At 44.3% G+C, this 111,760-nt stretch overlaps 3 protein-coding genes across 3 annotated transcripts; all 3 read left to right on the top strand.

The window, feature by feature from the left end:
- Positions 1-12,460: 12,460 nt before the first annotated feature.
- LOC137286673 (mucin-3B-like) lies at positions 12,461-65,249 on the top strand. Its single transcript, XM_067818649.1, has 66 exons — positions 12,461-13,213; positions 13,493-14,047; positions 14,276-14,734; positions 15,044-15,118; positions 15,413-16,654; positions 16,949-18,958; positions 19,160-19,933; positions 20,267-20,494; positions 20,783-20,959; positions 21,173-21,646; positions 21,956-22,414; positions 22,709-22,798; positions 23,108-23,950; positions 24,245-24,334; positions 24,629-24,718; positions 25,028-25,102; positions 25,427-25,486; positions 25,781-25,960; positions 26,207-26,320; positions 26,819-27,487; positions 27,716-27,790; positions 28,049-28,201; positions 28,421-28,558; positions 28,853-29,326; positions 29,663-29,725; positions 30,035-30,094; positions 31,172-32,062; positions 32,309-32,398; positions 32,645-32,974; positions 33,311-35,113; positions 35,333-35,470; positions 35,717-37,027; positions 37,343-37,513; positions 37,637-37,774; positions 38,021-40,078; positions 40,325-40,843; positions 41,027-41,218; positions 41,477-41,602; positions 41,804-42,376; positions 42,563-43,513; positions 44,063-44,152; positions 44,597-44,665; positions 44,930-51,994; positions 52,511-52,742; positions 52,842-53,507; positions 53,568-53,782; positions 54,152-54,220; positions 54,398-54,604; positions 54,809-55,421; positions 55,482-55,696; positions 55,931-56,137; positions 56,381-56,533; positions 56,699-57,301; positions 57,533-57,694; positions 57,851-58,453; positions 58,619-58,786; positions 59,003-59,170; positions 59,492-59,593; positions 59,837-60,031; positions 60,233-60,415; positions 60,539-60,823; positions 61,001-61,129; positions 61,373-61,565; positions 61,626-61,894; positions 62,075-64,075; positions 65,016-65,249. The coding sequence occupies exons 1-66, from the start codon at positions 12,461-12,463 to the stop codon at positions 65,247-65,249; spliced, it is 34,767 nt and encodes an 11,588-aa protein (XP_067674750.1).
- A 10,133-nt stretch (positions 65,250-75,382) lies between these two features.
- LOC137287919 (ficolin-3-like) lies at positions 75,383-79,750 on the top strand. The gene is made up of 3 exons (XM_067820292.1): positions 75,383-75,676; positions 75,816-75,891; positions 79,095-79,750. Exons 1-3 carry the CDS (start codon positions 75,383-75,385, stop codon positions 79,748-79,750), a joined length of 1,026 nt encoding a protein of 341 aa, XP_067676393.1.
- A 6,857-nt stretch (positions 79,751-86,607) lies between these two features.
- Positions 86,608-95,405, top strand: LOC137287918 (fibrinogen-like protein 1). The gene is made up of 3 exons (XM_067820291.1): positions 86,608-86,904; positions 87,513-87,588; positions 94,753-95,405. The coding sequence occupies exons 1-3, from the start codon at positions 86,608-86,610 to the stop codon at positions 95,403-95,405; spliced, it is 1,026 nt and encodes a 341-aa protein (XP_067676392.1).
- Positions 95,406-111,760: the final 16,355 nt, after the last annotated feature.

The following is a 111,760-nucleotide window of genomic DNA, read 5'->3' as shown; positions in this document are numbered from 1 at the left end:
GCAAAGTCGAAAAACGAATAATATTTTTGAAACTCTAAGTTGGTTTTAACCATTATAAAATATCATAGTTAAAACATAAATTTATGAAAACTTAACTACGCCCTGGTTGGATTTTCCCCTGCCTTATGTATTACAAAACGTCCAATAACACATCATAAAACACAATGACTTTCCTCGATATATCGCTGGCGGCACTGTTGTGCAAAACACCCTGTGTGAAACCCATACCTGATGAATGGAGCTGTAGGTACAGGCAACGGCGCTCCTTGAAATAGCATCAGCATTCTGGGGTATTTGAAATTGATACCCAGCACTCCAGTCTTATTTCATAGAACATGTACTTTCCTTTCCGGAAGGCCTCTTTTCAGCTGTCTTATTCTTAGATTTAGATTAACATTAATTAGTACAGCTAGGAGGGCTCGGATCTTGCTGACTCTTCATACTTCTTCTTCATCTTCTTCTTCTTTAGATTAAAATAAATAACTGTAGCTAAGAGGGTCCGTGTGATCCACTCTCTTCGTCTCCTTATTTAGACTGGAATAGATTATTGTAGCTAAGAGAGTCCGGGTGATCCACTCTCTTCGTCTCCTTATTTAGACTGGAATAGATTATTGTAGCTAAGAGAGTCCGGGTGATCCACTCTCTTCGTCTCCTTATTTAGACTGGAATAGATTATTGTAGCTAAGAGAGTCCGGGTGATCCACTCTCTTCGTCTCCTTATTTAGACTGGAATAGATTATTGTAGCTAAGAGAGTCCGGGTGATCCACTCTCTTCGTCTCCTTATTTAGACTGGAATAGATTATTGTAGCTAAGAGAGTCCGGGTGATCCACTCTCTTCGTCTCCTTATTTAGACTGGAATAGATTATTATAGCTAAGAGAGTCCGTGTGATCCACTCTCTTCGTCTCCTTATTTAGACTGGAATAGATTATTATAGCTAAGAGAGTCCGGGTGATCCACTCTCTTCGTCTCCTTATTTAGACTGGAATAGATTATTGTAGCTAAGAGGGTCCGTGTGATCCACTCTCTTCGTCTCCTTATTTAGACTGGAATAGATTATTATAGCTAAGAGAGTCCGGGTGATCCACTCTCTTCGTCTCCTTATTTAGACTGGAATAGATTATTGTAGCTAAGAGAGTCCGGGTGATCCACTCTCTTCGTCTCCTTATTTAGACTGGAATAGATTATTGTAGCTAAGAGAGTCCGGGTGATCCACTCTCTTCGTCTCCTTATTTAGACTGGAATAGATTATTGTAGCTAAGAGAGTCCGGGTGATCCACTCTCTTCGTCTCCTTATTTAGACTGGAATAGATTATTGTAGCTAAGAGAGTCCGGGTGATCCACTCTCTTCGTCTCCTTATTTAGACTGGAATAGATTATTGTAGCTAAGAGAGTCCGGGTGATCCACTCTCTTCGTCTCCTTATTTAGACTGGAATAGATTATTGTAGCTAAGAGAGTCCGGGTGATCCACTCTCTTCGTCTCCTTATTTAGACTGGAATAGATTATTGTAGCTAAGAGAGTCCGGGTGATCCACTCTCTTCGTCTCCTTATTTAGACTGGAATAGATTATTGCAGCTAAGAGAGTCCGTGTGATCCACTCTCTTCGTCTCCTTATTTAGACTGGAATAGATTATTGCAGCTAAGAGAGTCCGTGTGATCCACTCTCTTCGTCTCCTTATTTAGACTGGAATAGATTATTGCAGCTAAGAGGGTCCGGGTGATCCACTCTCTTCGTCTCCTTATTTCGACTGGAATAGATTATTGCAGCTAAGAGGGTCCGGGTGATCCACTCTCTTCGTCTCCTTATTTCGACTGGAATAGATTATTGCAGCTAAGAGGGTCCGGGTGATCCACTCTCTTCGTCTCCTTATTTAGACTGGAATAGATTATTGCAGCTAAGAGGGTCCGGGTGATCCACTCTCTTCGTCTCCTTATTTCGACTGGAATAGATTATTGTAGCTAAGAGGGTCCGGGTGATCCACTCTCTTCGTCTCCTTATTTCGACTGGAATAGATTATTGCAGCTAAGAGGGTCCGTGTGATCCACTCTCTTCGTCTCCTTATTTAGACTGGAATAGATTATTGCAGCTAAGAGGGTCCGTGTGATCCACTCTCTTCGTCTCCTTATTTAGACTGGAATAGATTATTGCAGCTAAGAGGGTCCGTGTGATCCACTCTCTTCGTCTCCTTATTTCGACTGGAATAGATTATTGTAGCTAAGAGGGTCCGTGTGATCCACTCTCTTCGTCTCCTTATTTAGACTGGAATAGATTATTGTAGCTAAGAGGGTCCGTGTGATCCACTCTCTTCGTCTCCTTATTTCGACTGGAATAGATTATTGTAGCTAAGAGGGTCCGTGTGATCCACTCTCTTCGTCTCCTTATTTAGACTGGAATAGATTATTGTAGCTAAGAGAGTCCGGGTGATCCACTCTCTTCGTCTCCCTATTTAGACTGGAATAGATTATTGCAGCTAAGAGGGTCCGGGTGATCCACACTCTTCGTCTCCTTATTTAGACTGGAATAGATTATTGCAGCTAAGAGGGTCCGGGAGATCCACACTCTTCGTCTCCTTATTTACACTGGAATAGATTATTGGAGCTAAGAGGGTCCGGGTGATCCACACTCTTCGTCTCCTTATTTAGACTGGAATTGATTATTGCAGCTAAGAGGGTCCGGGAGATTCACACTCTTCGTCTCCTTATTTAGACTGGAACAGATTATTGCAGCTAAAAGGGTCCTGGAGATCCACCCTCTCCGTCTCCTTATTTAGACTGGAATAGATTACTGGAGCTAAGAGGGTCCGGGTGATCCACACTCTTCGTCTCCTTATTTAGACTGAAATAGATTATTGCAGCTAAGAGGGTCCGGGAGATCCACACTGTTCGTCTCCTTATTTAGACTGGAATAGATTATTGGAGCTAAGAGGGTCCGGGAGATCCACACTCTTCGTTTCCTTATTTAGACTGGAATTGATTACTGCAACTATGAGGGTCCAGGAGATCCACACTCTTCGTCTCCTTATTTAGACTGGAATAGATTATTGCAGCTAAGAGGGTCCGGGTGATCCACCCTCTCCGTCTCCTTATTTAGACTGGAATAGATTACTGGAGCTAAGAGGGTCCGGGAAATCCACCCTCTCCGTCTCCTTATTTAGACTGAAATGGATTATTGCAGCTAAGAGGGTCCGGGAGATCCACCCTCTTCGCCTCCTTATTTAGGCTGGAATAGATTACTGGAGCTAAGAGGGTCCTGGAGATCCACACTCTTCGTCTCCTTATTTAGACTGGAATAGATTACTGGAACTAAAAGGGTCCGGGTGATCCACACTCTTCGTCTCCTTATTTAGACTGGAATAGATTACAGCAGCTAAGAGGGTCCGGACTGGTAAAGTTAATCAGGAGTCCATGGCCTTGCTTAGTTTTCAGTCCAAACGTTTCGAAAGCGAGGTCCGCATATTTGTTTCATTTTATCCACTTTGGCGTTGAAAGGGAAAGTGAGAAGGATTTTGACAAACCGAAACATGAGTCTCGTTAACCAATTCAGACAACGGCCTACATTTCAGCAGATCCGAATTTTTCACTCTACAAACAACTATTGTTACACTGAATTCCAATTCCTTGCTTCATGATAAAATGGTATTTACAAACTAATCTTAATTCTAAAGATTAATCGAATCTTATTTCTATATTTTATGTCGAGGTTTAGGCAGCATGTCGTTAACTAAGGTGTCACAGATTGTTTCTTTCTACAGAGGTCGTACGATGACTCATAATTTACCTGGCTCACTGGTTACATCTGTTTTGTGTTCTTTGTGCTTAAGTGTATTTTGGTAACGTACAGTGTGACTGATATAACATCAAGTCCGTATCAGACAGCTAAACAGGTCTCGGAGTAGAATAGGCCTTCAGCAACCCATGCTTGCCATGAGACCCGTGAAGGTCTCGCGGTAGAATAGGCCTTCAGCAACCCATGCTTGCCATGAGACCCGTGAAGGTCTCGGGGTAGAATAGGCCTTCAGCAACCCATGCTTGCCATGAGACCCGTGAAGGTCTAGAGGTAGAATAGGCCTTCAGCAACCCATGCTTGCCATGAGACCCGTGAAGGTCTCGGGGTAGAATAGGCCTTCAGCAACCCATGCTTGCCATGAGACCCGTGAAGGTCTCGGGGTAGAATAGGCCTTCAGCAACCCATGCTTGCCATGAGACCCGTGAAGGTCTCGGAGTAGAATAGGCCTTCAGCAACCCATGCTTGCCATGAGACCCGTGAAGGTCTCGGGGTAGAATAGGCCTTCAGCAACCCATGCTTGCCATGAGACCCGTGAAGGTCTCGGGGTAGAATAGGCCTTCAGCAACCCATGCTTGCCATGAGACCCGTGAAGGTCTAGAGGTAGAATAGACCTTCAGCAACCCATGCTTGCCATGAGACCCGTGAAGGTCTCGCGGTAGAGTAGGCCTTCAGCAACCCATGCTTGCCATGAGACCCGTGAAGGTCTCGGGGTAGAATAGGCCTTCAGCAACCCATGCTTGCCATGAGACCCGTGAAGGTCTCGGGGTAGAATAGGCCTTCAGCAACCCATGCTTGCAATAAAAGCGACTATGCTTGTCGTAAGGGGCGACTAACGGGTTCGGGTGGTCAGACTCGCTGATTTGGTTGACACATGTCATCGGTTCCCAATTGCGCAGATCGATGCTAATGTTGTTGATCACTGGATTGTCTGGTCCAGACTCGATTATTTACAGACCACCGCCATATAGCTGGAATATTGCTGAGTGCGGCGTAAAACTAAACTCACTCACTCACTAAGACCAATGACTGAACATAAACGGACACTCATACACACAACGATGCACACAGTCACAAATTTAAAGATGGTATCAATTATTTGCCCCTACTTAGTGTGGAAGGACGGGTACTCCACTCAGCCCTCATAAAACATACCTAATGCATGACTGCCTGTTCTGCCTAAGTGTTCTCCATTACCTACACTTAGATGTAGGCGAGTATTGTTGCCTGCCACATTAATATACACAATACAAAATGTCAGGAACACACAAGCGTGGCCGTAAATTAAGCACGCACACATATACCGGTGCTGGTAGCTAACTTGTTCATGTAGGTGGGTACGTAAACTGTCAGAAAAATACATTAGTTTGTGTTATCTTGATGTGTTTGATTAAAGGACTGGTTAATTCGTGCAAATTCCTTTACATATACAAGACCTTTCCACGTCACTGTTGTGTATGTGAATACGAATGCGAACTATGCGTGTTGTCTCCGTTTGACCGCGCATGCGTGTAACTACGGTTCCGGTAATAAACTGTCTTGTACCTGCCACCCGAGTGTTCGCTTGTGTTGTGAGCCGCTACTGTCTGTATTGGTATATTTGTATTGGAAGCTGAGTCTTTGGACACTAAAACTGTTCATTTATACTTGTGAACAACAAATGAGCGTATGATGTACAATGGCCAGTTTGTCGTGTTCGAGGCTGAGGTTGTATTACTCATTGCTTCAGCACATGCAGCTGTGTCTCTGAAAGTGGGAGTAGAGGTCGCTTTAAGCAACACTACCACAATCTCAGCAGGAGCTCAGGGCCTTGCCTAGTTTCAGTCCAAACCTTTCGTAAGCAAAGTCCACTATTTTGGGGTTTTTTTTCTGAATCCAGTCAATCACTTCAGTGTTAAAAGGGAAAGTAAGAACGATTTTGATGAACCGTTACAAAATGGCAAATCACATTGTACTATTTGGGGAATCGAACTCGGATCTGAGTGACAGGCGATCGCTTAGAACATTAAGCCCTCCCTCACTTCAGTTGTGCGACCATATGTATTCTCTCTACTATATGGTCTCACATTTAAGTATTTATTCACTCACTCTCATAGTTTCTTCTTTAAAACTTAATGCCCTCTCGCAGTTAAAGTAAACTTAGCCTCAGTACTTTTCGTTACACTCCACTGCTGAGTCTACAAAACCTTATGCGAGGTCGCAACAGGTAACCTTTGAGATTGACCAATCATAACACAGCTTACCAAATACCTTTTGAACTTTTTATCTCGAAAAGGTTCGTACCCGAACGATTCCGAATGCTATTTAGCGTACGATCGCTTCCGGGTGATGCACAGGTCGCACGTTACAACCAGTGTAACGAATAACTCTGAGACTATGTTTACTTAGACTGTGAACTCTCGCTAACATTTCATTTTCTTTCATCCAAATACTTAGTCGCGCTAACATTGTCTCTCATTCAAGTATTAACTCACTCGTGCTAACCTTTTCTTATTAAAAACCTTAACGCACTCTCGCCAACATTGTTTCTCATTCAGTACTGATTAGCTCCCGCTAACATTGTCTCTTATTGAAGTACTAATTCATCTACCCTCACATTCATTTGTCTCTCATTCAAGGACTTATTCACTCATGCTAAAATGAAATCTCATTCAACTACCAGTATTCATTTGTTAAGATACATTGACACAATGAACCATATAACTACTCATGTATTAGCTCTCACATTGTCTCATCCGGTCATTCATATATTTTACAAAAACTGATAGTCTATCCTTTAATCATTCATTTATTGACACACATTAGCATTCTCTCGTTCAATTATCTGTTGTGTTTAAAGGGACATAGTCGCTCATTCAATCATTTATATGTTTACCTACATATATCTTTCTTCAATAATCCATTTACACACGTAGTCATAGCCTCGCGTTCAATTGTTTATACATTTACGTGCATATGTCCTATTTCAATAATCCATTCATTTGCACTCGTAGACAAGTCTCTCTATCAATCATTTACATGTTTACGTTCATATGCCATATTTCAATAATCCATTCATTTGCACTCGTAGACAAGTCTCTCTATCAATCATTTACATGTTTACGTACATATGCCATATTTCAATAATCCATTCATTTGCACTCGTAGACAAGTCTCTCTATCAATCATTTACATGTTTACGTTCATATGCCATATTTCAATAATCCATTCATTTGCACTCGTAGACAAGTCTCTCTATCAATCATTTACATGTTTACGTTCATATGCCATATTTCAATAATCCATTCATTTGCACTCGTAGACAAGTCTCTCTATCAATCATTTACATGTTTACGTTCATATGTCCTATTTCAATAATCCATTCATTTGCACTCGTAGACAAGTCTCTCTATCAATCATTTACATGTTTACGTACATATGTCCTATTTCAATAATCCATTCATTTGCACTCGTAGACAAGTCTCTCTATCAATCATTTAAATGTTTACCTTCATATGCCATATTTCAACAATCCATTTATTTACACACTTAGCTATAGTAGTTCATTCAAACATTTACACATTTATGTGCATATGCCCTCTTTCAATAATCCCATTATTTATACACGTAGACAAACCTCTCTAGCAATCATGTATACGTTTACCAGCATATGCCAAATTTCAGTAATCAATTTATTTACACAAGTAGACATAGTTTCTCATTCATTTGTTTATACATTCCCTCACTCTTTACTCACGGTCGTCATATCTACACACTGTTTATTCAGTTCAGCCCTTCCTCAATTCGCCGCATGTTTGCGGTGTCAAAATGTCCATGCCAGACTTTGCGGAAAATGGAACAAATTATCCTTATCTATTTCATTAAAGCTTTTTTGATAAACACTATCAGTTCGAGATTAGTCCTTATCAGATATTCATACAGTGGTCATTCAGTCCTCTCACTGACATCAATTTGTCACCAAGCTGTGTGGTGTCTTAAGGCAAGACCTGCCGTTGCAGCAGTACGTTGTTTAAGCGTCAGGTAGAAGGCCCGGGTTTGAATCCTCACATGGTTACAAGGTGTCAAACACATCTCTGGTGTCCCATACTGTTATATTGCACAATATTGCTTAAAGTGACGTAAACAAACAAATGCAAATTAACGAGTCGGTTGTGGGGATGGGGCGGAGTGAGTGTGGCGGTTGGGGATGGCGGAGTAGGGTGGCGGTTGGGGGGGTTGAGTTATCAAGGTCTGTATTCTCAAATTTAATGACTAAACTATGCACTTGTATATCCGATAGCAAATATAATTTAAAGTCGGTGTTTGTTCTTTGGTGTCTAAGATGTTTATCAAACTGTTGCCATTCCGATACCAAAGCTGCTACAGCTCTGGTGTATTTATTTACAGAATTTGAGAATCAGTCAGGTGTGAGATTTGTATGTAGAGGTTTGAGGTTATATTACAGTTTAAATATATTAAGATGACTTGAAGTTAAATATGAAAATAATTATGTGATTGTCAATAAACGTATCGGAACTGAAGAACCGAAACGGTTATAAAATATATTTAAAATAAATATTTAAATAATTAAAAAATAAAACTGACATATTACACATATAAATGTCGCCCGTTAAAATATAATACAGGAGTAACCATTCAGTCAGACAAATTGTGAATCACACTCCTAACAGAGACAGTCTGTTGGCGTCTCAGTTAACGACATGCTGCCTAAATCCCGACATAAAATATAGAAATTCGATTTGTTTAAACTCTAAAATTAAAATTCATTTCTTAACACAATTTTGTGTAACCATAGTTGTCAGCAGTGTCACGGTTAATAATTTGCTGTGACAAAAGGTATAAGAAATCCTCTGTGAACCAGCAAGATATAACACTGACAAGTCTAAAATATTCAATAAATATGTATTGACCACAGGAATCCGAGATCGCCCTGTAGGTTAAACATAGACGATAGATATACTCTCACGTCATATATGTTAAAAGAGTAAAGGAGCAACAGCTCACGACAATATTGGATTGTCGTGCAGACATCGACGTTATCCCGCACTCGCAACCTCTCGAGCAATCTCATTGGTCCGCTGAACGTAAGTAATTTTTCAAGAACAAATTCATTACATTAGCGAAATTTGAAAATCGTTTTTAGTTTTGTTTTGTTGAAACCTGATCGGGTGTCAGATTCATATTTCATCCAAAACTTTTCGCTCACAAACCATATCGTCTTGTTTACCGATACTATAAATACTTCGCTTCAACGATGAAGCGAGAGGCTGCGAGTGCGGGATAACGTTCACCCCAGAGGTGTTTTGGTTTGATTTTCGAGTCTGAGAGGACGTATTAAAGTTAATAAAATGGGTGTTATGTCGTGGAAATCAGGCAGGATGTGTAGGGACATGTATAATTGAGAGGTACGTGTGCATAGTTTTGAATGTCACCGAATTCACAGTGTACATTTCAGCTTGAAATCGGAACGAGTCGATGTCTGCACGACAATCCAATATGGCAGCTGCTGCTCCTTTACTCTATTAATATATGTGACGTGAGTGTATATCTATGGTCTATGTTTAACCTACACTGCGATGTCGGGTTCCTGTGGCATTGACCAGAGAGCAAGATAAAGTGATTCACAATAGCGGGTTCCAGTACAAAGCAGCTGAATTACATCTAAAGTAATGGGTCACAAATATAATATCAACTCACCAAAGTCTTGGGTTTGACTGAAACAGTTATATTAAATGTAATGCAGGAAGCGATCTTGAATGTAGGTTGAACGTTGACGAAGAGACAGACAGACGTAGATATGCCGAATGATGACACAACTCCAGTGTAAGTCGAAAGTCGAAACTTCGCGACCAGCCTCATATTTACGAACAGTCAAAACACACACTAAAGGGAAGCAACTCCAAAGCGCTATCTCAAAAGGCGTGCCGCTAAAGTAGTATTACCATGACACGAAATGTGACCCATAATAACTATCATTCAAAACTCTAAGATTGTGACCCAATAATAACTATCACTTAATCAATAATAACACATATTTCAGTAAATACACTCGTAACAGCAGTGTCTCTTCACTTTCACACGAGAAAATTGGGAACGGCTGAAGGTACTTTATAGTCTGAACTGGTTAATGACATTTTCATTTCGGTTTTTCGGTATTTTCAGATACAGCTTAAAGACATTAGATATAGTGACTATGAAATCTACACTGAGTGGAAGCTAAAGCTTAAGAGGGTCGTATTTTGGGACTTACCAATTCCAAGGCAGAAAAATAAATCATTTTCATTCTCTCTTTTGAATCAAATATCCTAACTACTCAAAACGGGTCACTTTGGTCTACACAGAGAGGAGTTCACCTGATTCCTATTAATTCATGAGCTTGCATAGTTAAACTTCCTTTTATATAATTATACAGGTGTATGTGTCTATTTCGTGTGAAGAAACAATTCACTGTTTGGGCAGAATGTTTTTGTGTTACATGTAGTCGCACTGATCTAAAGGTGGGTCGGTTGGAGTGTCTAATTAAAAACATTAGAATTGAAAAAAAATATCCTATATCTAAGATATAAAAATATCCTGTAGCTAAAATATAATAATATCCTATATCTAAGGAATAAACATATCCTATATCTAAGATATAAAAATATCCTATAGCTAAAATATAAAAATATCCTATATCAAAGATATAAAAATATCCTATATCTAAGATATAAAATATCCTATAGCTAAAATATAAAAATATCCTATATCTAAGGAATAAACATATCCTATATCTAAGATATAAAAATATCCTATAGCTAAAATATAAAAATATCCTATATCAAAGATATAAAAATATCCTATATCTAAGATATAAAAATATCCTATAGCTAAAATATAATAATATCCTATATCTAAGGAATAAACATATCCTATATCTAAGATATAAAAATATCCTATAGCTAAAATATAAAAATATCCTATATCAAAGATATAAAAATATCCTATATCTAAGATATAAAAATATCATATAGCTAAAATATAAAAATATCCTATATCTATGATAAAACATCAGGTCCAGATTATTTCTAGCCTGGCGTTATACAGTTGGGCCATTGCGGCGTTAAACAACAGACAAACGACACATTGAAACATTGTGTAGTTCTATATATGATGCAGTGTTTCTACCTACTATTGTTGGGGCGATGGGGCAGAACAGAGGTTAAAGCGTTCGCTCGGCACGCTGAAAACCGGGTTTGATTCTCCACAGGGATATAATGCATGCAGTCCATTTCTAGCGTCCGCGGCCATTGTGTTATTGGAAGATTGTCTAAAACAGCGGAAAACCATGCCTACTACCTAGATACGACCTATTTGGAAAACAAATATGGCGGAAACCATATTAATAGATTCTTTTTTTAAAGAGAAAAAAGAAAAAAAAGATATATAAGATACTCTTCAACAAATAAGCTCTCAGAACTATTCCAGAAATGTTATGGCGGGGGACGCCAGAAAAAAGGCTTCACATTTCTGAGGAATCGAACCCGGGCCTTCGGTGTGGTCAGCATGCGCTTTAACCACTCGGCTACCCTTACTAGGCATGTGGTACATCATTTGGGGGGTTGTAAATGATGTCTGTAAACACAATATTGCGGTAATAAATGTCTCAGTATGCCAGCCTACCCGAGCTGAAATCTTGGAAACCACTAGGACATGCTGAAGTGTACTGATTGTATTAAGATATATGTAGGCATTGTTAATATTGCGAGCGCACGGTATTGTTTACATGACGAGCATGAAATGAGTCTTCACTGTCCACATGTCACTGTCGTTCGGAAGGTGTATCCGAGATCAGGCAAAAGACACAAAAATATAATGAACATTTCTTTTTCGTTTCCCTTTATGTTCGTCATGACCAGAGTCTATTGCGTTTCTCGAATGAGATTGCGTAGATGATCCTACCCTTGACCAGGATACGCTATGCATTCAGTGGTAGCACCAACCTACTTTTCAGCTAACAATTCGTGCCATCACTCACCAAAAACTGTCGCTCAAATATGGTTGCGCAACAGAGAGGAGAATGACCAGTGTTTCTGTTTCCGACAGGAGCTCGCACACAGGAAGACTGGTCATTTTCTTTTTGTGTCGCAACCCTAATTGCGCTACAGTTACTCTGCACCGCACTGATATCCTAAGATCCATTTTTAATACATCGAGGGATTTAAATAAAGGATTTAGCTGGAATATTGTTGTGGCTTGACATTTCGTTTCATACTCGTATGCTTTGATTACTATATCCTTTCAGAGATGACTTAATTGGGTTGGATCTTTTTCAATGACCAGTTTAAAATGCTTCTTTTCAAATTTCCAGAGAGCACATTTTCAAAACGATAGAAAAAGAACAGAAGAATGGGCGAGCTCAAATAATCAACATAGGAAGCTTCTTTCAACAAATCAGGTAAATATCCACACAGCTCCGTCCTTAAAAGCACCTCTGGTTTCAGGAAGGAATAAGGAAAACCTGCCTCAGAGCATCTTTGCTCAAGGTATTAACAAGTATCCTTCGGCAATTAGAATAAACACCAGCAAGGAAAACAATGAGGAACATCACTTGTCCGGTGCTCTAAAGAGACAGAAAGTTAAAGAAAATTTGACATCATCTTCAAAATCTTCTAAACATCCACGACAAGATACAAAAATGCGGTCAAAAAAAGCAAACGCACAGAAAATAAAAGTTAACAATGTCAATTTAAACAAAACATTCCAAAATAAAAACAACAGACATAGAAGGGATGTTCCCAGCAATTCAACAAACGACTCATCCTCCACCATAAGTCACTTCGCAACATCTGAATCAACACATACTCAGGAGGTAACCATAATCTCATCACCTTCCATCCAAACAACAGAAGTTACTGAAAGGTCCAGCACACTCTCGTCCGTGAGCGCCACAGAGAGCACAACTGAATCCTTCACAGGAACTACTCAAACATCCATCTCCACACAGGAAGCATCAACCACTTCGCAAAGCACTTCTCCCACACAGGAAAGTACAACAGAGGTAACCACCAGCCCAACCTCTACCCACACTCAGGAAACCACCTCTCAAGCTTCCACATCTTCTGAGGAAACTACGTCACCACAAGCAGTTTCTGGAGGGTCCATGACAACAGAGGTAACTTCTCCGGAGCCTGCCACCACAGAAACATCTACTGTAAGTCAGGTGAGAACTGAAGAATCCACATCCACACAGGAGGTAACCACAATCTCATCACCTTCCATCCAAACAACAGAAGCTACTGAAACGTCCAGCACACTCTCGTCCGTGAGTGTCACAGAGAGCACAACTGAACCCTCTACTGGAACTACTCAAACATCCATTTCCACACAGGAAGCATCAAGCACTTCGCAAAGCACTTCTCCCACACAGGAAAGTACAACAGAGGTAACCACCAGCCCAACCTCTACCCACACTCAGGAAACCACCTCTCAAGCTTCCACATCTTCTGAGGAAACTACGTCACCACAAGCAGTTTCTGGAAGGTCTATGACAACACAGGTAACTTCTCCGGAGTCTGCCACCACAGAAACATCTACTGTAAGTCAGGTGACAACTGAAGAATCCACATCCACACAGGAGGTAACCACAATCTCATCACCTTCCATCCAAACAACAGAAGCTACTGAAACGTCCAGCACACTCTCGTCCGTGAGTGTCACAGAGAGCACAACTGAACCCTCTACTGGAACTACTCAAACATCCATCTCCACACAGGAAGCATCAACCACTTCGCAAAGCACTTCTCCCACACAGGAAAGTACAACAGAGGTAACCACCAGCCCAACCTCTACCCACACTCAGGAAACCACCTCTCAAGCTTCCACATCTTCTGAGGAAACTACGTCACCACAAGCAGTTTCTGGAAGGTCCATGACAACACAGGTAACTTCTCCGGAGTCTGCCACCACAGAAACATCTACTGTAAGTCAGGTGACAACTGAAGAATCCACATCCACACAGGAGGTAACCACAATCTCATCACCTTCCATCCAAACAACAGAAGCTACTGAAACGTCCAGCACACTCTCGTCCGTGAGTGTCACAGAGAGCACAACTGAACCCTCTACTGGAACTACTCAAACATCCATCTCCACACAGGAAGCATCAAGCACTTCGCAAAGCACTTCTCCCACACAGGAAAGTACAACAGAGGTAACCACCAGCCCAACCTCTACCCACACTCAGGAAACCACCTCTCAAGCTTCCACATCTTCTGAGGAAACTACGTCACCACTAGCAGTTTCTGGAAGGTCCATGACAACACAGGTAACTTCTCCGGAGTCTGCCACCACAGAAACATCTACTGTAAGTCAGGTGACAACTGAAGAATCCACATCCACACAGGAGGTAACCACAATCTCATCACCTTCCATCCAAACAACAGAAGCTACTGAAACGCCCAGCACACTCTCGTCCGTGAGTGTCACAGAGAGCACAACTGAACCCTCTACTGGAACTACTCAAACATCCATCTCCACACAGGAAGCATCAAGCACTTCGCAAAGCACTTCTCCCACACAGGAAAGTACAACAGAGGTAACCACCAGCCCAACCTCTACCCACACTCAGGAAACCACCTCTCAAGCTTCCACATCTTCTGAGGAAACTACGTCACCACAAGCAGTTTCTGGAAGGTCCATGACAACACAGGTAACTTCTTCGGAGTCTGCCACCACAGAAACATCTACTGTAAGTCAGGTGACAACTGAAGAATCCACATCCACACAGGAGGTAACCACAATCTCATCACCTTCCATCCAAACGACAGAAGCTACTGAAACGTCCAGCACACTCTCGTCCGTGAGTGTCACAGAGAGCACAACTGAACCCTCTACTGGAACTACTCAAACATCCATCTCCACACAGGAAGCATCAAGCACTTCGCAAAGCACTTCTCCCACACAGGAAAGTACAACAGAGGTAACCACCAGCCCAGCCTCTACCCACACTCAGGAAACCACCTCTCAAGCTTCCACATCTTCTGAGGAAACTACGTCACCACAAGCAGTTTCTGGAAGGTCCATGACAACACAGGTAACTTCTCCGGAGTCTGCCACCACAGAAACATCTACTGTAAGTCAGGTGACAACTGAAGAATCCACATCCACACAGGAGGTAACCACAATCTCATCACCTTCCATCCAAACAACAGAAGCTACTGAAACGCCCAGCACACTCTCGTCCGTGAGTGTCACAGAGAGCACAACTGAACCCTCTACAGGAACTACTCAAACATCCATCTCCACACAGGAAGCATCAAGCACTTCGCAAAGCACTTCTCCCACACAGGAAAGTACAACAGAGGTAACCACCAGCCCAACCTCTACCCACACTCAGGAAACCACCTCTCAAGCTTCCACATCTTCTGAGGAAACTACGTCACCACAAGCAGTTTCTGGAAGGTCCATGACAACACAGGTAACTTCTCCGGAGTCTGCCACCACAGAAACATCTACTGTAAGTCAGGTGACAACTGAAGAATCCACATCCACACAGGAGGTAACCACAATCTCATCACCTTCCATCCAAACAACAGAAGCTACTGAAACGTCCAGCACACTCTCGTCCGTGAGTGTCACAGAGAGCACAACTGAACCCTCTACTGGAACTACTCAAACATCCATCTCCACACAGGAAGCATCAAGCACTTCGCAAAGCACTTCTCCCACACAGGAAAGTACAACAGAGGTAACCACCAGCCCAACCTCTACCCACACTCAGGAAACCACCTCTCAAGCTTCCACATCTTCTGAGGAAACTACGTCACCACAAGCAGTTTCTGGAAGGTCCATGACAACACAGGTAACTTCTCCGGAGTCTGCCACCACAGAAACATCTACTGTAAGTCAGGTGACAACTGAAGAATCCACATCCACACAGGAGGTAACCACAATCTCATCACCTTCCATCCAAACAACAGAAGCTACTGAAACATCCAGCACACTCTCGTCCGTGAGTGTCACAGAGAGCACAACTGAACCCTCTACTGGAACTACTCAAACATCCATCTCCACACAGGAAGCATCAACCACTTCGCAAAGCACTTCTCCCACACAGGAAAGTACAACAGAGGTAACCACCAGCCCAACCTCTACCCACACTCAGGAAACCACCTCTCAAGCTTCCACATCTTCTGAGGAAACTACGTCACCACAAGCAGTTTCTGGAAGGTCCATGACAACACAGGTAACTTCTCCGGAATCTGCCACCACAGAAACATCTACTGTAAGTCAGGTGACAACTGAAGAATCCACATCCACACAGGAGGTAACCACAATCTCATCACCTTCCATCCAAACAACAGAAGCTACTGAAACGTCCAGCACACTCTCGTCCGTGAGTGTCACAGAGAGCACAACTGAACCCTCTACTGGAACTACTCAAACATCCATCTCCACACAGGAAGCATCAAGCACTTCGCAAAGCACTTCTCCCACACAGGAAAGTACAACAGAGGTAACTACCAGCCCAACCTCTACCCACACTCAGGAAACCACCTCTCAAGCTTCCACATCTTCTGAGGAAACTACGTCACCACAAGCAGTTTCTGGAAGGTCCATGACAACACAGGTAACTTCTCCGGAGTCTGCCACCACAGAAACATCTACTGTAAGTCAGGTGACAACTGAAGAATCCACATCCACACAGGAGGTAACCACAATCTCATCACCTTCCATCCAAACAACAGAAGCTACTGAAACGTCCAGTACACTCTCGTCCGCGAGTGTCACAGAGAGCACAACTGAACCCTCTACTGGAACTACTCAAACATCCATCTCCACACAGGAAGCATCAAGCACTTCGCAAAGCACTTCTCCCACACAGGAAAGTACAACAGAGGTAACCACCAGCCCAACCTCTACCCACACTCAGGAAACCACCTCTCAAGCCTCCACATCTTCTGAGGAAACTACGTCACCACAAGCAGTTTCTGGAAGGTCCATGACAACACAGGTAACTTCTCCGGAGTCTGCCACCACAGAAACATCTACTGTAAGTCAGGTGACAACTGAAGAATCCACATCCACACAGGAGGTAACCACAATCTCATCACCTTCCATCCAAACAACAGAAGCTACTGAAACGTCCAGCACACTCTCGTCCGTGAGTGTCACAGAGAGCACAACTGAACCCTCTTCTGGAACTACTCAAACATCCATCTCCACACAGGAAGCATCAAGCACTTCGCAAAGCACTTCTCCCACACAGGAAAGTACAACAGAGGTAACCACCAGCCCAACCTCTACCCACACTCAGGAAACCACCTCTCAAGCTTCCACATCTTCTGAGGAAACTACGTCACCACAAGCAGTTTCTGGAAGGTCCATGACAACACAGGTAACTTCTCCGGAGTCTGCCACCACAGAAACATCTACTGTAAGTCAGGTGACAACTGAAGAATCCACATCCACACAGGAGGTAACCACAATCTCATCACCTTCCATCCAAACAACAGAAGCTACTGAAACGTCCAGCACACTCTCGTCCGTGAGTGTCACAGAGAGCACAACTGAACCCTCTACTGGAACTACTCAAACATCCATCTCCACACAGGAAGCATCAAGCACTTCGCAAAGCACTTCTCCCACACAGGAAAGTACAACAGAGGTAACCACCAGCCCAACCTCTACCCACACTCAGGAAACCACCTCTCAAGCTTCCACATCTTCTGAGGAAACTACGTCACCACAAGCAGTTTCTGGAAGGTCCATGACAACACAGGTAACTTCTCCGGAGTCTGCCACCACAGAAACATCTACTGTAAGTCAGGTGACAACTGAAGAATCCACATCCACACAGGAGGTAACCACAATCTCATCACCTTCCATCCAAACAACAGAAGCTACTGAAACGTCCAGCACACTCTCGTCCGTGAGTGTCACAGAGAGCACAACTGAACCCTCTACTGGAACTACTCAAACATCCATCTCCACACAGGAAGCATCAAGCACTTCGCAAAGCACTTCTCCCACACAGGAAAGTACAACAGAGGTAACCACCAGCCCAACCTCTACCCACACTCAGGAAACCACCTCTCAAGCTTCCACATCTTCTGAAGAAACTACGTCACCACAAGCAGTTTCTGGAAGGTCCATGACAACACAGGTAACTTCTCCGGAGTCTGCCACCACAGAAACATCTACTGTAAGTCAGGTGACAACTGAAGAATCCACATCCACACAGAAGGTAACCACAATCTCATCACCTTCCATCCAAACAACAGAAGCTACTGAAACGTCCAGCACACTCTCGTCCGTGAGTGTCACAGAGAGCACAACTGAACCCTCTTCTGGAACTACTCAAACATCCATCTCCACACAGGAAGCATCAACCACTTCGCAAAGCACTTCTCCCACACAGGAAAGTACAACAGAGGTAACCACCAGCCCAACCTCTACCCACACTCAGGAAACCACCTCTCAAGCTTCCACATCTTCTGAGGAAACTACGTCACCACAAGCAGTTTCTGGAAGGTCCATGACAACACAGGTAACTTCTCCGGAGTCTGCCACCACAGAAACATCTACTGTAAGTCAGGTGACAACTGAAGAATCCACATCCACACAGGAGGTAACCACAATCTCATCACCTTCCATCCAAACAACAGAAGCTACTGAAACGTCCAGCACACTCTCGTCCGTGAGTGTCACAGAGAGCACAACTGAACCCTCTACAGGAACTACTCAAACATCCATCTCCACACAGGAAGCATCAAGCACTTCGCAAAGCACTTCTCCCACACAGGAAAGTACAACAGAGGTAACCACCAGCCCAACCTCTACCCACACTCAGGAAACCACCTCTCAAGCTTCCACATCTTCTGAGGAAACTACGTCACCACAAGCAGTTTCTGGAAGGTCCATGACAACACAGGTAACTTCTCCGGAGTCTGCCACCACAGAAACATCTACTGTAAGTCAGGTGACAACTGAAGAATCCACATCCACACAGGAGGTAACCACAATCTCATCACCTTCCATCCAAACAACAGAAGCTACTGAAACGTCCAGCACACTCTCGTCCGTGAGTGTCACAGAGAGCACAACTGAACCCTCTACAGGAACTACTCAAACATCCATCTCCACACAGGAAGCATCAAGCACTTCGCAAAGCACTTCTCCCACACAGGAAAGTACAACAGAGGTAACCACCAGCCCAACCTCTACCCACACTCAGGAAACCACCTCTCAAGCTTCCACATCTTCTGAGGACACTACGTCACCACAAGCAGTTTCTGGAAGGTCCATGACAACACAGGTAACTTCTCCGGAGTCTGCCACCACAGAAACATCTACTGTAAGTCAGGTGACAACTGAAGAATCCACATCCACACAGGAGGTAACCACAATCTCATCACCTTCCATCCAAACAACAGAAGCTACTGAAACGTCCAGCACACTCTCGACCGCGAGTGTCACAGAGAGCACAACTGAACCCTCTACTGGAACTACTCAAACATCCATCTCCACACAGGAAGCATCAAGCACTTCGCAAAGCACTTCTCCCACACAGGAAAGTACAACAGAGGTAACCACCAGCCCAACCTCTACCCACACTCAGGAAACCACCTCTCAAGCTTCCACATCTTCTGAGGAAACTACGTCACCACAAGCAGTTTCTGGAAGGTCCATGACAACACAGGTAACTTCTCCGGAGTCTGCCACCACAGAAACATCTACTGTAAGTCAGGTGACAACTGAAGAATCCACATCCACACAGGAGGTAACCACAATCTCATCACCTTCCATCCAAACAACAGAAGCTACTGAAACGTCCAGCACACTCTCGTCCGTGAGTGTCACAGAGAGCACAACTGAACCCTCTTCTGGAACTACTCAAACATCCATCTCCACACAGGAAGCATCAAGCACTTCGCAAAGCACTTCTCCCACACAGGAAAGTACAACAGAGGTAACCACCAGCCCAACCTCTACCCACACTCAGGAAACCACCTCTCAAGCTTCCACATCTTCTGAGGAAACTACGTCACCACAAGCAGTTTCTGGAAGGTCCATGACAACACAGGTAACTTCTCCGGAGTCTGCCACCACAGAAACATCTACTGTAAGTCAGGTGACAACTGAAGAATCCACATCCACACAGGAGGTAACCACAATCTCATCACCTTCCATCCAAACAACAGAAGCTACTGAAACGTCCAGCACACTCTCGTCCGTGAGTGTCACAGAGAGCACAACTGAACCCTCTTCTGGAACTACTCAAACATCCATCTCCACACAGGAAGCATCAAGCACTTCGCAAAGCACTTCTCCCACACAGGAAAGTACAACAGAGGTAACCACCAGCCCAACCTCTACCCACACTCAGGAAACCACCTCTCAAGCTTCCACATCTTCTGAGGAAACTACGTCACCACAAGCAGTTTCTGGAAGGTCCATGACAACACAGGTAACTTCTCCGGAGTCTGCCACCACAGAAACATCTACTGTAAGTCAGGTGACAACTGAAGAATCCACATCCACACAGGAGGTAACCACAATCTCATCACCTTCCATCCAAACAACAGAAGCTACTGAAACGTCCAGCACACTCTCGTCCGTGAGTGTCACAGAGAGCACAACTGAACCCTCTACTGGAACTACTCAAACATCCATCTCCACACAGGAAGCATCAAGCACTTCGCAAAGCACTTCTCCCACACAGGAAAGTACAACAGAGGTAACCACCAGCCCAACCTCTACCCACACTCAGGAAACCACCTCTCAAGCTTCCACATCTTCTGAGGAAACTACGTCACCACAAGCAGTTTCTGGAAGGTCCATGACAACACAGGTAACTTCTCCGGAGTCTGCCACCACAGAAACATCTACTGTAAGTCAGGTGACAACTGAAGAATCCACATCCACACAGGAGGTAACCACAATCTCATCACCTTCCATCCAAACAACAGAAGCTACTGAAACGTCCAGCACACTCTCGTCCGTGAGTGTCACAGAGAGCACAACTCAACCCTCTACAGGAACTACTCAAACATCCATCTCCACACAGGAAGCATCAAGCACTTCGCAAAGCACTTCTCCCACACAGGAAAGTACAACAGAGGTAACCACCAGCCCAACCTCTACCCACACTCAGGAAACCACCTCTCAAGCTTCCACATCTTCTGAGGACACTACGTCACCACAAGCAGTTTCTGGAAGGTCCATGACAACACAGGTAACTTCTCCGGAGTCTGCCACCACAGAAACATCTACTGTAAGTCAGGTGACAACTGAAGAATCCACATCCACACAGGAGGTAACCACAATCTCATCACCTTCCATCCAAACAACAGAAGCTACTGAAACGTCCAGCACACTCTCGTCCGTGAGTGTCACAGAGAGCACAACTGAACCCTCTTCTGGAACTACTCAAACATCCATCTCCACACAGGAAGCATCAACCACTTCGCAAAGCACTTCTCCCACACAGGAAAGTACAACAGAGGTAACCACCAGCCCAACCTCTACCCACACTCAGGAAACCACCTCTCAAGCTTCCACATCTTCTGAGGAAACTACGTCACCACAAGCAGTTTCTGGAAGGTCCATGACAACACAGGTAACTTCTCCGGAGTCTGCCACCACAGAAACATCTACTGTAAGTCAGGTGACAACTGAAGAATCCACATCCACACAGGAGGTAACCACAATCTCATCACCTTCCATCCAAACAACAGAAGCTACTGAAACGTCCAGCACACTCTCGTCCGTGAGTGTCACAGAGAGCACAACTCAACCCTCTACAGGAACTACTCAAACATCCATCTCCACACAGGAAGCATCAAGCACTTCGCAAAGCACTTCTCCCACACAGGAAAGTACAACAGAGGTAACCACCAGCCCAACCTCTACCCACACTCAGGAAACCACCTCTCAAGCTTCCACATCTTCTGAGGAAACTACGTCACCACAAGCAGTTTCTGGAAGGTCCATGACAACACAGGTAACTTCTCCGGAGTCTGCCACCACAGAAACATCTACTGTAAGTCAGGTGACAACTGAAGAATCCACATCCACACAGGAGGTAACCACAATCTCATCACCTTCCATCCAAACAACAGAAGCTACTGAAACGTCCAGCACACTCTCGTCCGTGAGTGTCACAGAGAGCACAACTGAACCCTCTACAGGAACTACTCAAACATCCATCTCCACACAGGAAGCATCAAGCACTTCGCAAAGCACTTCTCCCACACAGGAAAGTACAACAGAGGTAACCACCAGCCCAACCTCTACCCACACTCAGGAAACCACCTCTCAAGCTTCCACATCTTCTGAGGACACTACGTCACCACAAGCAGTTTCTGGAAGGTCCATGACAACACAGGTAACTTCTCCGGAGTCTGCCACCACAGAAACATCTACTGTAAGTCAGGTGACAACTGAAGAATCCACATCCACACAGGAGGTAACCACAATCTCATCACCTTCCATCCAAACAACAAAAGCTACTGAAACGTCCAGCACACTCTCGTCCGCGAGTGTCACAGAGAGCACAACTGAACCCTCTACAGGAACTACTCAAACATCCATCTCCACACAGGAAGCATCAAGCACTTCGCAAAGCACTTCTCCCACACAGGAAAGTACAACAGAGGTAACCACCAGCCCAACCTCTACCCACACTCAGGAAACCACCTCTCAAGCTTCCACATCTTCTGAGGAAACTACGTCACCACAAGCAGTTTCTGGAAGGTCCATGACAACACAGGTAACTTCTCCGGAGTCTGCCACCACAGAAACATCTACTGTAAGTCAGGTGACAACTGAAGAATCCACATCCACACAGGAGGTAACCACAATCTCATCACCTTCCATCCAAACAACAGAAGCTACTGAAACGTCCAGCACACTCTCGTCCGTGAGTGTCACAGAGAGCACAACTGAACCCTCTACTGGAACTACTCAAACATCCATCTCCACACAGGAAGCATCAAGCACTTCGCAAAGCACTTCTCCCACACAGGAAAGTACAACAGAGGTAACCACCAGCCCAACCTCTACCCACACTCAGGAAACCACCTCTCAAGCTTCCACATCTTCTGAGGAAACTACGTCACCACAAGCAGTTTCTGGAAGGTCCATGACAACACAGGTAACTTCTCCGGAGTCTGCCACCACAGAAACATCTACTGTAAGTCAGGTGACAACTGAAGAATCCACATCCACACAGGAGGTAACCACAATCTCATCACCTTCCATCCAAACAACAGAAGCTACTGAAACGTCCAGCACACTCTCGTCCGTGAGTGTCACAGAGAGCACAACTGAACCCTCTACTGGAACTACTCAAACATCCATCTCCACACAGGAAGCATCAAGCACTTCGCAAAGCACTTCTCCCACACAGGAAAGTACAACAGAGGTAACCACCAGCCCAACCTCTACCCACACTCAGGAAACCACCTCTCAAGCTTCCACATCTTCTGAGGAAACTACGTCACCACAAGCAGTTTCTGGAAGGTCCATGACAACACAGGTAACTTCTCCGGAGTCTGCCACCACAGAAACATCTACTGTAAGTCAGGTGACAACTGAAGAATCCACATCCACACAGGAGGTAACCACAATCTCATCACCTTCCATCCAAACAACAGAAGCTACTGAAACGTCCAGCACACTCTCGTCCGTGAGTGTCACAGAGAGCACAACTGAACCCTCTACTGGAACTACTCAAACATCCATCTCCACACAGGAAGCATCAAGCACTTCGCAAAGCACTTCTCCCACACAGGAAAGTACAACAGAGGTAACCACCAGCCCAACCTCTACCCACACTCAGGAAACCACCTCTCAAGCTTCCACATCTTCTGAGGAAACTACGTCACCACAAGCAGTTTCTGGAAGGTCCATGACAACACAGGTAACTTCTCCGGAGTCTGCCACCACAGAAACATCTACTGTAAGTCAGGTGACAACTGAAGAATCCACATCCACACAGGAGGTAACCACAATCTCATCACCTTCCATCCAAACAACAGAAGCTACTGAAACGTCCAGCACACTCTCGTCCGTGAGTGTCACAGAGAGCACAACTGAACCCTCTACTGGAACTACTCAAACATCCATCTCCACACAGGAAGCATCAAGCACTTCGCAAAGCACTTCTCCCACACAGGAAAGTACAACAGAGGTAACCACCAGCCCAACCTCTACCCACACTCAGGAAACCACCTCTCAAGCTTCCACATCTTCTGAAGAAACTACGTCACCACAAGCAGTTTCTGGAAGGTCCATGACAACACAGGTAACTTCTCCGGAGTCTGCCACCACAGAAACATCTACTGTAAGTCAGGTGACAACTGAAGAATCCACATCCACACAGAAGGTAACCACAATCTCATCACCTTCCATCCAAACAACAGAAGCTACTGAAACGTCCAGCACACTCTCGTCCGTGAGTGTCACAGAGAGCACAACTGAACCCTCTTCTGGAACTACTCAAACATCCATCTCCACACAGGAAGCATCAAGCACTTCGCAAAGCACTTCTCCCACACAGGAAAGTACAACAGAGGTAACCACCAGCCCAACCTCTACCCACACTCAGGAAACCACCTCTCAAGCTTCCACATCTTCTGAGGAAACTACGTCACCACAAGCAGTTTCTGGAAGGTCCATGACAACACAGGTAACTTCTCCGGAGTCTGCCACCACAGAAACATCTACTGTAAGTCAGGTGACAACTGAAGAATCCACATCCACACAGGAGGTAACCACAATCTCATCACCTTCCATCCAAACAACAGAAGCTACTGAAACGTCCAGCACACTCTCGTCCGTGAGTGTCACAGAGAGCACAACTGAACCCTCTACAGGAACTACTCAAACATCCATCTCCACACAGGAAGCATCAAGCACTTCGCAAAGCACTTCTCCCACACAGGAAAGTACAACAGAGGTAACCACCAGCCCAACCTCTACCCACACTCAGGAAACCACCTCTCAAGCTTCCACATCTTCTGAGGAAACTACGTCACCACAAGCAGTTTCTGGAAGGTCCATGACAACACAGGTAACTTCTCCGGAGTCTGCCACCACAGAAACATCTACTGTAAGTCAGGTGACAACTGAAGAATCCACATCCACACAGGAGGTAACCACAATCTCATCACCTTCCATCCAAACAACAGAAGCTACTGAAACGTCCAGCACACTCTCGTCCGTGAGTGTCACAGAGAGCACAACTGAACCCTCTACAGGAACTACTCAAACATCCATCTCCACACAGGAAGCATCAAGCACTTCGCAAAGCACTTCTCCCACACAGGAAAGTACAACAGAGGTAACCACCAGCCCAACCTCTACCCACACTCAGGAAACCACCTCTCAAGCTTCCACATCTTCTGAGGACACTACGTCACCACAAGCAGTTTCTGGAAGGTCCATGACAACACAGGTAACTTCTCCGGAGTCTGCCACCACAGAAACATCTACTGTAAGTCAGGTGACAACTGAAGAATCCACATCCACACAGGAGGTAACCACAATCTCATCACCTTCCATCCAAACAACAGAAGCTACTGAAACGTCCAGCACACTCTCGTCCGCGAGTGTCACAGAGAGCACAACTGAACCCTCTACTGGAACTACTCAAACATCCATCTCCACACAGGAAGCATCAAGCACTTCGCAAAGCACTTCTCCCACACAGGAAAGTACAACAGAGGTAACCACCAGCCCAACCTCTACCCACACTCAGGAAATCACCTCTCAAGCTTCCACATCTTCTGAGGAAACTACGTCACCACAAGCAGTTTCTGGAAGGTCCATGACAACACAGGTAACTTCTCCGGAGTCTGCCACCACAGAAACATCTACTGTAAGTCAGGTGACAACTGAAGAATCCACATCCACACAGGAGGTAACCACAATCTCATCACCTTCCATCCAAACAACAGAAGCTACTGAAACGTCCAGCACACTCTCGTCCGTGAGTGTCACAGAGAGCACAACTGAACCCTCTACTGGAACTACTCAAACATCCATCTCCACACAGGAAGCATCAAGCACTTCGCAAAGCACTTCTCCCACACAGGAAAGTACAACAGAGGTAACCACCAGCCCAACCTCTACCCACACTCAGGAAACCACCTCTCAAGCTTCCACATCTTCTGAGGAAACTACGTCACCACAAGCAGTTTCTGGAAGGTCCATGACAACACAGGTAACTTCTCCGGAGTCTGCCACCACAGAAACATCTACTGTAAGTCAGGTGACAACTGAAGAATCCACATCCACACAGAAGGTAACCACAATCTCATCACCTTCCATCCAAACAACAGAAGCTACTGAAACGTCCAGCACACTCTCGTCCGTGAGTGTCACAGAGAGCACAACTGAACCCTCTTCTGGAACTACTCAAACATCCATCTCCACACAGGAAGCATCAAGCACTTCGCAAAGCACTTCTCCCACACAGGAAAGTACAACAGAGGTAACCACCAGCCCAACCTCTACCCACACTCAGGAAACCACCTCTCAAGCTTCCACATCTTCTGATGAAACTACGTCACCACAAGCAGTTTCTGGAAGGTCCATGACAACACAGGTAACTTCTCCGGAGTCTGCCACCACAGAAACATCTACTGTAAGTCAGGTGACAACTGAAGAATCCACATCCACACAGGAGGTAACCACAATCTCATCACCTTCCATCCAAACAACAGAAGCTACTGAAACGTCCAGCACACTCTCGTCCGTGAGTGTCACAGAGAGCACAACTGAACCCTCTACTGGAACTACTCAAACATCCATCTCCACACAGGAAGCATCAAGCACTTCGCAAAGCACTTCTCCCACACAGGAAAGTACAACAGAGGTAACCACCAGCCCAACCTCTACCCACACTCAGGAAACCACCTCTCAAGCTTCCACATTTTCTGAGGAAACTACGTCACCACAAGCAGTTTCTGGAAGGTCCATGACAACACAGGTAACTTCTCCGGAGTCTGCCACCACAGAAACATCTACTGTAAGTCAGGTGACAACTGAAGAATCCACATCCACACAGGAGGTAACCACAATCTCATCACCTTCCATCCAAACAACAGAAGCTACTGAAACGTCCAGCACACTCTCGTCCGTGAGTGTCACAGAGAGCACAACTCAACCCTCTACAGGAACTACTCAAACATCCATCTCCACACAGGAAGCATCAAGCACTTCGCAAAGCACTTCTCCCACACAGGAAAGTACAACAGAGGTAACCACCAGCCCAACCTCTACCCACACTCAGGAAACCACCTCTCAAGCTTCCACATCTTCTGAGGACACTACGTCACCACAAGCAGTTTCTGGAAGGTCCATGACAACACAGGTAACTTCTCCGGAGTCTGCCACCACAGAAACATCTACTGTAAGTCAGGTGACAACTGAAGAATCCACATCCACACAGGAGGTAACCACAATCTCATCACCTTCCATCCAAACAACAGAAGCTACTGAAACGTCCAGCACACTCTCGTCCGTGAGTGTCACAGAGAGCACAACTGAACCCTCTACAGGAACTACTCAAACATCCATCTCCACACAGGAAGCATCAAGCACTTCGCAAAGCACTTCTCCCACACAGGAAAGTACAACAGAGGTAACCACCAGCCCAACCTCTACCCACACTCAGGAAACCACCTCTCAAGCTTCCACATCTTCTGAGGACACTACGTCACCACAAGCAGTTTCTGGAAGGTCCATGACAACACAGGTAACTTCTCCGGAGTCTGCCACCACAGAAACATCTACTGTAAGTCAGGTGACAACTGAAGAATCCACATCCACACAGGAGGTAACCACAATCTCATCACCTTCCATCCAAACAACAGAAGCTACTGAAACGTCCAGCACACTCTCGTCCGCGAGTGTCACAGAGAGCACAACTGAACCCTCTACTGGAACTACTCAAACATCCATCTCCACACAGGAAGCATCAAGCACTTCGCAAAGCACTTCTCCCACACAGGAAAGTACAACAGAGGTAACCACCAGCCCAACCTCTACCCACACTCAGGAAACCACCTCTCAAGCTTCCACATCTTCTGAGGAAACTACGTCACCACAAGCAGTTTCTGGAAGGTCCATGACAACACAGGTAACTTCTCCGGAGTCTGCCACCACAGAAACATCTACTGTAAGTCAGGTGACAACTGAAGAATCCACATCCACACAGGAGGTAACCACAATCTCATCACCTTCCATCCAAACAACAGAAGCTACTGAAACGTCCAGCACACTCTCGTCCGTGAGTGTCACAGAGAGCACAACTGAACCCTCTACTGGAACTACTCAAACATCCATCTCCACACAGGAAGCATCAAGCACTTCGCAAAGCACTTCTCCCACACAGGAAAGTACAACAGAGGTAACCACCAGCCCAACCTCTACCCACACTCAGGAAACCACCTCTCAAGCTTCCACATCTTCTGAGGAAACTACGTCACCACAAGCAGTTTCTGGAAGGTCCATGACAACACAGGTAACTTCTCCGGAGTCTGCCACCACAGAAACATCTACTGTAAGTCAGGTGACAACTGAAGAATCCACATCCACACAGGAGGTAACCACAATCTCATCACCTTCCATCCAAACAACAGAAGCTACTGAAACGTCCAGCACACTCTCGTCCGTGAGTGTCACAGAGAGCACAACTGAACCCTCTACTGGAACTACTCAAACATCCATCTCCACACAGGAAGCATCAAGCACTTCGCAAAGCACTTCTCCCACACAGGAAAGTACAACAGAGGTAACCACCAGCCCAACCTCTACCCACACTCAGGAAACCACCTCTCAAGCTTCCACATCTTCTGAAGAAACTACGTCACCACAAGCAGTTTCTGGAAGGTCCATGACAACACAGGTAACTTCTCCGGAGTATGCCACCACAGAAACATCTACTGTAAGTCAGGTGACAACTGAAGAATCCACATCCACACAGGAGGTAACCACAATCTCATCACCTTCCATCCAAACAACAGAAGCTACTGAAACGTCCAGCACACTCTCGTCCGTGAGTGTCACAGAGAGCACAACTGAACCCTCTACAGGAACTACTCAAACATCCATCTCCACACAGGAAGCATCAAGCACTTCGCAAAGCACTTCTCCCACACAGGAAAGTACAACAGAGGTAACCACCAGCCCAACCTCTACCCACACTCAGGAAACCACCTCTCAAGCTTCCACATCTTCTGAGGACACTACGTCACCACAAGCAGTTTCTGGAAGGTCCATGACAACACAGGTAACTTCTCCGGAGTCTGCCACCACAGAAACATCTACTGTAAGTCAGGTGACAACTGAAGAATCCACATCCACACAGGAGGTAACCACAATCTCATCACCTTCCATCCAAACAACAGAAGCTACTGAAACGTCCAGCACACTCTCGTCCGCGAGTGTCACAGAGAGCACAACTGAACCCTCTACTGGAACTACTCAAACATCCATCTCCACACAGGAAGCATCAAGCACTTCGCAAAGCACTTCTCCCACACAGGAAAGTACAACAGAGGTAACCACCAGCCCAACCTCTACCCACACTCAGGAAACCACCTCTCAAGCTTCCACATCTTCTGAGGAAACTACGTCACCACAAGCAGTTTCTGGAAGGTCCATGACAACACAGGTAACTTCTCCGGAGTCTGCCACCACAGAAACATCTACTGTAAGTCAGGTGACAACTGAAGAATCCACATCCACACAGGAGGTAACCACAATCTCATCACCTTCCATCCAAACAACAGAAGCTACTGAAACGTCCAGCACACTCTCGTCCGTGAGTGTCACAGAGAGCACAACTGAACCCTCTACTGGAACTACTCAAACATCCATCTCCACACAGGAAGCATCAAGCACTTCGCAAAGCACTTCTCCCACACAGGAAAGTACAACAGAGGTAACCACCAGCCCAACCTCTACCCACACTCAGGAAACCACCTCTCAAGCTTCCACATCTTCTGAGGAAACTACGTCACCACAAGCAGTTTCTGGAAGGTCCATGACAACACAGGTAACTTCTCCGGAGTCTGCCACCACAGAAACATCTACTGTAAGTCAGGTGACAACTGAAGAATCCACATCCACACAGGAGGTAACCACAATCTCATCACCTTCCATCCAAACAACAGAAGCTACTGAAACGTCCAGCACACTCTCGTCCGTGAGTGTCACAGAGAGCACAACTGAACCCTCTACTGGAACTACTCAAACATCCATCTCCACACAGGAAGCATCAAGCACTTCGCAAAGCACTTCTCCCACACAGGAAAGTACAACAGAGGTAACCACCAGCCCAACCTCTACCCACACTCAGGAAACCACCTCTCAAGCTTCCACATCTTCTGAAGAAACTACGTCACCACAAGCAGTTTCTGGAAGGTCCATGACAACACAGGTAACTTCTCCGGAGTCTGCCACCACAGAAACATCTACTGTAAGTCAGGTGACAACTGAAGAATCCACATCCACACAGAAGGTAACCACAATCTCATCACCTTCCATCCAAACAACAGAAGCTACTGAAACGTCCAGCACACTCTCGTCCGTGAGTGTCACAGAGAGCACAACTGAACCCTCTTCTGGAACTACTCAAACATCCATCTCCACACAGGAAGCATCAAGCACTTCGCAAAGCACTTCTCCCACACAGGAAAGTACAACAGAGGTAACCACCAGCCCAACCTCTACCCACACTCAGGAAACCACCTCTCAAGCTTCCACATCTTCTGAGGAAACTACGTCACCACAAGCAGTTTCTGGAAGGTCCATGACAACACAGGTAACTTCTCCGGAGTCTGCCACCACAGAAACATCTACTGTAAGTCAGGTGACAACTGAAGAATCCACATCCACACAGGAGGTAACCACAATCTCATCACCTTCCATCCAAACAACAGAAGCTACTGAAACGTCCAGCACACTCTCGTCCGTGAGTGTCACAGAGAGCACAACTGAACCCTCTACAGGAACTACTCAAACATCCATCTCCACACAGGAAGCATCAAGCACTTCGCAAAGCACTTCTCCCACACAGGAAAGTACAACAGAGGTAACCACCAGCCCAACCTCTACCCACACTCAGGAAACCACCTCTCAAGCTTCCACATCTTCTGAGGAAACTACGTCACCACAAGCAGTTTCTGGAAGGTCCATGACAACACAGGTAACTTCTCCGGAGTCTGCCACCACAGAAACATCTACTGTAAGTCAGGTGACAACTGAAGAATCCACATCCACACAGGAGGTAACCACAATCTCATCACCTTCCATCCAAACAACAGAAGCTACTGAAACGTCCAGCACACTCTCGTCCGTGAGTGTCACAGAGAGCACAACTGAACCCTCTACAGGAACTACTCAAACATCCATCTCCACACAGGAAGCATCAAGCACTTCGCAAAGCACTTCTCCCACACAGGAAAGTACAACAGAGGTAACCACCAGCCCAACCTCTACCCACACTCAGGAAACCACCTCTCAAGCTTCCACATCTTCTGAGGACACTACGTCACCACAAGCAGTTTCTGGAAGGTCCATGACAACACAGGTAACTTCTCCGGAGTCTGCCACCACAGAAACATCTACTGTAAGTCAGGTGACAACTGAAGAATCCACATCCACACAGGAGGTAACCACAATCTCATCACCTTCCATCCAAACAACAGAAGCTACTGAAACGTCCAGCACACTCTCGTCCGCGAGTGTCACAGAGAGCACAACTGAACCCTCTACTGGAACTACTCAAACATCCATCTCCACACAGGAAGCATCAAGCACTTCGCAAAGCACTTCTCCCACACAGGAAAGTACAACAGAGGTAACCACCAGCCCAACCTCTACCCACACTCAGGAAATCACCTCTCAAGCTTCCACATCTTCTGAGGAAACTACGTCACCACAAGCAGTTTCTGGAAGGTCCATGACAACACAGGTAACTTCTCCGGAGTCTGCCACCACAGAAACATCTACTGTAAGTCAGGTGACAACTGAAGAATCCACATCCACACAGGAGGTAACCACAATCTCATCACCTTCCATCCAAACAACAGAAGCTACTGAAACGTCCAGCACACTCTCGTCCGTGAGTGTCACAGAGAGCACAACTGAACCCTCTACTGGAACTACTCAAACATCCATCTCCACACAGGAAGCATCAAGCACTTCGCAAAGCACTTCTCCCACACAGGAAAGTACAACAGAGGTAACCACCAGCCCAACCTCTACCCACACTCAGGAAACCACCTCTCAAGCTTCCACATCTTCTGAGGAAACTACGTCACCACAAGCAGTTTCTGGAAGGTCCATGACAACACAGGTAACTTCTCCGGAGTCTGCCACCACAGAAACATCTACTGTAAGTCAGGTGACAACTGAAGAATCCACATCCACACAGAAGGTAACCACAATCTCATCACCTTCCATCCAAACAACAGAAGCTACTGAAACGTCCAGCACACTCTCGTCCGTGAGTGTCACAGAGAGCACAACTGAACCCTCTTCTGGAACTACTCAAACATCCATCTCCACACAGGAAGCATCAAGCACTTCGCAAAGCACTTCTCCCACACAGGAAAGTACAACAGAGGTAACCACCAGCCCAACCTCTACCCACACTCAGGAAACCACCTCTCAAGCTTCCACATCTTCTGATGAAACTACGTCACCACAAGCAGTTTCTGGAAGGTCCATGACAACACAGGTAACTTCTCCGGAGTCTGCCACCACAGAAACATCTACTGTAAGTCAGGTGACAACTGAAGAATCCACATCCACACAGGAGGTAACCACAATCTCATCACCTTCCATCCAAACAACAGAAGCTACTGAAACGTCCAGCACACTCTCGTCCGTGAGTGTCACAGAGAGCACAACTGAACCCTCTACTGGAACTACTCAAACATCCATCTCCACACAGGAAGCATCAAGCACTTCGCAAAGCACTTCTCCCACACAGGAAAGTACAACAGAGGTAACCACCAGCCCAACCTCTACCCACACTCAGGAAACCACCTCTCAAGCTTCCACATTTTCTGAGGAAACTACGTCACCACAAGCAGTTTCTGGAAGGTCCATGACAACACAGGTAACTTCTCCGGAGTCTGCCACCACAGAAACATCTACTGTAAGTCAGGTGACAACTGAAGAATCCACATCCACACAGGAGGTAACCACAATCTCATCACCTTCCATCCAAACAACAGAAGCTACTGAAACGTCCAGCACACTCTCGTCCGTGAGTGTCACAGAGAGCACAACTGAACCCTCTACTGGAACTACTCAAACATCCATCTCCACACAGGAAGCATCAAGCACTTCGCAAAGCACTTCTCCCACACAGGAAAGTACAACAGAGGTAACCACCAGCCCAACCTCTACCCACACTCAGGAAACCACCTCTCAAGCTTCCACATCTTCTGAGGAAACTACGTCACCACAAGCAGTTTCTGGAAGGTCCATGACAACACAGGTAACTTCTCCGGAGTCTGCCACCACAGAAACATCTACTGTAAGTCAGGTGACAACTGAAGAATCCACATCCACACAGGAGGTAACCACAATCTCATCACCTTCCATCCAAACAACAGAAGCTACTGAAACGTCCAGCACACTCTCATCCGTGAGTGTCACAGAGAGCACAACTGAACCCTCTACTGGAACTACTCAAACATCCATCTCCACACAGGAAGCATCAATCACTTCGCAAAGCACTTCTCCCACACAGGAAAGTACAACAGAGGTAACCACCAGCCCAACCTCTACCCACACTCAGGAAACCACCTCTCAAGCTTCCACATCTTCTGAGGAAACTACGTCACCACAAGCAGTTTCTGGAAGGTCCATGACAACACAGGTAACTTCTCCGGAGTCTGCCACCACAGAAACATCTACTGTAAGTCAGGTGACAACTGAAGAATCCACATCCACACAGGAGGTAACCACAATCTCATCACCTTCCATCCAAACAACAGAAGCTACTGAAACGTCCAGCACACTCTCGTCCGTGAGTGTCACAGAGAGCACAACTGAACCCTCTACTGGAACTACTCAAACATCCATCTCCACACAGGAAGCATCAAGCACTTCGCAAAGCACTTCTCCCACACAGGAAAGTACAACAGAGGTAACCACCAGCCCAACCTCTACCCACACTCAGGAAACCACCTCTCAAGCTTCCACATCTTCTGAAGAAACTACGTCACCACAAGCAGTTTCTGGAAGGTCCATGACAACACAGGTAACTTCTCCGGAGTCTGCCACCACAGAAACATCTACTGTAAGTCAGGTGACAACTGAAGAATCCACATCCACACAGAAGGTAACCACAATCTCATCACCTTCCATCCAAACAACAGAAGCTACTGAAACGTCCAGCACACTCTCGTCCGTGAGTGTCACAGAGAGCACAACTGAACCCTCTTCTGGAACTACTCAAACATCCATCTCCACACAGGAAGCATCAAGCACTTCGCAAAGCACTTCTCCCACACAGGAAAGTACAACAGAGGTAACCACCAGCCCAACCTCTACCCACACTCAGGAAACCACCTCTCAAGCTTCCACATCTTCTGAGGAAACTACGTCACCACAAGCAGTTTCTGGAAGGTCCATGACAACACAGGTAACTTCTCCGGAGTCTGCCACCACAGAAACATCTACTGTAAGTCAGGTGACAACTGAAGAATCCACATCCACACAGGAGGTAACCACAATCTCATCACCTTCCATCCAAACAACAGAAGCTACTGAAACGTCCAGCACACTCTCGTCCGTGAGTGTCACAGAGAGCACAACTGAACCCTCTACAGGAACTACTCAAACATCCATCTCCACACAGGAAGCATCAAGCACTTCGCAAAGCACTTCTCCCACACAGGAAAGTACAACAGAGGTAACCACCAGCCCAACCTCTACCCACACTCAGGAAACCACCTCTCAAGCTTCCACATCTTCTGAGGAAACTACGTCACCACAAGCAGTTTCTGGAAGGTCCATGACAACACAGGTAACTTCTCCGGAGTCTGCCACCACAGAAACATCTACTGTAAGTCAGGTGACAACTGAAGAATCCACATCCACACAGGAGGTAACCACAATCTCATCACCTTCCATCCAAACAACAGAAGCTACTGAAACGTCCAGCACACTCTCGTCCGTGAGTGTCACAGAGAGCACAACTGAACCCTCTACAGGAACTACTCAAACATCCATCTCCACACAGGAAGCATCAAGCACTTCGCAAAGCACTTCTCCCACACAGGAAAGTACAACAGAGGTAACCACCAGCCCAACCTCTACCCACACTCAGGAAACCACCTCTCAAGCTTCCACATCTTCTGAGGACACTACGTCACCACAAGCAGTTTCTGGAAGGTCCATGACAACACAGGTAACTTCTCCGGAGTCTGCCACCACAGAAACATCTACTGTAAGTCAGGTGACAACTGAAGAATCCACATCCACACAGGAGGTAACCACAATCTCATCACCTTCCATCCAAACAACAGAAGCTACTGAAACGTCCAGCACACTCTCGTCCGCGAGTGTCACAGAGAGCACAACTGAACCCTCTACTGGAACTACTCAAACATCCATCTCCACACAGGAAGCATCAAGCACTTCGCAAAGCACTTCTCCCACACAGGAAAGTACAACAGAGGTAACCACCAGCCCAACCTCTACCCACACTCAGGAAATCACCTCTCAAGCTTCCACATCTTCTGAGGAAACTACGTCACCACAAGCAGTTTCTGGAAGGTCCATGACAACACAGGTAACTTCTCCGGAGTCTGCCACCACAGAAACATCTACTGTAAGTCAGGTGACAACTGAAGAATCCACATCCACACAGGAGGTAACCACAATCTCATCACCTTCCATCCAAACAACAGAAGCTACTGAAACGTCCAGCACACTCTCGTCCGTGAGTGTCACAGAGAGCACAACTGAACCCTCTACTGGAACTACTCAAACATCCATCTCCACACAGGAAGCATCAAGCACTTCGCAAAGCACTTCTCCCACACAGGAAAGTACAACAGAGGTAACCACCAGCCCAACCTCTACCCACACTCAGGAAACCACCTCTCAAGCTTCCACATCTTCTGAGGAAACTACGTCACCACAAGCAGTTTCTGGAAGGTCCATGACAACACAGGTAACTTCTCCGGAGTCTGCCACCACAGAAACATCTACTGTAAGTCAGGTGACAACTGAAGAATCCACATCCACACAGAAGGTAACCACAATCTCATCACCTTCCATCCAAACAACAGAAGCTACTGAAACGTCCAGCACACTCTCGTCCGTGAGTGTCACAGAGAGCACAACTGAACCCTCTTCTGGAACTACTCAAACATCCATCTCCACACAGGAAGCATCAAGCACTTCGCAAAGCACTTCTCCCACACAGGAAAGTACAACAGAGGTAACCACCAGCCCAACCTCTACCCACACTCAGGAAACCACCTCTCAAGCTTCCACATCTTCTGATGAAACTACGTCACCACAAGCAGTTTCTGGAAGGTCCATGACAACACAGGTAACTTCTCCGGAGTCTGCCACCACAGAAACATCTACTGTAAGTCAGGTGACAACTGAAGAATCCACATCCACACAGGAGGTAACCACAATCTCATCACCTTCCATCCAAACAACAGAAGCTACTGAAACGTCCAGCACACTCTCGTCCGTGAGTGTCACAGAGAGCACAACTGAACCCTCTACTGGAACTACTCAAACATCCATCTCCACACAGGAAGCATCAAGCACTTCGCAAAGCACTTCTCCCACACAGGAAAGTACAACAGAGGTAACCACCAGCCCAACCTCTACCCACACTCAGGAAACCACCTCTCAAGCTTCCACATTTTCTGAGGAAACTACGTCACCACAAGCAGTTTCTGGAAGGTCCATGACAACACAGGTAACTTCTCCGGAGTCTGCCACCACAGAAACATCTACTGTAAGTCAGGTGACAACTGAAGAATCCACATCCACACAGGAGGTAACCACAATCTCATCACCTTCCATCCAAACAACAGAAGCTACTGAAACGTCCAGCACACTCTCGTCCGTGAGTGTCACAGAGAGCACAACTGAACCCTCTACTGGAACTACTCAAACATCCATCTCCACACAGGAAGCATCAAGCACTTCGCAAAGCACTTCTCCCACACAGGAAAGTACAACAGAGGTAACCACCAGCCCAACCTCTACCCACACTCAGGAAACCACCTCTCAAGCTTCCACATCTTCTGAGGAAACTACGTCACCACAAGCAGTTTCTGGAAGGTCCATGACAACACAGGTAACTTCTCCGGAGTCTGCCACCACAGAAACATCTACTGTAAGTCAGGTGACAACTGAAGAATCCACATCCACACAGGAGGTAACCACAATCTCATCACCTTCCATCCAAACAACAGAAGCTACTGAAACGTCCAGCACACTCTCATCCGTGAGTGTCACAGAGAGCACAACTGAACCCTCTACTGGAACTACTCAAACATCCATCTCCACACAGGAAGCATCAATCACTTCGCAAAGCACTTCTCCCACACAGGAAAGTACAACAGAGGTAACCACCAGCCCAACCTCTACCCACACTCAGGAAACCACCTCTCAAGCTTCCACATCTTCTGAAGAAACTACGTCATCACAAGCAGTTTCTGGAAGGTCCATGACAACACAGGTAACTTCTCCGGAGTCTGCCACCACAGAAACATCTACTGTAAGTCAGGTGACAACTGAAGAATCCACATCCACACAGAAGGTAACCACAATCTCATCACCTTCCATCCAAACAACAGAAGCTACTGAAACGTCCAGCACACTCTCGTCCGTGAGTGTCACAGAGAGCACAACTGAACCCTCTTCTGGAACTACTCAAACATCCATCTCCACACAGGAAGCATCAAGCACTTCGCAAAGCACTTCTCCCACACAGGAAAGTACAACAGAGGTAACCACCAGCCCAACCTCTACCCACACTCAGGAAACCACCTCTCAAGCTTCCACATTTTCTGAGGAAACTACGTCACCACAAGCAGTTTCTGGAAGGTCCATGACACCACAGGTAACTTCTCCGGAGTCTGCCACCACAGAAACATCTACTGTAAGTCAGGTGACAACTGAAGAATCCACATCCACACAGGAGGTAACCACAATCTCATCACCTTCCATCCAAACAACAGAAGCTACTGAAACGTCCAGCACACTCTCGTCCGTGAGTGTCACAGAGAGCACAACTGAACCCTCTACTGGAACTACTCAAACATCCATCTCCACACAGGAAGCATCAAGCACTTCGCAAAGCACTTCTCCCACACAGGAAAGTACAACAGAGGTAACCACCAGCCCAACCTCTACCCACACTCAGGAAACCACCTCTCAAGCTTCCACATCTTCTGAGGAAACTACGTCACCACAAGCAGTTTCTGGAAGGTCCATGACAACACAGGTAACTTCTCCGGAGTCTGCCACCACAGAAACATCTACTGTAAGTCAGGTGACAACTGAAGAATCCACATCCACACAGGAGGTAACCACAATCTCATCACCTTCCATCCAAACAACAGAAGCTACTGAAACGTCCAGCACACTCTCGTCCGTGAGTGTCACAGAGAGCACAACTGAACCCTCTACTGGAACTACTCAAACATCCATTTCCACACAGGAAGCATCAAGCACTTCGCAAAGCACTTCTCCCACACAGGAAAGTACAACAGAGGTAACCACCAGCCCAACCTCTACCCACACTCAGGAAACCACCTCTCAAGCTTCCACATTTTCTGAGGAAACTACGTCACCACAAGCAGTTTCTGGAAGGTCCATGACAACACAGGTAACTTCTCCGGAGTCTGCCACCACAGAAACATCTACTGTAAGTCAGGTGACAACTGAAGAATCCACATCCACACAGGAGGTAACCACAATCTCATCACCTTCCATCCAAACAACAGAAGCTACTGAAACGTCCAGCACACTCTCGTCCGTGAGTGTCACAGAGAGCACAACTGAACCCTCTACTGGAACTACTCAAACATCCATCTCCACACAGGAAGCATCAAGCACTTCGCAAAGCACTTCTCCCACACAGGAAAGTACAACAGAGGTAACCACCAGCCCAACCTCTACCCACACTCAGGAAACCACCTCTCAAGCTTCCACATCTTCTGAGGAAACTACGTCACCACAAGCAGTTTCTGGAAGGTCCATGACAACACAGGTAACTTCTCCGGAGTCTGCCACCACAGAAACATCTACTGTAAGTCAGGTGACAACTGAAGAATCCACATCCACACAGGAGGTAACCACAATCTCATCACCTTCCATCCAAACAACAGAAGCTACTGAAACGTCCAGCACACTCTCGTCCGTGAGTGTCACAGAGAGCACAACTGAACCCTCTACTGGAACTACTCAAACATCCATCTCCACACAGGAAGCATCAAGCACTTCGCAAAGCACTTCTCCCACACAGGAAAGTACAACAGAGGTAACCACCAGCCCAACCTCTACCCACATTCAGGAAACCACCTCTCAAGCTTCCACATCTTCTGAGGAAACTACGTCACCACAAGCAGTTTCTGGAAGGTCCATGACAACACAGGTAACTTCTCCGGAGTCTGCCACCACAGAAACATCTACTGTAAGTCAGGTGACAACTGAAGAATCCACATCCACACAGGAGGTAACCACAATCTCATCACCTTCCATCCAAACAACAGAAGCTACTGAAACGTCCAGCACACTCTCGTCCGTGAGTGTCACAGAGAGCACAACTGAACCCTCTACTGGAACTACTCAAACATCCATCTCCACACAGGAAGCATCAAGCACTTCGCAAAGCACTTCTCCCACACAGGAAAGTACAACAGAGGTAACCACCAGCCCAACCTCTACCCACATTCAGGAAACCACCTCTCAAGCTTCCACATTTTCTGAGGAAACTACGTCACCACAAGCAGTTTCTGGAAGGTCCATGACAACACAGGTAACTTCTCCGGAGTCTGCCACCACAGAAACATCTACTGTAAGTCAGGTGACAACTGAAGAATCCACATCCACACAGGAGGTAACCACAATCTCATCACCTTCCATCCAAACAACAGAAGCTACTGAAACGTCCAGCACACTCTCATCCGTGAGTGTCACAGAGAGCACAACTGAACCCTCTACTGGAACTACTCAAACATCCATCTCCACACAGGAAGCATCAAGCACTTCGCAAAGCACTTCTCCCACACAGGAAAGTACAACAGAGGTAACCACCAGCCCAACCTCTACCCACACTCAGGAAACCACCTCTCAAGCTTCCACATCTTCTGAAGAAACTACGTCACCACAAGCAGTTTCTGGAAGGTCCATGACAACACAGGTAACTTCTCAGGAGTCTGCCACCACAGAAACATCTACTGTAAGTCAGGTGACAACTGAAGAATCCACATCCACACAGGAGGTAACCACAATCTCATCACCTTCCATCCAAACAACAGAAGCTACTGAAACGTCCAGCACACTCTCGTCCGTGAGTGTCACAGAGAGCACAACTGAACCCTCTACTGGAACTACTCAAACATCCATCTCCACACAGGAAGCATCAAGCACTTCGCAAAGCACTTCTCCCACACAGGAAAGTACAACAGAGGTAACCACCAGCCCAACCTCTACCCACACTCAGGAAACCACCTCTCAAGCTTCCACATTTTCTGAGGAAACTACGTCACCACAAGCAGTTTCTGGAAGGTCCATGACAACACAGGTAACTTCTCCGGAGTCTGCCACCACAGAAACATCTACTGTAAGTCAGGTGACAACTGAAGAATCCACATCCACACAGGAGGTAACCACAATCTCATCACCTTCCATCCAAACAACAGAAGCTACTGAAACGTCCAGCACACTCTCGTCCGTGAGTGTCACAGAGAGCACAACTGAACCCTCTACTGGAACTACTCAAACATCCATCTCCACACAGGAAGCATCAAGCACTTCGCAAAGCACTTCTCCCACACAGGAAAGTACAACAGAGGTAACCACCAGCCCAACCTCTACCCACACTCAGGAAACCACCTCTCAAGCTTCCACATCTTCTGAGGAAACTACGTCACCACAAGCAGTTTCTGGAAGGTCCATGACAACACAGGTAACTTCTCCGGAGTCTGCCACCACAGAAACATCTACTGTAAGTCAGGTGACAACTGAAGAATCCACATCCACACAGGAGGTAACCACAATCTCATCACCTTCCATCCAAACAACAGAAGCTACTGAAACGTCCAGCACACTCTCGTCCGTGAGTGTCACAGAGAGCACAACTGAACCCTCTACTGGAACTACTCAAACATCCATCTCCACACAGGAAGCATCAAGCACTTCGCAAAGCACTTCTCCCACACAGGAAAGTACAACAGAGGTAACCACCAGCCCAACCTCTACCCACATTCAGGAAACCACCTCTCAAGCTTCCACATCTTCTGAGGAAACTACGTCACCACAAGCAGTTTCTGGAAGGTCCATGACAACACAGGTAACTTCTCCGGAGTCTGCCACCACAGAAACATCTACTGTAAGTCAGGTGACAACTGAAGAATCCACATCCACACAGGAGGTAACCACAATCTCATCACCTTCCATCCAAACAACAGAAGCTACTGAAACGTCCAGCACACTCTCGTCCGTGAGTGTCACAGAGAGCACAACTGAACCCTCTACTGGAACTACTCAAACATCCATCTCCACACAGGAAGCATCAAGCACTTCGCAAAGCACTTCTCCCACACAGGAAAGTACAACAGAGGTAACCACCAGCCCAACCTCTACCCACACTCAGGAAACCACCTCTCAAGCTTCCACATTTTCTGAGGAAACTACGTCACCACAAGCAGTTTCTGGAAGGTCCATGACAACACAGGTAACTTCTCCGGAGTCTGCCACCACAGAAACATCTACTGTAAGTCAGGTGACAACTGAAGAATCCACATCCACACAGGAGGTAACCACAATCTCATCACCTTCCATCCAAACAACAGAAGCTACTGAAACGTCCAGCACACTCTCGTCCGTGAGTGTCACAGAGAGCACAACTGAACCCTCTACTGGAACTACTCAAACATCCATCTCCACACAGGAAGCATCAAGCACTTCGCAAAGCACTTCTCCCACACAGGAAAGTACAACAGAGGTAACCACCAGCCCAACCTCTACCCACACTCAGGAAACCACCTCTCAAGCTTCCACATTTTCTGAGGAAACTACGTCACCACAAGCAGTTTCTGGAAGGTCCATGACAACACAGGTAACTTCTCCGGAGTCTGCCACCACAGAAACATCTACTGTAAGTCAGGTGACAACTGAAGAATCCACATCCACACAGGAGGTAACCACAATCTCATCACCTTCCATCCAAACAACAGAAGCTACTGAAACGTCCAGCACACTCTCGTCCGTGAGTGTCACAGAGAGCACAACTGAACCCTCTACTGGAACTACTCAAACATCCATCTCCACACAGGAAGCATCAAGCACTTCGCAAAGCACTTCTCCCACACAGGAAAGTACAACAGAGGTAACCACCAGCCCAACCTCTACCCACACTCAGGAAACCACCTCTCAAGCTTCCACATCTTCTGAGGAAACTACGTCACCACAAGCAGTTTCTGGAAGGTCCATGACAACACAGGTAACTTCTCCGGAGTCTGCCACCACAGAAACATCTACTGTAAGTCAGGTGACAACTGAAGATTCCACATCCACACAGGAGGTAACCACAATCTCATCACCTTCCATCCAAACAACAGAAGCTACTGAAACGTCCAGCACACTCTCGTCCGTGAGTGTCACAGAGAGCACAACTGAACCCTCTACTGGAACTACTCAAACATCCATCTCCACACAGGAAGCATCAAGCACTTCGCAAAGCACTTCTCCCACACAGGAAAGTACAACAGAGGTAACCACCAGCCCAACCTCTACCCACATTCAGGAAACCACCTCTCAAGCTTCCACATCTTCTGAGGAAACTACGTCACCACAAGCAGTTTCTGGAAGGTCCATGACAACACAGGTAACTTCTCCGGAGTCTGCCACCACAGAAACATCTACTGTAAGTCAGGTGACAACTGAAGAATCCACATCCACACAGGAGGTAACCACAATCTCATCACCTTCCATCCAAACAACAGAAGCTACTGAAACGTCCAGCACACTCTCGTCCGTGAGTGTCACAGAGAGCACAACTGAACCCTCTACTGGAACTACTCAAACATCCATCTCCACACAGGAAGCATCAAGCACTTCGCAAAGCACTTCTCCCACACAGGAAAGTACAACAGAGGTAACCACCAGCCCAACCTCTACCCACACTCAGGAAACCACCTCTCAAGCTTCCACATTTTCTGAGGAAACTACGTCACCACAAGCAGTTTCTGGAAGGTCCATGACAACACAGGTAACTTCTCCGGAGTCTGCCACCACAGAAACATCTACTGTAAGTCAGGTGACAACTGAAGAATCCACATCCACACAGGAGGTAACCACAATCTCATCACCTTCCATCCAAACAACAGAAGCTACTGAAACGTCCAGCACACTCTCGTCCGTGAGTGTCACAGAGAGCACAACTGAACCCTCTACTGGAACTACTCAAACATCCATCTCCACACAGGAAGCATCAAGCACTTCGCAAAGCACTTCTCCCACACAGGAAAGTACAACAGAGGTACCCACCAGCCCAACCTCTACCCACACTCAGGAAACCACCTCTCAAGCTTCCACATCTTCTGAGGAAACTACGTCACCACAAGCAGTTTCTGGAAGGTCCATGACAACACAGGTAACTTCTCCGGAGTCTGCCACCACAGAAACATCTACTGTAAGTCAGGTGACAACTGAAGAATCCACATCCACACAGGAGGTAACCACAATCTCATCACCTTCCATCCAAACAACAGAAGCTACTGAAACGTCCAGCACACTCTCGTCCGTGAGTGTCACAGAGAGCACAACTGAACCCTCTTCTGGAACTACTCAAACATCCATCTCCACACAGGAAGCATCAAGCACTTCGCAAAGCACTTCTCCCACACAGGAAAGTACAACAGAGGTAACCACCAGCCCAACCTCTACCCACACTCAGGAAACCACCTCTCAAGCTTCCACATCTTCTGAGGAAACTACGTCACCACAAGCAGTTTCTGGAAGGTCCATGACAACACAGGTAACTTCTCCGGAGTCTGCCACCACAGAAACATCTACTGTAAGTCAGGTGACAACTGAAGAATCCACATCCACACAGGAGGTAACCACAATCTCATCACCTTCCATCCAAACAACAGAAGCTACTGAAACGTCCAGCACACTCTCGTCCGTGAGTGTCACAGAGAGCACAACTGAACCCTCTACAGGAACTACTCAAACATCCATCTCCACACAGGAAGCATCAAGCACTTCGCAAAGCACTTCTCCCACACAGGAAAGTACAACAGAGGTAACCACCAGCCCAACCTCTACCCACACTCAGGAAACCACCTCTCAAGCTTCCACATCTTCTGAGGAAACTACGTCACCACAAGCAGTTTCTGGAAGGTCCATGACAACACAGGTAACTTCTCCGGAGTCTGCCACCACAGAAACATCTACTGTAAGTCAGGTGACAACTGAAGAATCCACATCCACACAGGAGGTAACCACAATCTCATCACCTTCCATCCAAACAACAGAAGCTACTGAAACGTCCAGCACACTCTCGTCCGTGAGTGTCACAGAGAGCACAACTGAACCCTCTACTGGAACTACTCAAACATCCATCTCCACACAGGAAGCATCAAGCACTTCGCAAAGCACTTCTCCCACACAGGAAAGTACAACAGAGGTAACCACCAGCCCAACCTCTACCCACACTCAGGAAACCACCTCTCAAGCTTCCACATTTTCTGAGGAAACTACGTCACCACAAGCAGTTTCTGGAAGGTCCATGACAACACAGGTAACTTCTCCGGAGTCTGCCACCACAGAAACATCTACTGTAAGTCAGGTGACAACTGAAGAATCCACATCCACACAGGAGGTAACCACAATCTCATCACCTTCCATCCAAACAACAGAAGCTACTGAAACGTCCAGCACACTCTCGTCCGTGAGTGTCACAGAGAGCACAACTGAACCCTCTACTGGAACTACTCAAACATCCATCTCCACACAGGAAGCATCAAGCACTTCGCAAAGCACTTCTCCCACACAGGAAAGTACAACAGAGGTAACCACCAGCCCAACCTCTACCCACACTCAGGAAACCACCTCTCAAGCTTCCACATCTTCTGAGGAAACTACGTCACCACAAGCAGTTTCTGGAAGGTCCATGACAACAAAGGTAACTTCTCCGGAGTCTGCCACCACAGAAACATCTACTGTAAGTCAGGTGACAACTGAAGAATCCACATCCACACAGGAGGTAACCACAATCTCATCACCTTCCATCCAAACAACAGAAGCTACTGAAACGTCCAGCACACTCTCGTCCGCGAGTGTCACAGAGAGCACAACTGAACCCTCTACTGGAACTACTCAAACATCCATCTCCACACAGGACGCATCAAGCACTTCGCAAAGCACTTCTCCCACACAGGAAAGTACAACAGAGGTAACCACCAGCCCAACCTCTACCCACACTCAGGAAACCACCTCTCAAGCTTCCACATCTTCTGAGGAAACTACGTCACCACAAGCAGTTTCTGGAAGGTCCATGACAACACAGGTAACTTCTCCGGAGTCTGCCACCACAGAAACATCTACTGTAAGTCAGGTGACAACTGAAGAATCCACATCCACACAGGAGGTAACCACAATCTCATCACCTTCCATCCAAACAACAGAAGCTACTGAAACGTCCAGCACACTCTCGTCCGTGAGTGTCACAGAGAGCACAACTGAACCCTCTACTGGAACTACTCAAACATCCATCTCCACACAGGAAGCATCAAGCACTTCGCAAAGCACTTCTCCCACACAGGAAAGTACAACAGAGGTAACCACCAGCCCAACCTCTACCCACACTCAGGAAACCACCTCTCAAGCTTCCACATCTTCTGAGGAAACTACGTCACCACAAGCAGTTTCTGGAAGGTCCATGACAACACAGGTAACTTCTCCGGAGTCTGCCACCACAGAAACATCTACTGTAAGTCAGGTGACAACTGAAGAATCCACATCCACACAGGAGGTAACCACAATCTCATCACCTTCCATCCAAACAACAGAAGCTACTGAAACGTCCAGCACACTCTCGTCCGTGAGTGTCACAGAGAGCACAACTGAACCCTCTACTGGAACTACTCAAACATCCATCTCCACACAGGAAGCATCAAGCACTTCGCAAAGCACTTCTCCCACACAGGAAAGTACAACAGAGGTAACCACCAGCCCAACCTCTACCCACACTCAGGAAACCACCTCTCAAGCTTCCACATCTTCTGAGGAAACTACGTCACCACAAGCAGTTTCTGGAAGGTCCATGACAACACAGGTAACTTCTCCGGAGTCTGCCACCACAGAAACATCTACTGTAAGTCAGGTGACAACTGAAGAATCCACATCCACACAGGAGGTAACCACAATCTCATCACCTTCCATCCAAACAACAGAAGCTACTGAAACGTCCAGCACACTCTCGTCCGTGAGTGTCACAGAGAGTACAACTGAACCCTCTACTGGAACTACTCAAACATCCATCTCCACACAGGAAGCATCAAGCACTTCGCAAAGCACTTCTCCCACACAGGAAAGTACAACAGAGGTAACCACCAGCCCAACCTCTACCCACACTCAGGAAACCACCTCTCAAGCTTCCACATCTTCTGAGGAAACTACGTCACCACAAGCAGTTTCTGGAAGGTCCATGACAACACAGGTAACTTCTCCGGAGTCTGCCACCACAGAAACATCTACTGTAAGTCAGGTGACAACTGAAGAATCCACATCCACACAGGAGGTAACCACAATCTCATCACCTTCCATCCAAACAACAGAAGCTACTGAAACGTCCAGCACACTCTCGTCCGTGAGTGTCACAGAGAGCACAACTGAACCCTCTACTGGAACTACTCAAACATCCATCTCCACACAGGAAGCATCAAGCACTTCGCAAAGCACTTCTCCCACACAGGAAAGTACAACAGTGGTAACCACCAGCCCAACCTCTACCCACACTCAGGAAACCACCTCTCAAGCTTCCACATCTTCTGAGGAAACTACGTCACCACAAGCAGTTTCTGGAAGGTCCATGACAACACAGGTAACTTCTCCGGAGTCTGCCACCACAGAAACATCTACTGTAAGTCAGGTGACAACTGAAGAATCCACATCCACACAGGAGGTAACCACAATCTCATCACCTTCCATCCAAACAACAGAAGCTACTGAAACGTCCAGCACACTCTCGTCCGTGAGTGTCACAGAGAGCACAACTGAACCCTCTACTGGAACTACTCAAACATCCATCTCCACACAGGAAGCATCAAGCACTTCGCAAAGCACTTCTCCCACACAGGAAAGTACAACAGAGGTAACCACCAGCCCAACCTCTACCCACACTCAGGAAACCACCTCTCAAGCTTCCACATCTTCTGAGGAAACTACGTCACCACAAGCAGTTTCTGGAAGGTCCATGACAACACAGGTAACTTCTCCGGAGTCTGCCACCACAGAAACATCTACTGTAAGTCAGGTGACAACTGAAGAATCCACATCCACACAGGAGGTAACCACAATCTCATCACCTTCCATCCAAACAACAGAAGCTACTGAAACGTCCAGCACACTCTCGTCCGTGAGTGTCACAGAGAGCACAACTGAACCCTCTACTGGAACTACTCAAACATCCATCTCCACACAGGAAGCATCAAGCACTTCGCAAAGCACTTCTCCCACACAGGAAAGTACAACAGTGGTAACCACCAGCCCAACCTCTACCCACACTCAGGAAACCACCTCTCAAGCTTCCACATCTTCTGAGGAAACTACGTCACCACAAGCAGTTTCTGGAAGGTCCATGACAACACAGGTAACTTCTCCGGAGTCTGCCACCACAGAAACATCTACTGTAAGTCAGGTGACAACTGAAGAATCCACATCCACACAGGAGGTAACCACAATCTCATCACCTTCCATCCAAACAACAGAAGCTACTGAAACGTCCAGCACACTCTCGTCCGTGAGTGTCACAGAGAGCACAACTGAACCCTCTACTGGAACTACTCAAACATCCATCTCCACACAGGAAGCATCAAGCACTTCGCAAAGCACTTCTCCCACACAGGAAAGTACAACAGAGGTAACCACCAGCCCAACCTCTACCCACACTCAGGAAACCACCTCTCAAGCTTCCACATCTTCTGAGGAAACTACGTCACCACAAGCAGTTTCTGGAAGGTCCATGACAACACAGGTAACTTCTCCGGAGTCTGCCACCACAGAAACATCTACTGTAAGTCAGGTGACAACTGAAGAATCCACATCCACACAGGAGGTAACCACAATCTCATCACCTTCCATCCAAACAACAGAAGCTACTGAAACGTCCAGCACACTCTCGTCCGTGAGTGTCACAGAGAGCACAACTGAAAGCTCTACTGGAACTACTCAAACATCCATCTCCACACAGGAAGCATCAAGCACTTCGCAAAGCACTTCTCCCACACAGGAAAGTACAACAGAGGTAACCACCAGCCCAACCTCTACCCACACTCAGGAAACCACCTCTCAAGCTTCCACATCTTCTGAGGAAACTACGTCACCACAAGCAGTTTCTGGAAGGTCCATGACAACACAGGTAACTTCTCCGGAGTCTGCCACCACAGAAACATCTACTGTAAGTCAGGTGACAACTGAAGAATCCACATCCACACAGGAGGTAACCACAATCTCATCACCTTCCATCCAAACAACAGAAGCTACTGAAACGTCCAGCACACTCTCGTCCGTGAGTGTCACAGAGAGCACAACTGAACCCTCTACTGGAACTACTCAAACATCCATCTCCACACAGGAAGCATCAAGCACTTCGCAAAGCACTTCTCCCACACAGGAAAGTACAACAGAGGTAACCACCAGCCCAACCTCTACCCACACTCAGGAAACCACCTCTCAAGCTTCCACATCTTCTGAGGAAACTACGTCACCACAAGCAGTTTCTGGAAGGTCCATGACAACACAGGTAACTTCTCCGGAGTCTGCCACCACAGAAACATCTACTGTAAGTCAGGTGACAACTGAAGAATCCACATCCACACAGGAGGTAACCAAAATTTCATCACCTTCCATCCAAACAACAGAAGCTACTGAAACGTCCAGCACACTCTCGTCTGTGAGTGTCACAGAGAGCACAACTGAACCCTCTACTGGAACTACTCAAACATCCATCTCCACACAGGAAGCATCAAGCACTTCGCAAAGCACTTCTCCCACACAGGAAAGTACAACAGAGGTAACCACCAGCCCAACCTCTACCCACACTCAGGAAACCACCTCTCAAGCTTCCACATCTTCTGAGGAAACTACGTCACCACAAGCAGTTTCTGGAAGGTCCATGACAACACAGGTAACTTCTCCGGAGTCTGCCACCACAGAAACATCTACTGTAAGTCAGGTGACAACTGAAGAATCCACATCCACACAGGAGGTAACCACAATTTCATCACCTTCCATCCAAACAACAGAAGCTACTGAAACGTCCAGCACACTCTCGTCCGTGAGTGTCACAGAGAGCACAACTGAACCCTCTACTGGAACTACTCAAACATCCATCTCCACACAGGAAGCATCAAGCACTTCGCAAAGCACTTCTCCCACACAGGAAAGTACAACAGAGGTAACCACCAGCCCAACCTCTACCCACACTCAGGAAACCACCTCTCAAGCTTCCACATCTTCTGAGGAAACTACGTCACCACAAGCAGTTTCTGGAAGGTCCATGACAACACAGGTAACTTCTCCGGAGTCTGCCACCACAGAAACATCTACTGTAAGTCAGGTGACAACTGAAGAATCCACATCCACACAGGAGGTAACCACAATCTCATCACCTTCCATCCAAACAACAGAAGCTACTGAAACGTCCAGCACACTCTCGTCCGTGAGTGTCACAGAGAGCACAACTGAACCCTCTACTGGAACTACTCAAACATCCATCTCCACACAGGAAGCATCAAGCACTTCGCAAAGCACTTCTCCCACACAGGAAAGTACAACAGAGGTAACCACCAACCCAACCTCTACCCACACTCAGGAAACCACCTCTCAAGCTTCCACATCTTCTGAGGAAACTACGTCACCACAAGCAGTTTCTGGAAGGTCCATGACAACACAGGTAACTTCTCCGGAGTCTGCCACCACAGAAACATCTACTGTAAGTCAGGTGACAACTGAAGAATCCACATCCACACAGGAGGTAACCACAATCTCATCACCTTCCATCCAAACAACAGAAGCTACTGAAACGTCCAGCATACTCTCGTCCGTGAGTGTCACAGAGAGCGCAACTGAACCCTCTACTGGAACTACTCAAACATCCATCTCCACACAGGAAGCATCAAGCACTTCGCAAAGCACTTCTCCCACACAGGAAAGTACAACAGAGGTAACCACCAGCCCAACCTCTACCCACACTCAGGAAACCACCTCTCAAGCTTCCACATCTTCTGAGGAAACTACGTCACCACAAGCAGTTTCTGGAAGGTCCATGACAACACAGGTAACTTCTCCGGAGTCTGCCACCACAGAAACATCTACTGTAAGTCAGGTGACAACTGAAGAATCCACATCCACACAGGAGGTAACCACAATTTCATCACCTTCCATCCAAACAACAGAAGCTACTGAAACGTCCAGCACACTCTCGTCCGTGAGTGTCACAGAGAGCGCAACTGAACCCTCTAGTGGAACTACTCAAACATCCATCTCCACACAGAAAGCATCAAGCACTTCGCAAAGCACTTCTCCCACACAGGAAAGTACAACAGAGGTAACCACCAGCCCAACCTCTACCTACACTCAGGAAACCTCCTCTCAAGCTTCCACATCTTCTGAGGAAACTACGTCACCACAAGCAGTTTCTGGAAGGTCCATGACAACACAGGTAACTTCTCCGGAGTCTGCCACCACAGAAACATCTACTGTGAGTCGGGTGACAAGTGAAGAATCCACATCCACACAGGAGGTAACCACAATCTCATCACCTTCCATCCAAACAGAAGCTACTGAAACGTCCAGCACACTCTCATCCGTGAGTGTCACAGAGGGCACAACTGAACCCTCTACTGGAACTACTCAAACATCCATCTCCACACAGAAAGCATCAAGCACTTCGCAAAGCACTTCTCCCACACAGGAAAGTACAACAGAGGTAACCACCAGCCCAACCTCTACCCACACTCAGGAAACCACCTCTCAAGCTTCCACATCTTCTGAGGAAACTACGTCACCACAAGCAGTTTCTGGAAGGTCCATGACAACACAGGTAACTTCTCCGGAGTCTGCCACCACAGAAACATCTACTGTGAGTCGGGTGACAACTGAAGAATCCACATCCACACAGGAGGTAACCACAATCTCATCACCTTCCATCCAAACAACAGAAGCTACTGAAACGTCCAGCATACTCTCGTCCGTGAGTGTCACAGAGAGCGCAACTGAACCCTCTACTGGAACTACTCAAACATCCATCTCCACACAGGAAGCATCAAGCACTTCGCAAAGCACTTCTCCCACACAGGAAAGTACAACAGAGGTAACCACCAGCCCAACCTCTACCCACACTCAGGAAACCACCTCTCAAGCTTCCACATCTTCTGAGGAAACTACGTCACCACAAGCAGTTTCTGGAAGGTCCATGACAACACAGGTAACTTCTCCGGAGTCTGCCACCACAGAAACATCTACTGTAAGTCAGGTGACAACTGAAGAATCCACATCCACACAGGAGGTAACCACAATTTCATCACCTTCCATCCAAACAACAGAAGCTACTGAAACGTCCAGCACACTCTCGTCCGTGAGTGTCACAGAGAGCGCAACTGAACCCTCTAGTGGAACTACTCAAACATCCATCTCCACACAGAAAGCATCAAGCACTTCGCAAAGCACTTCTCCCACACAGGAAAGTACAACAGAGGTAACCACCAGCCCAACCTCTACCTACACTCAGGAAACCTCCTCTCAAGCTTCCACATCTTCTGAGGAAACTACGTCACCACAAGCAGTTTCTGGAAGGTCCATGACAACACAGGTAACTTCTCCGGAGTCTGCCACCACAGAAACATCTACTGTGAGTCGGGTGACAAGTGAAGAATCCACATCCACACAGGAGGTAACCACAATCTCATCACCTTCCATCCAAACAGAAGCTACTGAAACGTCCAGCACACTCTCATCCGTGAGTGTCACAGAGGGCACAACTGAACCCTCTACTGGAACTACTCAAACATCCATCTCCACACAGAAAGCATCAAGCACTTCGCAAAGCACTTCTCCCACACAGGAAAGTACAACAGAGGTAACCACCAGTCCAACCTCTACCCACACTCAGGAAACCACCTCTCAAGCTTCCACATCTTCTGAGGAAACTACGTCACCACAAGCAGTTTCTGGAAGGTCCATGACAACACAGGTAACTTCTCCGGAGTCTGCCACCACAGAAACATCAACTGTAAGTCAGGTGACAACTGAAGAATCCACATCCACACAGGAGGTAACCACAATTTCATCACCTTCCATCCAAACAACAGAAGCTACTGAAACGTCCAGCACACTCTCGTCCGTGAGTGTCACAGAGAGCGCAACTGAACCCTCTAGTGGAACTACTCAAACATCCATCTCCACACAGAAAGCATCAAGCACTTCGCAAAGCACTTCTCCCACACAGGAAAGTACAACAGAGGTAACCACCAGCCCAACCTCTACCTACACTCAGGAAACCTCCTCTCAAGCTTCCACATCTTCTGAGGAAACTACGTCACCACAAGCAGTTTCTGGAAGGTCCATGACAACACAGGTAACTTCTCCGGAGTCTGCCACCACAGAAACATCTACTGTGAGTCGGGTGACAACTGAAGAATCCACATCCACACAGGAGGTAACCACAATCTCATCACCTTCCATCCAAACAACAGAAGCTACTGAAACGTCCAGCACACTCTCATCCGTGAGTGTCACAGAGGGCACAACTGAACCCTCTACTGGAACTACTCAAACATCCATCTCCACACAGAAAGCATCAAGCACTTCGCAAAGCACTTCTCCCACACAGGAAAGTACAACAGAGGTAACCACCAGCCCAACCTCTACCCACACTCAGGAAACCACCTCTCAAGCTTCCACATCTTCTGAGGAAACTACGTCACCACAAGCAGTTTCTGGAAGGTCCATGACAACACAGGTAACTTCTCCGGAGTCTGCCACCACAGAAACATCTACTGTGAGTCGGGTGACAAGTGAAGAATCCACATCCACACAGGAGGTAACCACAATCTCATCACCTTCCATCCAAACAGAAGCTACTGAAACGTCCAGCACACTCTCATCCGTGAGTGTCACAGAGGGCACAACTGAACCCTCTACTGGAACTACTCAAACATCCATCTCCACACAGAAAGCATCAAGCACTTCGCAAAGCACTTCTCCCACACAGGAAAGTACAACAGAGGTAACCACCAGCCCAACCTCTACCTACACTCAGGAAACCTCCTCTCAAGCTTCCACATCTTCTGAGGAAACTACGTCACCACAAGCAGTTTCTGGAAGGTCCATGACAACACAGGTAACTTCTCCGGAGTCTGCCACCACAGAAACATCTACTGTGAGTCGGGTGACAACTGAAGAATCCACATCCACACAGGAGGTAACCACAATCTCATCACCTTCCATCCAAACAACAGAAGCTACTGAAACGTCCAGCACACTCTCATCCGTGAGTGTCACAGAGGGCACAACTGAACCCTCTACTGGAACTACTCAAACATCCATCTCCACACAGAAAGCATCAAGCACTTCGCAAAGCACTTCTCCCACACAGGAAAGTACAACAGAGGTAACCACCAGCCCAACCTCTACCCACACTCAGGAAACCACCTCTCAAGCTTCCACATCTTCTGAGGAAACTACGTCACCACAAGCAGTTTCTGGAAGGTCCATGACAACACAGGTAACTTCTCCGGAGTCTGCCACCACAGAAACATCTACTGTGAGTCGGGTGACAAGTGAAGAATCCACATCCACACAGGAGGTAACCACAATCTCATCACCTTCCATCCAAACAGAAGCTACTGAAACGTCCAGCACACTCTCATCCGTGAGTGTCACAGAGGGCACAACTGAACCCTCTACTGGAACTACTCAAACATCCATCTCCACACAGAAAGCATCAAGCACTTCGCAAAGCACTTCTCCCACACAGGAAAGTACAACAGAGGTAACCACCAGCCCAACCTCTACCCACACTCAGGAAACCACCTCTCAAGCTTCCACATCTTCTGAGGAAACTACGTCACCACAAGCAGTTTCTGGAAGGTCCATGACAACACAGGTAACTTCTCCGGAGTCTGCCACCACAGAAACATCTACTGTGAGTCGGGTGACAACTGAAGAATCCACATCCACACAGGAGGTAACCACAATCTCATCACCTTCCATCCAAACAACAGAAGCTACTGAAACGTCCAGCATACTCTCGTCCGTGAGTGTCACAGAGAGCGCAACTGAACCCTCTACTGGAACTACTCAAACATCCATCTCCACACAGGAAGCATCAAGCACTTCGCAAAGCACTTCTCCCACACAGGAAAGTACAACAGAGGTAACCACCAGCCCAACCTCTACCCACACTCAGGAAACCACCTCTCAAGCTTCCACATCTTCTGAGGAAACTACGTCACCACAAGCAGTTTCTGGAAGGTCCATGACAACACAGGTAACTTCTCCGGAGTCTGCCACCACAGAAACATCTACTGTAAGTCAGGTGACAACTGAAGAATCCACATCCACACAGGAGGTAACCACAATTTCATCACCTTCCATCCAAACAACAGAAGCTACTGAAACGTCCAGCACACTCTCGTCCGTGAGTGTCACAGAGAGCGCAACTGAACCCTCTAGTGGAACTACTCAAACATCCATCTCCACACAGAAAGCATCAAGCACTTCGCAAAGCACTTCTCCCACACAGGAAAGTACAACAGAGGTAACCACCAGCCCAACCTCTACCTACACTCAGGAAACCTCCTCTCAAGCTTCCACATCTTCTGAGGAAACTACGTCACCACAAGCAGTTTCTGGAAGGTCCATGACAACACAGGTAACTTCTCCGGAGTCTGCCACCACAGAAACATCTACTGTGAGTCGGGTGACAAGTGAAGAATCCACATCCACACAGGAGGTAACCACAATCTCATCACCTTCCATCCAAACAGAAGCTACTGAAACGTCCAGCACACTCTCATCCGTGAGTGTCACAGAGGGCACAACTGAACCCTCTACTGGAACTACTCAAACATCCATCTCCACACAGAAAGCATCAAGCACTTCGCAAAGCACTTCTCCCACACAGGAAAGTACAACAGAGGTAACCACCAGTCCAACCTCTACCCACACTCAGGAAACCACCTCTCAAGCTTCCACATCTTCTGAGGAAACTACGTCACCACAAGCAGTTTCTGGAAGGTCCATGACAACACAGGTAACTTCTCCGGAGTCTGCCACCACAGAAACATCAACTGTAAGTCAGGTGACAACTGAAGAATCCACATCCACACAGGAGGTAACCACAATTTCATCACCTTCCATCCAAACAACAGAAGCTACTGAAACGTCCAGCACACTCTCGTCCGTGAGTGTCACAGAGAGCGCAACTGAACCCTCTAGTGGAACTACTCAAACATCCATCTCCACACAGAAAGCATCAAGCACTTCGCAAAGCACTTCTCCCACACAGGAAAGTACAACAGAGGTAACCACCAGCCCAACCTCTACCTACACTCAGGAAACCTCCTCTCAAGCTTCCACATCTTCTGAGGAAACTACGTCACCACAAGCAGTTTCTGGAAGGTCCATGACAACACAGGTAACTTCTCCGGAGTCTGCCACCACAGAAACATCTACTGTGAGTCGGGTGACAACTGAAGAATCCACATCCACACAGGAGGTAACCACAATCTCATCACCTTCCATCCAAACAACAGAAGCTACTGAAACGTCCAGCACACTCTCATCCGTGAGTGTCACAGAGGGCACAACTGAACCCTCTACTGGAACTACTCAAACATCCATCTCCACACAGAAAGCATCAAGCACTTCGCAAAGCACTTCTCCCACACAGGAAAGTACAACAGAGGTAACCACCAGCCCAACCTCTACCCACACTCAGGAAACCACCTCTCAAGCTTCCACATCTTCTGAGGAAACTACGTCACCACAAGCAGTTTCTGGAAGGTCCATGACAACACAGGTAACTTCTCCGGAGTCTGCCACCACAGAAACATCTACTGTAAGTCAGGTGACAACTGAAGAATCCACATCCACACAGGAGGTAACCACAATCTCATCACCTTCCATCCAAACAACAGAAGCTACTGAAACGTCCAGCAAACTCTCATCCGTGAGTGTCACAGAGAGCACAACTGAACCCTCTACTGGAACTACTCAAACATCCATCTCCACACAGGAAGCATCAAGCACTTCGCAAAGCACTTCTCCCACACAGGAAAGTACAACAGAGGTACCCACCAGCCCAACCTCTACCCACACTCAGGAAACCACCTCTCAAGCTTCCACATCTTCTGAGGAAACTACGTCACCACAAGCAGTTTCTGGAAGGTCCATGACAACACAGGTAACTTCTCCGGAGTCTGCCACCACAGAAACATCTACTGTGAGTCGGGTGACAACTGAAGAATCCACATCCACACAGGAGGTAACCACAATCTCATCACCTTCCATCCAAACAACAGAAGCTACTGAAACGTCCAGCAAACTCTCATCCGTGAGTGTCACAGAGAGCACAACTGAACCCTCTACTGGAACTACTCAAACATCCATCTCCACACAGGAAGCATCAAGCACTTCGCAAAGCACTTCTCCCACACAGGAAAGTACAACAGAGGTACCCACCAGCCCAACCTCTACCCACACTCAGGAAACCACCTCTCAAGCTTCCACATCTTCTGAGGAAACTACGTCACCACAAGCAGTTTCTGGAAGGTCCATGACAACACAGGTAACTTCTCCGGAGTCTGCCACCACAGAAACATCTACTGTGAGTCGGGTGACAACTGAAGAATCCACATCCACACAGGAGGTAACCACAATCTCATCACCTTCCATCCAAACAACAGAAGCTACTGAAACGTCCAGCAAACTCTCATCCGTGAGTGTCACAGAGAGCACAACTGAACCCTCTACTGGAACTACTCAAACATCCATCTCCACACAGGAAGCATCAAGCACTTCGCAAAGCACTTCTCCCACACAGGAAAGTACAACAGAGGTACCCACCAGCCCAACCTCTACCCACACTCAGGAAACCACCTCTCAAGCTTCCACATCTTCTGAGGAAACTACGTCACCACAAGCAGTTTCTGGAAGGTCCATGACAACACAGGTAACTTCTCCGGAGTCTGCCACCACAGAAACATCTACTGTAAGTCAGGTGACAACTGAAGAATCCACATCCACACAGGAGGTAACCACAATCTCATCACCTTCCATCCAAACAACAGAAGCTACTGAAACGTCCAGCAAACTCTCATCCGTGAGTGTCACAGAGAGCACAACTGAACCCTCTACTGGAACTACTCAAACATCCATCTCCACACAGGAAGCATCAAGCACTTCGCAAAGCACTTCTCCCACACAGGAAAGTACAACAGAGGTAACCACCAGCCCAACCTCTACCCACACTCAGGAAACCACCTCTCAAGCTTCCACATCTTCTGAGGAAACTACGTCACCACAAGCAGTTTCTGGAAGGTCCATGACAACACAGGTAACTTCTCCGGAGTCTGCCACCACAGAAACATCTACTGTGAGTCGGGTGACAACTGAAGAATCCACATCCACACAGGAGGTAACCACAATCTCATCACCTTCCATCCAAACAACAGAAGCTACTGAAACGTCCAGCACACTCTCGTCCGTGAGTGTCACAGAGAGCACAACTGAACCCTCTACTGGAACTACTCAAACATCCATCTCCACACAGGAAGCATCAAGCACTTCGCAAAGGACTTCTCCCACACAGGAAAGTACAACAGAGGTACCCACCAGCCCAACCTCTACCCACACTCAGGAAACCACCTCTCAAGCTTCCACATCTTCTGAGGAAACTACGTCACCACAAGCAGTTTCTGGAAGGTCCATGACAACACAGGTAACTTCTCCGGAGTCTGCCACCACAGAAACATCTACTGTAAGTCAGGTGACAACTGAAGAATCCACATCCACACAGGAGGTAACCACAATCTCATCACCTTCCATCCAAACAACAGAAGCTACTGAAACGTCCAGGAAACTCTCATCCGTGAGTGTCACAGAGAGCACAACTGAACCCTCTACTGGAACTACTCAAACATCCATCTCCACACAGGAAGCATCAAGCACTTCGCAAAGCACTTCTCCCACACAGGAAAGTACAACAGAGGTAACCACCAGCCCAACCTCTACCCACACTCAGGAAACCACCTCTCAAGCTTCCACATCTTCTGAGGAAACTACGTCACCACAAGCAGTTTCTGGAAGGTCCATGACAACACAGGTAACTTCTCCGGAGTCTGCCACCACAGAAACATCTACTGTGAGTCGGGTGACAACTGAAGAATCCACATCCACACAGGAGGTAACCACAATCTCATCACCTTCCATCCAAACAATAGAAGCTACTGAAACGTCCAGCACACTCTCGTCCGTGAGTGTCACAGAGAGCACAACTGAACCCTCTACTGGAACTACTCAAACATCCATCTCCACACAGGAAGCATCAAGCACTTCGCAAAGCACTTCTCCCACACAGGAAAGTACAACAGAGGTAACCACCAGTCCAACCTCTACCCACACTCAGGAAACCACCTCTCAAGCTTCCACATCTTCTGAGGAAACTACGTCACCACAAGCAGTTTCTGGAAGGTCCATGACAACACAGGTAACTTCTCCGGAGTCTGCCACCACAGAAACATCTACTGTGAGTCGGGTGACAACTGAAGAATCCACATCCACACAGGAGGTAACCACAATCTCATCACCTTCCATCCAAACAATAGAAGCTACTGAAACGTCCAGCACACTCTCGTCCGTGAGTGTCACAGAGAGCACAACTGAACCCTCTACTGGAACTACTCAAACATCCATCTCCACACAGGAAGCATCAAGCACTTCGCAAAGCACTTCTCCCACACAGGAAAGTACAACAGAGGTAACCACCAGTCCAACCTCTACCCACACTCAGGAAACCACCTCTCAAGCTTCCACATCTTCTGAGGAAACTACGTCACCACAAGCAGTTTCTGGAAGGTCCATGACAACACAGGTAACTTCTCCGGAGTCTGCCACCACAGAAACATCTACTGTAAGTCAGGTGACAACTGAAGAATCCACATCCACACAGGAGGTAACCACAATCTCATCACCTTCCATCCAAACAACAGAAGCTACTGAAACGTCCAGCACACTCTCGTCCGTGAGTGTCACAGAGAGCACAACTGAACCCTCTACTGGAACTACTCAAACATCCATCTCCACACAGGAAGCATCAAGCACTTCGCAAAGCACTTCTCCCACACAGGAAAGTACAACAGAGGTAACCACCAGCCCAACCTCTACCCACACTCAGGAAACCACCTCTCAAGCTTCCACATCTTCTGAGGAAACTACGTCACCACAAGCAGTTTCTGGAAGGTCCATGACAACACAGGTAACTTCTCCGGAGTCTGCCACCACAGAAACATCTACTGTAAGTCAGGTGACAACTGAAGAATCCACATCCACACAGGAGGTAACCACAATCTCATCACCTTCCATCCAAACAACAGAAGCTACTGAAACGTCCAGCACACTCTCGTCCGTGAGTGTCACAGAGAGCACAACTGAACCCTCTACTGGAACTACTCAAACATCCATCTCCACACAGGAAGCATCAAGCACTTCGCAAAGCACTTCTCCCACACAGGAAAGTACAACAGAGGTAACCACCAGCCCAACCTCTACCCACACTCAGGAAACCACCTCTCAAGCTTCCACATCTTCTGAGGAAACTACGTCACCACAAGCAGTTTCTGGAAGGTCCATGACAACACAGGTAACTTCTCCGGAGTCTGCCACCACAGAAACATCTACTGTGAGTCGGATGACAACTGAAGAATCCACATCCACACAGGAGGTAACCACAATCTCATCACCTTCCATCCAAACAACAGAAGCTACTGAAACGTCCAGCAAACTCTCATCCGTGAGTGTCACAGAGAGCACAACTGAACCCTCTACTGGAACTACTCAAACATCCATCTCCACACAGGAAGCATCAAGCACTTCGCAAAGCACTTCTCCCACACAGGAAAGTACAACAGAGGTACCCACCAGCCCAACCTCTACCCACACTCAGGAAACCACCTCTCAAGCTTCCACATCTTCTGAGGAAACTACGTCACCACAAGCAGTTTCTGGAAGGTCCATGACAACACAGGTAACTTCTCCGGAGTCTGCCACCACAGAAACATCTACTGTGAGTCGGGTGACAACTGAAGAATCCACATCCACACAGGAGGTAACCACAATCTCATCACCTTCCATCCAAACAACAGAAGCTACTGAAACGTCCAGCAAACTCTCATCCGTGAGTGTCACAGAGAGCACAACTGAACCCTCTACTGGAACTACTCAAACATCCATCTCCACACAGGAAGCATCAAGCACTTCGCAAAGCACTTCTCCCACACAGGAAAGTACAACAGAGGTACCCACCAGCCCAACCTCTACCCACACTCAGGAAACCACCTCTCAAGCTTCCACATCTTCTGAGGAAACTACGTCACCACAAGCAGTTTCTGGAAGGTCCATGACAACACAGGTAACTTCTCCGGAGTCTGCCACCACAGAAACATCTACTGTGAGTCGGGTGACAACTGAAGAATCCACATCCACACAGGAGGTAACCACAATCTCATCACCTTCCATCCAAACAACAGAAGCTACTGAAACGTCCAGCACACTCTCGTCCGTGAGTGTCACAGAGAGCACAACTGAACCCTCTACTGGAACTACTCAAACATCCATCTCCACACAGGAAGCATCAAGCACTTCGCAAAGCACTTCTCCCACACAGGAAAGTACAACAGAGGTAACCACCAGCCCAACCTCTACCCACACTCAGGAAACCACCTCTCAAGCTTCCACATCTTCTGAGGAAACTACGTCACCACAAGCAGTTTCTGGAAGGTCCATGACAACACAGGTAACTTCTCCGGAGTCTGCCACCACAGAAACATCTACTGTAAGTCAGGTGACAACTGAAGAATCCACATCCACACAGGAGGTAACCACAATCTCATCACCTTCCATCCAAACAACAGAAGCTACTGAAACGTCCAGCACACTCTCGTCCGTGAGTGTCACAGAGAGCACAACTGAACCCTCTACTGGAACTACTCAAACATCCATCTCCACACAGGAAGCATCAAGCACTTCGCAAAGCACTTCTCCCACACAGGAAAGTACAACAGAGGTAACCACCAGCCCAACCTCTACCCACACTCAGGAAACCACCTCTCAAGCCTCCACATCTTCTGAGGAAACTACGTCACCACAAGCAGTTTCTGGAAGGTCCATGACAACACAGGTAACTTCTCCGGAGTCTGCCACCACAGAAACATCTACTGTGAGTCAGGTGACAACTGAAGAATCCACATCCACACAGGAGGTAACCACAATCTCATCACCTTCCATCCAAACAACAGAAGCTACTGAAACGTCCAGCACACTCTCGTCCGTGAGTGTCACAGAGAGCACAACTGAACCCTCTACTGGAACTACTCAAACATCCATCTCCACACAGGAAGCATCAAGCACTTCGCAAAGCACTTCTCCCACACAGGAAAGTACAACAGAGGTAACCACCAGCCCAATCTCTACCCACACTCTGGAAACCACCTCTCAAGCTTCCACATCTTCTGAGGAAACTACGTCACCACAAGCAGTTTCTGGAAGGTCCATGACAACACAGGTAACTTCTCCGGAGTCTGCCACCACAGAAACATCTACTGTAAGTCAGGTGACAACTGAAGATTCCACAGGGAGCGGTAGTGTCTCATCTACAGAATTATCTGGAACCACAGTGACAGAGGCTACTAGTGTCCCGAGTATTGAATCATCTCAAGCGACAGCGACTGGAACTGCAAGTGGACAGACAATAGAATCATCTGAAACCACAGTGACGGGGACTAGTAATTTTCCGTCTATAGTAACATCTAAAGCCACAGTGACAGGGACTGCTAGTGTCCCAACTACAGAAACATCTGAAGCCACAGTGACAGGGGCTGGTAGTGTCTCAACTACAGAAACATCTGAAGCCACAGTGACAGGAACAGCTAGTGTCTCAACTACAAAAACACCTGAAGCCACAGTGACAGGGACTGCTAGTGTCCCGTCTATACAAACATCTGAAGTGACAGTGACAGGGACTGCTAGTGTCTCAACTACAGGAACATCTGAAGCCACAGTGACAGGGGCTGGTAGTGTCTCAACTACAGAAACATCTAAAGCCACAGTGACAGGGTCTGCTAGTGCCTCAACTACAGAAACATCTGAAACCACAGTGACAGGGACTGCTAGTGTCTCAAGTACAGAAACATCTGAAGCCACAGTGACAGGGACTGGTAGTGTCTCAACTACAGAAACACCTGAAGCCACAGTGACAGGGACTGCTAATGTCTCAACTACAGAAACTGCTAGTGTCCCGTCTATAGAAACATCTGAAGCCACAATGACAGGGACTGCTAGTGTCTCAACTACAGAAACACCTGAAGCCACAGTGACAGGGACTGGTAGTGTCTCAACTACAGAAACATCTGAAACCACAGTGACAGGGGCTGGTAGTGTCTCTACTACAGAAACATCTGAAGCCATAGTGACAGGGACTGCTAGTGTCTCGTCTATAGAAACACCTGAAGCCACAGTGACGGGGGCTGGTAGTGTCTCAACTACAGAAACATCTGAAGTCACAATGACAGGGACTACTAGTGTCTCAACTACAGAAACATCTGAAACCACACTGACAGGGACTGCTAGTGTCTCAACTACAGAAACATCTGAAGCCACAGTGACAGGGACTGCTAGTGTCTCAACTACAGAAACACCTGAAGCCACAATGACAGGGACTGCTAGTGTCTCAACTACAGAAACATCTGAAACCACACTGACAGGGACTGGTAGTGTCTCAACTGCAGAAACATCTAAAGCCACAGTGACAGGGGCTGCTAGTGTCTCAACTACAGAAACATCTGAAACCACAGTGACGGGGACTGCTAGTGTCTCAACTACAGAAACATCTGAAACCACAGTGACGGGGACTGCTAATGTCCCGTCTATAGAAACATCTGAAGCCACAGTGACAGGGGCTAGTACTGTTCCTGTTGCAGAATCATCTTCCAAATCATCAACTGCGACAAACACAGTTACTTCATCTTCTACTTATCCTGGATCGACTCTTTCTCGTATATTTACTTCTGCACGATCCACAGCAGCATCAACACAAACATCAGCATCATCTGTTGGCACTGTTCCTGGTGTGTCTACGGGTACAACATCTTCACCCTCCGTCCAACCAACCACATTCTCCATAACATTACGTCCGGCAACAACGACCAAATTCACCAGCCCAAGCAGCGCTGTAACGACCGCCACTCCAACACACTCAACAACTTTAACCACGTTTTTTACAATACTAACTAATGCACCTACAACATCATTCCCGTCGTCAAAGACTACAGTTACAAGCACAAGGGCAGCCTCAACAACCGCAACCACATCGACATCATCCCGAAAGACAACAAGTTCTGTCCTTCCACCAAGGCCATCTCTATCCCCCACGTGGACAACGGTGACAAGTACGTCCCACACAACATCTGCCACAACAGTAACTACAGTGACATCATCTAATATGTCATCGTCAACAGCCACGACGTCTTCTAGCACGGCGCTACAGACAACGAATTCAACTGCTTTGGTAAGCGTAACTCACAATTGAACTGTATCTTTTTCATTGATGCGGCGACGTTAAAATATTCATGAGAATTTGAAGATACTCCTTTACAAATTAAACTTAGCATTAATTACATTTTTCTGGTGACGTTTAAGTGACAACGGAAGGTTAGAAGCTAAGTTTAACTGACCTTGTGTTGAATAAATTTAATGACTACCTTCTCACGTTCTGGTGATGTCATTCCTTAAGATTTTCTAGGGCACACTGACGATTTAGCGTTTATGCTGATTCAGCTTACTTAAAGTGACGATTAACTAACATAATCACTCCACACCTATCAGCATCAGAGCACCATTCTCTATCGTAGCGCATAATGACTCTGTACATGAAGTAAATGCCGTCCAGTGATTGTACAATGACTCCATATATCACGAAACATGTATCTCATATCCATGGAATTAAATGAGTTCAACAACTGATATGCCTTCTTTTATTCACTGGGGTGGAAGGGTAGCCAGGTGGTTAAAGCATTCGCTCGTCACGCCGAAGACCCGGGTCCGATTTCCACATGGGTACAATGTGTGAAACCCATTTCTGGTGTCCCCTGCCGTAATATTGCTGGAATATTGCTAAACGCGGCGTAAAACTAAACTCACTCAGTCACTCTTTTGTTCACTAAACAGTTCTTGTCTTTTGCGCACATATTATTATTAATATTATTTTGTTATTTTTTGTAAAAGCTGTCCAATGTTATAATTTTCAAAGTATATGCAACGCCACGAAGACATTTTTAACTTATCTTCCATTTATGTAAAAGATGTATTGCAAAAATGAATATCGGATATTAAAATTTTCTATAAAGTTTAAAACTTATAGCATTCGTATTTTATAATTTATGGTCATTTACAACGTAAATTTCACTATTGACGTTCTGTTTTTACAAGCGTATTTGTATCTGTTTCAGGGGACAACCCTGGCCCCAGTGGATACCTGCCCAGAGAAAACGTACTACATCGGAGTAGGGGTTGCAGCTACTCTGGCAGGAGCCGGAGTACTAATTGCCGGCGTCTATATAGTGAAAGCCATCAAGAAACTGATGAATACGGCCAGATATAACATGAACAGTGTATACCCAGACATCGAGGTGCCGGACAGTGTGTCAGCAATTAGATTCAACCCTAGGCCAAAGATTCAATAGAAACAGAATTCCTCCCCAAGTGCCTCATGAAGTGTCAGTCCTAGATGTTGCAATGATCATATAAAGGCCTTTACTATGTGGAACATTGTGAGGATTCAAAGCCATGACTCGTAAACTGAACAGTGTATGTGCATACAGTGATGTATTATGTTTTCCTACTGCTGCATAACCCTGAACCGTATTTGGTGCGAGTGACGAAAGGTGGGCAAGACATGGACAACCTTATGGCATCCATCCGTATTTTACGCCAAGTGGAGACGGTTCCGTCGGTTAATCAAGATTGGTTATTCTCTTGGACTTCTTTAAGACTGATATACCACATACATTTATGCATTACATAAAAGGACGATAGGGAGGCCCTGGTCGCTTCACAATGTATACGGTCGTTCAGTTCACTAATTTATAGTTGACTTTCCTAGATAGCAGGGGCGGTTGGGTAGCGTAGTGGTTAAAGCGTTGGCTCGTCACGCCGGAGACCCGAGTTCGACTCCCTACACAGGTACACTGTGTGAAGTTCATTTCTGGTGTTCCCCGATGTGAAACTGGTGGAATACTGCTAAACGCGGCGTAAAGCTTCACTCACTCACCCCCAGACCGCAACACTGAAATCACTTTGTGCCCCTCCCTCCCTCCCCCGACAAACATCCCCCTCACCAACACATAAAAGGAGCCTAACCCGCTCAACTACCACTGGGTGTTAGTGTTGGAGATGTGACCCTGAGTTCCAGAACACTACTTGATATGGATGAGTCTGCTGTGGTTCTAAATACATGGTCGATCCACGTCAAGTGTTATTGCTTCAAGAATTACTCGGCTGTAACTGTGATTTGTTAGAAATATATTTTCTGTTGTAGATTTGTTAACTGTGATAAAACAATGTTTGTGATAATGTTTGTATAGTGCACGGAGACAAGGACATTTTTTCGGTTCCTCGACCCATTCCCGTTGACGCGGATGGTATTGTTACATGGTATTTGTACACTATGTTGTGAGGGTATGATGTATTATATAATAGGGATGACATATGAGAATATGACGTAACAGTTACATTGAGAAAGGGGCGATGTTGCATGGGATCTGATACGATATTACATAGGATGTGATACGATGTTACATAGCGATGTGATACGATGTTACATAGCGATGTTACATAGCGATGTGATACGATGTTACATAGCGATGTTACATAGGATGTGATACGATGTTACATAGCGATGTGATACGATGTTAGATAGCGATGTTACATAGGATGTGATACGATGTTACATGGCGATGTTACATAGGATGTGATACGATGTTACATAGTCATGTTACATAGGATATGATACGATGTTATATAGCGATGTTACATAGGATGTGATACGATGTTACATAGGATGTGATACGATGTTACATAGCATGTGATACGATGTTACATAGGATGTGATACGATGTTACATAGCATGTGATACGATGTTACATAGAAATACAAAAGACTGATTTGATTTTACATTGGACGTGATACGGTGTTTCATTGAGAAACAAATTACATTGATTTGATGCTACATGGGATTTCATACGAGGTTACATGTGAGTCGATACGATGATACACTGTCATGCAAATTACGATTTCATGGTGCATTGGATGTGGTACGAAGTTACATAGAGACACAATGGACAAGGATTCAATGTTACATTGGATGTGATACGAAGTTACATGGGGATGTGAAACGATGTTACTTAGCATTACACAGATGTTACACAGAACATGGGTGTGATACATTGGGTTGTCCAGTGTGATACACGCTAGTGTGTTATATGGAACGGGATACTGAGTGATACGCACTAGTATGCTATATGATACGGCGTGGCAAATTATGTTATACGCATTGACTTACCATGCGATATGGACTAGCCAATACGTTGGAGAGGGAAAAAATGTACTTTACGCTTTTCATGAATAATCAGGTAATTCCCAGTTCCCTTAGTTAGGTAGCGATGCACATTAGATTAAGGCACTTGCAGATTGTTCAGCATGACCCGCCAGGTCACATGGCACAAACGGCAGGTCGGGTTAACTTCATTAAATAGGGGAGCAGAGAATGTTATGTGCGAATTCTGAATAGATGAATTCGTTACAGCACATGTCCCGGAAAACAACACTTCTAAAAAAAATACATTCCATGTTTAATTGAATTGTTTATACAGTCATATGCTATCCATTTTGGTTTACGTTGCAACGTACAGACGTCAGATACTTTTTCAAGCCGATGCACTCTCGCCATCACTCAGTGATCACTAGAAACGCCAATTGATGTTGATCGCTGACAAAAAGCCCGAATCAGAAACATTAAATCATCTGAAGCCACTTGTCTAGGACAATGCTGACGATTTCTCGACAATAAGATGTCAGCCGGCGACCATGTCTCGGACATGTTGACAATAAACTGATACACCCCTTTACAATAATAGACCCAACCAGTTGTGACACGGTCACACAATGCTTTAGTATTTACCGGATCAGGTCAGACTGAACACGCTGTGGTAGCTAAGGGATATTCTGAAATAATGAGAGCCATCATATGTAACGATGTCATATGTAACATCCTACTGGCCGTGCTTGATATTTGTACAAGTCACTTTCTTACTTACGAAACTGGGAACTTGATTTCCTTGAACTATGCAGTCGTTAGTATTGATTTGTTTTCGCTGTATTTGACCTTCAACTGACCTTAAACATCTTTCAGGAGTGTGTTTTTGCTGTTTTGTAGTCTAACTGTAACAAAACATGACCTGAAAGGAAATAATTATCAAAGCTGATCTTGCAATTAAATGAAATAAAACCTTTTCTTTGAACTTCGAAAATGTATATTTCAGATACTAACACGCCCGAGATGAAATGATGACAAACTTACATTGTATTATTTATGTAATACAGCTGTAATATGTACATTCTGCAAACATCTGGTTTGATCATATGTAACGATATATATTAAGGAGAATGTGGAATAAGAGCGATTTTGTTATCGGACATCCAATAATGACTTGCGGTAACCGGTGTCACTCTAGCAGGCTAGAGCTACGACGTTTCACATGGACTACCCCGGACAAACTCATTTCAGTCAACTCTTTTCAGGTGGGGTATACCCCACTAGGACCTCTAACACCTTACAATAGCAACGTTTTAAAAATTTACAATAAGGTGAAATGTTCAGGAATATGATATTTCCTAACTGATATTCGAAATTCTGTCCGCAGTCGTGATATTGCTGGAATATTGCTGAAAGCGGGGTAAAACTCACTCACTCACAGACCAGTTTTTGTGGCGGTTTGAATGTATCACCAGTTTAAAAGGGTAAAGATATGCTTGTAGGGCTGATCCAAAGAACTAAATATCGATTGCCTATCGATAAATACTGGGAAGTAACTTTGAACGAATATGACATAGTCTTTGAGAACACAGTTTTTTGTCAAGTTTTTAAATAGGAGATATAGACCATAAACATGAGCTCTTACCTTTATGAGATTTCATTTTTAGTTTTCGAAATTTGTGGTCTTTTGCTGTTCAGTATATTTCAGATCCTTGGTAACCGGTGACATATTTATTCATGGAGTAGTTAACAGAGACGACAAAATCATTTCCAAATCCATAACTCTCTGTTAACAGAGTCGATATCAATAATCATTAATAATTATTCCCATCAACGATATTTCTGATAATCGTTCATGTCAGCTAGTCGTATTTGCATGATAATTAGCTATAAAAGCGAATACGGTTTTAACCAAAACATCTTTAACTCGAAATGCGTGAACTCTGGCGATACTACTAATGTTTTCGAATAATAACAACAAATAATAATGCTGTGTCATAGCAATTATGAAATCTTTGATTAGATTTAGAGAGGACATACGCAAAATCCTATTGATAATCAATATTGATCAGTCAACTGTTGAAGTATGTTGTCAAGATACTACACATTACAAATACTGATTAATCGAAATTTCCTCACCGCATTGATTTTGTGGATATGAAGGTCACATACAGATATATCAACAGTAGTGTTTCATGTACTGGGAAACTATAGGGAGCTGTTGTGGTTAGTTGTACGCCACGCTCAGCAATATGCCAGCTCTATGGCAGTGGTCTGAAAATTATCTAGTCTGAGCCAGACAATCCAGTGATCAATAGCATGACGATCGATCTACGCAAATGGGATACGGTGACGAGTCAACCAATCAGTGAGCCTGATCACCCGATCCCGTTAATCACGTCTTACGACAATCATTGGATACTGAAGATCTACAATGGATCTTCACGGGTCGGAACTGTTATAGCGGCTGCATGGTAAATGTGGTCATTCTTCCTTGCCAAAAGAGGAAATAATCATAACACTTTTACAAACTACAAGTAATAACTTAAATTGAATAGGTTTTCATTTCATCTATTTTTTCAATTATTTATATTAAACAAAGTCTCTATTTATTACCAGAACGTATTTCAGTTAAAGCAAAATAACTAGATGTGCATATTAGCCGGTAAAGCTTGTAATATTAATCACGTGATGATCAGCACCTTAGTGCTAAATGGTGTATATAGTCGAACACCGTTGTGTCGAACTCTGATAAGTCGATAAGTCTCGATATAATTTCTCGGTCCCGGCAAAATTATTCATTATTTATCATTATTTGAACTCTTTTAACTCGATACGGATGTCTCGATATTTCGGATATCTCGATATGATTTCATGGTTCCGACAGGTAAAAAACCCTTTTAGCTTCATATTGGCACGTAAAGTCGATATACACAAACCTACCTTTCTCTGATAAGTACATAGATGAACTATTATCTTCATGGTAACCCCCACTAAAGCATCAAATAACTACCATTAAAGTGTCACTTTAACATGCATAACACAAAAATGAAATCAACAAATATTGATATTTTCTTAAGATATATATTTGATCCTTATCAGCGTCGTTTCGAAACTATTGGTTACAATAATAATATCAATTCTAGCATAATGCATTGCGTACATAGCGGTTAGACAAAATGTGACTGTGTGCACTGAGTACTCTGTTATGTAACTCGTTATCGATTGTTGATGTACCTATCATTTCAGCATTCCGTCCAAAGATGTTTATGTGGTAGAATATTGACCTGTTTGTATATGTAAATGTACCTTTGTTAAATTAAAAATACGTCTATCTATGCACTGATTCATCTGTTCGGACGATGTGCGATTAAAGATATATATTTCTTTATAATAGGGAATTGTTTCTGTTACTTTGTTATATTGTGACGACTGAGTGTGTGAGTCAGTGTGGTTTGGGTTTTGGACAGTATTTCAGAAATATCACGTGTATATGGCCGTGACTCAGGTGTTCGGCGTTACCAAATGGCGACGACCAGTAGTGATCCGGGTAAGAACTGATCTTCAGTAAATCATGCTTGTCGTATGAAACGACTAACGGGATCCGGGTAAGAACTGATCTTCAGTAAATCATGCTTGTCGTATGAAACGACTAACGGGATCCAGGTAAGAACTGATCTTCAGTAAATCATGCTTGTCGTATGAAACGACTAACGGGATCCGGGTAAGAACTGATCTTCAGTAAATCATGCTTGTCGTATGAAACGACTAACGGGATCCGGGTAAGAACTGATCTTCAGTAAATCATGCTTGTCGTATGAAACGACTAACGGGATCCGGGTAAGAACTGATCTTCAGTAAATCATGCTTGTCGTATGAAGCGACTAACGGAATCGGATGGTCAATCTCGATGACTTGTTGACACGTGTCATCGCAGGCCAGTTGCGTAGACCGATGCTCATAATGTTGATCACTGGGTGGTCTGGCCCTGACTTGACTGGTCGCCATATAGTTACATTATTGCCGAAAGCGGCGTTAACAATATTTCTAGCGTCGGTAAACCGTTTACGAGTCATCGTGCTGTTGGGTGGTCAAACTCAAGTTTCCAGTAATATTGACGACAAACAAGTAAAACCAATGGGCGACACCTCCGAGTGCTGATAAAACCCTAATGAACATGGAAATACACTCTGGAATTCGAACCTACGGTGGTGATAGATAATATGTACACGCGATATCAGTGTGTGAGAGAGTGAGTATGGTTTTACGCCGCTCTTGGCAATATTCTAGCATTATCATGGCGGGGGACACCAGAAATGGGCTTCACATTTTGTACCCATGTTGACAATCCAACACGGGTTTTCTGCGTGATGTGCGAACGCTTTAACCAGGAGGCTACCCAACCGCACCTACATGATATCAATACTACATTCTTCACTGCGGTTAAAGGAGATAGAGGGTAAGAGCAGATAACTGCACATCCTGATGGAAGATCGAAGGCACTGCGTAATGGTATCCAGTGCAATCATTCCAGGGTGAAGAAAATAGTAGAAATTGATCATGTATTGAACTTGTAGTTTTATATGTAACTAAACACAAGGACACGCGTGTTGCTTGTGTCAAGAAACTCTTTGCTGTTATTTGTGAAACAACACACTAATTGAAAAAAGGAAACGACGTCAGTGAAACAAAAATGAAAGGATAAATTTAATTCTTGAATCTAATAGGGAATTTAACTACCTGGAAAGCTGAAATCCTCTGATCCTTTCCATATGACTTGGTGCATAATTTTACAGTTAATTGCCAAAATACAACAGCTATTGGTGATGTTGGGGTGAGTGAGCACTGTTTTACGCCTCCTTTAGAAATATTCCTGCGGGAACACTAGAAATGGACATTGGACCCATGTGGGATATCGAACCCGGGTCTTCGACTTGACGAGTGAACGCCTTAACCACTTGTCTACCCCACTCCTCTTGGTGGTAGCTGAAAATAACCCAGATTGAGATCAATACTACATGCATTAATCTCCAAGAAAATGGAATAATTGGCTTGGAAACTGGATTTGAACAGCATTATTTTCAAACATGATCCAAACGTTACAAGGCTGATATATTTGCCGAAGCACACCAAAGTTAAAGTCCAGAGCACAACTGTTCAACCCGTATCTATACATCACCATACTACATGGGGCTCTTCTCACACATTAAGTTGACATTTGTCGTAATAACTGGAACAAAGGCCATTTCACTTACTTTTAGAAATGCAACCTGCAGTGGCAAAAGTGGATTATTTTGCTATAATGAGTGAGTGAGTGTGGTTTTACGCGGCTTTCAGCAATATACCAGCTAGATCATGGCGATATACATCAGAAATGGTGTCACATAGTGTACCGATGTGGGGAATCGAACCCGGGCCTTCAGCCTGACGAGCGAACGTTTTAACCACCAACATACGCGTGATAATTGCTGGATCACAGCTGCCATTTTGTGTTTTGAGAAATTGACAAAATCATTCTTGTGTTCAGTTCGATGTTCATAATGTCACTAAATATGGAGCCATATTTATGAAAATGGTTGTTGGTATTTTCATACTTTCATAAAATTCGGGTGCATTTCTCCTTAGCAACGTGACGTCCACTTACTTCATGACTGTGTCATGGAGAAAGTGAGTTTAGTTTTACGCCACACTCAGAAACATTCCATCTATATGGCAGCGGTCTGTAAATAATCGAGTCTGGACAAGACAATCCGGTGGTCCGCCATTTTCGGTGTCCCCTTCTGTGATATTGCTGGAATATTGCATAAAACCATACTAACGCACGTACTCACTCTTTCCAGTGATCAACGTCATGAGCATGGATCTACGTTGTTGGGAACCGATGACATATGTCAACCAAGTCAGCGAGCCTGACCACATGATTCCGATGATCCTGATACTTGCCTCTTAAAGCATGGGTTACTGAAGCCCAGGGCCCTTATTCTCGAAGCGTTCGTAGCCCTAAGAATTCTTAACTTTGATCGTAGCCAATGTGTTAAGAATGGGCTTAAGAAATACGTAGCGCTACGAACGTTTCGAGAATAGCTAGCCTGAATTCTAACCCGGATCTTCACTGTTGGTTTTAGCAAGAAGTTTGGTGATGCCAAACAATTGGTGACAAATATTTGCCCCTGTACCGTTGTACGATTTGTCTCAGGTATGATAGTTATCTTAAACCCACAAGATCGTGTGGTAAGTGGATAAGACGAACACAAGGTTGATTGTAAGTGCCTTTGATCGATTGTAACCAAGGTTTATCTGTACAGCAGAGTCACAGTTATCTGTCAGTTCGTTCCATTGTTTGAACTGCATCGGAACTGACGGAACTGATAAGAGTAGAATCATAGATCATATTATTGAGCTTGTTTACGTTGCACTCTCCTGTCAAATCGAAAATGAAGGAGTATGATTTTACGCCGCTTATAAAATGTCAGATCCAGGGGTACCCCAAATAGGCTTCACACAGTGTACCCGAAATAGGCTTCACACTGGGTACCCGAAATAGGCTTCACACTGTGTACCCATGTTGGGACTCGAACATAGGATACTGCGTGATGAATGAATGCTTTTCGAACTGGGCTACCATACTCACCCACAACTACATGTCAAGACTTGGAATGGAAATAAACACGTGCGGCGTATCCTAAGTCGTCTTATATCACTCAAAAGAAGTAAAGAAACATCAAAATTTATCGTACCATTTTATCTCGTAACAAAGACAAAGTTATCGTGTCATCAATTTCTTTCTATTCAACCTATCAAGCTAAATGTCCGGTTCGATTCCCTACTTGGGTACAATGTGTGAAGCTCATTTCTTGTGTCTCCCACTGTGATATTGCTGGAATATTGCTAAATTAGCCTACGTAAAGCTGAACTCACTCATCCGTGTTTAAGCACGGAAGGTTTTCGAAAATGCACCAAAAATATTTCTTTGTCAACAGAGATAACAGTCTAAAATATGGTAACTTAAACACACCATTTCTGAATCATCATACAGTCGTGATGTTTCAACTAAATGTTTTGTCAATATTACAACTGTCAGTCATCCGTGCATATTTAGGCATATTAAAAGGCAAACCAAACCAAACCAAACAAACAAAATATAAATACAAAAAACATTGCAGTTACAACATTGTTGTGAAATATTCTTGGTTTTTAACCTTCCCTTCAATAATTTATCCTCCTTGACGCCGCCATAATAGCAGCCCAGTTGTTTTCGTTTAGCTTAAAAATGTTGACTGATCGAAAACCGGTCAAAATCTGTGAAACCTCGTCAAGAAGGGCAGAAAAATGGGGGACGTATACGTAGTCATGTCACCGACACAACAGGATTGCTTTACCTGAGTGTTTGGGTTGTCATGGTTATGTAACCAGTCGATGCTGCATTAAAAAATCTTGAAATTTGGACAGCGCACGTGGCTTGTTGTTGTTCTGGTATGTTTAAACGGGAGTTACCTCCCTTAAGAGTCCAAAGGTGTGCTCAAAAGCAAAAGAAACGCACCTCTGGCTTAATGTCAAGTTTAACATAGAAGATTTAAACACGAGCGCTCACTTTTATGAGATTTCAGTTTTTCAAAGTTCACCACTGCCTCTTTCAGTAGTTTGAAATATAAGGTTGTTGTTCATCAAGTCTTGAACTCTTGAACTGGAGTTTTTAGAGGGTTGCGTCACCTTGTTATGAAGTTGTTGACGATCACAGTGATTGTGGTATTCTCTATATCTCACCCTGCGTTATTTCATGTTGAAACTAGTTATTAAGATGCACAAAAAAAAAAGTACGACAGTACGAATACCAGAGCCGCTATATTTCCTTTGCAGGATCAAATAGTTAGTACTGCGTGTCGTATAATAGGCTATACACATGCTGACATTAAATACCGTGTATTTTAATAGTCCCCACACTCACGCTATTCTTAACTCTCTCTCTCTCTCTCTCTCTCTCTCTCTCTCTCTCTCTCTCTCTCTCTCTCTCTCTCTCTCTCTCTCTCTCTCTCTCTCTCTCTCTCTCTCTCTCTCTCTCAACAATTCACCATAGTAACGTGCGCTGCATCATGCCTTCTCTGACGTCCGCCATCAACTAATTAAAACACGTGACATATCTACGTCTTATCGTCTTGACTTTTTTTTATTAACGGTAAACATCAATGCACTTAGGATCCACCAATAATCGAACTGAAATATACACCAGTTTGTAAGACGAGAGAAAACTCGCCAGGACCCAGTCACACAGACATTTTCTCCAGTATGGGGGTTTTGGAGGGTTTAGTATTTTTGCTAATTGTCAGAACTGGTTTGGGTTCCAAATTTTCAAATTTTCGTAAAACGGAACTCTTTGAAGAAATTTTAGATCTTCGTCTCAAGAAAACAATAGACTACCTGACTTTGATGACGTGTGCCAGGGAATGTCTCATTGAAGCAGAATGTCGACGTTTTAAGTTTTGCGAAACCGACGCGACAACTGGCCAGTGCAAGTTGTACGAGGATGGCAAGGATTGCCCGCACTCTGACACTGGTCAAGTTTGCTTATGCTACCAGAAGGTAATTACTTGCTTTGTAATCATTTAAATGGGAATTTGACCCATATTAAGAGACAGCTATCACATTTCTAATGTAGTGTATGTTTGTTATTGTGTTTGTTTTATTTGCGTTTTGCAAAATTAATTTTGCTCTCTTACAGAAAATACAATGCGATGATGAGACATGCACGTGTCCAATCGGTTACTATGGCAACAGATGCGAATATGTCATAAAACGTAAGTTTTCATGCAAACATCAAACCTTTTTGGTTGTCTCTTTACTGCCATGTTATTTGCAATAGTACTAGTCAGGTCAATATTTTTCAATATCATTTTGCATTATACTGTATTTTCTCTTTATTTTATTGGGGCTGTGGTTAAAGCGCTCGCTCGTCACGCCGAAGACTCGATCCCTACATGTGCAAAATGTGTGAAGCTTATTTCTCGTGTCCCCAGCCGTGATATTGCTTGAATACTGCTAAAACCATATTCACTCGAGCTGTACTCGGCACAGAGATCACTGAGTGAAACTTTGCCCTCTGCTGTACATATCTAAGGGAGTTGATACACCATCAGTAGATGTGTCAAATGTGTCCCACTTTCCTCATCTTACGTAAGTTTACTGTAACATGTTCCACGTTCTTTGGAACACAAGGTAGACCCCCATGACATTGACCTTTGATTATTCAACGTGGGGTGATTGTTTCTCGTTACTTTATCCTGCCTGCAACTGGACAAAATATTTTTAAGTGTAAAAAAGGGAAAACTAGTTATCAGCATTCATGTAACTTGTTTTATGAATTGTTATAACTTGGCAACAGTATTTATGAAGTACATCGTGTAGTTTTACTTCGGAAATATGTTTTTAAGCAATGTACATGAAGAAAGATGAAATCCATCTATTCTTGTGCAAGCATAATTTTTTAAACACGTACAGGTACGGATTTCCAAAGGAACCAGAAAAACTGAGATATGAAAATGTTTAATTATTTCATTTTCGGAAAAACATTCAGAGCAGGTTGGTACTGGGGAACGCGGAAAGGCACCGACAGCCTTACATTATTCATCATCTGAGTGTGTGAGTTTGGTTTAACGCCTATTTGAACAGTGTTTTACAGCTATATCAGAGCGCACCAGTTTCAGGAGATTCAAATCCATCCTATTTTACCGTATTCGCTACGACAACGCAAAATACGCGATTACGATGACAGTAAAAATATACGAATCTTTCAAAATAATACATAATGATTAAATTAAATTATCAAGTAGCATACGTACAATGAATTTCGACCACACGGTATTCACTATCAAACGTATAAAGCCAATTTCAAAGTTCGTAAGTCGTTTTGGAGAATCAATTAATTGTACGTGGAAACTGAGGGTAAACAAAGCCATTGAGATGCTAGAGTTACGTCCCTTTGCGGAAACGTGTTAGGAAGTAGGAGTTGTCATAGTGCTTACGAAGTGGGAAAATGGCGAATAGTCAGACAGACGAACTGTCACTATCTGTCACTTTCAAACTTATTGTCACTGTGGAACTATCGAAGCCAACAAGCAACTTAAAAGTTGATCAGTAAAGATAACAGAAATTCTTTCCAAGCCTACAATACAACGTTTCCACAAGTGAAAAGTGAAAACCATGCACTTTGTTGTGTGTGCTGATGACAGTAAGTGATTTCAAAGATACATAAGATTAATTTAGAACTACAAGGGAATGTAAAACCTGTTACTTCTCATTTCTTAAAACTGAGTGAAAATGACATTGGCACTGTCATTAAATATGAAAATCCTTTTGAAACGTTTATATTAATTTTGGCCCCCAGATAAGAAATTTTGCATCAGTATTTGGTCAAATGCTAATTGGGCTAAATTGCATAAAGGATTGGCATCTCTGAATTTCATATGCTCTGATAAAGCCGGAACTGATGCGTGTCTTCAAAGTACACGCACAGAAACATGATCTGGACAAAACGCGGTACGGATGTGAACCCATGACCAATGAGGTCTTTGTTTAGGCTCCTAAGGGACGCTATGCTATACCCCTAAATGATAACGTAATTTTGATTTTGCTGTTCGATTCCATGTGCGTTTGATTAGAGGTGACTGTGCTCCTAGTCTGCCAGAAAGCAGATGCTGCCCAATGTCCCGTTGGCTGTGATTGGACAACAATATCCAGAATATTCATTGGATAGCGCACTATGTGAAGCAAAACCTGAAAGCTGTGAATTGAGTGCGGCATACTTTTGGTGGCCGATGCAAACTTTCACTGTGCAGACATATTCCTATACTATATCATGTTAATCATTTCATGTACCATTAAAAGAGGTTCCTGCTCAATGTCACGAATGGATAGAGATGCACCAATGTACACAAATGCCACGTAGGTAAGTAAGTACGCAAATTAACCGTGGCGTCACATGGCAACGTGATTGATAAAGACTTTGGGCAAATTTACATCGTTGTGAATTTACATCGATCCGCATTCATCTGGATAATGTGCTTACTTCTGCCAATTTACAGTTTGTGATGATATTTAATTCGGTTAAATATTGGGGGAAGGTGTGGCGATACACGTACCTGGTTGATGAAGTGCCTCGATAAGTGTAATCTGGATCATGTGGAACATGTATATGTGATCAAATATTTCTTTACCTTTAGAAAGTTAACGTTTCGTTTGTTTATTTACTCTGTAACGCCGCTAGCAGTTATTTTACGGAGTTCTGTAAAGATTCGAGTCTGGACCAGGCGATCTAGTGATCAAAAGTATGAGCAAGCTTATGCAACTCATATATCATGACATGTGCTAACCAAGGTGCGAGTCTGGTCATCCGATCACTTTGATTGCCTCTTACGACAAGCTTGGGTTCCTGAAGCCCAATTCAAATCACACTTCGAAGTGACCGCTGTGAAATATTATGTCCACATAATCTTTGATACGGGACACATGACATATTTTGTGACTTACGCTATTCATTCTAAGATGGATGACCGTCCAAGGAGTGGTTCAGAAGGCAATCATAATTACCCTATCCCCCAAAATGCTGGAAAAGCTTAATTTGGACCTAGGTCTGAGTGAGTGAGTTTAGTTTTACGCAGCACCCAGCAATATCCTATCTATGTGGCGGCGGTCTTTAAATAATCGAAACTGCCCCAGACAATCCAGTGATCAACGTCATGAGCTTCGATATACGCATCTGGGATACGATGACATTTGTCAACCGAGACAGCGAGCCTGACCATCCGATACCGTTATTCGCCTCATACTACAAGTGTGGGTTACCGAATATCAATTTTATCCCTATCTTCACGGCTCCTGGGTAAGGATATCATTACTCAACAGAAAGACGTATCCTATGTCAAAACTATCTAGGAACTACTCACAAAAACCACTGACAACTATGTTCCGTGAACACGACCAGAGACTTTTGTTCTTCTTTCAGACTGCGGAGAAGACCTTGGTCAAAACCTAAAGAGGCTGGAGAGAAAGATCTCCTCCATCCAGCCGGATGGAGCTGAAGAACCGTTTGAAGTCTTCTGTGAGTTTCGATACGGTGGCCTGACAACAATCCAGAGCCGAGACCTACAAGCGTCCCCTGTCAACTTCAATCGGTCCCTGGTGGAGTATATCCATGGATTTGGTCACCCAGGATACAACTTCTGGCTAGGTCTGCACAGAATCAGCCTCATCTCTGCCATCGCATCTTTGAGATGCAATATCTACCTTAAGACCCGTTCCTCGTCGTGCCAAACGTTTTACGACAGTTGCAGCTTTGGAGGAAGACACGACTTCTTCACATTAAGGATCAGCTCCTTTTCTACCATGGAACCAAACTGTGGAGACTCTTTAACCGCCGTGGATAACGTCAACGATGCTCCTTTCTCCACATACGACTCCGACCTCAGTGACTGTGCATCAAAGATGGCGGCTGGCTGGTGGTACGCGCCAACGACCACCTGCACCCAGGGGAATCTTAACGCCCCTCTTGTATCCCTTGCTGATGTCACGGCAGACCCAGGTGTCATGAGAATGAAATGGTCGGAAAAGTTGGGAGACGAGCTCCTTCAGTATTCTCTCATCAGAGTCGTCGCAAACTGAAAACATACGCGAAACCAGATCCTGGTCAACTTAATTAATTTCATATGAAGATGAATCTCTCAGACACGTTTCCACGAATCAGTAGAGTATTGGAACCTACTTTTTAGATATACACAGGACATCAAATTTGAAGATAGCTCGGATGGCTTGTTTTGTCCAAAAAAGTATTGGTTGAGGTTTGAAATGTTTTGGGGGTTTTTGTTTAAAGAGAATTGTTTGTACAAATACAACACTCAGACGCACGTGCATCACGCATGCATTCAATCATAAATTGCTGGCATGGAGAGCAATCGTACACTTGTGTCTGGACACAGTAGTTTGTGCTAGGTTAACGAGAGATCAACGAAATTAGTCATAGGCCGTGAGCGATTGCTCTTCAAGCCGACAATTTTGCCTTCCTATATACATGCCTTCCTTTAGTCTGCAATCCAAACGTAAAGTCAACCCAGTCCGGTAATTAGTAAGTGAATCACTTTACAACCATTTTACAGGTAGCTGCAAGTATTCACAAAGACACACCCAACTTTCATTAATTAAATTTGGGAGCAGAGGTCAAAATTTCAAAATTTCACAACTTCCACTTTAACTGGTTGTAGCGACATTACCGCAAACGTAACGAACGCTCAAGTGTAAGGCATTGGGGAGGCACTTGATAAATACATACACAGAAGATTACTCACAGGGAGACAACTCTATAGTCATGATGCGTTCGTCTGGAATCTTTTCATCTGGACTATTTCTCGTTGGCCAGTTTCTCTCTGTCTAAAGCGAGCCACTGCATAGCTGCATATTCCAGTCAAGCGTGCATCCCAGTAACATCGCTTGCCAGTCACCAAAAGCTTTTATGATTGGTGCATGTAACTCTTAAATATTGGACCCGTGAAGGTCAAGGGAAGGAATAGGCCTTCAGCAACCCATGCTTGCCATAAAAGGCGACTATGCATGTCGTAAGAGGCGACTAACGATATCGGGTGGTCAGGCTCGCTGACTTGGTTGGCACATGTCATCGGTTCCCGATTGCGCAGATCAATGCTCATGTTGTTGGTCACTGGATTGTCTGGTTCAGACTCGATTATTTACAGACCGCCGCCAAATAGCTGGAATATTGCTGAGTGCGGCGTAAAACTACACTCAATCACTCACTCACTTAAATATTGATTCTGTTAATGTCTTACAGTGTGTGTCACTTCAATATTCCAAGGAAATATATATATATTAAAGGCAAGTAAACTTAGAACAGCAATTTTGCATATCAAAATAAATCCTTTAGCGCACACATGCATGAACAAATTTAAATTAGAACAATGAAAACAGGAATGAAGTAAACATGCATGAAGGCGTCTAACAAAACTCTACAATGGACGTTCTGTTTTCCTTCTACGTTAAGCAGGACCCACAGAAACAGTAGACGTTAGGTTCAGCTCCTAACAATCTAAGGATGGATGAACACTCCCACAAGTTTACATACCAGCCAATGAAAGTATTTATCCTGCCTTACTATTGCACCAGATGGCCGCTCGGATGTAGCTCTAGACTACGCCTCCTCTAAAAACAACAAAATTAGAGCAAATAAAAGAGATAATAAAACAACAAAGAAAAACTGGAACGGCTATTTTTGGAGGCAGAAAACAGAGCGCCTAATTTCAGTGCTTTTTCCATCACATTATTTACATCCTTTCTGAAATAGTCATGATGTTTCTCTCTCAGAAAATAGATCAATGTAAAATTGATATTTGCAATCTTCAGTGTTTTCGAGTTTCAAGGGTAAGGTCACCCTAGACCAATGTCGTCGTTAATATAATACTTGAGTTGTATGAGATGGCTGCTTGCGGGTCCAGCAAACAAAGCGGTCGCAGCATCTGTCTCTGATATATTGAGCTATGAATGATGACTGCTCATCTGGACTTTCGAATTCATCAACATCCAAGATAACTGTGGGCACCACGGAAACGAAAGCCGACACGAAAACAACGTTACCTGAACGATCTGTTGCAAGTCCTGAGCTGAAGAATTCTACACCAGTCAAACAAACACAAGTAAACGATATTGATCTGATGTCAAAATTAAACCTGTATGTTTACTCAAGCTTTTTTCACTCTGAACTTGTTTTTCATGAACATTTGCAGTCACCATTGTGTACTGAAGGTGAGATTGTACAATAACACCTTGTCAGTGGATGCCCTTCCTTGGCACAAACAGCATATCTTAAAAGACATGATGGCATGGCTCGCTGCTTTTATTATCGTCTCCGCCATGCCTGTGGCTTTGACTCCGAGGTCCATCCATGGTATGACCCTGAACATGTCCAGGGCGTCCTGGAAAATGATGCTTTTAAACTTCTCTGGAATAGGCCAATATACAGCCTGAGACGAATTCCAGCCAACAAACCTGATCTTGTCCTTTTTGATAAAACCAATGAAATTATTTATATCATTGAATTTTCTGTCCCTTTTGACAGCAATGTGATTGGCAAGATTCAGGAAAAGCATGATAAATATGCGGACCTCGCCTTTGAAATGTCTCGCTTGCATCCCAAGTACACTGTCGTCAGGCTCCCCATTGTTCTCGGTGCCCTTGGTTTGGTACCTCCTGATCTCTTGGCGCAGATCAGGAGAGTGCCCGGGTTCTCCACCGGAGCACAGCCCTTCTGACAATCTGGGTAATGCAGAAGGCTGCAGTGTTGGGGAGCCTCCATATTCTCCGGAAAGTTCTTGGTGGGTTCGACTAGGCAGTGTTTCCTGGGAGAAGTCCCATTCGCTGTCTGGGCTGCGTGTAGAGGGGGCGAGGGCCCTGAGCTGATGATGAGCTTGACCAGCCTGATTGTGCCAGGATCACCTGAACCCTCTCTGCTGCATTTTCATTCTAATCTGTAAATAATAATAATATTACTGGAACATTTAAACACATGAATGTAACTAAAGGGGGTTATCATGGATCAGTCATCTTGGTAAGGCTCATCAGAAGCCCTTGCCCTCTTTAAAGGCCCCTTAGACAGCGAACGGGACCACTCCCAGAAAGCTCTGTCTCATCCAACCACCCCGAACATTTAGGAGAGAGTGTAGAGTCCTAAAATCTGCAGCCTTCAGCATCACCCAGAGTGTGAGAAGCGATGTTTTCCTGGAAGCGACGCAGGCTCCCCATGCCAGACAGCGAATGGGACGTGTCCGGTCCAACCCACCCCGAACATTTAGAAGGTGTAGACTCAACAACACCGCTCACCAACACTGCAGCCTTCGGCATAATACAGGGTGTGAGTAGGGCTGTGTTTATGGAGGCAAACCCAGGATCTGTTCCACTGTCAGTTAACTGAGTATAAACATGCTTATGTTTTTGGGGTTTTTTTCCAGAACGACACGTTGAGCGTTCGGGCTTATTTCAAAGAATGATGTAACTCACATTTTCCATGTCACCCTCTACGTATTCTGGGTTGTCTCATTGATGGCTGTATGTGTCCAGTCCAGTCCAGCTTCATTCTGATCTTGTAAGCCCAGTGCTTTATGTACGTACGAGTACAGTACAGACAGGCCGATAATTATTCAAACATGTTTCAAACATGTGGATAAACCGTTCGCTCGTCAAGCCCAAAACTCGGGTTCGATTGCCTGTTGGGTAAAATGTGTATGCCTACTTCCGGATCCGGTGTCCCCATGCCGCGACATTGCTGGAATATTGCATAGCCTAGATACTCACACGCTTTCGTCGTGAGAAAAAGTAAGAAATATTAAAAGAAAATCATGTTGTTTCAACACGACATTGTACCAAATTACAAATTCTCAGATGTCTAGCCACGTAACAGTACTAACCACATTCAGTTTTCAGATCTTGGCAACATAAACGGAAACCAGATAGGGTGGTTTTAAAATGACTTTCTTCGTATTTATAAACATTATTGGCCATGGACTGACGTTTTCATCCGGATGTGGTGTGACATTTATTTAGTCTTGAAATTTAAAAAAATTGCTTCTGTTCATATGGAATGACTAGAGATCTCTAAATTCTAATCCAAATCTAATCTTACCTTAGTTTACAGCTCCCTATTCGTCATAAAACACATCATATGTTGACAGTATATGTTTGGTCATCATCAAAATTAAAACCACTCATTTTACTCGCCTTGTTGCAATATGAACATAACTTGACATCTCCTGTACTCGTCTAGTGCGGCATTGTTTGAACAGGTATCGTTTACAGGCTTATAAGTACACCAGATCTAGCTTTTCCGTGTTTTCAGAACAGAACATTTCTACAGCATACAGAAGAACAGTCTGATGTACATGATTTTAACGGGTGCATACCTCTCAGCACATTTATCCATACCCTCTGTCCATTTGGCCTGTAGACCCCTGGAGATCTGGTACAGCTTACAGAGTACAAATAGGATTATCTTAGTTCACACATGAATGTCGCTTTCTGATTGGCGAAGCGCTGTTCTATTATTTTCAATGTACCACGCTTACAGGGGATGCATTATTTTCAATGTGCACCGCTGGGGATTCCGAACTCTTCTTGTGCTTCATGGTAGTACTTCTTGGCCTCGAATCACATTGAATCACGCATGAAGCACGGAAATTACCGATGTTTTGCGATTGAAAATCGATGGCCGGGAGATAAGTCTAAATCTGTTTACCTTGTGCCGTCTGCAAAATGGCGATTCGCCTCGCATTCAACAGAAGTGCTTCAAACAGTTTAAAATAAAATTCAGGTGTTCGGTAAGATAAATGCGTTGTTCACTGGTCCTTCGGGGCCATGGGCTCATATACCCTCGAGGTGTGTTTATGTTCCTCGAGCCCGCAGGCTCGCAGGCCCCCTCGTGACCTGTGAACAACTTATATATAGTACGTCAATAGTTTCCAGATCACCGTTAGGCTCCTTCCTTCAAAAGGAAAAATAAATAAATAACATGTCAAAATGACCTTTTAGGGCTGACATGTCACGCCTTAGAAAATCCACCTCAAGAAAACATACTCATTAGAGAATCGAATCTAGATGCATAATGATATCAATGCAGCGGGTCAGATAATCAGTCACATGAATCCATCAGTCAAATGTGATGTTTCTCTATAATCTACAAACGGTCTTATTGTGATTTTTACATATAATCGATAAACCTATGACACTACGCGCGCGTACAAAATGAACATTTAGGTGTTCTGTACCATAAATACATTGTTCACTGGTCCCTCCGAGCCCATGGGTTGATGTACCCCACTCGACCAGTGAACAACGTATAATGTATCATGTTAATGTATATCATGTTTACCCTTATAATGTACATATGTTTACCCTTATAATCTACGTATGTTTACCCTTATAATCTACGTATGTTTACCCTTATAATCTACGTATGTTTACCCTTATAATCACAAGATGTTTACCCTTATAATGAACATATTGTTTATCCTTATAATGAACATATGGTTTATCCTTATGATTTACATATGTTTACCCTTATAATCTACGTATGTTTACCCTTATAATCACAATGTGTTTACCCTTATGATGAACATATGGTTTATCCTTATAATGAACATATTGTTTATCCTTATAATGAACATATTGTTTATCCTTATGATGAACATATGGTTTATCCTTATGATGAACATATGGTTTATCCTTATAATGAACATATTGTTTATCCTTATAATGAACATATGGTTTATCCTTATAATGAACAAACTATTTATCCTTATAATGAACATATTGTTTATCTTTATGATGAACATATTGTTTATCCTTATAATGAACATATTGTTTATCCTTATGATGAACATATTGTTTATCCTTATAATGAACATATTGTTTATCCTTATAATGAACAAACTATTTATCCTTATAATGAACATATTGTTTATCCTTATAATGAACATATTGTTTATCCTTATAATGAACAAACTATTTATCCTTATAATGAACATATTGTTTATCCTTATAATGAACAAACTATTTATCCTTATAATGAACATATTGTTTATCCTTATAATAAACATATTGTTTATCCTTATGATGAACATATTGTTTATCCTTATGATGAACATATGGTTTATCCTTATAATGAACATATGGTTTATCCTTATAATGAACATATTGTTTATCCTTATAATGAACATATTGTTTATCCTCATGATGAACATATGGTTTATCCTTATAATAAACATATGGTTTATCCTTATAATGAACAAACTATTTATCCTTATAATGAACATATTGTTTATCCTTATAATGAACAAACTATTTATCCTTATAATGAACGTATTGTTTATCCTTATAATGAACATATTGTTTATCCTTATAGTGAACAAACTATTTATCCTTATAATGAACATATTGTTTATCCTTATGATGTATATCATGCTCATGTTGATAATGTATATCGTTTTTATCCTTTTGTCTGTTTTGAATTATGTTCCTTATGAGGTGGAGATACACAGTGGTCAGTTTAGGTTGTCATGCTGTATGAGGCAGATTACTCCTGTGGAGCATGGCCGTAAACAAGGTGTGAATTTTGTTTAAGAGCTACATATCGGAATTTTAAAAAACAATCCGATTTCTAGAGAGAAACCAGCTTAGCCCAAAAGCAGTATGAGCGATTGATGTTCTGCCTCTGAAACAATAAAATACTTATGACAAACATACATACAAGTAACGTTACATATATTTCGTTTTTAAAAAAATACGAATCATTTTTCCTAGTTGACGTCAACACCCGAATCAATGAACAGGAGATGTGGTGATCGATCTTTCCATTGTTGCCTCCTGTGAACGAATTTCTGATCACATTACCGAAGCAGACTGCGAGGACAGCTGTATAGGAATACTCAGTCGTAGAAGAACTTTTTGTTGTTGATGCGTAATTAAGGATGAGGTTTATGCTAGGATATGTCATTGTCCTTCAGGTCATAAAACTTGGATGCGGAAATAAGTTTTCAAATTTTCGCAAGACAGAAGTATTTGATGAAGTCTTGGATACTGGTCTGAAGACCACGGTCGATGGTGTTACTTTGATGACATGTGCTAAAACGTGTTCTGATGACGCTGACTGTCGTCGTGTGAAGCACTGCCAGGACGACCACGTGTCCGGCCAGTGCAAGATGTACGTGGATGGCAAGAACTGCCCCCACGAGGCAGATGGACGTGAGTGCACGTGTTATCAGAAGGTAAGACTGACTTTGTGGTGCTTTCGTTAGGTGTTTCCAGACACGTGAAGATCCGGGTTTAAATTGGACTTCAGTAACCCATGCTTGTACATAAGAGGCGACTAACGGAATCGGAAAATGCAAACCAATAATTAGGTGTTTGCAGCATCTCCTGAACCAAAATTTGTTGGTTTGGCTGTTTTTTCAACGCCTCGTTCAGCAAATATTCTGGCCATACAGCCTGCAAATAATCGAGATTGTATCTGATGTTTGATTGTTCTTGAACCATTTTTAAGGTTTTGCATGCGTTACTAACAAGCTTACGCCTCATAATGTTTTACAATACAGTTTTCTACGGCATACTACTGAAAATTACCAATAAATTTAGTTTGATATAACTGTAGTCCGTTTTAAGCGTTTCGACTGAAATATCCAGTGACTGCTCACGACGGAAGTTCGTTGTATCCGTCAGTACGTTTTCTTTCTTGCTGCCGCACTGGGCAATATTCATGCAATATGGCCGCGTTATGTTGATAATCGAGGCGAGACAAGACAATTCAGTAATCAATAGTGTGTGCATCTGTTTTCTATTTCTTAATACAACTTAACAGGTTTATATGCATTTACAGATGAAACAATGTGAGGATGACAACTGCGCCTGTGCGATTGGTTTCTATGGCAACAGATGTGAGAAGGTCATAAAAGGTACTTATTACTATTGTGAAGTCAAATTTTGATCATAGTGAACGTAACTGTTTTGGATATAATTCGAAAAACACTTTTCGAAACAATATCTATTAAAATAAGCTGTCTGAAAAAAATAATACTTGATTTCACTAAAATGGTTTTAAGCTATATTGAGGAGCATTATTTTGCGCTTTCTTCAAAATTTATTGACACTCCGCACTATATCTGAAATACCGTTAAAAGATATGTTATATATCACTCAGAATACACACAAGATATATCTACCTAGAGCAGAAATGATGTATCATTTCCACTGTTTGTGTTCATGAATCGTTGTTAAATAATGATAATAATCAGGTGAGCGTTTCCTGCCCTATGAGCGACACTGTCATAAACACATGCAAAGGTTGGTCAATTATTCATCTTGAACACTGGAAGTTATGGTGCCAGTGAAGTAAGGAACTGCATCTGACATTATTTTTGCAACGTAAGCCCTCAAAATAATCGTTAACAGTTTCCCATTTGTCATCTCATTAACAGCTCTTTTATTAATCACCCAGGATATCCATGTGAAGTTGTGTATTCTTGTGTTTCTGTATAACTTCTACCCCCTGTGAATGAGTGAGTGAGTTTAGTTTTACGCCGCGCTCAGCAATATTCCAGCTATATGGCGGCGATCTGTAAATAATCGAGTCTGGACCAGACAATCCAGTGATCAACAACATGAGCATATATCTGCGCAATTGGGAACCGATCATATGTGTCAACCATGTCAGCGAGCCTGACTACCCGATCCCGTTAGTCGCCACTTACGACAAGCATAGTCGCCACTTACGACAAGCATAGTCGCCACTTACGACAAGCATAGTCGCCACTTACGACAAGCATAGTCGCCACTTACGACAAGCATAGTCGCCGTTTATGGGCTCCAGAAGCACGTGTTCCTGGGGCCTATTCTACCCCGGGACCTTCACGGGTATATACCTCCTGTTAGTTTGTAGGTCACGGTACGCGTTTGGGTTATTTGGTTGATTGTTGTTTAACGAAATAGTTAGCAGTCTTCCGTCTGTTTGGTGGCAGTTTGTAAATAATCACGTCTTGGCCAGAGGATCCAGTGATCAACAACAAGAGCATCTATCTGCGCAATTGGGAACCGATCATGTCAACCAAGTCAGCGAGTCGGACCACTCGATCCCGTTAGTCGCCTGTTACGACAAACATGGCTTACGGGACACCAATTGTAGTTCGGAACTATGGGTTTTTTAAAAGCTTTCCGAAATATTTTTAAAAGCCCCCTCATTAAAAGCCCCCTAACCGAAAGACTGTGCATGACTCCACGCTTATCAATAGCACGTCCGGTGCCGCAAGACATCGGATGTACCCATGTGAAGAATCGAACCCGTGTTTTCAGCGTGACGAGCGAACGTTTAATCCCATGGCTACACTCAGATCCATTACTATGAATGAAGCTTGATAATAATTAGGCCTTAAAACTTATGTATCTAATTTCTTTACTTCCTTAACAAAAGTATCAACATTCTTTCAGAAGCATAGATATGTAAATATCGATCTCGCCAAACGTACGTTTTCAGAGTATGCAACATGTCTGACGATAGCTTGCTGTAGCTCTGCATGTTCATTGTCAGAGAAAATCTATTTTCAGAACACATAATTAAGTGTATAAAAGCGACAAAACCCTTCCCACATTCATGAATTAACTGCTCTTTAAACACTGTTTAAGGGCCACACCGTCATCGATCACACAAAAGGGACTCGTCCATGGCGTACAATTCGGACTGTGCTACAAAACTGCTGTATTCTCCAATACACTAAGGTGGTCTCCTTGACAACTGGGAGCGTAGAGGTAGCCTACTGGTTAAAGTGTTCGCTTGTCACGCCGAAGATCCGAATCCGATTTCCCACGTGGGTACAATACGTGACGCCCATCTCTGGAGTCCCCCGATGTAACAATGCTGCAATATTGCTAAAGGTTTTTTAATAGTTTTCCCAGCAATGAACAATAGGGTCTACATATGAAACACAACAGAAACTCAATGCAAAGTTTTTTCGTCAGTTTGCATCTTGCTTTGACGTATGTTTTCTTAAGCCATAGCTGAATAGTTAAAAGGGAATCTTTTGCAAAAAAATTATCTTGAACCAAGTTACAAAAACGTTGTTATAAGGGAGAGAGGAGTCCCAAATATAACGTTCCTTCAATGTAAGTTTGCAGCGTTGTTGTTATGTTGTGACATAAGGTTGTAATCTGACGCGATACTAAAGTTGTGACGTGACCCATTTACAACCTTCCCATAACGTTGCGGAAACGTTGATACGTTAGCTGGGTTCGACGTGCGTGTATTCTATAAACTTACGTGATTGTTACCACTGCATTCCTTTCCCTGGAGACAAAGGCTAGAACTGTTCTTCAGCAACCCATGCTTGTCGTAAGAGGACTGCGTGGATGTCTTATGATGTCCATCACTTGACTGTGATGGCCGCCGTCATATTGGTGGAATGATGTTGAGTAAAGCCTCAAAAACAGACAAACAAACAAGCGAGGACATGTCATTGTGACGAAGGTTTCATTATGTCAAATCAAAACATAAGCCTCATAAACCAATTCAGACAATGACCTACTTTTCAGCCGAATTTCATCACGTGAAAGGGAAACAGCTATGGCTAGACTTCATATTTACAAATGTACGCCCCTGTCAGAGTAGGACGTACAATGATACTTGTCTAGTAGACGAGCCTCGTTTTGAGATTTCAACGATTTCCGCCTGTCAAAGCACGTTGTACGAGAGATCACGCTGCACGGCGTGTTTGCAAGCATTAGAAGGAGCGTAGTGTTGCAATAAATAAGTGTATCAGATAGCTCTGATTAATATCTATATATCCTGTTGAATGAGTAGGTGTCAAATTCTGGACTGGTTATTGGTTGCGCAAAAGGAATGGAGACAGTTGTGTACTCAGTGTTTTGGCTTTGAAATTTTTAGCTATGCAGTTTATAATAACAGCATGATCAAAAGAGAATCATTCGCGCTCACGCAGTCACAAAATGTAGATGTCAGTGATTAGATGGTTCAATGATGTTCACCGCTGGGGAGCAAAAAATAACCCCACGTCAAAGACTAAGTGACAAATATGAAAACACACCTCGTCTCTTAAAGGGATCGTCAAAATAATGCAGGATAGTTTTTCTTCAGTTTTACTATCGCCACGCTAACGTTAACGTTCCACTTAGGATGGCAGGCATTGTTAATGAGGAAAGTTCAATAATGGTACTTTAATTATGTTAGGCATTAACGTGCTCAGACAAATATTTGTAATATTTATTGTTGGAATGCACAGTATCTTACAATGGGATTCTAAAATATTGACATTATATTCACTTACACATGGGCTACAGTTCATAATTACTCCAGTCTTTCAGTCACGTAATAGGATTATATCCTCTGTACTCTTTACTCGTGCACAGCATAATATCATCACCCCTTAGCTATGTAATGCATCTGACGGGTGTTATCAAAGAAGGTATTTTACTCGTTTAATCAATGTTGTTTTCAATGCATGCAGTTAAAAATAACGTCTCTTTCATTCACGCAGTCTGTCTGATAGGATATCTGACTTGGCATTGCACATATTGATGCTTATAATGATTACTTGATTGTCTCGATTATGTTTAAACCAGTCCCACTGTATTACAGCATTACACAGTATTACTGAATGCGGCAGTAAGTACCTATATAAAAACTCTAAATGCATCATTGCTCATTCTGTCTGATACACAACTTGATTTCATATTTTAACTCGGTGAGGTCACCCGCTGAGAAGATTATAATGCAAAATCATAGCCTGGCACAGCGCGACATTTGCTGTTTGCTGACGTCATTGTGGCGTTATAGTACATATGACACGATTTGCTGTTTGACGTCATTGTGGCTTTTACTGTATACGACACGGTTTGCTATCAGAAACGGCATTCTCTTTTCCTATCTTCTACTCGCCCTGTTTTGATGCTAACGACCCAGAACCACTCGCTTTACACACGGTCCCGGAGTCTGCCATGACACTTCCAAGCGGCGATCATGATCGATGAGTTGACTGAGAGGTGTCAGCGACAGACAAGCTGTAACCTCTTGGCCACAAATGCCACTTCTGTTCCCCACATTCACAGTATAACGCTACAATGACGTCTAGAGCAACTTATGCCACGTGTAGCATAGCGCCACAATGACGTCTAGAGCAACCTATGAAATGCATAGCATAACGCTACAATGACGTCTACAGCAGCCTATGAAATGCATAGCATAACGCTACCATGACGTCTAAAACAACCCATGCCACGTGTAGCATAACGCTACAATGACGTCTAGAGCAGCCTATGAAATGCATAGCATAACGCTACAATGACGTCTAGAGCAACCTATGCCACGTGTAGCATAACGCCACAGTGACGTCTAGACCAGCCTATGCCACGTGTAGCATAACGCCACAGTGACGTCTAGAGCAGCCTAAGCCACGTGTAGCATAACGCCACAGTGACGTCTAGAGCAGCCTATGCCACGTGTAGCATAACGCCACAGTGACGTCTAGAGCAGCCTATGCCACGTGTAGCATAACGCCACAGTGACGTCTAGAGCAGCCTATGCCACGAGTAGCATAACGCCACAGTGACGTCTAGAGCAGCCTATGCCACGTGTAGCATAACGCCACAGTGACGTCTAGAGCAGCCTATGCCACGTGTAGCATAACGCCACAGTGACGTCTAGAGCAGCCTATGCCACGTGTAGCATAACGCCACAGTGACGTCTAGAGCAGCCTATGCCACGTGTAGCATAACGCCACAGTGACGTCTAGAGCAGCCTATGCCACGTGTAGCATAACGCCACAGTGACGTCTAGTGCAGCCTATGCCACGTGTAGCGTAACGCCACAGTGACGTCTAGAGCAGCCTATGCCACGTGTAGCGTAACGCCACAGTGACGTCTAGAGCAGCCTATGCCACGAGTAGCGTAACGCCACAGTGACGTCTAGAGCAGCCTATGCCACGTGTAGCGTAACGCCACAATGACGTCTAGAGCAGCCTATGCCACGTGTAGCATAACGCCACAGTGACGTCTAGAGCAGCCTATGCCACGTGTGGCATAACGCCACAGTGACGTCTAGAGCAGCCTATGCCACGTGTAGCATAACGCCACAGTGACGTCTAGAGCAGCCTATGCCACGTGTAGCATAACGCCACAGTGACGTCTAGAGCAGCCTATGCCACGTGTAGCATAACGCCACAGTGACGTCTAGAGCAGCCTATGCCACGTGTAGCATAACGCCACAGTGACGTCTAGAGCAGCCTATGCCACGAGTAGCATAACGCCACAGTGACGTCTAGAGCAGCCTATGCCACGAGTAGCATAACGCCACAGTGACGTCTAGAGCAGCCTATGCCACGAGTAGCGTAACGCCACAGTGACGTCTAGAGCAGCCTATGCCACGTGTAGCGTAACGCCACAGTGACGTCTAGTGCAGCCTATGCCACGTGTAGCGTAACGCCACAGTGACGTCTAGAGCAGCCTATGCCACGTGTAGCGTAACGCCACAGTGACGTCTAGAGCAGCCTATGCCACGTGTAGCGTAACGCCACAGTGACGTCTAGAGCAGCCTATGCCACGAGTAGCGTAACGCCACAGTGACGTCTAGAGCAGCCTATGCCACGAGTAGCGTAACGCCACAGTGACGTCTAGAGCAGCCTATGCCACGAGTAGCGTAACGCCACAGTGACGTCTAGAGCAGCCTATGCCACGTGTAGCGTAACGCCACAGTGACGTCTAGAGCAGCCTATGCCACGTGTGGCATAACGCCACAGTGACGTCTAGAGCAACCTATGCCACGTGTGGCATAACGCCACAATGACGTCTAGAGCAACCTATGCCACGTGTGGCATAACGCCACAGTGACGTCTAGAGCAACCTATGCCACGTGTGGCATAACGCCACAGTGACGTCTAGAGCAACCTATGCCACGTGTGGCATAACGCCACAGTGACGTCTAGAGCAACCTATGCCACGTGTGGCATAACGCCACAGTGACGTCTAGAGCAACCTATGCCACGTGTGGCATAACGCCACAGTGACGTCTAGAGCAACCTATGCCACGTGTGGCATAACGCCACAATGACGTCTAGAGCAACCTATGCCACGTGTGGCATAACGCCACAATGACGTCTAGAGCAACCTATGCCACGTGTGGCATAACGCCACAGTGACGTCTAGAGCAGCCTATGCCACGTGTAGCATAACGCCACAATGACGTCTAGAGCAACCTATGCCACGTGTGGCATAATGCCACAATAACGTCTAGAACAACTTATGCCACGTATAGCATAACGCTATAATGACGTGTGGAACAACCCATGCCACGTATATCATAACGCTACAACGACGTAGACCTTCAACTGTTCTATACATCATACATGACACAGTTTGTGGTTGACGTTATTGTGTCATTATACCATATATAATCATGTTTGCGGGTTAACCTCGATGTAGCGTTACACTACATTTGACATTTTGCTGTTTGACGTCAATTCAGCATTAGCTGTGTATGACACTGATTGCCGTTGACAACAGTGTAGTATAGGCTGACTAATTGAAGGCTGACGTCATTGTAGCGTTATGCTATACATGACAGAGGTTGCTTTAGACGTCCTTAAAGCTTTATACTTTACATGACACGATAACTTGTTTCTTCGGTTACGGTCGGTTTTGAACACGACAAATAATCTGGCTTTCCACTATAGCAATACTTTAGATGAGTCCAAAGCTCAATTTTGCTTTTAAAACTTGGCAAAGGTTTCCCAAAACCAATTACATTTAATGTCAACAACAAAGTCCCATTACAGAAACTTCTGCCTGAAAGTGTACATAAGTGTAAAGAAATCATCGACAGCTCACTGTAGTAATCTTTATTTTTTAAAGGTGGCAATGATACCAAACTGTGCTGGGCCGGTGAAACTGGCAATGATATCGACCTGGGCTGAGAAATTGCAACTAACAATGTTTCAAGATGTATACTCGTGCTGGGTCCATGAAAGTGGCAGTGGCCCTTGGTAGTGGCAATGATACTGGGTTGACCCGCAAATATCATGAATACTGTAGAGAATACTCTATCATTATCTTTCTTCCAGACTGCAGTGAAGGCAAGCACCACGGATTTGAGAGTCTGAAAGAAAAACTCTCCTACGTGCAACCAGATGGTGCCGACGAGCCATTTGAAGTGCTCTGCGAATTTCAGCATGGCGGCCTGACTGTGATCCAGTCTCGCAAGTTGGCAGCTTCTCATGTCGACTTCAACAGATCCATGGAAGAGTACGTACGGGGATTTGGTCGTCCGGGTTATAATCACTGGCTTGGACTCAAATACATCAGTCTCTTATTCGCATCAGGGGACATGAAATGTAACATTCTTATGATGTATGAGTCGGACTATTGTCAGGTGTATTATGACCGCTGCAAAGTTGGGAACGAGGCAGACGGCTATAAAATTACCATCAGTGATTACTCAACATCCTTCAGCAAACTGTGCGGGAACTCTTTGACCACCGTGGACAACATTAACAACGCCCTCTTCTCTACCTACGACTCTGACTCCAGTGGTTACGACTGTGCATCCAAGATGGCGGCTGGCTGGTGGTACGCGCCAACGACCACCTGCACAAAGGGGAATCTTAACGCCCCGCTTGTAGCCAGTCCCGCCCAGGGGAACGTACGGCTGAAGTGGATTCTTGATAAAGGAGATACTACTTTCACTTCTTCTGTATTCAGAATTACAACGACATGATTGAAATGTTGTGCAGCAGCGAGTAAGAAAATATGATTTGTTTTGCTTGTCTGGTTTGAAAAGTCACTATTACTCATACCTAAGGATAGCGTTCTGGGTCGTCCCGATCAACGAAGCGATCGCAGTGCTACAATAGTCGTAAGTGTGTGTTAAAGTATGGGAATTTCTATTATCTTAGCGCTACGATCGCAAAGTGAAACGTGGACATGGGTTTCGATCAGCAAAACGTTCGTAGCGCTACGACATTCGTAAGCCTATGATAAACTATTGAGTTACGAGGGGTCGTAACGTTACGCTGTGGATCGGGACCCTGAATTGCCTCATTTTCACCCAAGAGTGACCTGCCAGCCCCATGTTAGCGTATTCACCAGTCTGAAATTCTATAAAACCACCAGTCTTTTGCTGTTTCTTGATAAGTCAAGAAGCAATACTCCAGCTAAATGACTTGCAATTGGATTGAAAATTATGCACTCATGGAAACAAACAACGGAACACTTGAAAGTACAAATGTTCCATTATTCTCTTCCAAGTCTCATCACAAGCTTTGCATTGCACAATAGGTGGAATTCTGGAAAGAAGAGACGCTTGGCCTTTCAGCTGTTCCCTCATGTCTTTCCATAAGTATATACCAGACAATTCACTTACTAACATCTTTTTCACCTTCTCATACTTTTAGTGTCCACTTTTTGACATGAACAGATGGATCATGTGCGGATAAATAAGTGGTAACCTTTAGAGAATGTCTTTTGCTTGAGCCTTTAAATAACTAACAGAAAATGATGTTTGCGCTGACAAAATATTCTTGAAATACTGCTTCCGTGATTTGTGATAGAAACTCGGGATTCACAGCAGATATACCATCTTTTTTCTCCACCACGACCTCGTGCTTGCTTCCGCATTCACTCATGAAGATTAGAATTGATCTTCAGTAACACATGCTTGTCCTACGAGGCGACTAACGAAATCGGGAGGTCAGACTCGTTGACTTGAATGACACATACTGTCGTATCCAATTTGGGTAGATCGCTGCCCATACTGTTGATCACTGGATTGTCTGGTTCAGACTAGATTATTTACAGACACCTGCCATGTAGGTGTAATAATTCTAAGTGCGGCTTAAAACTAAATTCACTCACCAACTTCCGCATCTTTCGGTGTCACTTCCGTCACTATGAGACAGCATGGTGATGATTACGACCCAGAGTGTAGGGCATATATGTTGAGCTGTTCAGTGGTCTCGAGGGGGTCATGGGTTGATGTAGCCTCGATGTTTGTTTATGATTCCTGAGTCCGAAGGGTATTTATTTTACTGATCACCTCAATGTTAATTTTGAACTGTTTCAAGCATGGGTATCAGATCTACACTTCAGTCAACCTGTGTGAAATATTCAAATCGAATTTTGCATCTTGCTGTTTTTCCCACCGGTATTGTCTTAGTAAAGTCGCCACTGTGTAACTCCCCTTCTTAATATTCACAAGGATTTCATTTGAAAGTTTTGTCAAAATATATTTACTGGAATGCGAGGCAAATATTTTCGTAGCTATCGCTAGATTTTGCAGACGATACAAGGAAAACAGGTTTAGAGTTTTCTCTCTTCCATCGATTTGTATTCGCAATATATCGGTAATTTCCGTGCATTATTCGTGATTCAATGTTATTCAAGGTAAAGAAGCACTACCACAAAGTACAGAAAGACCTCACATTGGTAGTGGGTACCATGAAATGTACCTTGATTGTAAGTTGGGTACATTGAAAATAATATATTGGCGCTTAGCCAATCAGCAAATGATATTTATGTGTGAGGTAAGATAATGTCCTTCCAACCTTGTTTTCATGACTGACATAGTTATTGATTTTATTGCCTGTACTAACACAGAGGTTTACCAGTGTAAAAAAATATTTTATGTTGATCTTCTCTATTCAATAGTTTCTTTGTTCGTATTGTGCAAATAAACCTGACATACCATGAAAATCATTGCATTGTATATCAGTGTTATTTGTTATTAGACTCGTGAAGACTCGGGTAACATTTGGTCTTCAGCAACCCATGCTTATGGTAAGAGGCGTGTTACGATGTAAATTATAGTGAAAACGCAAATCGTAATAGTTGCAGCAAGCTACGTAAATTGTAATAAAAACATAAACTGTAATACAATTGATGTAAATTGTATTACGCAAATTGTAATAAAACTTCACGCATGCTGTAACAATTCTAGTTGCGGTAAAATTTACGTAAATTGTAATAACAATTTCAATCACTCGTAAATACGCATGTGTTTGTTTTTCGTTGCATTTCATAATCGATTGTCCGGGCGTCAACCACTAGGCTACCCCCATCGCCCCCAGGGATGAACAGTGAAAGTTAGGAAACATTACTATGTATTCCTGTGTGTGGTCAAAGGTTTGTTTGTGTTCACTAAGTTTGAACACAATTCTAGTTGCGGTAAAATTTACGTAAATTGTAATAACAATTTCAATCACTCGTAAATACGCATGTGTTTGTTTTTCGTTGCATTTCATAATCGATTGTCCGGGCGTCAACCACTTGGCTACCCCCATCGCCCCCAGGGATGAACAGTGAAAGTTAGGAAACATTACTATGTATTCCTGAGTGTGGTCAAAGGTTTGTTTGTGTTCACTAAGTTTGAACACCCTTAATAACGACAATTAAACTTTACCAATGAATTTTGATTTCAATATATGCAGCAGTTGATCGTAAAATGAACATGATGAACAAATTCTAATTCTCGGTGGAGACGTTTTCTACTGTGAAAACGTTACTCGCTGTTTGAAATATACATATCTCGTACCCCTTTGGCCGGAGATTGGTTTTATCAGGGAAGACATACTTGTATATTCTCTGAGTTACGTTAAAGTTGTGTTATCTTAATCTGAATCACAGTTCTGTCAATGTAAATGAAACTATACCAGCATGTCACCATGGCTATCTGCACAACCACGTACGGGTCAGGTGCATGCATATAATTAACCTTAACTGAGTATGACCGGTCGGATACTAGATGAGGTGTTGGATTCTGCAGGGCGGCCATACATGTATATGATACAGGGTGCCTGACAGTCAGTAGTATATATATATACTGGACACAATAAGTTAGGGCTATTGGTATTTTTATGTTTGATATCTTATCAGTGTGCCAGTACATAAATATATCACAATTAGTGATTTCAAAATTTACATATATCCTAAACTATTTTTGTCCAGTATGCATTCTTTTTGTAAGGATGGCTTGGCCCTTGGACAGCGGCTCTGCAGGTGGGTTGACGATCGTCTCTATGATACTAGTCGTTGCTTCACTATCATATATTTCGACTACGAATAAAGTGTTGTGGAGACATATTCGGCTGACAGAAGGAGCACTTCTCCTATGGATTCGAACCCTAGGCTCCCTGCAAAGCGATACTGTTGTCAGCGTTAACTCTCCTGTCCCTCTGTCTTTCTGTATTTTCTGTGATTGTAGTGAATGAGTGAGTGAGTGTAGTTTTACGCCTCTTTTACCAATATTCTAGCGACATCACGGCAAATGGGCGTCACTCATTATGGGGAATTGAACTCGGGTATTCGGCGTGACGAGCGAACGCTTTAACCACGCGCCTTCCTCACTGCCCCTGTGGTTGTAAGGGATGAAAATAGTATCAGGTTATCAGGTGCATGCCCGCGAATTTTTATACTTCAGTTTCATCAAGCTAAGGGACGCGACTCTCTAGATCGATTTGCGCCCCACTAGAAATATAGTAGGCCTTTCACACATGATACCTGTTTTTCAAATACAACCTATTCGTGATCTAGTCGCCCTTTCTGGTGGTCGTATTGGTCAAGTGTACTGTCATCAGTTGTTAAAGAATGTATGTTCTTCCACAGCATTTGATTTGTCATCTGAGATAGATCGCTATCTAAATCGTGATTTGAAAAATTATGTTTTTGTAACTTTGATCTGCACGCATTACCGTAGCTGTGAAACATTTCATTGATCTTCCAATATTTACCTACGATCATGTTGATAAAAATAAGATGCCCTTTTGTTTTTTAGCAAGTGTTTATCCGTAAGTGCTGCCTGTAATCAATACATGATGTTTTCACACTTGTAATCGATGTTTGCACATAATTACTTCAGTTTGTGAAAATCAGTTTCTTTACGGTTTTTAATCACCGCCACAGCCCGACATTTGTTATTTTAAAGGCCCTTTCCTACCACAGCATTGTTCTTTGCAGACAGAACATTAAACAGATTTTGTATGTTCTCGAGACAAGGTTACATCTAGTAAATATGGAAGACTGTCGGATATGAACTCGAGGAGTTCCTCTTCTAGGGAACAAGTGACTGTCAGCACATCGTTGCTTGAAAAGATTAATTGGGCATGTTGAACTTACCTACCAACAAAAACGTTTTAACGATCATTGCAAATATTTGCAGTCAGTAGATAATAATACCACATATGATATGCAGCAAACACAAACATATTTTAAGAGCAGCCCTGTGAAAAGAGAAACAAAGCGAATCAAACATGAATAGAATTAAGTATCTAGAAAAAAGTGCCCGAAGACATCCTCGATAATCTCCGGGACATACCTTCCGATAAATCTCCACGAGTACCTGGATGAATCTAAGGCTCGGTTGGATCAATTATTTCCCTTTGCTTTCTCCTACTAGCCAATCAGATAAACCGTTACAACCGAGTTTACCTATGTCAACAAAATGGCGGCCAGCTACCACGAAGGTTTGAGGTTATACAACACCATGTTTTCCCATAGACTTCTGTAGTAACCCTATATTATTTTTAAAATCATCCAGGCTATCAGCAGCCACATGGGTACAATCAGGCCTTTAAACTACAATAAAACACAATTGCTGGACAACTCATCCAGCACACTGTCCAAGCACAGGAAGCGGAACACATCAAACCCAGTTTTGCACCACATTTCACCAGCTTGAAAGTATCTTTACACACAGAAGCATAAGCCATGGTGATAGAAATGACAGCATTAAATACTTATACTTGTGATAAGTTTTAATTACTGGATGCATGTGCTTTTAAGAGGCATAAAGGTCTTACACTATTTCATCCAATCACAGCTGTCACAAGACTCCGTCTCATCAGTTGTTTACCTACGGTGCATGTGAGGCTACTTAAGCGTACAGGAACCTTGAACGATCGGCGACTCAGATTTAGGGGGAAACTCATACAGACAAACTGTCAGATCTGAAACCGTAAAAAAAATACTTGCCAGATCCCCTCCTACCTCTTAACATATTACTGTTTACCGAAGCACGTTTTGATTGAAACCACTTTTCTGAGCGTGCCATCTGACTGGATAAAAGCCAGCAAGACTAGTACTTTTACACTTATCGGGCTGTGGATGCATCGAGGATATTCCAAAGAGTGATACGGATACATTTTGTGACAAAACGCCAACCAAATGGGCTTAAACCTGGTAACACTACTGAAAACGTCCTGCATGGTTCGTGTTTAGTTCATATACAAAGCTATGAACAACTTGATCATGTTCAGCTTCAGGATGTTTTTGGATGTGTTTGTTTGCTTCTTAGTTTGTTTGTTTAACGCTGCATTAGCAATACTCCAGCTATATGGCAGCTGACTGTAAATAATCAAGCCCTAATCAGACAATCCCGTGATCAACAGCATGAGATTCAACTCAAATGACTGTTTGAAACTTCAGCGGTTCCTAACTCTTGAGGCACCATCCCGTTCAAGTACAAGAAGTTCAAATGAACATTTGAAAGTAGACAATGAATTTGCCCTCTATGTTTACAGAAAATCTACAAACTAGGACAAACTTCAAACAAGGGAATACTGACGATGAGCGCTATTGAAGTAACCGTTCATATCTGAGTCACCGTCATGACCCTAACCCCACACTTTCTGTTAACTCCATATCTGTCTGCCCTATCCGATAGAAATGACCAAGAGAGATTACCTCCCTTTGCATTTTCTTCATCAGTGGGACCTGGAAACGTTCCCATCAGTACGTTTAAGGAAGTGTGGCTAAATTACGTTCAACATGCCACTTCTTTTTGGAAAGGGTCTGTGACGTCCGCAGCAACAGGTATACATTACCTCGCGTGATTGTTATGAAAGGAAAAGTGAAAAAGTACTTCTGGGTCACCATGATCATTCAATCCAACCTCGCGAATCGGGGTGTCAATCTCCTACGAGTGTTTGAGTATTGTTTAACGCAGCTTTTAGCAGTATCATGGCAGGGGACGCCACAAATGCGCTTCAGACATTTTACCAACGTGGAGAATCGAAACCGGGTCCTGGGCGTGATGAGCCAACGCTTAAACTACTAGGCCACCCCACCGCCCCAATCTTGTACGACACAAGTCAAAACAAGTCTTGCATCTGCCGTGCAAGGTATGTATCTTACCGGTAGTTCCTTCCCCATATGGCTAATACGAGTACTTAGTAACATATATATAATGTTTGACACTTATATATACATGGCATATATAATTATACACAGTGATTGGACATTGGACAAAAGGTGGGCATTTCCAAGATGGTTAGGACCTACGAATGATTTAGTTCCTTTGGATGAAGATGATGTCCTTAAATGAAATAATTTCATTGGTATTTCGCTCTTAAACGTGATGGGAAAAATATTCACGTGTATCCCAGATTCTGGAAAAACAACCTGGTTACATATGAATCAAATTGCACACAAAGCACGTGTTTTGGCAAGACGACTCCAACGACATATTTCTATCATACAATCCCCTCGTGGTAAACATTTGAAAATCAAAACACCTATTTGAGCTGCATTTATAGATTTTCGGAAAGCATTTGGTGTCTTCAACCTGTGAAAATATTTGTATACAATACACACCAAAGACATCAAGTATTTATTCTCTAGCAAAATATGCATGGTGAAGTATAGCTTGTATTTGTAATGATAATAAGCAGGCGGAAATGTTTAGCCCTTCATCCGGTGCCACACAAGGAAGCATATTTAGTCCAGTATTGTTCATGTTCTTTAAAAATGAACACTGTTTAGATATTAGAAACTGTAACTTAAAGGTCACATGCAACCAAAAAATCAAACATAATTAAAACACATTTATCACTTATTCATGACATCTAATATACATTGCTGCTTGTTAAAAAACAAATAAACGAAATTATAAGCGTACAGTGGCGATTCAAAAGTGCAATATTTTGTACTTGGGCTTACGTCCCTCGATACGAAGACCTCGGGAGACCGAACCCAGTCATAGTGGGTGGCTGTGCACCCAAGGGTAACGACGACTTCCGATTGGCTGGTTCATTTGCTGATACACTGAGGGCTCATTGTGTGTACAGAAAGATGATCGTTTTGATGGGCCTTTTATAAGTATGGCTACTCACAAGAAAGTAAGATTCTTTATGGATAACAACTTCTTTTATTGTACTTGATGCATCGTTTCAGTATGGATCCAATATACCGTTGTCAAACATCATTTAAACTAGAATAAGTTGTTATCCCTAGAGAATGTATATACAGATGTTGCGTTTATGTAAATACACGTCCTCTGAATTTGAGTTCGATCAAATCAAAAATCATCTCAGCAGAGATGGAGACTACTTCGTGACTGGAAAGTGTCATTCGTCCAAGTACAAAGCAGGACTTGAAAGAGTTTGCACCAGTTTCCGTCAAATCCAGTCATCCGAAAAAATGGATGTAGTTTGTTTGCAACCCACAGACATAAAAACTTGTCATGTGTACAAGTATCACACCTGCCTAATTACATAATGTGGCAGAGACTGTACTCGGGTGCACGAGTCATAAATCAATTTATTTTGTTTATGGCGTATAGCCTGATAGGTGTTAAGTTCAAATTGCATGTGGTTAATGACTGAAGCTGTCTATTGTATATTGTCTTTAGCAGACAGGCAGGCAGACATACAGGTGTCAATAAACCAGACATTCAGCTTTCTCTGTGACAGAGGCTGCTTACTACAATCAACAAACTTGTTTATGTAACGAGTAGATTATTTACTTGTTTGTGTACACAACCAAGATTAGACTACTGCTCACGACCTCATACTCCGAGCATGCATACTGTTCCAAGCTCCGTGAACCTATTCACTGCGCATGCGTTATGGGCGCAGCGCAGCAAAGCTGTTGAAACCAGTTTTCCCTCAAGCGCTGGGGGGAATTTAGTGAATCGTTTGCGTTTTTTCACCTTTATAGACTGAATTGGCACTTTTCATGATTTGTTTCGGTAAATGCATACCTAAAGGTATCAGAATCTGCAAAGTTGTGTTTTACGCTGCATGTGACCTTTAAAGAACACGCGTACTCTTTGGGCATTTAATTACACGTAGAAATCATGTACATTATCTATCTCGTTCACAGAAATCGTGACAGTTGTTGTGAAAAATGAAAGCATTATGTTTTCACAATCTACTGTCATTTTCATCTTGTCACCTGCTTTGCCTAGCTTCCGAGTTACAACTTGTTTTCAAAGACCATTCTGTCAAAATCACTTGTTGTTATAATCATTACAAGCTGTGTCATGCAAACTCATGTTGGTCGTGATTCAAATACACATTAAACTACGAGTAGGACGTGGTTTTGATTATCTAACTTGATGAAAACAAACCGTAATCTAACTGATTCTCAAACTGACTTTACAACCCGTGACGTTATAGCCCGTGATTTTCAAAAATGGCGGCGCCTGGTCGAGAGCATTTGCCAGTCTGAGAATAACTGCTATTTATAATTGCTATTTAGGTTTGTTTTCAACGAGTTACAAAATTGAACTCCATCAATCGACCCCTGGGAGCAATTGACGGTAACTCAACTATTCGGCATGTCCTTGTGGTTTATCCTTACTTTGCCACCTGGCCACCAAGGGTTAGTATGGATTAGTGTTAACAATGTTTACTCAAGTGTGGGGGATGGTCTAAATCTTGTTCTAAAAGTCTCACTAACTGGTGAACACATTTCACATTGTAATTAGTGACATAACCTGAGATATGTTTGCTAATGAAGAACTAGCACAATTGATTATCAGTTATCATGTGATACTACATAAAGATCTAAATGGCAAAATGTGGCATTGAAAATTGGCAAATGTACAAGTTGACATAGAATGTGTTTCAAAGAGTCACGGTGGCACGGGCCCTTTGTATCAAGGTATAAAGTCTCTTACCAGGATTGTAGTCTGCAGAAGTTGACGTAGCATCATCTGGTCCACCATTCTTGTCAAGTCTTGTCCAGAACGAAAGAACTACCTCTTCTGCCATGCCAACGTTCTGACAAAGACCGTCCAGACCTGTACACCAAGACCTGCAGTGGCGACCAGTTGCTGCTACATTCTGACAACAACATGCTCATCTTTTCCACAAAGCCAGTGGAAGTCGCGGTGGCTGAGCAGGCTAGGCGGCTGACTTTGTGTGCTGGCGATTAGGTGCCTGACTCTGAAGGTGCGGGTTCGAATCCCGGATGGGACTCAATAGAAAAAGGTACTAGAATTTGTACTTTACTAAGAAAGTGAAATCCCAAATACGACATATGTTACTTTTAGTATTTGTACAAAATTATTTCACCAGCCGCGTACTTTTCAGGTCTTTGTAATCACCAAATATTTTACCCTGTATTCGCATTATTGCCTGCTAAGAAGCTATCCACCTATAGGCCGCGATACGTGGAACCATTTCGAGAACGACGGCGATGCCAGAACAGCGAACCACGAGGAGATCTGACAAGCTAAAATGAACAAAACTGGCCATGCACATTCCAGCCTGTTCAAAGTCATCATCAGTATCCAGAAAGAACAACAAAACTCTTAGATCGTCATTAGCTAACTTGGATCCGGTGAACGCCAACCTACAAGAAAAAAATACAGACAACTAGACCCTCGCCTTTGACGCGAGAAAGACTCTTGTATCCGTGGTAAAAACTCTAACCCTGCATGCAGACTCTGTATACTGTTAGTAACGTAATGACCTGTGAGACAACTGTACTGCACTACTGTATCAGACTGATTCTGCTGTTTATGTGTATCATAACTGTTGGACATGTATTAGTGCTAAATGAACAGATGTATATGAACCTTTCTTAGTTTTAAAATGCTTTGTGATATAATCTCTTAAAAAAATTACGGGAACCTGAACTTTCAATTTGGATATTAGGCAGTTAACGGCATTGTAAACGTTAACAAATGTTACAAGGACAGAACGCACCACGACTTCCCTCTATTACCACCCCTAAACTTAATGCATGATATGCACGTGCACAACCCAGTAGCCCCATACACGTGCATCGGGTCCCATTTTTTATTTTCACGTTTTTCCAAGAATGTCGAGAAATCACGTAAAACATTAATTTGACACTCATCTTGCATCGCTCATTTGTTAGTGTTTGTTTCTAGTCGTTTTTTCTCAACATAAAAATCATATACATGCAAATTACATGCCACACACCAGTCATCTTTCAAAAGCAACTATATTCCAAATAACTATGGTTTTAGGAAGTGCAAATGGGGAGGCACTGCCAAAACATTCAATATCATCATGTCAACAATTGGTTGACTCCGAGAAATCTCCTAAATATTTTTAACTGAAAATAGAAAAATGAAGATTCCACACTTTCTTGAAGAGTGTCGTATGTTTTATTGAACATGCTTTTGTAAAAGTAATTGTGTGTGTGCATGTGTGCGTGCTTGTGCGTGTGTGTGCGCACGGGCGGGCGGACGTGCGTGCGTGCGTGTGTGTAAAACTCATGTTGTAGTGAGGCAGGAATAAAATTTCGAGATGAGTCTTGGTGACTTCTGTTAATCTCCCATTTAACACGCTTGACTGTATCATACATTGAGAACACTAAGTGGTGGCAAAGTCACCCAGCCTTGTTGACGTCGAGAAATCGGCAAAATGACGAGCTTGTTAAACATCTTGTACCGGAATTACCACAATTCTTTGGTCACGTGACCCCACCAAGCGCATCCGGTGGGCAGACAACATTACAAGAGTATCGTCAGCACTTCTTCACTGAGTTGGAGATTTCGTTTGATTTAGTCGAATTCGTTCACTATCGTAATATCAAGTGTTGTTGGATGTCTCAACCGTGCCAAGTCAGTATATGGGCTGAAATTCCATCGAATATCGAGAGAAAATGAGCAGCGATCGAAGTGGCTTCAACCTATCAACAGGAAAAATTGGACCCAATGGAGATCGTGTTTGTAACGACAACTTTCTGTTCTGTTGTAACGCGCAAATTATGCAGTGGAAGATAGACCGTAGAAGATATCTCTATGACTATATTGTAACACAACTGGGATGGACGTGTGAAGACAAACAACACAAAGAGATGATGAAGTAGAGAAAGCAAAGTTTGCAATGATGCATGCAAACTATATGTTTAATTTTGTTTGTTGGCAACAATGTCGATGCACTGTATTAACGATGTGCTGAAATAAATGATGCCAATATACATCCCCAGTACTGATCAAACACTAGTTTGCCTATAGATCGATAGATTTAATGATAAGGTTCAGTGTCCAAGGAAATAATAGTTATTATGATATTTCAAATCGAATATTTTACCGAATTGTTTATAAGTGATTGTACATTTGACTTAACATATATGTCATACACACACACACACACACACACACACACACACATACATGTCATACACACGCGCGCGCACGCACGCACACACACACACACACAAATTTCAGGGTAAACATTGATTGTAGAGAGGCTTGGAAATCTAACAGCTCGAGTCATGACATGAGCAAAGTGTACGAGTCACCGCACCATCAAGCTTCTTGTCTCCTGTTGGTGCTGTCACATTACTATCTAGAGCATTTGGTGGACGAGCCAGACAAGTTAATAACTCTACTTTTCTTCAGTTCTTAGAGCATGGCGATTTCGTTTTGGCAGATCGTGGATGTTTTTATCAGGTGAACTTGCAGCATGTGGTGCACGACTTACAATACCTACTTTTACCAAGGACAAGGCACGGGTGTGCGCCAAGGACAGTGAAACAGGCAGGCAACTATCTCGGGTGAGAATCCATGTTGAGAGGGCCGTAGAAAGGCTTAAACACTTCAAGGTTCTTAGCACCAGCATGAAAATTTATCAACTAAATCAAAATCCTTCCTCACATTACGTCACGTCCGGTTCACTGCAGTGCTCTGGCGACAGAGATACGTAACCTGTGTTTTCGTTCTTTAAAAAACAAGTTGCATTCCCGTGAAGATGGAGGGAATTCTTTGTCTGTTTGAAGATTGCTCCGTTCGACAACAAGGTTTTCGGCCTGCAGTAGAAACCAGATTTATTGAAGGAGCACTGTGTTAAATGGTGCCTAAATGTACATTTGTGAAAGTCTGAAGTATTTAGAAATGGCAGGTACCTGAAAATGATACAAATACAGTGGTATTCAGGAAAAAATGCATTGCTAATACTTGGGGATAGTTTAACGACTTTGTTTTTTTTTTAAATGTGTTTGCGCTAATCTAAGTATTATTATGGTAATACTATATATATCCTATCTGTACTAGACATTTTACTCGAAGTATTGCTAATGGTGAAGACTTTTGAGTGAGCAGTCTCATTGATATACACGTGCGAATCAGTATGGTTTAACGCCACTTTCAGCGATATTCAAGCAAAACCATGTTGGGGGACACCAGAAATGGTCTTCACACATTGCATCCATGTGAAGAATCGAATCCGGGTTCCCAGCGTGATGCATTAACCATTAGTGTATCTCCAGCACCTGTACGGCGTCCTCGTCACATCATGCATCGTCCTCGGGCGTCACCAGAACGTTTGTCATGATACTAGGTAGGCATTGTAAACTCAGGTTTTGCAAGTAAATGGGCCTGTTTTCTCGTGGCCATGACTTACTATGGTTCTATCGAGTTGTTGAACTTCGTAGCAAAGGCTATCCATACTCCGTTTTTCTAGCAGTTTTTAACCGACTTTACAGTCTAGGTCAAGTACAATTTTCCTATTGGGTGTCAAATTAGTCTGTAGGTATATTACCTCTGTTAAGTCTTGCAAGTATAGATACTTGATAGGCCTCGTGCCTGATATTATTGAAGGTTAGCATTCCCTTGTCCAGTCAGAGGTCCTGAATCTTTGCTACTAGGTTTTTTCATCAGTTGCTATGGTCTAAGAGGCTTTATTTAGTTCATAGGCATCCAGTGTTTATTTTACGCTATTTTCCCCATCCATGGTTATTTACTCATTAGAGTTGAGTTGATCAACTCTCAGGCGTGTACGAGATACACATTATTTTGGAAAGCGCTCGTAAAATCTCCAAATCACCATCATTATTCTCAGATGTTGATCGGTTGCAGTCGTCCTACTTAGCTGTCTTTGATTATGTCAGAGGAAGGGTGGTGGTGTAGCCTAGTGGTTAAAGCGTTCGCTCGTCACGCCGGAGACCCGGGTTCGATTCCCCACATGAGTACAATGCGTGAAGTCCATTTTCTGGTGTCCTTGCTGGAATATTGCTAAAAGCGGCGTAAAACTAACACTCACTCACTCATGTAAGAGGATTGATTTAGCGGCTTTTTTAATTACTGTTACATAGTTGCAGGTGTTATTTTACTCTGATTTGATCTATCAGTGATTACCGTCAAGGAAACTGAGTTTTTTATCCTTCACAATCTATTTATGCAATCATATATACTGATAAACTGTGAACGTTTCTTATGAGTTTAGATAATATTTATTTTTATATAATAACTCGCTTGTCTCATGAGTGCATCCCTGTGACGCGACTATTTGGGCCAACATCACTGAGTTGTTTTAAGTGAACTCGTATTCTTGGAAACCGAAGCAGAACGTGTCATAAAACGTTACAGAATTACTTTTCATCGGGCCGCAATTATCACTGACAGCTTCATGTGTGTCTTTGAAAAACATATCAAAGCTTATAGTTTGCAGGTGGACTTTGTCATGACAATGCTAAGATTTTGCATTTCAACGTAACCGGCATGAACCATCTTTCCTCAACGCTATACAAGCGAACGTAAAATATATAGGTTTCCACTGTTGGCGTGTTCGCTGACACCGACAAATTTAACATCATACTCAGCAGTGTTTGGAACGATTGATCACACTACGAAAAAACGAACATTTCGTATTCAGTATATAGCGTTTCTTGTAATCAAATAAATTAAAATGGCCAGAAAATAACTGGGATGCAAAGCTTCATTTTATGTTAGAACAAATACTTACTTCCTATATGATTTACAGATACCACACAACAACCTAAGATATCGAGAACTGGCAATGTTGTTCATTAAAGATTCAAGCAAACTGATAAGACCGATAAACAACGTTTACCAGTGACTGATAGCATGACCGATGATCATGATCATAGCGCGGCAGACATCCGATCGTCAATAGTCCGTATCTACGAGAAGTAACGGATACATGGGTTATACACACAATGTATGATGTACAGTGTTGAAATATGTGCTTTCTCATGAGCGGTGATTGGTGGATCTCGTGTTGGTGGATTTATTGATGTGTCCATGACACGCGGTGAATTGAAGTGTCAGTATTTTAAAACTTTAAATTTTGTTGATCGTAGTTGATTTGTTTGAGTGGCATTCAGAAGTTGTTGGTATAGAGATGACACAACTTTATGGGTGATCAACATCTTTAATTTAACAACAGATATGTGTTCTTATACCGTTTTCAAACATACCAGGCAAACAGTATAGGAACCTAAGAACAATAATAAAGAAGTTGATGATCCGTAAAGTTGTGTCATCACTTGATCGTAGTTGTTCTTAACAACAACAACAACAACAACAACAACAATAGCAGCAGGAACAACAGAAAAAATAACATTGGCCTCGAGAGTACAGTCTGGTCCTGATTTTTTTTACGAGCAAGATATCTCAGACAATCCAGGAATTGTTATTCCGGTCTGTAAATAATCGAGTCTGGATCAGGGCAATCAAGTGATTAACATATGAATATTGATTTACGCAAATGGGATGACTCCACCAAGTCAGCGAACCTGACCGCCCAATCCCTTTAGTCGTCTCTTACGACAAGCATGGGATGTTTATGATTAATCCTAACCCGGAAGAAAAGGGGGGTTAAATCACGCACATGTCAATGAGAAAAATATGAGAAGAATATCATGATCATTTTATCACCGTATAATTGCTAATGTTTTAACTGTTGGGTGTACATTTGGACCGATCTCTCTAAATTTGTAAGAGTATTAAGTCAAAATCAATAGAGTCGAAGTACAATGAGTAGTTCATTGCAATAGCAAAACCGTTATAATTCAAAATGGCGGGTCGCTTTAAGCGTGGGCTGGGCGTGAGACCAAGTCCAATTTTTAAAGTAATTTCCAGGGCCTTGATTTTCGAATCGCAGCTCCATTAGCCCTAAGACAGTCGTAAGTTAATGTCAATGTATGTCACTTACGATTATCTTAGCGCTAAGAGAGCTTCGAAAATCTAGGCCCAGGGTTTCCCGCCATGACATGACGTTCGGAATGAAACTCTACTTACTGTCGTGAGAATACTCGTTCAATTAACTGTTACTATGACACACCTGGAATAAAAATAACTATTTTACACACAGCGTTTATTCAAAGGGACTTTTTGTGTCAGTCGAGTAGATATAGATATATAACTTTCACATAAATAGAAATAGTACGATGTTTGACATAAACACTGCCAATAGTGACTTTGTAACGAAGGACACTGTATGTCGATAGAAACATTCAATGTGGCACCAGATTGAAACAAAGATTATACTGCTACACGCAGATCAAAGTAAACACATTTTATTCATTCATTCATTCGTTCATTCATTCATTCATTTTAGGCATCGAACATAGTACTTACGATTTCTCCGTTTTGATATACATCATTTCGGACTTGGGTAAAAACATTTCAAAACTCGTGCTGACAGTTATCGGTGATGAAGTGGATTGCGTGTTGCCGTAGGTTCTAAACACATCACGAGTATTGTAAACTCTGTCATTTTACCGTGGCTCTTAAACACCCATCAACACTGTCAACTCTCTCATTTTACCGTGGCTCTTAAACACCCATCAACACTGTCAACTCTCTCATTTTACCGTGGCTCTTAAACACCCATCAACACTGTCAACTCTCTCATTTTACCGTGGCTCTTAAACATCCATCAACACTGTCAACTCTCTCATTTTACCGTGGCTCTTAAACACCCATCAACACTGCCAACTCTCTCATTTTACCGTGGTTATCAAACACCCATCAACACTGCCAACTCTCTCATTTTACCATGGCTATCAAACACCCATCAACACTGCCAACTCTCTCATTTTACCTTGGCTCTTAAATACGCCACCAACATTGTCAAC

The sequence above is a fragment of the Haliotis asinina genome, chromosome 6 (assembly GCF_037392515.1).
Source record: "Haliotis asinina isolate JCU_RB_2024 chromosome 6, JCU_Hal_asi_v2, whole genome shotgun sequence".
NCBI classification, from domain to species: domain Eukaryota; kingdom Metazoa; phylum Mollusca; class Gastropoda; order Lepetellida; family Haliotidae; genus Haliotis; species Haliotis asinina.
Note: the sequence above shows the minus strand (reverse complement) of the source record. Positions and strands in the feature narration are given on the sequence as shown.

Coding starts and splice junctions, on each gene's coding strand:
- LOC137286673 (XM_067818649.1), top strand. CDS start 12,461: ATGCGGTCAAAAAAAGCAAACGCACAGAAAATAAAAGTTAACAATGTC. Junction 14,048..14,275: donor CCACATCTTCTGAGGAAACT/ACGTCACCACTA, acceptor GAACCCTCTACT/GGAACTACTCAAACATCCAT. Junction 22,799..23,107: donor CTTCTCCCACACAGGAAAGT/ACAACAGAGGTA, acceptor GAACCCTCTACT/GGAACTACTCAAACATCCAT.
- LOC137287919 (XM_067820292.1), top strand. CDS start 75,383: ATGGGGGTTTTGGAGGGTTTAGTATTTTTGCTAATTGTCAGAACTGGT. Junction 75,677..75,815: donor TTTGCTTATGCTACCAGAAG/GTAATTACTTGC, acceptor GCTCTCTTACAG/AAAATACAATGCGATGATGA. Junction 75,892..79,094: donor ATGCGAATATGTCATAAAAC/GTAAGTTTTCAT, acceptor TTCTTCTTTCAG/ACTGCGGAGAAGACCTTGGT.
- LOC137287918 (XM_067820291.1), top strand. CDS start 86,608: ATGAGGTTTATGCTAGGATATGTCATTGTCCTTCAGGTCATAAAACTT. Junction 86,905..87,512: donor AGTGCACGTGTTATCAGAAG/GTAAGACTGACT, acceptor ATGCATTTACAG/ATGAAACAATGTGAGGATGA. Junction 87,589..94,752: donor ATGTGAGAAGGTCATAAAAG/GTACTTATTACT, acceptor TCTTTCTTCCAG/ACTGCAGTGAAGGCAAGCAC.